A 144,179-nucleotide genomic window follows, 5' to 3' on the forward strand; every position below is an offset into this window, starting at 1 on the left:
CAAACAGAAGCTTCACAGCTTCCAAGCAACACCACATTATGTTGAGCACAACAACAAGCAAGTTCTTTTACTAGGGGTCCTACAAAGAATAGAGGCTGCCTTGAAGGGCATCTTTAGAGGCAGCTGAGAAACTGCATGGCCATCTGTTCTGGATGATACAGAAAAAATTATTGCATGCAAAGAGGGTCACACTAGACAACTTCTAAGTTAGCTTCTAATTCTAAATCTGATATAAAAGATTATGTAAAATACAACCAATATAAATGCCATTTAAAATTTCTCTTCTTCAAGATAAATATCTACATCAGCTTACAAGGAAATAAATTATCTTGGTCAACCCAATTAAAAGGGACAGCAATTTGAAAGACAATGCCTAAAACAAAATTCTGGCAAGAAGAGAAAGGATGAGAACGTTCCTGACATGCAAAGATCTGTTTCCTAAAGAAGAAATGGCAATTCTCCTTAGGAAACACTGACATTGATGTTTCCTGCTCTTTAAAAATAACATAAATGTGTAGGAGTCCTTATTTCTTTATGAAACTAATTTTTTATTGTTAGGTCTCCTTGGAGAAATATAATTTTTTATGATTTCAACTGGCATTTGAAATCTATTTTTGTGGCTTAACAAGAAAAGCAATACTACCATCATGTGGCAAAAGAGATTAAATTTATTTTTTAAAAAATAAAAAAAATTCCAGAGATGAAATTTAAATCCAAGAATAGAAGTTCTAACCAAATGTACATCCATTCTTGTATCGTTTAGATAATGTTCCTATCTCTCAATAAATAATTTTCAACTTTTCCAAATTCTTGTAATAAAGGCAAAGTTTATATGACAAAGGAAAACTGTAATTAATTCTTCTCATTTAAGTTAGACTGTGAATAGCGGCTTCCATCCTGTTTCCTTGTGTATTACCAGTAAAACAAAAGAAAAAATCTGAAAGCCTATGAAAGTATCATTTATTTTACTACAACAGTGCAGTCATAAATACTTAAACAATCAAGCAAAGAATTCTAGAAAGATAATCAAGCAAAGAACAAAAGCTAGAACTTTGAATATTACTTCAAATTATAAGATAATTTCCCATGTGTTATCTTAATTAACCCTAACAACCATCATCTGATATCATTATTAATATCTACATTTTACTAATAGGGAAACTAAAATGCAAAAATAATAAATAATTTACTCACAACCAGAAGGTAATTTCACTTACTTTGTCAAGATTCTCATGATGCACTAAGGAAAAATTAGCCATTTTCTTCTCAAACCCTGCTAACACTTTGCACTAACTTCTTACAGCACTTATCACATTGCACTGTAATCATGTTTTTTCTCCCTCAGTTGTAAGGAGGATTCTTGAACTTGGTGATACTTATTCGGTAAATATTATCAAAACTTTACTTACTCACAATGAACAACCTGAAGTGGATTTCAAATACAGCTTTCTCTACATCAGTGGCTCTTAAGGTGTGGATCCTAAGCCAGCATCATCAGCGTCACTGGAACTTGTTAGATATGAAAATTTGGGGCCCCTCTCTTAATCTACTAAATCAGAAAACCTGAGGATGGGGCCTACCAATCTATGTTTTAAAATGCCCTCCAGGGGCGCCTGGGTGGCGCAGTCGGTTAAGCGTCCGACTTCAGCCAGGTCACGATCTCGCGGTCCGTGAGTTCGAGCCCCGCGTCAGGCTCTGGGCTGATGGCTGAGAGCCTGGAGCCTGTTTCCGATTCTGTGTCTCCCTCTCTCTGCCCCTCCCCCGTTCATGCTCTGTCTCTCTCTGTCCCAAAAATAAATAAACGTTGAAAAAAAAAAATTTAAAAAAAAAAATTAAAATAAAATGCCCTCCAGGCGGCACTTGGAATGAGCACTGGGTGTCACACATAAGTGATGCACCCCTGGGATCTACTAACTAACTTGAGAATAAATAAATAAATAAATAAATAAATAAATAAATAAATAAATAAATAAATAAATAAATAAATAAATAAATAAAATTTTAAAGAATAAAAATAAAAAGCCCTCCAGATAATTCCAATGTACCCTCCAGCTTAAGAGCCTCTGTTCTCACCAAATCACCAAGGTGGATACTGCTGTGTGCAGCCCAAATGACGTGCATAATGAAAGCACTCAATCCACCTGCTGCTAGAAGCAAAGCAGCTGACAGTTCTCAGCTGAGTCCTTCTCAGAGAACCGATCCCAAAGAAAGAGAGTCCCCTCACCTAAGGACACACTTGAACATCACCTCCTATGGGAAGCCTTCATTAAACAATATATTCTTCTCCATGTGGGCTGAGGGTCTCTGCTGTGTGCTCCCATAGCACTTTGTTGATTATTTCATCATAAAAAGCACTGCACCTGGAATATAAATGGCACATCCATTAAATAAATACATATTTATTTAATGACTATCACTTGTCACAATGTGTCTAAATCATCTATTTAAGTGTCTATTAATAATCTTCCTCTCTGGACAGTAAGCTCCTGGAAAGCAGAGACAATACTTCATTTATATACTAATGTCCAGTGCCTGGCACACTATCTGACTAATTAGTGCTACATAAATATTTAGTAAATTAGTAAACATTCTACTTTCTGTGGATTCAAAGATGAATACAATATGGACCCATCAATGAGAAATTCACACTCCAGTTGAAAAAAGAGGACTGTGAACTATATAAATCATGGTGCCACCTGATACATGTTATTAAAGAGTATGAACAAACTGCCTTACACCATACCAGGAATAATACTATCTCCTTTTACTTCAATCCTGCTTATCTTTCACAGCTCAAGAAGACAGATCTCTCCCTTCCCTAACTTCCTATAATATATACTCTCTTTTTCACACATTTGACTCACAGTGTATATATATTGTTTAGCAGTGTTTTATATATATGCCCTGCCTACCCATATAAATTGAAAATCTAGATTAGGAAATATGTCTTCGTATCTCAAATGCCTAAACCAATAACTCAACAATTATCATATAGTTGTCAATTTAGTAAATATTTTTATGGAAATAAAAAATAAATTAGCCCTGCCTTAGGTAGGGTTCCCTAGGAAACAGATTTTGAACAGAGATTTGCATATAGAAGATCAACTGGGGAATGTCTGCTCTGGAACACCCAGAACAGGGTGACACTATTGCAACAAAGGCCTCAGCCCATCCTACAGGAGCTCTGGAGCCATGATGGCTCTTCTCGCTGTCCCACGTTGAAATCTGAGACTTTATGTCCCCACATCAACCACTGAATGGAGGATGTCCCTAGGAAGGGGCATAACCTTGGAAAAGACAACTCCTTTCAGCAAGAAGTAATTACTAGAGGGACTGACTACCTGTGAATGAATCATCATTACACAACACTCATAACACCTGCAGAAAGGAAAGTTTTGGGCCAGCAGAGGGGATCTGGCTGTGCACCTCTGTATCACTGTAGTACCAGTGTTTTAGTTGTGAGAACTAATCATACATGTGAAGAGACATATTTGCTGTTATTTGTACTTGGCTTAATATTTGATGTATTGATGTTACATCTCCATTAAATAAATTCTGAAAGCCAATTTGTCTCAAGAATTTAAACAGTAACTACTACATATTTTATTCAATACCTTCTTTAAAAAATTTAAACTATTATTATGGCTGAGTCTCCAAATACTCTCCTTTAAATAGCAGACAAACCTGCACAGGTACAAAGATTATAAACTCAGTTTTGCACAGTGTGCCTAACTTGATCTAAAGCATCAACACCATAGATATAAATTATTTATTATTATTATTATAACTTCCAAGGTTATTGCTTTATTTATATTGATAGTTTCCTATGATTTCTGAATAATTTTCATTCCTTCACAGGAATCCAGGTTGCAGAATTTGGTTGGGACTAATAAAACCTGGTGGCTTACATATAAATGATTCAACAGCCACCAGTTATTAAATGAGACCATTACTAATGTGAAGATTTACTTGATACAACATGAATTTTTTAAACTTCTGTCATGTGATTTTAATTTTTGAGACTTGATATCTTCCCCAAAATGATGTGTTCTTTTCATTTTGCATGGCTGATAGTCCCTAACCCATAGCTCTTTTATTAAGATATATCAACACATTTTGTATATTTTAATACCTGAATTTACTATTAGTATTTTATTATAACTACCAGAGACATTTAGAGGTTTCATATTACAGAACATAAGAAACTGAGTCTGTATAACTTGTCATTTTGGAACATCATACTAAACTTTCTTTATAATATTGACTTCAACCCATGACTATGATATATCATTTTACATATTTAGGCCTTATTTAATAATGTCTTTCAATAAGGGTTGTGTTTGTCTCCATAGGAATCTTAAACATTTTGTTATATTCAAAAAACATTATGTTGCTATTGCAAATATCTTCTTAAATCACATTTTCTAATTAGTTGTGATGGGAAAGAAAAATAAAATTGATTTAAATATCAATATTATATATTATAGCCTTGTAAAACTCTCATTAGTTTTAATAACTTCTCTATAAATTTCTTTTGGTTCTTCAAGTAGACAATTATATTGGCTGAAAATAATCATTTAGGTTTTTTTCTAAACATGTATTCCAAATGTTATTCTTTTAATTAACTTATTAAAAAACTGATAACTACAAAAATGTTGACTTAAAGTGGTGATATCAGGTAGACAAGTCTTGTTTCTAATTTTTAAAGAAATTCTCTTAGGAGTGATGTTTGGTATGAACTTTTATGGATAGCTCTAGCAGGCTAAAGTTCTCTTCAAGAATTTTCTTTCTAAGAAGTTGTTTTTTTTAAATATTGAATTAGTGTTACATTTTTTCAATTATATTTTATATCTTGATATGATTATATCATTCTTGTCCTTTAAATTATTAAAGATACATTGATTTTTCTAATTCTAATGCTGCATTCCTATAATTCCAATTTCATAATAATGTGTTAGCCTTTGATGAATTCCATTCCTTAATATTTACTTAATTGTTTTGTGTGTTTTTGTTTGAAATACCTCTATAAAATCTTTGTTTCTTATCAGTTTTTGTTCTTAAGGCCTTACTAGCCTCACAAAATGAGTTAGAAAGTTTAGTATTTCCCAATAAGATGGTATATTTGTCAGTTGTCTTACAAACGTGTCAGTGGTTTTCATAGATATTTAAAACTAAATACTAGGTGCATGCAACTTCAGAATTTTGAATTTTCATAGTGAAAAGAAGTTATTACCAAGGCATGCTATTTTTCCCTAGTAATTCTTTGTCTTAAATTCTTTCTTGTCTGATATTTAAGTAATAGGCAGCTTATATGAAAGCTTTCTCGTGTGGCATCAATATGCAACAGGTAGGAAATTCCAAAGTAAAGGGTGCAGCAAGACTATATTTTCAAATGATGGATCTGAGAACTGGTTTCACATATTTAAAAATCATTTGCTCACACGGAACATCAAAACATAGCAAAAGGGATAGAAAGGATTAAATAAGAATAGTTATTCATTGTACTACTAGGAGTCAACCCTTCCACTATCCCCACAGACCAAAATATAAAATGTTAGAAACAATTCCCTATGTATCTTTCATATTTATACATGTTTAGGCATTAACAGCCCTTTTGCTCCATGACTCTTTCATCAGGAATGGTTTTCAGATGGCCCTGGCAGGATAGAAACAGAGACTCACTCTGGAGAAAGTTTATTTACATTTATGTATAATAAAGATAGAGACATCTTTTCTCCTGAAAACATTACAAGGTAATAATGATAGAGATGTCTCCCTTTCTCCCCAGAGGTACTTGTTTATAGACCAAGTAATAAAGATAAGGTCTCTCTCCAGAGAAGATGGGTAGGTTTGCCAGCAGTCTCTCATGAGATTGGAGGTTTCCTGGGGCGCCTGGGTGGCTCAGTGGGTTAAGCGTTCAACTTCGGCTCAGGTCATGATCTCATTGCTCGTATAAATTGGAGCCCCGTGTCAGGCTCTGTGCTGACAGCTCAGAGGCTAGAGCCTGCTTTGGATTCTGTCTCTGTCTCTCTCTGCCCCTCCCCTGCACCCCCCCCCACTCTCTCCCTCTCTCTCAAATATAAATAAACATTTAAAAATTAAAAAAAAAAAGATTGGAGGTTTTCTAAGATCAGTGTTCCTCAGCTTTGACACTGACCTACTCAGCACAGAATCCACCTGGATCCACTTCCAGATCACTTCTTGTAAAACTTTCAGGAAAAGGAAAACTGACGTGAACCTGCAGCTCATGCCGCCTGCTGTGCTGTAAATAATAAACTCTAAATCCATTTGGGATCATTGTCTTCTGATCAGCCAAAACTATGGAAGACAAGCTACTGGCATCTGTCACCATGCTACTATTTCCAAACTGCTTGAGAACTTCAGGTCTGATAAAGTTAAAAAAGTCTGCAGAAGTTCTAATAACTTGTTTCTTACAAAGGTTCTTGAATCCCAAAATCAGATGTGAAATTCATAGTTGGAATGTCAGTATGGGATCATTTTTAAAAGTCACTACTTAAGACAACTTATTACTAGGATAAGATGATCATAACAAAAAGACAATGTGAAAAGTACTGCCAGGGCACCTGATAAAAGAGCATCATCTGAAGAAGAGCCATTGCCCACTAAGAAAGTTGTAGTTTGATGGGCGTATGTTTTCAGAGAAGCCATGAGAGGACTCCACAAGAGAAAAATCAGTCAAATAAAAATTTAAATCAGTCAAATAAAAATTTGGATATACCCTTTACTTCTTTTCCAACTACAATATAGCTCCTTTCCCAAAGACTATCCAATTACAGCTAAATCCTTCAATGAATGTAGAAGTGTTCAATAATGTTTGGAAAGGAATCTGTTTTGCAAGATAATGTAATATTGGAATTCTTTTCTAAGAGTAAACATAAAAGTCATGGGATCTAGAATTGTCACTGAATAGCAAGGAAAGTAGTAATCACCTTTAAAGCATTGAGTAGGTATTAAAAAATAGTAGGTAACAAAGGTAAAGTCGGTTTCATAGTTATACTCCATAAAGACTGATGGCTCAATATAGCCACTACATTAAAGGAGTTAAACTAGCTTTCTTTTAGTTACATTTGCCTACTATAACTTTTTCTAGTATTTGTTTCACTCTAGTTTGAAAATTTGTCTTTACATGGATAATGGAGTCTAACATTTACATTTACTGTGTTATATTTGTTTTTACTTTTTCTATATGATTTCATTTTCTTCTTCCTGCATTCTTTTGAATGCATGTAGTTTCTTCAATTTTTCTTTTATTCATTCTGCTTTTTCCTTGCATAGTTTTAAAGTTAATTTAATCATGCCACTTTATTTTAATAACTTTAGAAATTTTCCATCAAAATCTAGACTTGAAAGAAAAAGTATAAAAGCTTAAAATACTTTAACTAAAATCACTATCTTTTAACTTCTATTGTCCAGAAGCTCAGGGGTTTTTTTTTAATTTATAGTAGTTTCATCTTTTTATTACCTCACAAATTGGACATAATATATTTACTCAAATGTTTACCATTTTCTTCTCTCATTTCAGACCTTCTGTCATTATTTTTCAAATGAAACATTTATTTTTTTAATTTTTTCCCAGGAAGTATTAACCTTTTATATTTCTTTTTTATAACACAAACTATTTTTATTTATTTTTAAGTTTTTATTTTAATTTCAGTTAGTTAAAATATAGTGTTATATTAGTTTCAGGTATACAATATAATTCAACAGTTCCATGTATCACCCTGTTGCTCATCACAAGTGCACACCTTAATCCCCATCACCCATTCTTTCAAGTTTTTATCTAAATTCTAGTTAGTTAACATACAGTTTTATGTTAGTTTCAGGTGTACAATACAGTGATTTAACACTTCCATACAACACCCAGTGCTCATCACAAGTGCACTCCTTAATCTCCATCACTTATTTAACCCATTTCTCCCAACCCCTCCTCTGATAACCACCAATTCTCTATGGTTAAAAGTCTATTTTCATTAGGATATAAAATATATAAAGAACTTAATAAAACCCTAAAATGAATAATCTAGTTAAGAAACAGTTAGGAGACATGAATAGACATTTTTCCAAAGGCATACAGATGGCCAACAGACACATGAAAAGATGCTCAACATCATCAGTGAAATATAAATCAAAACTACAATGAGATATCACCTCACACCTGTCAGAATGGCTAAAATCAACAACACACGAAACAGGTGTTGACAAGGATATGAAGAAAAGAGAACACTTTTACCCTGTTGGTGGGAATGCAAACTGGTGCAGACACTTCGGAAAACAGTATGGAGGTTCCTCAAAAAGTTAAAAGTAAAACTACCCTATGACCCAGCAATTGCACCACTAGGTATCTACACAAAGAACAGAAAAATACTAATTCAAAAGGATACATGCACCGTGGTGTTCATAGCAGCCTATCTACAATAGCCAAATTGTGGAAACTGCCCAAGTGTTCACCAACTGATGGATAGAGAACACGTGGTACATATATACACAATGGAATTTTAGCCATTAAAAAGAACAAAATCTTGCCATATGCAATGGCATGGATAGAGCTGGAGAGTATTAATGCTAAGCAAAATAAGTCAGAGAAATACAAATACCAAATAACATGTATCTTTTAAAGGCTCTTTAGTGAGAAGTTAATAGAAAGTTTTCTTTCTCTCTTTTTATATACCTTAAAATGCCATGATGACAATTATTTTCTCTCCAGTCTCTGAAGATTTTATCCCACTGCCTTATGGCTTTCCTTGATGCAGCTGACAAGTCACTTGTCAGAATAGTTATATTTCTCTGTAAATAATCATTTTATTTTTCTCTCTGGCTGCTTTAAAGATTTTTCTTTTGGTTTAAAAATTAGCACTCTAATTAGATATAGTTAGATGTTCTCATTTTTCCACATCTCTTAGTTTCTCTTTACTATTTCTCATTACTTATTTACTTTTTGTTTTACTGTCTTTAATTTCTTCAGATCTTTCAGTCTCCTAAGTAACCCATCCATTTTATATCCAACTGTCCATTTAAAGAAATTTTCTGGATTTTTTTCAAATATCAGATAATTTTTATAGTTTCTTTTTTAGGTAAATTCAAAAATATTTGTTCCATTTACATTTAAATAATATTTGGACTGATATATAAGTCTCAGATCACAATCTTCCAGTATTATATGTTACTGGAAAGTCTGTGGCCAGCTTGATATATTTTGTTGTTGGATAACTTAACCTCTTTGCCTGTATGCACAAAGTATTTTGTCTTTATTGCTGGCATACAGTAAATGTCAAAATACAAAAAACTTTTTCTTCATTAAAAAACTGTAAGATAATTGAATATTGCCAGCAAAAATAATATCAACATATTGTGGGGATTATGACCCATATTGACATAAAACGCATGACAAAAATGGCACAAATGAGGGTGATTGAGTGTAAAATTGTACAGTTTTTACACTATTTATGCAGTGGTCTAACATTACTTGAAGGTGAATGGTGATAAATAGATCTTAAATATTTTAAACTTTAGAGCTGCTGCAAAAAAAGTAGAGCCAATAGGCAATAATGAAGATAAGATAGAATATTAAAACACACAATCTAAATAAAGGCAGAGGGGTGCCTGGGTGGCTCAGTCAGTTAGGCATCCAGCTTTGGCCCAGGTCATGATCCTGCACTTCATGAGTTCAAGCCCCACATCGGGCTCTGTGCTGACAGCTCAGAGCCTGGAGTCTGCTTTAGATTCTGTGTCTCCCTCTCTCTCTCTCTCTCTGCCCCTCCCCTGCTTACACTCTGTCTCTCTGTCTCCCAAAAATAAATAAACATTAAAAAAAAGTTTTTTAATAAATTAAGGCAGAACATCAGGAAAAAGAATATACACCACAAATAAGACATAAACAGCAGATACTAGACTTAAATCCAAATACACTTAAAATTACGTTAAATATAAAGAGTCTAAACATGCCAATTAAAATGTAGAGATTGTCAGGGTGCCTGGGTGGTTCAGTTGGTTAAGTGTCTGACTTCAGCTCAGGTCATGATCTCACAGTCCGTGAGGTCAAACCCTGCATTGGGTTCTGTGATGATAGCTCTCAGAACCTGGAGCCTGCTTCAGTTTCTGTGTCTCCCTCTCTCTCTCCCTGTGTGTGCTAGCACTCTGTCTGTCTGTCTGTCTGTCTCTCTCTCTCTCTCAAAAATAAACATTAAAAAAAAAATGTAGAGATTGTCATGAGGTGCCTGGGTGGCTCAGTCAGTTAAGCATCTGACTTCGACTCAGGTCATGGTCTCACAGTTTGTGGGTTCAAGCCCCACGTCGGGCTCTGGGCTGACAGCTCAGAGCCTGGAGCCTGCTTCAGATTCTGTGTTACCCTCTCTCTCTCTGCCTCTCCCCTGCTCATGCTCTGTCTCTCTCTCAAGACAGATAATAAACATTAAAAAAAAAAGTGTTTAAAAATGTAGAGATTATCAGAATGACTATGGATTTTTCTGTGATAATTTTTTTAGGATATAGTATTGCTTTTCAATTTTTGATTCAAATATTTTGGTTCTAAAACATTTCTTGAACTATAGCTTTCAATCTTTCTATTATATTTTTCAATCAAAATAATTATGGGTACTTGAAATTCTCCTTAGTCTCTCTTCCATACAAATTTCTCTCCAACCTTTTTTTATCTTCCTATAGACCCTGTAATAAATTACCACAAACATAGTGGCTTAAAACAATAAACACTCTCTTACAGCTCTAGAGGTCAGGAATGTGAAGTGGGTTTCACTGGGCAAAAACCAAGGTGTGGGTGGTGCTATGCTCCCTCTGGAAGTTCTAGAGGATAATCTGTTTTCCTGCCTTTTCTAGCTTCTAGACCTGCATTCCTTGCATCCCTTGGACCATAGCCCCTTCCTGCATCTTCAAAGTCAACAACATTCCATCTTTAAATACATCTCTGCTTTATTAAATCACTTTCTCCTTTTCTGTCACCATGGTCAAATATCTCTTTACCTACTTCCCGTAAGGACAGTTGTGATTACATTAGGGGCCAGCAGGATAATCTCTCTATCTCCAGACACTTAATCACATCTGCAAAGTCACCCTTGCCATATAGATAACATTCATAAATTCCAGGGATTAGGATATGGGTATCTTTGGGGGCATTATTCAATTTACCACAAATCCTTTTTAATTACTTGTTCATTTCCAATTCATTTTGCCTGCTTCTCCCACTCCTACTGGGTTTTCAATCACTTCCATTAACTGTTGTTATATTAATCACATGATCTTCATTTCCGGGGGTCATTTTTTTTCATTAATTTCTTCTTAATCTGAGCTCATGTATTTTTTAAATTGTAAGAAGTATTTAAAATCTTCAAAAAACAATATGATGATTTTAAAATAAATTTGAAAATTCAGGGGCGCCTGGGTGGCGCAGTCGGTTAAGCGTCCGACTTCAGCCAGGTCACGATCTCACAGTCCGTGAGTTCGAGCCCCGCGTCAGGCTCTGGGCTGATGGCTCGGAGCCTGGAGCCTGTTTCCGATTCTGTGTCTCCCTCTCTCTCTGCCCCTCCCCCGTTCATGCTCTGTCTCTCTCTGTCCCAAAAATAAATAAAACGTTGAAAAAAAAATTTTTTTAAAAAGAAAATTCTTTGATGCTTATCCCATCAAAAACTGGAGTTTAATTTTCCTTCTTTTAAATATGGGTTACTCTTGTTGACTCACTTGTAACAAACAGAATATGACAGAAGAGTCAATATGTAGCTTTTGAGGCTAGGTTATAAAAGGCATTGTTGCTTTTGCCCTATGATCTTAAAATCGCTCACCAGGGGGTAAGCCAACAACCATGTTGTAAGAACAATAAAGCAGCCTGTGAAGAGGTTCATATGGAGAGACACTGAGGCCTCCCACCAATAAACAGTAACAATTTGCTAGCCATTTGACACAGAAGAAAGATGGTTGTCTATGAACCAGGAAGCTGGCTCTTACCAGAAATCTCTCAATGCTTTGAGCTCAGATTTCCCAGCCTCCAGAACAGTGAGACATACATGTTTGTTGCTTCAGCCACCTAGTTTATGGTATTCTATTATAGAAGCCCAAACAGACCAAGACATTCTTGTTCTGTAAAAGACCATTAAGCCATGAAACATTCTGAAATTATTTTTATGCTTAATGCATATGAGTTCTTCATCTATAAAGTCAAAATATAAACTGATAGCTACTACATCTCACAAAGCTATATTAAGAGTTGATACAGGGGCACCTGGGTGGCTCAGTCGGTTGAGTGTCCGACTTCAGCTTGGGTCATGATCTCATGGTTCGTGGGTTGGAGCCCCATGTCAGGCTCTGTGCTGACAGCTCAGAGCCTGGAGCCTGCTTCGGATTCTGTGTCTCCCTCTTTCGCTGACTCACTCTCTGTCTCTGTCTCTGTCTCTCTCTCTCTAAAAAATAAAAATAAACATAAAAAAAGAGTTGATACAGTATTTTATTACTATATTGGAGATTTAGGAAAAGTAATATTCAGATGGTAACATTATTATTGTGTTATGACCTCCCTTTATGGTTTGGGTAATGAGTTATTTAATTCCCATAATATTAAACAATTTAAATAAAACTTCTAGAGATGGACAAATTAAATGGTTTGATGGCATAGTGTTTAGAGTGAAGCAATTGAATAAAACTGTAGGGATATTTGTAATCAAGCTAGATTTAAGTAACATCTGATGTACTTTTATGGAATAATAGCTTTGATGATAAGCTAATTTGAGAAAAGTAGGTCCAGCTGTATATTCATTAGAAATAAGGAAAATGCTCTCCCTAAAACATAAAGCAACATACAAGAGGCAATCTAGTAAAGCATCCATTAGCTTAAGAATATGTATATCATTCCAATGGCAGTCTTAGCTCCACCAGTGACTAAGCAAGTTCATTTCAGCTCCTTCTTTTATGTTTCAGTGCCTCAGAAAAACAGTGTAAAACAATAGTTTCATATTTATCTTGAATATTTAATGAATACATTGTGATTTTAAGTGTACTGATATGGAGAAAGGGAACAGATATATGCACATTTTAGGGAATAAATCATTTCAATTTATTAGAAAAAAACTTTGGAACTTTCAAACTATATGTATTATGAAAAAACAATATATTATCATTAAAGACAATGTTATTTCTCTCCCTCTCTTTTTTTTTTTAAGTAGACTTCACACTCAATGCAGAGCCCAATGTGGAGCCCACCACAGGGCTTGAACTCACAACCCTGAGATCAAGACCTGAGCTGAGATCAAGAGTCAGATGCTTAAACAAGTGAGCCACCCAGGCACCCCACAGATAATGTTATTTCTAAATAGTTTGAATTTATTTGCACTTACTGACTCTAATAAGCACTTGTAAAATTCTTTTAACATCTCAGCAATTTTATAAGATGCTTTTAGAAAGCAGTTTTTTTAATGTTTACAAATTTGTGGTAAGGTATATAGTATTCCTCACTCTATCCTATGAAAGATAACAATGTGGTATATCACAAAGAAGATGGGTTTTATGTGCCATACAAACCTGAGAGGGAACCTTGACAAATACTTTAAGTTACTTAGTAATGTTACCTCTTCACATCTGTTTTCTAATCTATACAGTGGGTATTGTAAAACCTACCAGTGTGGTTTGGAAGATTAAGTGAACAACATATATTTATTTAGTATCTGAAATGACATAGATGCTTATAAATATCTTCTCTATTACTAATTCTGAAGTAATTTATCAATTTGTTCTCCCTTCCCTTGCTCTACGTGTTTCGCCCTCTTTCTACGCCATAATCCGATCATATAATTTGATCACAAAAGGATGATTGATAATTCATGAGTTTGAAGAGAGAAAATTCAATCACTTTCGAGTTCCTTTTTGGATTATAATCATGGGTAAGAAAACTACAGCTCACAGGCCAAACTCAGCCTGCAGCCTGTTTTTACATGACCGACCCATGAGCTAAGAGTAAGTTACAAAGAAGGAAGAGGAAGAGGGGAAGGAGCAAAAGAAAGAGTAAGGAGATGGGGAAGAGGAGGAAGAAGAGACTATGTGACAGACTATATGTGGCCCAGAACACCAAAAATATTTATATTCAGACCCATAAATGAAAACATTTCTGGATTATACCCTGAAGGCATTGTGATCTGAAACCTCATCTTACTGCATGGAATTGAGAATTCACCATAATTAGCTATAAGGAAATAATAAATAAAAACCTAGACTTGGAAATAACTGTGTTTATTAACAATAAAGAAACCAAATAAAGATTAAAGGTATAACAAATCTGTGATTATTTTTAGATATTAGTAAAAATAATTCTTAGTTACCTAGAATCTGAGTTAAAATTAAATTCATTTGAAGTGTTGCTTAAATTACTAGAAAGCTTCCAGTTTTGCAACCAAGCAGGCTCACTGCACCATACACTACTTGAATACTACAGAAGTGGAAGTTAAAGATGTTTAATTAAAATGCTTGAACTGCAATATTAGTAGTTATTTATTGAGCTGTTATTTCAGAATTTTGGAGGAAATACAATTTATGTGTTAAGCAAGCAATAAAAACCCCAGCATAAAAGTCAGACTTCCAACTACCTCTTACTCCAGCAGAAATTTAACTTTCTTGCCAAACCTGATTTATTTTCATATGCCCAAGCATATGGAAATGAGCACAGGACTTAGTCAAGGTACAAAAGAACCAAATTGCAGGCAAGAAATTTAATAAAAATTAGAAATGTAACCCATAATGTTAGTGGTCTTCAGTCTTAGGAATCCTGTTGTTCACTATATAGATAAGATACATGAACCCCTTTTCTCGGAACTGACTTACTACACAAAAGCTGAGCCCCCCACAGCATTATTTGTCCCATATGATCATGTTAGCCCAGCCATAATCCTTCCAAATGGACGCAATCAAATCTTTCTCCTAAAATGGGGTTTCAGATTCATAGTCAATCTCTGTTAACTGCTTGAGTGTTTGTGGAACAAAAGTGGGGGGGGGGGTCTTAAGCCATATTTATAGAGAAGCAGGAAAAAAAATCTTTAAACAAGGAAATGTTCAGATTCACAGAGCAAGGCCAGAATAGACTATGCTATTCTGTATCTAGAAAAAAATCTGTCTCATTACCTTGTCTCCTGATGGGCTTCCTGTTTCTGTTTCCCATCCTGTGAGGCCCAGCTGACCTTCCTATTCCCCACTTGTGTGAAATACCATTAATCCATATATAATACATATTTATTTTCTCTACAGCACTGCTCCCTAGAGCTTCTGATCAGTAGGCCTGAGAATCTGTATTTCCAAAATGTTTACAGGCGATTCTGAAATGTGGAAAGGAGACCACACTTTGAGAATTACTACTTTAAGGTCATTATGTATACAAAAAAGTCTTTGGTTCGAGTGATGGGATGGGGTGGTTGAGCGATGATATGGTATCATTACACAGGTCAGCAAATTGGAAAAAAGAAACCATGGTCTTCAATCTAGATGACCCTGCTGCGATATGAACCATCCAATCATCCAAGCACCCCTTAATACACTAGTGTTTCTACCCACTGTGTGATAAATCAGGACTTCAGAAACTGCTAACAAGTGTCTCAAGCCATGACTTCTAGTGTCATGACCTAGACCTCTAAGCCTTGTTGAAGAACCATCACTTCCATGAACCGTGAGTTTTGGGGGAACAAGACGCTGATCCTTATTAGTCCCAACAGCCTTCCATCATCTATGATACCCAAACTCAAGAACTCGAACATCTCTAACATCTTTCCCAGAATGAACCACTTCTATTGGAATCCTTCCCAATCTATAATAATCCATTTGCATCACTTTGATGAGCCTAAGTTTTCAAAACTAAAGGTTCTGTTTGACATATTGTGAGGGCAAGAGGCTAAGTTACTGGGAAAGAAGGGAAAATCTCTGAATATAGAATGCAAGTCATTAGCTTTGGGTAGGTACTAGAGTTGAAATATAATAAATCTATACATTACACAAGATTCATACAGTACAGGGCTATCTCCCAGTCTGGAAAAGAGAATCCACCCACAATTTCTTAAGGTCAGAACTTCAGTATATCAAATCACCTTCGTGTCAAAACCAATTCCTGTAGATTTTTATTCATTCAACAAATACTTTTTGGGCACACATACTTCAGTGGAAGACCCAGGCTTCATAGGCTTTAATCTAGCACAATCTAGCACAAAATTTTATATAATTTTAAGAAAAATTATATAAAATTATACACATAAAATCATCCATAAAAATAATGAAAAAGTAAACCACAATAAATTACAAATTGTATTAAGTTGCAATACCAAAAATATAAAATCAGAAAGTGACATATGTCCGTCAATTAACTTCCTTTACTAAATTAACTTTCAGCTTCACAATTTGTCATTAGTAATGACATGAAAAATTTTAGAATTATTGTCATATTTGGGAAAAACTATCAAGAAGAGGACTGTTTTGACTAGGTGTTGATAAGTGAAAAATTTATTTATCTACTTATATTTTACTCATCTGATATTTGGAAGACTTTTTCACAAATTAGCTTCTGGCTCTGAACTATTCTGTTTGTTCCCCTCTTCCCACATACTTTAGGTCCTGAAGCTGTAGTGAGTTCATATTATAATAACTGCCTATGCTGCACTTTTATGCTTCAATCTTGATTGAGTCAACACAGCAGGCTATAGTAATATTCCTAGAAAACATCTCTGCATCAGCATGGCTAGCAATGATTTAACTCTATGGGGGAATGAATACAAATAACATAAATAAATCTCATTAAACAAAGTATATTGGCAAATCAATTTCCTCTAAGCCAGATTCCGAAACTATCCATAGCTACTTGAGTGCCAAGCCAAAGATGCAGTAGGATTTTTTTTCAACGTTTATTTATTTTTGGGACAGAGAGAGACAGAGCATGAGCGGGGGAGGGGCAGAGAGAGAGGGAGACACAGAATCGGAAACAGGCTCCAGGCTCTGAGCCATCAGCCCAGAGCCCGACGCGGGGCTCGAACTCACGGACCGCGAGATCGTGACCTGGCTGAAGTCGGACGCTTAACCGACTGCGCCACCCAGGCGCCTAAAAATGGGTGACATTTAAAAGGTAAATGCTCTGGACTCAAGAAGACTGGGTACAACTTTGAGGCTCCTACTTAATGCCCTGTTTGTCATGGGCCATGCACTTGACTTTAGTTTCCTCACTTCAAAGATGAGGCTGGTGGGTAATAATGTCTCCACAAAACACATATTTAAGTGAATGCAGGGTTGTTGTTCTTTTGTTTGTTTGTTTGTTTGTTTGTTTGCTTTTAGAGAGTGAGAGTATGAGTGGGGGAGAGGGACAGAGGAAGAAAGAGAGACTGCTAAGCAGGCTTCACGCCTGATTCCATGTCCCTGGGATCACAACCTGAGCAGAAATCAAGAGTCAGATGCTCAACCAACTGAGCCACCCAGGCACCCCTAAGTGAGTGCAATTTTTAAACTATAGAGTGATTTATAAATGCTTATAATTATTTTTATTAATAATATCAGTACTACTATTCACACTACTAGTTTGAATAATCAACTTAAGGTTATAAAAATTGCTTTTACCCTTCTGCATTCTTAGCATCTAGTCTCTACAATGTTTGTTCCTCTGTGACTAACCTAGATGAAATAAAAGCATAGCAAGATTACAGACTTGCTATGCATAGACTCCTAGTGCACAATTATCCTTTTCTGGAAAAGGTTTCCCTGGTAACTTGCCTTACTAAGCCTTATACCCATAAGTACCTGAAATAGCCAAGCAACCACTGAGTGTGTGAGTTATTTTTTTTAACAATCTCTGTAAAGTCCAAGAAATTTTTGAACAGGACTTCTTAAAACAGTTATATCTTTTTTCCTATTCTAAGCATTATTGCAATGTATTGGAACAGAACCTTATGATTATTTTTGTTTGTGTTTTTAACAAAGATAGATAGGAGTTCGCTCATATCAAGGGATCAAGCTAATGTACCTTAAGATGGCTCATGGCTAATCTCTCAGGTAAATCTACTTGGGAACCCAGAAAAATTCCCAAACTTTTAAAGGAAATTTTATAAAAAGACAGCATTCAGAACTTTTCACAAAACTTTATTCATATTTATCTGACAGACTAAATTTAGATTTAGATTTTCTCTTGAATACTTTGCTTGGAAATCAAGTTTCCAGAAAAGAAATTTTAAAGATTAGAAAAAGAATCTGGCATTCTAAAGTGGGCATAAAACTCTTAACAAAATTACTTAAGTGCAAAGGGGATCATTTTAATGTGACGTGGCAAAGAACGAAGAAAAATCAAAACAGTTCTTGGACCATGCCTGTTAATAATCCTGAGCAGATTTGAAATAATTTTATGGTATTTACATTATAGCAGAACACTGCAGAAACACAGTAAAATTTTAAATATATCCCCACAATTCTTATAAAGTAATTATTTAACTAGTAAGTAGAAAGTGAAACCAAAGCATAAAAGAACAGAAATGCACAAAATACAGGGTTCCTGGGTGGCTCATTCAGTTAAGCATCCAACTTCAGCTCAGGTCATGATCTCATGGCTCATGGGTTCGAGCCTTGCATCAGCCTGTCTGTGCTGACAGCTCAGAGCCTGGAGCCTGCTTTGGATTCTGTGTCTCCCTCTGTCTCTACTCCTCCCCCACTTATTCTCTATCTTTGTCTCTGTCTCTCTCTCAAAACTAAACAATAAAAAAAAAAAAGAAATGCACATAATAAACACAAGGTATCAAAGGCACTAATTTAAGAAATTTTGGTGTTTTAAAGTATTAAAATGTTGATAGCAATTTCTCTGGGTGTTTATTTCCAGAATAGGGTCTTCTCTCCCTATTGTGTACCATAGAGTTTAGGATCAGCTTTTCTATGTATCATGTTTGGCTTTTCATCCATTCAACAAATATTTACTGAATACCTACAATTTTGCAGATACTATGTGAGACACTGGAGGCATAAAAGGAGAACAACAAAAAATGAAAACACTAATTTGAAAAAATAAATGCACCCCTACGTTTATTGCAACATTATTCACAATAGCCAAGATATGGAAGCAACCTAAGTGTCCATCAATAGATGAGTAGATAAAAAAGATGTAGTACATATACATAATGGCATAGTACTCAGCCATAAAAAAGAATGAAATCTTGCCATTTGTGACAACATGGATGAACTAGAGAGTATTATGTTAAGTGAAATAAGTCAGAGAAAAACAAATACCATATGATTTCACTTATATTTGGAATCTAAAAACAAAACAAATGAACAAACAACATAAAAAAAGAGAAACAGACTCATAGAGAACTAGTAGTTGCCAGAGGGGAGGGAGTCAGGGGATGGGCAAAATAGGTGAAGGGGATTAAGAGGTGCAAACTTCAAGTTATGAAGTAACTAAGACACAGGGACAAAAAGTATATCATAGGGAATGTAGACAATAATACTGTAATAATTTTGTCTGGTTAACACATGGTAACTACACTTCTCATGGTGAGCATTTCATAATGTATATAATTGTTGATGGGGCGCCTGGGTGGCTCAGTCAGTTGAGCATCTGACTTCCACTCAGGTCATGATCTCGCGGTCTGTGAGTTCAAGCCCCACATCAGGCTCTGTGCTGACAGCTCAGAGTCTGGAGCCTGCTTCCGATTCTGTGTTTCCCTCTCTCTCTGCCCCTCCCCCACTCATGCTCTGTCTCTCTCTTTCTCTGTCAAAAATAAATAAACATTTTAAAAAATTATATAATTGTTGAATTACTATGTTGTACACCTGAAACTAATATATTATATGTCAACTAAGCTGCAATTAAATACACACACACACACACACACACACACACACACACACACACACACAAACTGAGAACAGAAGAATAATGGTCCCAAATCTCTGGTATTGAAATTTTAGTGGAATATAACAGAAGGACCATATGAGATTTGGTCCTGCATTCTAGGAATTACTGCAAAGGCTCGATATTATATGCAAAACATGTAAAGTTCCTACATTCTAAGCTCAGAAATTCATCAACAGTTGGGCTCACATTTATCTTCAAGGCCAAATGAGGGGCAAGAATCCAAAATCTTTTCTACTACACTCAATGTTCATCATTTCTGACAGTCACAACACATAGAAGACTGGGGAAAAGAGAGTGAATTGCCTTTTCAGAAGTGCAGTATCCAAGGAAAAAGACAAATTTCTTCTTTTCTCAATACAGCTAAATGAATGCTTCTCTTTCCAAAATTCACTGGAAATGGGGAGCTTCATGAAAATCACTTATACAATAGTAGGATTTCTACAAGAAAAGGAGAAAAACGTTTTGTTCCCAATTGAATATTTGTGGAACCAACAGACTCATTAATCTACCCCTGGGAAACCATCAGCTGGAAAGAGAGAAAGAAGATAGGGCTAACACAGAGGGAACAGTAAAACTGCACTTATACTGTTAAGGCTGAGGCAAGTGGACAGTAAGATGCTATGGGGCAAGCAAAGAGCTAAGGGTACAGGTAGCTCTAAGACAGAGCTAGATTTCCCATATGAGGAAGTCATCAGGGAATCTGAACAGATTCTGACTCACGACAGAAATGACCAATGGCAGCCAGAGACCTCTCATCAATTAACAAATAATTGCATCCATTCTCAGTTCAATAAGCAGAGGTTTGGTGTGTTTTTTTTTTCTATCTCCTTCCTCTCCACCAGAACCTGAGAGAGGAGCTAGACCCTAGAAGAGGAAGTCAGATGGGGAAATTGTGTTCAAAGCTACTGAAGACCAGACAGTACTAGTTATGCTCTGAAGACAGAGTTTTGAGTAGAGTTTGAGACAGAAGTCTTAAAATATACAAGACTGGGATGTTAAAGGCTGAATAGGACTGTTCTAATAACTGAAAGTGCCTGGAATATTAAAGAGTCTATTTACAATTCCATTAGGCAAAGTGAATAGCATTGGTCTCCCAAGAGTCTGGCTCAAGTCATGAGGAAAGCTAACAGCGATACAAATGGAACCAAGCAGATGTGTCACTGAAAGCTAGATGTGGGATTTAGGCAGGCCCAAATCCCAGAAAAGATATCTGAACTAAGATACAGATTTGAAAGCTCTCAGCACCTAAAATATCACCAATAAATAATAATATTAACAAAAATATAATAAAATAATATTAACAATAACAAGTAACATTTATTGACCTAATTGCCAGGCACCATACTATGAGTCTTATAGGGGTTAGATAATTTAATCCTTAAGACATCCTAATATACCAAAGGTCCCATTTTGTACCCATTTTTCAGAGAAGGAAAATGATGTTTATAGAATTTAAGGGACTTGCTCCTGTCTCCTAGTTGGTAAATAACAGAACAGGTATCTAAACAAAAGTAGTTCTGACTCCTCCAATGGCCACTTGCTTTATTGAATTCAATAAACTGCCTTCTGAAGATTTTCAACAGTATGAAAGTAGATATTATCATTTAGAGATAAAGTAAGAAGGAAGAAAAGATAGATAAAAAATAGGAAAGGTTAATTTAGATATTTTGTAAGATGAGGACAGTGAGGTCATTACAGAAATATAAAAGGTTGATTTGTTTCCCAAAACAGTGTTGAGAGCCAACTTAGAATGAAGAACATAACTTTATAATAGCACCTACTTTGCTGGTGGTGGATATGCCTTTACAAGCAAAATGCTTGTTTTCTCTGAGACATCACATTTCACCTATCAGTTCCATTCTCTATTCCTTAATAACAGCAGCACAGAATAAAGTACATAATTAATAAGTTTCTTATATGTATATACTTATACAAAAAAGGTACAGATAGTGAATGAGTATATATATATATACCTTTTTAACAACAGTGGTATATTTTGTGGATTACATTATTTTAATGTGATTCATTTTGTAAGTTATAGAACATTCTATATTTCCTGTAAGATGCAGAAAACTGCACTAAAATTGCTGAGGTCCATTTGTAGCAAAACATCCAAAGCTATTGCATTCACTATCCTTCTTTCTTTACATAGCCACACCTCATTTAACTGACACAGCACAGGAAGGAGAGGTGCAACATAAATTCTCCAGGGTAGCTGAACCTTACTTACTGTAGTATCAAATTGATTCTACTTTAATTAATTTGATGGAAACATTTGAAAATATGTTACATACTTCCAGTCCTTTATTCAGAAGGTACATTATATAAAATGTATCCTTTTCTTGATGGTCTAGACTCATAAATATCATTAGAGTATCTGTGGTACACTCTAAACTAGCAATACTTCCAGGAGGTATTCAGGTCATTTTCCTTTAGACTAAGACCACTTCAGAATAGGCATAATTACTTGAATAAAACAAAGCACAACAAAGAACACCATGTGCCTTGGATTCGGCTACACATGGATTAAAATCTTGGCTCTCCTATTCAGGAGCTAAGTCACTCTTTAGGTAAGCTACTACCCACTTCATAGGCTTTGTTTTCCCATTAGCAAAATGGAGGTAAAATAAGAGTTAATAATGAGTAGGTACTAAGTGCTGGCTACTATGCTATGGTCTTGACTCCAGAATGAGCAGTATAGTGCAAGTGTTAAAAAAAAAAAAAATGTGGAGTTGGATCATTTCCTAGCACTGTTACCTTAGGCAAATTACTTAACCTCTCCATGCCATACTTTCATCATTAGTAAAAATGAGATCATAAAGATACCTTCTTCACAAAGTTATTGTGAAAGTTAATATCCAAAACACTTAGAGGAGTGCCTAGATCCTAGTAAGCATTGAGTGATAGTGATAAAGCTGAGGAAGAGGATCTCATGTAATCCCTCTAGCAATCTTGAGTTACTTAATTTTACAATTACTTATTTTGGAGATGAGGAAATTAAAGCTCAGAGACCTTAAATAACTTGCCAAGGTCACACCACTAGTAAGGAAGTGTTGACATCATATGCAAGGATGTAACCACTAAACACTGCCGCTATGTGCGCACTCCCATGTGTGCTGCTCACACTGTTGGTGAAGACCCTAGAGTTATGCAGGGCACAACCTCATAAAGTAAAGCAGCCCTGCCACCTAAGGTTGCCTCCTTATTTCATGCAATATCTTTTGAAGGTTAAGTGAAAGTATGGGGCACTCGACACAGTTTCTTGCACACAGCCTTTCAATAAATGATAAGTGTCTATTACCCTGTCATGCTTCAGTTTCTTTTAGCTCTTTTGGCTATATCTAATCTAGTACATGCCAAACCTAAAGAGAAATGGCCTGAGGGATATGCTCTTACCTCCTACTAGGCAAACTTCGTGGATTTCTTGACAAATGTTTTATTCTGGGTGTGGTGGAAATTTTCTAAAATGGCCCTCAATGATCATCACCTCCTGGTATTTATGCCCTTGGATAATCTCTTTCCCTGAGTGTGGGCTGAACCTAGAGATTTGCTTCTAACCAACAGATTAGGGCAAAAGTGATAGATGTCACTTCCAAGATTGGGTTATAACAGACTATAACTCTTATCTTGCTTACACTCTCTTGCCCCCTCACTTGCCCACTCTGATGAAGCCAGCTGCCATACTGTGGGCTGCCCTATGGAGAGGTTTTGTAAGAAACGAAAGGTAGCCTCCAGGCAATAGCAGCCAAGTACTGAGCCCCTCAATCCAACAACTGATAAGAAACTAAACCCTGAAAACAAACAAGAGTATACTGGAAGCAGACCACCTGAGACAAACCTTATGATGACTACAGCCCAACCATGATGGCAGCCTTGTGAGACCCAAAGTCAGAGGACCTGCTAAGCTAGACCCAGGCATCTGACTCACAGAAGCTTCCAGATAATGTTGTTTTAAGCCAGTAAGTTCTGAGGTAATTTGTTACATAGCAATATACACTAGGGCTTGTACTATTTAGTCTCAAAACCCTGCTTATGTTTCATATGGTTAACCAAGACCACACTACTAAAAATAGATAACAATCTCTGACAAAACTTTTGCCACATGGTATTGCTGTTTTGTGATTTCTTTTTTGCCTATCATAGTAGACTGTGTGAGCTCTTTGAAAGTTAAAACTGCTGCCTTCATTTTCTAAAAGCAGGAACCCTTGTTATCTACCAATGTTGGAGGATTTTTTTACAATACCTGGATTCCTTGTCTCGCCACTTGCAGAATTAAGAGGTGTACACAAAATGAGCAGCAGGCAAAAGTTTATTAGAGTATAAGGTTAGAAAGGAAGAATAGTAGGAAAGCTCTCTTTACAGACAGGGGACATTGGAAAGTGAATGCCTGCGACAAGAGGCAAGGGTCTTTGTTTTATAAGGTTTTGGTTAGCCTTCCCCCTTCCCTTCCTCCTTGTTCTTTCTCAGGTTCTACCCTTATTGGCTTGATAACTCTAGGTGCTGGGTTGTCCATTCCTGATTGGCTCATTTTCATTGTATGAGGGGTGGTCTATGGCCATATTTATGTCTTTTCTCAAATTCCTGAGGGAAAACTGCAGGGGAGTAGGTGGTGTCTATTACATTCTTAAGAGGAACCTTACACCTGAGGGTGTGTGCTGTGGTCAGACACTCCTAGCATTGTTCCAAAATACGTGTTTTGCCCCACCCAGAGACCTCAGGTCCTACCCTTTCCCTTTCTGCCCATTGAATCCTATCTTCTCCTATCATAGTAATACCAGAAAGAAACAAAATATTGGAGGGTATATGAATGAGGCAAGGAGGCTATGATCAAAGAAATGATTTCTGACTTCAAAGACCTACAAACAAAACAATCAGAATGATGATAATATATGAAATGTGGGTACTCAAGCCATTTGTAATTAGCCCATGACCAGTAGCTTATCAGAGACAATAACCACATGTTGAAGAATCAGTGGCAAAGCTCCCTCCTCGCTTTTGAGAAAGGAATCAGAGCTAATGCTGACAACCCAACCCTCTATAATACTTCTTGGCCTCAGGAATGAGAACCCAAGACCAGAACATCACACCCAGTTCCATTCCCAGACACAGCATGGAAAAAGAATAGGGGGTAAAAATCTTGACACCTCACTTAGAGCAAGCAGTTAATTAAAAAAAAAAAAAAACTATATGCATTGAATTTTAAAAGATTAATATTACATCGCACTTAAAAAAATCAACTGTTTAGTGTACTTTATCTCTTCAAGTTGACCTAATCCTTGATGGCAATTCATTTTTTCTAACTTTGGAGGAATATTTCAGAAATGTCATAACCATTTTTTGTTTAATAATTTACTTTTAAAAGCTTAACTATTTGTTTAGTTTTATTGTGCTAGCATTTTTGCACTTTTAACTTGATAGCAAAAATATTAAAATATCTGTGTTTTTCTTTTATTATGCATTTCTTACATAATGATGGACAAAGTTGAAAAGAGATTATAGCCAAAAATATAACACAGATCACAACACAGGGGCTTTGGGTTCAAGTTTCAGATATTTAGCTAACAAAATGTGTCCTTAGATAATATTTGATCTCTTGATGACTTAGTTTCCTTATTAATCCAATTAGTATGATAACTGCTATAGAATTTCTATCTGGATAAAGTGAGATGATAAATGTGAAAATCCTTTAATAAGGTTAAATGAGCTGTTCTATGCAGATTATAACATAGATGTCAATCTGCATCTATGACCTCCTTCAAGAAGGAACTAACTCACCTTCTCTAAAAAACTTTCTCTAGGGGCGCCTGGGTGGCGCAGTCGGTTAAGCGTCCGACTTCAGCCAGGTCACGATCTCGCGGTCCGTGAGTTCGAGCCCCGCGTCAGGCTCTGGGCTGATGGCTCAGAGCCTGGAGCCTGTTTCCGATTCTGTGTCTCCCTCTCTCTCTGCCCCTCCCCCGTTCATGCTCTGTCTCTCTCTGTCCCAAAAATAAATAAACGTTGAAAAAAAAAATAAAAAAAAAAAAAAAAACTTTCTCTAATTCCAATTTTGCCAAGCAATTTCCTTGCCACTAGAGTTCTTCTGTCCTTCTTGTGTGGTTTATGTTATCACATGCTTATTTATAATGATAATTTTCACTCAAGTTAAAGGCACAAAAGTAGAAAAGGTTTTAAGATAAATATCAAAGGGAACTTTCACCTTCCGAATTAGCACCAACCAAATGTGTGCCCCAAGTAATTTGTTAACCTCTCTAATAACGTGATTGAATGTTATACATCTAGAATATTGCACATCATCTCTCACCACTAGCAACAACTGAGCAACACTTTCAGAATCATATTTTCCAGGATGCACAATGGCATTATTTCCAGGAAGTTTGAATTTGTTTACAGGGTACTAAAACCTCCCGGTTCCAGGAAAATCCTTGCCACAGACAAGGTCCCATGAAAAGAATAAATGGGAAGGAATACCTCCACTCAGGTCCTAAGAAGTGTAGGTTCTTCTATCAAACATTACCTAACACCTGATTGGAGCTGAGCCATCAAACGACCTTTCAACACACAAGCCCATCATGCCTAGAATTCCAGACCAACTGCATCATGCTGGACACTTGACTACCATCCCCACACATGCCTCACAGCAAAGTGAGGTAAACTTTGAAGGTTAGAGAGCCCAATATCAGCAGGTCTTGTTCTGCTGCTGTGGCAGAAGCAACTTTCATTTTCTCCAAAACTCTTCCACTTTATATCTACAACCTCTTCATCAAGCATAGATAAAACTGAGTATAAACATTTCAAAGTGTAAGCAACACTTAGTTGTGCTTAAGTGCTTAAGTCTCTAGTCTTTCCTAGGGTTTCTACTCCCATTATTTCATTGTTCCAAATTCACTTTCCTTTGTTTTTTTGTGACTGGTGTGGTAAGGGAAAAGGTGAAGAAGAAAAACTCATATATAGCCCACCATTTCCACAAGGATCCTATCTGTGTGGAGTTGAGGATCCTACCTCAACAGGTACAGAGATGCTAAATCATTAAGTGGTTAGCATTGCAATCAATCAATTGTAATCATGGTGCCTTATCCTTGAGTTATTTCTCTGACACAAAGGCATCTCTGCCAGAGTGCTTTCCAAGTCATCCAAACTTCCAGTGCAGGCACTCTTATCCCAGGGTACACCAATCATCCCTAATTATTATTCCAGCTTCTAGAGAATATACGGCCAAGACACCACAAACTGTACTCTCTTTCACAATGCAGGAAGCTATTCCTAGAGAAAACAGCACATTATAGCTGAGATTAAATATCTCTTATACGCACCTACAGCACACTTATGTGCATGCCCTTATTAAAGCATCTATCACGGCATTATTTTGAAATCATCAATTTTATCATTGAATAAGAAAATTATAAAAACATTGTTTTGAAATTTTCCCAGTCAGACTGTAAACTCTTTGAAGACAGGTATCAGACCTTAGCATTCTTTTTTCAGAGCTATATATCTGTTCATGTCTTTTGTATTAAACTAAGTAAGAACAATGTTCTGGGAAGTTGTAAATCCTCAGGATATCCCTGCCATATTTCATATGATCAAAATACAAAAATACTCCTAAAATCTTTGAAATGGAAATATTAAGCACTTTTTAAAAATGAATGTTCTATGATCTTAAATTTCTTTGGTATTGCTGTAATTAAATCTTCCAAAAATATGTGCACGTCTTAGCATCAACATGTATTTAGATTCTAACTCTTTGACTTAACTTTGCTTTATTTAAGTGCCATAATAAGATTCTCTCACTAAAACAGAAAACTTAATACTTCTCATTTATAAAATATGATGATAATACAAAATAGAATTATAAAAGATTGTAGGTGCTTGGATAAGCAGTGAATAGGAGACAGAAATGCATCATATTTTCTATATTAATTAGGATTTAAAGAGATAATAAAGTCTTAAAACTGAACAACTGAGTAACTAGATAGCATATTAGAAACTACTTTAAGTGAAAAGCTTTAAGTGAAAAGCTATCCATCTTATTTTTTGTTTTAGACCATTAATCACAGATTATTCTTACTAACTCCTTTGTATTAATAATAGAAACTTTCTTAGTAATAAAGGCAACATAAATTTGGCTCTGTGTAGTTATTCCTGAAGGCCCCTTGATTTCAGAATAAATAAATATCTTTAGATTATAATGTTCTATAAAATTGGCCATGTTCATAGGGAACAAATGCTATCCTATCCAAGTGTATTTATCTCTCCAACACTGCCCCAAACCACCCACCCAACCACAAATACGCATTAAAAACCGCCAGAGTACAACTTTTGTTTTATTTCATGTGAGAGTATAACCTAGATCTCTCTAAAGAGACAGACAGGTTGCCTTTTGGGAAGAGCTCAGTATTGCAGTTTATGCCATATTTTTTGATTCAGTCAACAGAACTTACTGAATAGCTACAATGTCAGCTGACCCCTTCATGCAATTTACAGTCCAATAAGCATATAACACTTGAGCTCACCACATCCTTGAGAACACGGACATTCAAGCACAACCTAAGCAAATTCAGTTATTTTTCTCTATGCACTAAACTTGGTACAAGCCTATCTATGCATACATTTTGTAATACCGAAATTCTCCATCAGAGTACCTAGGTCCCCATATGCTGTCACTCTCCTTGAGGTCTGGAGTCCACCCGCAAATAACTTAAAAATAAATTATCATGATGTCCCAAAGCTCTCTTGTCCATGAAGACAGAAATATTCATTTCCACCATCACCTTTCAGTCATGCTCTCTCTCTCTCTCCTGAAGGCTTTAGATTTATAGCCTATTCCCTCCTTTTACTCATTCTTTCATGCTATCCAGCCAAACAAGATTGTTTTTCTCTCACTATGCTTTGGGAAAATATTGAGAAACTAACTTGAAGGAATAAACTCGGAAATGAAACTTCCAGTGACAAGAGGAGAAATGAAAACAAAAGGTATCAAAAAAACAAGCTAGTAGAGATATTAAATTGATATATCCTATACTTGAAAGCCATGGTGATCTATCTGTAAAATTGAGGATAAAATAGGTAATGAATCGAACAAAAATGGGATTGAAATTTCAAAGGGACATTTCAAAATTGACATGTTTTTCCCTTATTCATAACAGATAAGAAAGATAGAAGGGATCCGAAAATAAAACTTCAAGACAAGCAAATAGATACATGGACCCACTGTCAGATAAGAAAACAGTTAAGGAAGAAAGCTGCTATGGATGCCATCAAGAATAATTATAATAAGCCTTACTTATGAGTCTGTATACATATAAAATTATTTATTAGTAATTGTAAATTATGCATGAAAACATTTATGACAAATAATTATTTCATTAACATATATCTGATAAAAATCATGTAGTAATTAGGTTCTTAGTGTCATTTAGTGTAGGAAAAAGTGTGTAAACTCTTCCAGGAACTCACTCTTTAAAAGATAAAATAACATTGAAGCATCACTATTTTTACAGACCACAGTCCTCAGGGAGATCTATTTGTGAAGTTACTCATAAGTCAGAAAGGGCCTCTACGATCTTTATATTTGGCTAATTTGTTTTTGGCCTTGAGTATTATCTTAGATCTTCTTTGAGTTAGATGTCCATCTTATGTACCAGCATAATATCTTATACTTCTATCACAAAACCAATTAAGCCTTATTTTATTGGCTTGTATTTCCTGCAAAATTGCAAGTAATTTTGAGTGAAACTTTGTTTTACTGTCTAATATAGCCGCAGATCTAGCAAAGTCTCCAAAACATAGTAGGTAGTTAATAAATATCTACTGAAGCAATGAATGAATGCTTAGATAGAAGTGATAACTTACCAAAGAGTCAAGAATATATAGTCTAAAAAATCTGTCACTTCCTGATAAGTATTCCTGGAAAATCTTAGAGAGGATCAATGTTAACATTAAGGTGACAATTAAAAGCATTATGGTGCTTAAGAAATGTATGCCTATTAGAAGCTTAGGACTCTAGGAAGTAAGCATCCAACCTGCAATAGCCTGATTCTCAAAAGTCCAATTTTACAGTGTTCATGATACCATGTCCTATATTTAGAATTCCTTGTAACGACCGAAGCCCAATGAGACTATAAAGTCTCTGAGGTACAATTAAGTTAGAATAACTAAATATTCATGAATTTTAAAGTAACAGCTACAATATAATCCCCCTACAATTGCTTGTAACTGCACAAGATCTATGTTTTATAAAGGGACAAACTCAGAAACAAATTAGAGTTTAGGTTATTTTGGTATATATGAACACTTTCTTACCCACCCACCAATTCCTTAATAGTTAACATGTATACTGAATAGAGGTTTTCTACTTATAAGTTCTTTCATTTAATATAAGATTAAAGAATGATCTCCATTGTTCATGTTCAATTACATAGGAATTTCAATTTGGTTTTCAAGTTATAAGAATGAACCTATCCATTTTAAGAAAAAAGTCAGCAAGTATAGTAACAGACAAACTAGACTAAAGAGATACATAAAGAGAGATTTTTTAAAAATCAATCACCTACTACACCTGCAGCAAATACTTTGAGGAGTAAACAATTATAATTACATGAAGAACATTATTTCTTTCAGGATAACAAAGAACAATGACTCGCTTAATATCTAGAAGAGGACTTGTACATGAGAGAAACAAATTTCCTCTCATAAAAAACAATAAATTATTTCCAAAGAATATTTTATTCAAAAATTCCTAAATTGAAATGCTAGGATAATCTCTCACCATAACCAATCAACCAGTTATTTGTTTTTTTAACCAGTGATTTATTAATAATTCACTACTACACCAAATATAGCTATAAAACCCTAGAATACATGGGGCAGCTACTTGAGGACTCTGAAAAGTAAACAGCAGTAAGAATACCAAGAAAGAAAAACCAGAAATCAAAGCACCACTGAACTGACAGTGAGTTTTAACTGTTATTTTACTCTGGAATCCTTTGGGCTGTACTCTAAATTGAGTAATTAGATTAGATAACTTAGAAATAGAATTTGGTCAGAGAAAGTGCTAAAAGAATCCCTCTACTTCTGGATCAAGGACTTCAGGGCAAGTAAAGGGGTCCCCTAACACTCACAGAGAGAAAAAGAAATCCTTTTTTTTTTCTTTTTCCCATTTGTTCATGCCCCAGCCCCCAAGCAATCCATTGGTGGCTCAGTGACCATAACAGACGTGACAATGGAAGAACAGGAGCCTAAAACTTTATGTGAGGGGAATCTTCATCTTCACTCATATGAGTTGTGTTCCAAAGAGAATAAGGAAACTGCTCCCCTTCCCACCACTGTCCTCCTGCTCTTTTGCACCAGATATGGAGAGAATCACAGGAAGTGTATGAGTGGAGTAAAGACCCATGGTTCTGGCCAGAGGACCAGAAAGGGAAGCCCAAGGAAGCAGCAAAGTACAGACAAAACTGCAGAATGAACAGTGTGGGAAAGTAATACCATAAATTGTTTATAAACTTCTGTGCTCACCCACCAGCTGCATATGTGTATATTTGAACTTAAACAGCAGACCAACAACTCTAAGAAGTGAACCATGATGTAAAGCACTGCCCAGATCTCACACTGGCCGCTGAGAGTGATACATACACAAAAAAGACGCTTTATACTATAAAAGCTTTAGAAACAAAACTGATATTGAAACCACAACCTGCAGAAGGCTGGTTGCAGTTTATGGCTTGAACCCAAATAAGGCCAATTGGCAACTAAAACAAAAACATCAATTTTTTTTTCATAAAATTGAAATAAGACTCAGAGTCTGATAACATAATATTCAAAATGCCCAGGATATAATTCAAAGTTACTTGACATATGATGGATGAACCAGAAAAATCTCACCTCACATTGGGAAAGAAAATCAACAGAGGCCAATGCTGAGTGACATGGATTTTGTAATTTTCTGACGGAGATTTAAAGCAGCTATTATAAAAATGCTCCAACAAGTAAGAGGAAATAATCTTGAAATAAATGGAAAAGTAGAAAAATCTTGAAATAGAATATATAAAGAATCCAATGGAAATTCTAAAACTAAAAACATACAATAACAAACTTAGAAACTGAATAGATGGGCTCCATAGCAGAATAGAGATTACAAAGGAAATTAGTGAATTTGAAGATAGAGTAATAGAGATTGTACAATCTGAAAAATGGAGAGAAAATGACTGAAAAAATTAAATTACATTAAACAGAACTACAGGAATCTGTAGTACAGTAACAAAAGGTCTAATATTGGTATCACCCAAGTTTCACACAAAGTCAAGAAAAAGTATATTTATAAAAAAAATTTTTTAAGAAATAATGGCTGGGGCGCCTGGGTGGCGCAGTCGGTTAAGCGTCCGACTTCAGCCAGGTCACGATCTCACGGTCTGTGAGTTCGAGCCCCGCGTCGGGCTCTGGGCTGATGGCTCGGAGCCTGGAGCCTGTTTCCGATTCTGTGTCTCCCTCTCTCTCTGCCCCTCCCCCGTTCATGCTCTGTCTCTGTCTGTCCCAAAAATAAATAAAAACGTTGAAAAAAAAAATTTAAAAAAAAAAAAAAGAAAGAATGGCTGAAAAGTATCCAAATTTGTAGAAAAGACATAAAACTACAGGTTCAAGAAATTTAGTAAACCCAAATAGAATAAACCCAAAGAAATCCATGCCCTGAATGATCATTATCAAACTGCTAAAAACTAGACAAAGGAAATAACATAAAAGTAGCAGAGGAAAAATAATGTATTATATACAGAGAAAAATTATTCAAATTACTCTGTCTCATGTAGGCCAGAAAGAAATGGGACATTTCATAACATATACAAAATGTGGAAAGAAAATTATTGTCAATCCAGAATTCCATATCCAGAGAAAATATCTTTTAGGAATGAGGGTAAAATAGGGATATTCTCAGATTAAGGAAGATAAACCAACAGAATTTCTTGCCAGTCAATCTATCCCAAAAGAAATGTTAAAGGAATTTCTTCAAACAGAACATAAATAATACCCAAAAGATGCCTACAGCATTGAGAATGAAAGAAGAGCAGCAGAAAAGGTAAATATCTAGGAAAATATAATAGACTATTCTTATCCTCTACAGTCTATAGTTCTTGAAAATATGTTTGATATTTTAAAGTATACATTTTAACATTGTCTTGGTAGGATTTTCAATGTATGTAAATGTAATACACAAAGGAATTACAATACAAGGGGTTAATAAAGGGAACTCTAAGATGGAAAGGTAACTGAGTGTTTTATAGAAAATAAATTCTAGGGAAACAAAAGTAGATGTAAGAATTCCAATTGCAGTGTGACTTTAGGAAAATGACTTTTAAAGTCAGAAGCAAGATCAATAAGGAATAGACTGGGGAGAGGTGGAATATGAAATCCTTACATGGCATATGAGAATCCGCATGATTTAACTCATGCTTCATCTCAATCTTTCTTTCCTGTACTACCATATAAAAATTACTTGCAATTTCCCAAATATTCCATATTCACATGCTTCCATAACTCAGTAAAAACTATTCTTTCTTATTAGATTTCCTTCTTTCCTTTCTTCACCTGGCTAACTCTGATTTATTTATCAAAATAAGCTGAGGTATTTTCTTCTCACAAAGGCCCTCCCAAAGTTCATTTTCATGACTTTCCTATTCATCCCACAGAATTTATTATGGTTGTCATGGTACTTAATAAAATATATTATCTGTTTATTTAGTTAGGTATTTAAATAGTACACTAATATTATATCCAAAATAAAAATTTCAAACAGAAAATAAATAAATATATATTTATAAATATAAAAATTTATAAATATATATATATATATAAACCTCATAGATAAGAATAAAAATTTTACGTGAAGTAACATTACATACTCTTTTGCTACTCCTAGACTGATGTGTGTTCTCCTGGGTTTTTTTGTTTTTGTTTTTGTTTTTTTACTAATTTATATAACTGCACACATACAAATTGGATAAGACTATTTGTATTGTTCTATAACTTCTTTTTCACTTAAAAGTATGCCCTAGGGAAAAAAAAAAGTATGCCCTTTCCAGGGCATCTATCCATGACAGTAAACATGTATCTACTTCAAGGCATGGATGTGGCATACTTTATGTAACCTATTTCCCTTATGATAAAAATTTAGTTTATTTTTGGGAGTGTCTGGGTGGCTCAGTTGGTTGAGCGTACAACTTCAGTTCAGGTCATGATCTCATAGTTCGTGGGTTCGGGCCCTGCATCGGGCCCTGACAGGGCAAGACTGACTTGGGATCCTCTCTCTCTCCCTCTCTCTGACTCCACCCCTCAAAATAAATAAACTTTTTAAAAAATTTAGTTCATTTTCAATTTTTCACTACTTAAAGAATGTTCCAATGAACATTTTTGTGAATAAAAATAACTTACATTTATAAGTTACATCCTTAAAAAGTGGAATTTCTAAGTCATAACACAGGTAATTTCAGTTTTGCTTGAATTCTAATATACTGTGTAACAAAAATCCATGCCATTCATTTATTTGGCAAGTATTTATTGAATGCCTACTGTGTGCCAGGCACTACTATATGTACTAAGAATTTAGCAGTGGACAAAAACATTCTAAATCCATTCTTCCATGGAGTTCACATTCTAATTCACAAAAGCAGATGACATACATATAAGCATATACCATGTTGATGCTGATAAGGTCTAACAAGAAAAATAAAGCAGGATAAGGGGATAAAGACAGCATCCAAAACAGCATCACTTTGCCACACTCTGGCAAAGGGTACATGTGATACTATCAACCATCTCATCTACAAAAACTGTAATAAATTATTTATCATTCCCATGATTATTAGTGAATGTATATCTTTTCATATGTTAACTGGCCATGCAACTGTCATTTTACCTGATTATTTTACTCAGAGACCATAAGCTCCTTGCAACCAACAGCCGTACATTTTTTACCCCTAGATCCTATCAGAGTACCTGGCATAAAGTAGGCTAAAAGACTGACAATACAAGTAGTATTCATTAAATGTATGTAACATTAATCACATTATTATATACATATCTAATGTTAATTACATGCAAAAACTCTTTGTCTTAAAATTTCTAATGAATACTATTAAATGAGTAACATAATAAAATTATAAATCAGTAATAATTATTTTGGGAAATAAAAGTCCTCTCAAATCAATATATCACAGGAATAACTGGAAAATAAATGAACAGACTTAAACTCATTTAGAACCAGTAAAAAACTGCATTTAAAATTATGTCTAATACATTATCCCATCAAGATGTATCTTGACCATTATTATAATGATCCTAACTAATGTGGTTAAATGCTCAAAACCTTCCAAGCGGTGCTGGAAGGACTTTTATAAAATATGGAAAATCAATCAATGTGATATATCATATTAATAAAATAAAAGATAAGAACTATATGATCCTATCAATCGATGCAGAAAAAGCATCTGACAAAATTTAGCATCCTTTCTTAATAAAAACCCTCGAGAAAGTCGGGATAGAAGGAACATACCTAAAGTTCATAAAAGCCATCTATGAAAAGCCCACAGCTAATATCATCCTCAATGGGGAAAAGCTGAGAGCTTTCCCCCTGAGATCAGGAACACGACAGGGATGTCCACTCTCACCGCTGTTGTTTAACATAGTGTTGGAAGTGCTAGCATCAGCAATCAGACAACAAAAGGAAATCAAAGGCATCAAAATTGGCAAAGATGAAGTCAAGCTTTCACTTTTTGTAAATGACATGATATTATACATGGAAAACCCAACAGACTCCACCAAAAGTCTGCTAGAACTGATACATGAATTCAGCAAAGTCGCAGGATACAAAAGTAATGTACAGAAATCAGGTGCATTCTTATACACTAATAGTGAAGCAACAGAAAGACAAATAAAGAAACTGATCCCATTCACAACTGCACCAAGAAGCATAAAATACCTAGGAATAAATCTAACCAAAGATGTAAAAGATCTGTATGCTGAAAACTATAGAAAGCTTATGAAGGAAATTGAAGAAGATACAAAGAAATGGAAAAACATTCTGTGCTCATGGATTGGAAGAATAAATATTGTTAAAATGTCAATACCACCCAAAGCATTCTATACATTCAATGCAATCCCAATCAAAATTGCACCAGCATTCTTCTCAAAGCTAGAGCAAGCAATCCTAAAATTTGTATGGAACCACAAAAGACCCCGAATAGCCAAGGTAATATTGAAGAAGAAGACCAAAGAGGGAAGCATCACAATCCCAGACTTTAGCCTCTACTACAAAGCTGTAATCATCAAGATAGCATAGTATTGGCACAAAAACAAACACATAGACCAATGGAATAGAATAGAGACTCCAGAATTGGACCCACAACAGTATGGCCAAATAATCTTTGACAAAGCAGGAAAGAATATCCAATGGAAAAAAGACAGTCTCTTTAACAAATGGTGTGGGGAGAACCGGACAGCAACATGCAGAATGAAACTAGACCACTTTCTTACACCATTCACAAAAATAAACTCAAAATGGGTAAAGGACCTGAATGTGAGACAGGAAACCATCAAAACCCTAGAGGAGAAAGCAGGAAAAAATCTCTCTGACCTCAGCCACTGCAATTTCTTACTTGACACATCCCCAAAGGCAAGGGAATTAAAAGCAAAAATGAACTATTGGGACCTCATGAAGATAAAAAGCTTCTGCACTGCAAAGGACACAGTCAACAAAACTAAAAGGCAATGGACGGAATGGGAAAATATATTTGCAAATGACATATCGGACAAAGGGCTAGTATCCAAAATCTAGAAGAACTCACCAAATTCCATACCCAAAAAACAAACAATCCAGTGGATAAATGGGCAGAAGACATGAATAGACACTTCTCTAAAGAAGACATCCAGATGGCAAACAGGCACATGAAAAGATGTTCAACGTCATTCCTCATCAGGGAAACACAAATCAAAACCACACTGAGATATCACCTTACGCCAGTCAGAGTGGCTAAAATGAACAAATCAGGAGACTATAGATGCTGGCGAGGATGTGGAGAAACGGGAACCCTCTTGCACTGTTGGGAATGCAAACTGGTGCAGCCACTCTGGAAAACAGTGTGGAGTTTCCTCAAAAAATTAAAAATAGACCTACCCTATGACCCAGCAATAGCACTCCTAGGAATTTACCCAAGGGACATAGGAGTGCTGATGCATAGGGGCACTTGTACCCCAATATTTATAGCAGCACTTTCAAACAATAGCCAAATTATGGAAAGAGCCTAAATGTCCATCAACTGATGAATGGCTAAAGAAATTGTGGTTTATATACACAATGGAATACTACTTGGCAATGAGAAAGAATGAAATATGGCCTTTTGTAGCAATGTGGATGGAACTGGAGAGTGTTATGCTAAGTGAAATAAGTCATACAGAGAAAGATACCATATGTTTTCACTCTTACGTGGATCCTGAGAAACTTAACAGAAGACCATGGGGGAGAGGAAGGGAAAAAAAAAGTTAGAGAGAGGGAGGCAAACCATAAGAGATTCTTATAAACTAAGAATAAACTGAGAGTTGATGGGGGCTGGGAGGGAAGAGAAAGTGGGTGAGGAGGGCACCTGTTGGGATGAGCACTGGGTGTTGTATGGAAACCAATTTGACAATAAATTTCATATTTAAAAAAATTATGTCTAACACATTATCCCATCAAGATGTATCTTGGTACCATTATTATAATGACCCTAACTAATGTGGTTAAATGCCCAAAACCTTCCTAGGGGTGCTGGAAGGACTTTTATAAAATATGGCAGATTCAACATAGTCAATGGCTTAAACCCAATCAACATTAATTGCATCCAAGGCAACTTAATATCCTTATTAGCTTAAGGCAATCCAGGGCTATACCTACAGCTGAACTTACGCACCATGTATCAAAGGAATGGAAAGTGTAAGAACAATCTGGGATATAAGAAAGATGAATAAGGGAAAGCAATGCTGTTTAATCAATCTGTAAATGTCCACTATACTAGGAGAGAATGTTCCTTCATCCTGCAAAGCAAGAGTCATTTACAGACTTCATGCAGTCTTTTCTCACCAAAAAGTTCCCCAACCTCCCCATCTTCTCTATAAATCCCCTTCTACCAATGTTATTGTCATACCCTGAGTTCACCGGATTTCTCATGTACATACTGTAGTTACAGAGCAGTCCACCAAAGGATTTTTTTCTGATTTGAGAACACATATGTATTATACTTACATACCAAGATATGTCTTAGACATGTATAACTGTACATCTACAGACCAATTAATTTTTAATGGATCACTTTTAATTGAAAAACATAGAAATCATATTAAACAAGGGCAAACAGACATTTGATGATTGTCTATTACATTAGCATTTTCTATGTATACTTAATAAAATTCATTAATGAATTTTACTCCCTCCAGGATAGTATAAGTCCTGACTAAGCAGAGTTTAAAGAAGAAGATAGGATTGGTGTTAAAGTTCAAAGAAATGTAGAAGTCTATAAAATGACATATCAAATGAGGACCAGAATTCCCTACAGCCTCCTCCCTTACTACTATCTCTCTACCAGGAGAGACAAAAGAGTAAGAAAAAAAAAGAGAGAATGAAGGAAAATGTAAATGGAAACTACTTCATATGAATGACTTTAGGGAAAAAACTGAAGTTCTACATTAATGGCAGAATATAATTTATAAAATTTTATTACTGTTACTATCATGCCCTAAACACACACAAACACAAATCAGAATTATTCAAAGAGAAGAAATCCAAGGGGAGGGACCTAAACAATAATATTCAAGTATACAAAAATCTTAACCAAAATGAAATTGAAAATTACTTAATTAAAAATTTTTCCACATAATTTCTAATACACATTTTTAAGGATCAACAAGACATAAAAGAAAAGTGATTTTAGAAAAAATTTCAACAATGATGTTAAACAAAAAATTATTCTAGTTAAACAAAAAATTCTGATTGGCCAGAATACCCCATATAAATCAAGTATTTTTTTTTACCTGAATTTCAATTTTATGTACACACAAGATATACTTAGTCTGTTTTCACAGAGATTAGTTTACACTCTAAAATGTAGTATTTCCAGTTGAAAAGATACTAAATATTGCTATTAGTTTTTAAAGAAATGTTCAATTCCCTGTCTCTGAAGACTTCTAAATCTGTATGGCCTAGAAGTAATCAACCTTATATCAGTATTCTGATGTGCTACTAAACAGAGAACTCCAAAGATAATCCACTCAGGACCTAATGTGCAATTATGTGAGAGCATTCACATAAACCACAGGGAGGAAGGGAGGAAAGGATTCACTCTTTTATTGTGTTCCCTAGTACATGAATGAAGGGTCTCAGAATGATCACTGCTATTTTTATTATCATGGTTGTTTATTAACCAGCTGAACTGTAAATTCCTGCTTCTCCTTCCAGTTTCCATTAAGCCTCAGCCACAAAGGCTTCCTTGTCTTCCCTGAACAGGGATGGACCTTCTTTCTCCTATGCTCCCACAGTATTTTAAACATACCTCCATTATTGCCATTAAATTCTTGTATTTTAATTCCTTATTTGCATGACCATTTCCAATGCAAGTTTTAATCTCCTAGAGAAAGACATTCTATTATTTTTCCAAAGCAACTTTTGCTTTTGTTGGAGTTCAATATATACTTGTTAAATGAAGGAATGATCAATCAACATTGTATCAGAGATTCATTCCTCCAGTTCATTATATAGAATAAGACTTGAGATGGCAAGACAGTTTCTCTGACATATTTTCCATTCCCAAACTCCCTGTATTACTAAAGAAAAGGCCTATAACTGCCTTCTTAATACAAAGAAAGAAGTATTTCCTGCTTCCATCAAAGACTAACCTCTCCAATTCTATTTCATCCCTTCTGGTTTTTCATGGGATTTGCTCTCACAATTATCTCCTCTCTCCTGCATCATCAATTATTCTCTTCAGTTTAATTATTCCCATCAGCTTACATAGTCTGGTATCCTGTCTCTTAAAATTTTTAAATACAAATAAAGCAAACAAAAATAAACCCTGTCTTGCCTTCATATCCTCTTCCAGTTACTATTTCTTTAAGAAGCTGTTTCTCGTCTCCCCTTCACTGTAAAACTTCTTGAATGTGTTAGTGGTATTTGTCTTAACTTCCTCATTCCCATTCTCTTGTAAGTTCTCTCCATTTGGGCTTCATTTTTTTATCACCACTACACTAAGACTGCTATCAGGAAGGTGCTACTGATCTCCATGTTGTCAACGCCCATAGACACTTCTCTGTTAACCAGCTCAACCTCTCCGGTCATTTGACAAGGTGGGTCACTCCCTTCTTCTAAAGACATTTTATTCCCTTAGCTCCCTTAACACACAGTTAGTTTCTTGTCCTGTTAATTCAATGACTATTTCTTAAACTTCTTTGCTGACTCATCTTCTTCCCCTCAACCTTAGGGGTGACCCAATGGTGAGCTCCATTCTCTTTTCTACATCTTCTCCTACAGTATTAAATACAATCTATATACATTTGCCTTTCAAATTTCATTCTGTAACTCTGACCTCTCTTATAGTGACCTGTGAACTTGACATCTGCACTTGAATTTCTACTAGGCATCTCATAATTAACAAGTCCAAAGCTGAACTCTTGATTCTAATTTGTTCTTCCCCCAATCTTCTTTATCAAAATAAACTTTACGATTTATCAGGTTGATTTCTTAAGAACAATGAGGGTCTTTATATTATGTATTGTTCTGTAACAATTCTCCCAAAGAACAGCTTAAGACAATAAACATTTATTAATCTTAGACTCTGCAGGTCAGGAAACCAGGTACAGCTTACTGGTTCTAGCCCAAGGTCTCTCGTAAGATTGCAGTCAGGATATTGTTGAAGATTGGTCATCCAAAACTTTGAGTGGGGCTGGAAGTATCCACTCTAAGGTGGCACACTTAATCAGTGCTGACTATTAACAGAAAGCTTCAATTCCTCTCCACATGGTCATCTTCAAAAGACTTTCCAATTAGCCTCATGATATGAGGCTCCCTCAGAGCAAAAGATCCAAGAGTTAGCAAGGCAAGAACAGGAATTCCTTTTATGACCTAGTGTCAAGATTCATACTGTCATTTCTGCAACATCCAATTGGTTACTCAGGTTGGCCCTATTTGGTTTGTGATGGGATGACACAACACCAAAAGCATGGATCACTGGCGGCCGGCTAATACAATCTCACATAGAGAAAAAGAAATCACATAATTGAATTATTCATAGTCTTTTCAACCCCAAATGTTTCTTTACTATAAAATGTCCCACCACACAAAAACACAACACAGAAAAATATGGAATATGGCAACCTGACTACTGGTTCCTGTCACTCTCCTCTTCCCAAGCCTCGGTATATTTGTATAGTGTGTTTGAGACTATAGGATTTACTAGAAGCTTTGGAAAAGTAAGTTAGGGACTTTCATATACTGTGTACTAAGTAGGAGACTAGAAGTCTCAGGAGGTAAGAGTCCCTACTAAAGAAAAAAGTCGTAGGTCCCAAAATTAGCTTAGCTGTCAAACATGTGAGAAGCTCCTCAGGAAGGCCAGAACCTAATTGTGAGCAATCCTGATAATCTCCCCAATGCAGTTATATGACTTCTCAGTTTTCTATATACAGCTCTGTAACATACTGAAATGATATAAAACCTTACCAAGGAATTGAAAGGCATTCTCACTGAGAAATATCATTAGCACTCTAAAAAAATTCTTTTACTGGAGATCATTGAATTATAAGTGACGAAAATCTAAACAAAAAAAAAAAAATGTTGTACCATACAATCAAATTCTAGGGATGTAAGCTAGCCTCAGAAACACTAAAACTACTACTCTCTAGCTTTTGTTTCTGTTTCTCTTTAGGCATCAATGTATTTTACAGACTAGACGTTTCATTCAGTTGTAACTATAGCCAGCATTGGCCCCTGGTTCATATTTTTTCAGTTTAGTTACCAGAAAGAGAAGGCTCTTCCCCCTGGACCCAATTTGAAATAAAAAAATCTCAAAGGACTCTCCTTGATCCAGCGTGTTAACCACCTCACTGAATCAGGGGAACTGAATGCTATAACTCAGTTGGATACAGTGTTCATTCCTGAGAGCAAGGAACATGGAAAAATCCATTCAGAACGCATGTTATAGTGGAAGAAGTAGTTGTCCAAAGGAGGAGGAATGCTATTCCCAAAAGAAATGAGAGCCAATTGCCAGACAAAACAATAAGTGTCAACTTTACTTCTAACCTTAAACTATAACAGCTGTCAACATACTTGAGAGTGCAGGATCTGGGAAATTAATGGTTACAAAATAAAAAGTAGTTATTTTAATATTTTCATGGACTTAGCCAGTCTTTGCTAGGACTCACCTCATTTACTGGTGGCAAATTTTAAAAATATATATCTTAGAAGATTATGTAAATGAAAGCAAATCAATGCACACAATAAAAAAAAATCAGTTCAGAGAAGGTCATTTTTGAGAATTTCATAGTGAGTTACTATAAAACATAAAGGTGTAAAGGAAATTGGACCAGTGAATTCAAAGCTCAGTCATCTCAAAACTTACAGAAAAAAAAGACAATAAAATAAAAATCACAGAAGGAAGGACATTAGAAAAATAAGATATACCCAAGATATCAAATAGCCAATAACAGTTTCAAAAGCAGGAAGAAAAATAGACTGGAGCGACTCAAAAGAAAAAGAGGAAATTTTCTCAGACCAGACCAAATACTAGTCAAGATTTATGAAATCAGACCCATAACTAGACATAGCATGGTGGAAAGACTAAGAAATAAATAAACAAATAAATCTTACAAATATGGAGAAATATTTTATAAAAAGTTTCCTAGTGGGCGCGCCTGGGTGGATCAGTCAGTTAAACGTCCGACTTTAGTTCAGGTTATTATCTCGCGGTTTGTGAGTTCAGCCCCTCATCGGGTTCTGTGCTGGCAGCTCAGAGCCTGGAGCCTGCTTCGGATTCTGTGTCTCCCTCTCTGACTGCTCCTCCCCTGTTCACACTCTGTCTCTCTCTCTCTTTCAAAAATAAACAAAACAATAAAAAAAAAAAAAAGAATTTTTTTTAAGTTTCCTAGGAAGAAAAGATTGGATTATATTATCCATATACAAGCTTTCTTTTTAGTGATAAGAAAAACTCATCCTTTCACCAAATATTTATTAAATTCCTATGAACTGTTTGGCAGCTGGAGATACAACAGTGAACAAATGAGATAAAGTTTCTGCTATGGAACTTATATTCTAGTAGGACCAAATGAAACTGCAGGCAAAGTGGAAAAAGCTTGCTGAGATAAATAATCTCTATGTAGGTAGGAAACTTTGCATTTCATTGTATTTTGTTTCATCATATTTAAGAGGTGATACTACATTTATTTTGTGATATTTGTTCTATCAATTAGGATTATGTTCAGCTCTAAAATTAAATTAACAGAGGTTCATATTTCTCTTATATATAAATCGACAGGTAGGTGGCCTGTGGGCATTCTAATAGTTCAATTCCATGAAGTCTTTAAAGACCTAGGCTCCTCCATCCCTAAGAATGTATCCTGTAGCTACCTGGCCACACCACACACACACACACATATACACACACATACACACACCCGATCTCCCAAAATTATTTGGGGAATCCAAGGAATTAGCATTTTAAGAGGTATCCCAGGTGATCCTAATGAGGTGGTTTGTTCCCCACCTAAGAAATCCTGAGGTAGGGGTATGAGGAAAAAATAGTGAAATAAAATTACTTGCAAGAATCAAACTATGAAATCAATAAATAGTTGCTAAGAGCAGAAATACACAAAGCTAACTAAAGGAATATAAACGACTCACATTTGACAAAATCCTAACTTTTAGATATTTTCTTGTCTACAGAAACAGTCAACGTGAAGCTGAATGATGCAAATCAAGTCCTCAGACATAATAAAAGCACCTAAAAAAGAGTCTCAGAGGCTTTCTCAAGATGTGACACCTACATCCTGTTGCACACCCTTTTAGAACTTCTCCAACCGTTCTCTTATGAAAAGTTTGGATTTACTTGTTACCTTTTAAAACATGCCAGGTGATACTTTATAAATTTTTTTTTAATATTTATTTATTTATTTATTTATTTATTTATTTATTTATTTATTTTTGAAAAAGAAAGAACACAGGCCAGGCAGGGGCAGAGAGAGGGGGGAGACACAGAATCTGAAGCAGGCTTCAGGCTCTGAGCCAGCCGAGCTCGAACTCATGAACCGTGAGATCATGACCTGAGCCAAAGTGGGACACTCAACTGACTGAGCCACCCAGACGCCCTGATACTTTATAACTTAAATTTATTTTGTGCCATTAATATTATCCTCCGTCAGGTTACGTCTTAAAAACTTAGGTCATATTAAGCTGTTGCTACTCATATCAAAGTCTGTAATGAGATCATTTTCAGCTAAGGAGTTAGGCAAAAAAGCAAAATGAATTTGGCTTTCACATTCTCAACTCTCTTTCATTCTGAAGAGAAATAGGAGGCAAAAGAAAAGAGAGAAGAAAGGACAATATATCATAAAGCCAGATAAACAATAGTTAGCACTATGTTATAACATCTATCACTCTACTTTTCCTTAAAACAAAAGCAAGATGGAGTTGATTGTTTCTGTTCACCAAGTGGTTTTTGAAAATTCCTATCCACTGGTCCTGTTCACAAAACAGATGCATATCCATCTAAATTATCTTAAGTTCAATAGCTAAAGTAAACTTCAGACCATTATACTACTCCTTAGAACACTTCCCCTTACCTGGTCTTTTTGCTAAGTCCTATCCTCTAAAATTGCTGTTTAATTTCCAATTAATTATTCTACAGTTACCAATCACTCAACCTCTCAGTATGCTGTGCAAGGCATTCCTATGATCAAACAGTTTCAAATTGGTGATAGAGTGTTTATTTTCTGACCTCCGCCAAGGAGATCCGGGACTTTGGGTAAGTCTCTTCAACGTTCAGAACTTAGTATATATCATTTGAAAAAATAATGTTTGGGGGCACTTGGGTGGCTCAGGCGGTTAATCCCACTCTTGATTTCGACTCAGGTCATGTCACTGCTTGTGGGTTCAAGTGCCAGTGCAGAGCCTGCTTGGGATTCTTTCTCCCTCTCTCCCTTCCCTTCCCCTGCTCTCTTTCAAAATAAATAAACTTTTAAAAAGAAGAAAAAGAACGTTTGTTACAGATTTTCTAAAATCCCATCGAATTTTTAAGCGTATGATTGTGATTTAAACATAACCAGCATTCCTATAAAGACATGGTAGATTTTCTTCAGGGGAGCTACTTGGCAAGTTTTACACAACCTTTCCCAAGCCCTTCATGGTGTGTGTACTTAACGGAAATCTACTTATGCTCCATTTTACCTCCAAATTAAGGGGGGTGTGGATAACCTACATTTTTGCACTGAGAACAGAATCATGGCCCCTGCTAAGCTGTATCAGAACGACAGCACAGCAACATACACCCAGGAAGATTTTTAGAAGCAAAACCAAGGGATTTGTCAGGTGAAAGCTACGCCCCAGAGATGCTTTGTTTTACATGCCAACCACTGCTGGAGATCCTGTAGGGCCAGGCTAAAAGGGCTTAGGGTTTTGTTTTCCTTTTTCTTTTCAAATTTCAAATTCCCTTAAGCCAAAGCCTGGTCTCCAAACCATCCAGTCCGTGACTAAACTGCCTCACCGGTTCTTAGTGTGGAAACAAGACTCCGCCTCGCCTGCAACCGCAAGAGGGAGAAGCAGCTCCAGGACAGCCGGGTGAAGCCCAGAGCCCGTCCCACGGGCCCGGCCCCCGCGCTGACTAGCGGGTGCCAGCCACGCACCGCCAGCGCCCCAGCCCTGAGAGGCTCCACTGTGCAAGCCAACCGCAGCCGGATCCTGGCGGCGCGCCACGTGACTCAGGGCCGCGACCAATCAGCGCAGCCCTCTGCGCTATTCAAATCCGCGGCGCGGCGGACGGTTGTTCCCAGCCAGCCGCCGTCGGGGGCCCCCAGAGCCCTAGAGTCGCCTAAGGCCGCCATGCACCGCGCTGAGCGCTGACAGACCTCCGGGCCCGGCGGGCGGAATGGAGAGTCGGAGTGTGCCTCCCGGACCTTATCGGGCCACCAAGCTGGTAAGACAGCGCAGAACGACTAGACCGGCCAACCGCAGCCGACTTTACGTGAGAGCGTTCGGAGTTTTGCCTGGGGCGGACAGACGGGTCCCAGAACCTGGTTTGGGTTTGGTTTTCTGAGACGTCGGGGGAGGGGGGCGGGGGAATAAACCGGTATCAGGAAACCCTTGCGGGACACGCCTCTCCCCCTTACCTGGAGGTCGGGGCTGTGTCCCTCCCTGTGAGCCGTTTGTCCAAAGGGTCTCGTCCCTGGGATGGCGCATCATACTCTGGCCTTGTTTGGGCGACAACTGTGCCTGCAGTTGTCAGCTTGCCCTGGAACATCAGAGAATATTATGATTTTAGCCGTTCCCCACGTCTGATTTTCTACCCCCATCTGGATACAAAAAAAAATTCGGAGTTCCATTACTCTGGAGTGTCAGAATGGGGACAGTCCGAATGTGACAGCTTCGTTTTGCGGGGCCTGTAGAATTCAATGCAGGATCTACCGACTGAATAGCACTAGGTAACAGCTGCCCATTTAAAAACTAAACCCAGAGTGTTTAAGATACTCGTCAGGAACCACTGTTGGTAGTCACTGGATTTGTACAGAGTCTTTGTGCACTTAAATTTTCAAACCAAGAGAATACAGCGCCACGGGGTAGGAGACATTAGGCGAGTGACTTAACTGCTGTGAGCCTCAGTTTCCACATTGGGAAAGTAGGGCTAATGATGCATATCTACCTTAAGGATATACTGAGAGGATACTGCGTGTGAACGTGTGTTGTGATGTATAGATCCTATGGATAGGCTACAGCTCAGTGTTTCTTGAGTAAATAAATGTGTGAAATGGGGAGGTGTGGTGGGAAGAAAAGAATACAGTTATTGTGTTTTCAACTCTTAGGTTTTGTGTTGTGGTGCCACACAGTTGGGGTTACAAGTCAGATTTCTTGACCTCTAATGGAGGATTTTTCAATTAAAAAGTGATGTGTTCATTTTGCACCACCACCACCACCTTAGTTTTCCGCTGTTCTAGCCGCCACAAACCTTGAAAGCTTGGGTTGGGGACAATTTAGAAAATATGAGTATCTTTTTAAAACATAGGTATATCAGTGTTATTAAATATATAGTGGACGTAAAGCTTACTTAATTTGCCTCATCTGTTCAGTGTTCACTATTGGAATCTTTACATAAGAAACCCTATAGTAAATATTGGAGCGCCTGGGTGGCTCAGTGGGTTAAGCATTGGACTCTTGATTTCTGCTCAGGTCAGAATCTCCCAGTTGCTGAGTTTGAGTGCTTCCTCAGGCTCTGCACTGACAGCTGGAGGCCTGCTTGGGATTCTCTGTCTCCCTCTCTCTCTGCCCCTCCCCTGCACTCCAACGCACGTTCTCTCTCTCTCTCTCTCTCTCTCTCTCTCTCTCTCTGTATCTCTCTCTCTCAAAAATAAACGTTTAAAAAATACTATAATAAATATAGAAGATATTGCAACATTAAAGGTATTTTATCAGTAAAACTACGGCCTGCCATCAATTTTGTTTGGCCAGCTTGGTAGTTATTACTGCAGGTTCTAGAATATTCAAACCTGGGTTTCAATGCCTGAGTTCATCACTTAGTTCTGTAACCTTGGTCAAATTATCAGTCTCTCTGTGCTTCATATTCCTTATATGAAAACAGGATACTAATAGTACCTATTCATAGAATTGTGAGAATGAAAGTGAAGTAATGAATGTAGAGCAGTGTCTGACACAAATGTTACCAACATTTTACTAATATTAGTTAAAATTAAAAAAAAAAGGGTACTTTCTCTGTTGAAGGTTAAGAAGCAAGTTCATTACAGTTCTTCATTATTTCTAGGTTTCCTAAATAAGCCAACCAGCCAATAAGTGCCTTTACACTATTACAAAGACATATTATTACAATGCCAGAATTAATAAAGAGAAATCAGTATGATATATAAAATTTTCTATAGTAAATAAGATCAATGATTTCACGAATTATGATGTAATCAGATATGAATAAAATAATGTTCTTTGTCTAATTTGTTTTGAGTCAGCACAATGTTTAATTTCTTTTTTAATATTTTCTTTTTGCAGTGGAATGAAATTACAACATCTTTTCGAGCAGGAATGCCTCTAAGAAAACACAGGCAACACTTTAAAAAATATGGCAATTGTTTTACAGCAGGAGAAGCAGTGGACTGGCTTTATGACCTATTAAGAAATAATAATAATTTTGGTCCTGAAGTTACAAGGCAACAGACAATCCAATTGTTAAGAAAATTTCTTAAAAATCATGTAATTGAAGATATCAAAGGCAGATGGGGATCAGAAAATCTTGATGACAACAGTCAGCTATTCAGGTACTGAACAGATAAATAACTACAAAACTGAATTACTTAACAATATAATTTAACTCCACTTCTATAATACTTTTACTAAAATTGCAGCTTTTTCAGAAGAAAAACATGTTTTCTTTATAAAACTGTTACTGCTCTTAGTGCAATTAAAACCACTTAGAATTTAAAGTTAATTGCTACACAATTAAAACTTTTAAAATGTTAGATAGTATATATAATAAAATAAGTATTGGGAGGAAAGAATGTGATATCACTTCTGCATATTCTGAAATCTGTAACATTTCAAGGATAGGTCATTATTAACCTTTGGTTTCATAGATTCAAGAATTATAAGACAAATTCTCACAGGTCCTTGCCTCCAAGTAACATAATCTCATATAACCTAAGAATTCATGTGATAAAAGAAATAATAGCAAAATTTATATAATAAATAACAGAAGAAATATACTATAGGTTAAAGAGAATATTTTTTTAAGGATTTACCATATATCAGAAGACCTGCTTTATGATTTACATGTTTTCTTACTTAATCCCTGGACTAGCTAAGCAGGTTAGGTATTAACTTCTTTTTACAGATGAGGAACCTGAGACCATGCTTCAGTAAATCTTGTTATATCTGTCTGAAATATGTTCTTCTACCTTGAAACACTGTAGACATTGTCAGATTAGTAAATACATTTGCTCTCCTGTCAATTCTATTGCAGCCTCCTCTGTGGAGCCTTTCTGACTCCCTTAGGCCAGCACCATTGCTTTTTCTCTCATGTGCAGGGTTCTATGTTATATATCACTAAACTAGGTCTTTGGATTCTAATATCCATGTTTTTTCTCTCTAAAAAATTAGTACTTTTCAAATGAAGTGCCTTAGTAATTGATTCTTGTGTATCAAAGATGATTTATGTTGTACAAGTAAATTGCAGTAACAAACATGTGAGTAGTTCCTTTTGTATAGCACTCTACAAATCCTGCCTGTCTTAACTACTGCTTAGGCACTTTGTGAGCTCCTTTGCTATTATTCATCCTTTAGCTGTTACTGGTTCTAAAGGTCCTAGACTTGTCTTTACTTCACTGTCTCCCTGGGCAATCTCTTGCCATGTCTTCACCTACTTTCCTTATAACTTTCAAACTTCCAACCCAAATATATCCCTGAGCTTCAGACCTATTTTTGCCCATTAGGCACTTCAGATATAACATATAGAAAAATCACTATCATGCCTTAACCCAAATTTTATCTTCTTACTCCATACTTAACTGAATAGCACTGTCTTCCCTATAGCTGTTTTGATTCTTTTCCTTTTTCTCCCCTTTAAATATGATTTAGTTAACAGACCATCTCTGTTATACCACTTTAGCAGTTCTCTGATCTACTCCTCCCTTCACTCTGATAGTTCATTTTGTTAAACCATTTTTCTCTCTTACCCAGAATTCTGCATAACTCTTCAACTAGTCTCTCTGCCTCTAAGTGTTTTATAATGTTAGCAAATTTATAAAGTATACTTAAAAATAAACTTTACCAAAAATGTGTGAGACTTTACTGGAGAAAATTATATAATTGTTTTAAAGGTAATAAGTGAAGAAGGATATCCTGTTGATGAATCAGAAGACTTAGTATCCAGAGCGCCTGGGTGGCTCAGTTGGTTAAGCGTTGGATTCTTGATTTCACCTAAGGTCATGATCTCACAGTTTGTGAGTTTCAGTCATGTTGGGCTCTGTGCTAAGGGCACAGATGGCACAGAGCCTGCTTGGGGTTCTCTGTCTGCCTCTCTCTCTGCCCCTCCTCACTCATGTGTATGAGCTCTCTCTCTCAAAGATAAATAAACATTTTTAAAGAAAGAAGACTTAGGGGCGCCTGGGTGGCGCAGTCGGTTAAGCGTCCGACTTCAGCCAGGTCACGATCTCGCGGTCTGTGAGTTCGAGCCCCGCGTCAGGCTCTGGGCTGATGGCTCGGAGCCTGGAGCCTGTTTCCGATTCTGTGTCTCCCTCTCTCTCTGCCCCTCCCCCGTTCATGCTCTGTCTCTCTCTGTCCCAAAAATAAATAAACGTTGAAAAAAAAATTTAAAAAAAAAAAAAAAAAAAGAAAGAAGACTTAGTATCATAAATAAGTCATTTCTCCCCAATTGATATATATATAAATTAAATGCAATTTCATTCAAAACCCCTATATAATTTTTTATAGAATTTGACAAGCAGGTTCTAAAGTATTTTTAGTAATATAAAAGTCCAAGGCAATTTTGAAGAACAAGGAGGAGAGAATTTCCCTACCCAATATCTGGGCTTAAATTTAAATAATTAAGTACTGAAAAAACAAAACTATACATACAGTTGATCCCTGAATAACGCAGCTTAGGGGCACCAACCCCCTCCCCTGCATGGTCAAAAATCCACATACAACTTTGACTCACCAAAAACTTTAGTGATAGCCTACTGTTGACCAGAAGCCCTATCAATAAAATAAATAATTAACACACATTTTGTATGTTAAATGTATTATATACTGTATTGTTACATTAAAGTAAGCTAGAGAAAAGTAAATGTTATTAAGAAAATCATAAGAGAGAATACATTTATAATACCGTACTGTATATACAAAAAATGTGTATAAGTGTGCTGCACAGTTCAAACCCATGTTCAAAGGTCAACTGTACATGGGAACTTGGTATAAGAAAATATTTTTAGGATCATGGAATAAGAACTTCTGAGGTCACTAAAAACTTATGCATATTTTATTTTATACATTATACATATATCTTATATATTAATATATAAATACCATAGAGAAAAAAAACCAAGCCATATGTTGTTTATGTATACTTATTAAAAGTATAAAAACATGAATAAGAAAGAAACACACTAACTGCAAGTTAATGGCTTCCCTCAGAAAGAGAAAGAAATAGAATAAGCAAAGAATTTGATTAACAAAAAAATAATCATGAAGTCTTTTTTTTTTTTTTTTAATAATGAAGTCTTGAGTAAAATGTTAAATATTGTATTGTTTGATGGTTGATGATTACATATCTGGATGTTGTTTACATTATTTTCCGTACTTTCTTGTATCTTTGAAATATTTTTTATTATACTGGAGGGGGGAAAAAGCATTATAGTCAAAAGGAATAACAGAGACCAAGCTCTGGAAATCAGAACAAGAACAGTCAGACAAAGATCAGAAAATATATATAAATTAGATAGCTTGTCAAAGAAATTTAGAAAATGGAACTATTTTTTTCTTCAACAGAATTGATCCCAATAATAACTCTTACTTATCCAGATATAAAGTTAAAATACATACAATATACTAAAAAAGTAGGAAACCATTAAAATGTTTTTAAAGGTTTAATGGGAAAATCAATTTATGTAGAATCTTCCTTCCTTGGTAATATAAATAATATAAATAAATTCAGTTCTTTTGTGATTTTTAAAAGATAAACAGACACTAAAACTTTGTTTCTGATCTTACATTATTTAATTGCATGTTATTCTTAAACCAGATTTCCTGCAAATTCTCCGCTTAAAAGTTTTCCACGAAGGCATCCAGAATTGAGAAAAAACAGCATAGAGAACTTTTCCAAAGATAAAGATAGCATTTTTAAATTACGAAATTTATCTCGTAGAACTCCTAAAAAACCTGGATTACATTTCTCTCAGGTAAAACATCCTTTTTACTAATCACTAGTTTAAATTTTATTACCATGTACTTAATTATAAAACAGTAAAAGTAGATAGTTCTTTAATATTTGAAGCCAATACTAAAGTCTCTTGACCTACATTATATTCCAAAAATATGTGTATATGTTTTACTGTAGAACAATAGAACCCATAGGAACAATAATAAAAATGGTAATAAGACACACCTGAAACAGTATTTGTATAACTTAAACATGTTTAGTTTTAAATTGATTTGAGAGTGGTAGGGGCAGCTACAAAACCAAAAACCTTTATTGCCATATGTTAACCTTATTCCTTCAGGTGACACTTAAACTTACAGCTTCACAGTGGACTGTTTACTAGTAGAATTACTAAATATTAGGAATTGTGTCAGTTCAATATTTCCTTAATTTGAGCATAGCATGTTAAACCAAAGTAATTTTTTTTCCAGGAAAATATAGAGAAAATGAACCATGTAATAATCAATGAAGATCAAGAAAACTCAGTTGATAATAGAGAAATAAGCCCAGAAGATATTGAAGAAGTTTGGAGATATATTATTCTGATCTAGTAAGCTAAAACTAAGCTCTAACCAAGTTCCACAGGTGTTCTAGAATGTTAATTTGACATTTTTATCAAGATCTACAAATGCAAAAAAACAGATTAGTTCTTAAAGCTTAGAATTTAACCTGTATTTGTATTTCTTAATAAGTGCTCTTGAACTTCTAGTACAGTTGAAATAGAATGTTTTCAGTATGATTTGTTTTTTCTTTGAGTCAAAGTTATATATAGCTATAGTTCGGGGTCTGTATTGGAATCATTACAAGGTTACTAAGGTAAGTATATTTGAAAGTGGATACTAACTATAACCTTTATCAGTTTGGCTTAAGAAAAATATTCTGATGGCTTTGTTTGCCATTCGTACTCTTTAATATTTATATCCCATTCCACTTATTTTATGTAGAAAAAAGAAGTTTGTATTTTTTCTTCTGTTTAGCCTGCAAACCATTTTAGGTGTGTCATCCCTAGAAGAAGTCATAAATCCAAATCAAGTAGTTCCTCAATACATAATGTACAACATGACCAATACAAGTAAACATGGAATAGTTATACTACAAGACAAATCAGGTTGGTATCAATAAAAGAAGTTGGACTCTTTTAAACTTGCTAACATAGGTTGCAGCTATTGTGGGGGTGTAGAGAGGCTAAAAATGTAGAAAGTAGAGTACTTTAACTGAAAAAGTATTAAGGGGAGATTATCATCATAAGTGCTTTAGTAATCATTTAAGTGAATATTATTGGTACTATTATTTTAGCCTCTCATGGTATTTATGCATGATTTTTTTTAAATGGCAAGGTTAAACATCCAAAAGGTATGAAAATATAATTAAAACTATTGATTAACTACATTTTATTGAGGGCCTACAATGTACCAGGCATTATACTAAAGATTTAGTGATGAACAAGAGAAAAATGGTCCATGGCTTCTTGGAGCTTACATGAGCAGTTACATATAAATTTACACAAGTCAAGACATATGCAAAACCCTCAAGACCAAAGTCTCAAGACCAGTATTTTAAAGATCACTGGTTTATTGTATATATTTATATATATATATAATGTATTGATTTTAGATATAAGATGGAAAAATCAATGATATATTCAACCCAGCGGCATTACATTGAAAACTTAACATTTTAAGAAATGTATCAATAAATCTCAAAATGTTGACTCATTTCTTATAATGAATTGTTGCCTGTAGAATTAACTGGTATGTATTACTTGAGTTTCTTTGTGTTGGCAAGAACTTTAAAGTTTGAATTGTAGGAACAAAAAGCAAAAACTTAAGTTATGTTGCATATGCATATGGCTTTGTACCACTCCCATCTTAAATTACCTAAAATCACATACTTAACAGTATATTCTCTTATTCAAACTTTCTATTCTTTATAACCATAAACTCTTCAAGTTAAGTGTATGTGTGGTTTTTGTGCTGGTGTCAAAAAACAGTTCGATTTCATGCAGCATACTTCAGTTAGTAGCAAATGAAAGATTTTAAGCAAGCCTCACTAAAAGCACCCTAATATTCAGATATATCATTTCAATCATAGGTCTCACTCAAATCAGTAATATTCAAATAGCATACCTATAATCAGAATGGAAATTAAGATAAAGAAAACATGGTGGCAGTGGACAAGTATGAACATTAACTATTTATGAACCCTCCACCAAAATATCCTCAATTTGGGGGTAATTGTTTTATGTATTCTGGAAAGAATCAAACTCAAGATCTCTATGACTTTTAAACTTGTATTTTAAAATATTGTCTTCACCTTATGTCTTATTAAACATATAATAATTTTTAATCCTGGTAATATACATACATATACATACATACATATATATGTGTGTATGTAATTATATATAATAAGCGTAAAGTTTTAAATATAGTATCATGGAAATTAGGTGATATTATTGAACAATATAAATTTTTTTTTGTATAGATGACCTTCCTCACTGGGTATTATCTGCCATGAAGTGCCTGGCAAATTGTAAGTTAAACAAACAAAATGTGTATGTATATATATATATTTATAAAATATATTTATATAAAATATATATTTATACTATTTAATAAGAGCTAAGGAAATTTTGAAAACAATTTATAGAAATCCTGATAAAGTATGCTATTTCTTTTGATGTTTGAATGACAATCTAGTAGATCTGATTGCATTTCCTTGCATGTGGAATGCATTATAAAGTCCATAACTTTTTCTATGCAGATGGTGATTTCATAATTTAAGTTCATCATTTGTAGCTCAGTTTTCATAAATCATAAAATCACAGGCTAGTGGATATCAAAGGATTTTTAGGTATAACTTACACCAGTTGCCTTAGTGAGGCCTATAGAGTTCAAATAGCAACTTTTAAGTAATAGCTCTTATAAAGTGGAAAAGTTCAATCAGAAATGAAGTCACATTAAATCTACTTCATTTCCCTTGCCATTGTACACAGCGTCAACACTGAGCTGCTTCATGACATGCTTGTACTCCATAAGATACATTAATGGAACTTTTATGTTTATAAAAAAAAATGATCTGTCACTAATCAGTAAATGGAAAAAAAGCTTTTTCAACAGTGAGAAGTGATAGTTAATTTTTATAATTTGAGACACTGGCTCAAGTACAAAGCCCTAATTGCTTTAAAAATCAATTTTTTTATTTAAAAAAAAGTTTTTTGTTTTTTTTTGGGGGCGCCTGGGTGGCGCAGTCGGTTAAGCGTCCGACTTCAGCCAGGTCACGATCTCGCGGTCCGTGAGTTCGAGCCCCGCGTCAGGCTCTGGGCTGATGGCTCGGAGCCTGGAGCCTGTTTCCGATTCTGTGTCTCCCTCTCTCTCTGCCCCTCCCCCGTTCATGCTCTGTCTCTCTCTGTCCCAAAAATAAATAAACGTTGAAAAAAAAAATTTAAAAAAAAAAAAAAAAAGTTTTTTTTAATGTTTATTCATTTTTGGAAGAGAGAGCGAGTGCAAGCAGGGGTTGGGGGGGGACACAATCCAAAGCAGGCTCCAGGCTCTGAGCTGTCAGCACAGAGCCCAATGCAGGGCTCAAACTCACAAACCGTGAGATCATGACCTAAGCTGAAGTCAGATGCTTAACCGACTGAGCCACCCAGGTGCCCCTAAAAATCAGTTTTAAAAATATGCAGAAATATGTGCTTCTAAATCATTAAAAGTTAAATTATATTTTAATAATTTTTTTTATAAAAGGATTTTTTTCTAGTTCTTATGAAATGAGTATTTTATTAATAATGTTCAAGATAGGTACATATTCCCTTGTTGTCCACTGGGTGTCAATATGACAAAATAACAGAATAAATAGCAATAAAGTAAATAATGTAAGTTATAGAAAGATTTTATTTATCAAACTGAGGTGTAAAGATCTTAATCATAAGCTTGATTTGTGAGTTTCTCTTTCTGCCTTCCCCCACCTAACTGCCCTTCTGTCTTATACTTTGGCTCATGGTTAGCAACCCAATACTTATATTTTCAGGAATTTCTCAAATATCCCATGTTTAGAGTTTTTTTTTCCCCCTTTCTTACCAGTCCATGTTATACCTAAATGATAGCAAAGATATAACTTACTGGATTCCAGTTTACCAATATATCTAGCTAGAGGTAGCATTTAAACTTTTAGTTATTATTCAATCCCCTACAGTAATCCTGTGACATATAGGAATGAGTGATTAATATACTATCCTCAGTTTTTTTCTAGAAGAGAAAGTATGGCTTTTGAAAGTCTTCTACTGATACATAAAGATATATGTATTCAAACCTAGATACACTAACTATAAATTTTGTATTTTTAATTCTAATAAGAGTATGTTCTTAGAAAATTTTCTAATGATTATCACATTTTTTTATTCTACATATTAAGAATATATCTTATATCCTCCTTAAGCATCTGACTCTTGATTTCAGCTCAAGTCATGATCTCACAGTCATGAGATCGAGCCCCATGTCAGGCTCCACGCTGAGTGTGGAGCCTGCATGGGATACTCTCTGTCCCTCCCCTGCTCACGTTCTCTCTCAAAAACAAATAAATAAACTTAAAACTTTAACAATAATTTTTAAAAAGATTTTTACTTTGCTCTACATAAAACCCATATTAGCCTTTAAGCCGTTAAATGTGTGTGATTGTTTTCTTCAATCCTTTTTCAGTGTGTATGCTCACATTATGACCATATAAAAATTTGCTGGCAGAAAAGTAAAATTATTTGGGTTTGGGAAGAGAAAAATTTTAACTTGAAAGATAAAATAGTGACTCTCAAACCTGAGTGCATATTACAGTCACTAGGGAGACTAGCCAAAGATTCTGATTTAGATGATTCATTAGGTAGGTTCATTCCAGTTGGACTAAACATGCCTCAAAAGCTTCTTATTAGTGAAGATTCCCACACTCAGCATTTGGAAACTACTAAATTAGTGAGCCAGCAGCAAACATTTCTAAGTCAGTAATTCTTAGCTTCACCTCCATAAATTCTGGTTTGTACAGAGGAACTTACATATTTTTAATAGGCACATTGAATGAGTCTGATTATGTAGTCCATGGAGCACACTTTAAATGTTGTTAGACCTCAAAGCTCTGAGTCTTGCTTTAAGTGCTCTAAGTTCTAATTCTAGCTTTGCCACCAATGGTTTTTTTCATCTTAGGCAAGTTACTCTAACCTTCAGTTTCCTCATCTGTAATATGAAGTCAGATCTTATTTCTGAGTAAAAAACTAGTGAGCAAGCATGATTCTTTGAAGAACGTTAAGCTAGGGGCGCCTAGGTAGCTCAGTCAGTTGAGTGTCCAACCCTTGATTTTGGCTCACCTCAGGATCCCAGGGTTGTGGGATCAGCTCTGCGTCGGGCTCTGCACTGAGCATGGATCCTGCTTAAGATTCTCTCTCTCTTCCCCTCTGCCACTCTCCCCTGCTCTCTCTAAAAAAATAAAAAATAAAAATTTAAAAAAAAAACATTAAGCTAATGAAATGGCAATGTAAAGATATTATTTAAACTCATTAAGGGTATGCTTCATGTCAGACAAAATTTATGAAAATGTAAATTTACAAAAGATAATTTGGAAGAATTATTTTCATTATCTACATATTCTTTGTTTTGTAAAATGAATTGCAATAAAATCTCATTAAATAACCTTACTGCTTTAAAATATATTTCAAATGTTGCCTTATATACAGTTTTTAGGTAAATAAGTATTAAGACAAAATGCTAGTAGTTACTTGCAGTGATTTTTTTTTTTTTAGAGTTTATTTATTTATTTTGAGAGAGAGAGCACATGGGTGCAGCAGAGGAGCAGAGAGAGAGAGAATCCCAAGCAGGCTCTACCCTGTCAGCACAGAGCCACACAAGGAGGCCCAATCCAAGCCGAAATCCAGACTCGGATGAATGCCCAACCAACTGAGCCACCCAGGTGCCCCTATTCGCAGTGATTTGTAATGAAAACATAATGAGAAAGAATGAGATGTGATGTGCACAATTCTTTGAAATGTTTGAACTGTGACAGAATTTGTTAAACTTTGCTCCATCATGGAGAACTTTTTGACACTTTTTATAAGTATATCTAAATTTTTATTTAAAATAAAATATATTGGGGTGCCTGGGTGGTTCAGTCAGTTGAGTGTCCAACTTCAGCTCAGGTCATGATCTCGCAGTCCATGAGTTCAAGCCCCGCGTCGGGCCCTGTGCTGACAGCTCAGAGCCTGGAGCTTGTTTTGGATTCTGTGTCTCCCTCTCTCTGCCCCTCTCCCACTCATGCTCTGTCTCTCTCACTCTCAAAAAAGAAAAAAAAAAAAAAGAATAAATGTTAAAAAAATTTTTTTTAAATAAAATATATTCTACCAATTTTTTTTGCCTTCTATCTTTTAGGGCCAAGAAGTAATATGAATAATCCAACTTATGTTGGATTTGAACGAGATGTATTCAGAACAATAGCAGATTATTTTCTAGATCTCCCTGAACCTCTGCTTACCTTTGAATATTATGAATTATTTGTAAGCATTTTGGGTATGTATGAGTTTTTACTTATTATGTAAATTTATTAACATTTTCAAGTTTCCCATAATTTAAAAGATCTCAAAGTGTAGGTAAATATGAAGATGGCAAGCTATAAATTATTTTACAGTTTGGGAATACTATGGTTCCCGTTATGTTGTCTTCCAGTAATTCAAATATATCATTCTCACACCAGTTATTCACATCAATCGGGTGTACTACAATTCAATTCATTTCTGACACTGACTACCCACAGTTAGACCAGACCCTACAAGTGAAGGACAAATTCCTTAAATTCTGATACTTAACCACCCAAAGTTATGCAGACTCCACAGATTAAGGGCTCAGTTCCACAAGACTGCCCTCACACTTCAGGTACCACCTGCAGATGAGGTCCTCAGGCTTACTCACTCGCATTTCTGCCCTACCTACCAGTTTGCGTGTCCCTACAACCTTCCTTGGGTTTAATAATTGACTACAACTCACAGAACTCTGGAAACTGCTTTATTTAATGAGTACCAGTTTTTATAAAAGATACAAATCAGAAACAGCTATGTGGAAGAAGTAAGGGTTGTACACAGCTTTCATGCCCTCTCCAGGGATTCCACCCTCCCAATCATGTCAATGTGTTCACCAACCTGTATGCTCCATTGGCCTTGTTACTTCATAGTTTTAACTGAGGGTTAGTTACATAGGCATGATTGATTAAATCATCAGTTATTGGTGATTTTGCTGAGTCTTCAGTCCGCATCCTTCTGTTGTTCAGGGAGGTCTGAGGTAGGTTGAAAGCTCCAACCTTCTAAGCAAGTTCAGCCCTAAGTCACCTCATTACCATAAACTCAGATGTTCTCCAGTAGATGTACTATGGATAACAAAAGACGCCCTCTCTGGAAATTCCAAACGTTTTAGGAGCACTATACCAGTTACTAGAGACAAAGACCAAATGTGTAAGTTTTATTGTAGTACAGTTAGTTGTCTTATAATTAAGAGCTTTCTAATACTTGTAGACGAAGCCAGTGATTTTTTAATGTATTTGACTCAATTACTTTAATTAGATTGTTGAAAAGATTTTTAAGTGATTTATATCACAAGTTGGAAAACCTCTACTCAGTCTTGCACTTTGTAACTGAATGTTGCATGTGTCCTATTTAAGTGGCTTCTGAATTAAGCAACTGCTGTTGTACTATACTAACAATATATACTATAGTAATGCTTTATTTTTTTAACTTTACTATTGTTTTTGTTTTATTTTTGTCCACTGTCACACAGTTGCATCTTAATTTTTGTTTCATTTCCTGGTAGTTGTTTGTGGCTACGTCACAGTTTCAGATAGACCCAGTGGGATACATAAAATCCAAGATGATCCACAGTCTTCAAAAATCCTTCGCTTAAACAATTTGAATTCCTTCAAATCAACTGAGTGTCTTCTTCTCAGTCTGCTTCATAAAGACAAAAACAAAGAAGAATCAGATACTACTAAGAGACTGCAGATAAGTGATCAAGGATTTCAAGAAAAATGTGCTAAGAAAATGCAGCTAGTTAATTTCAAAAATAGAAGAGCCAGTGCTAATGACATAATGGGAGGAAGTTGTCATAATTTAATAGGCTTAAGTAGTATGCATGTTCTATCCTCTAACGTCAAATCAAGATGCTATTCTTTAGAAGGAATTGTAGACTTACCAGGGAGTTCAAGTAAAGAGGTCTCCAATGTCTTCCATCAATCTGTTGTGAATAGAGAAGGACAACATAATAAGCAGTTTTTAGAGTCTAAGACCAAACAGGAATCCCTAATGAATCTTCATTCAGAGGAAAGTACTCAAAAACCACTCTGTGTTGGTTTTAAGAGAACCTCTACTTTGACTGTTCAAGACCAAGAGGAGTTATGTATTGGGAAATGCAAGTCAAAACAGCCTTGTAGATCTCAGAGTTTACTTTTAAGAAGTAGTACAAGAAGTAATAGTTATATCAATATGCCAGTGGCTGAAATTATCATGAAACCAAATCTTGGACATCTCAGCACAAGTATACAAACAGCTATGGAAAATGAACTCGGAGAGTCTAGTACCACAATCAATAAAAGACTCTGCAAAAGTACAATAGAACTTTCAGAAAATTCTTTACCTCCAGCTTCTTCTGTATTGACTGGCACACAAAGTAAGGTTGATGCTTTCAATGCATGTAATATTAACTTTTAGTGCTTACTAACTGTTTTGCTTACCTGTCTTTTCTTCTCTGAAACTGCTTTATATTTTTCCTCCAAAAGGAGAAGTTTTTATCGTAAAAGACTCTTGTCATGGCATAACCAAGATTTATTCTACTTATATAAAGCACTTATTTTCTTTTACTTCATTTTAACTTATTCTGAGTCACTTTATTTGTAGTAAGTGAAGGATATTAGTACTCAAATAGGTTATGAAGAAAATGAGCATCTTACCATGCTTTTGAGGAATGTGGAAGTTTCTAGGGACAGTTATAAGAAATTAGATACTAAAATATTATTTTAATATTTATATAACTGTATTCTTTACGTAACTGTATATGTGCATAGTATGAAAGCAACTAGTGTCATTGATGATTTTTTTTCGGGGGTGGGGTATAATTTTGCCTTCCAGGTTTGCTGCAACCTCATTTAGAGAGGGTTGCCATCGATGCACTACAGTTATGTTGTTTGTTACTTCCCCCACCAAATCGTAGAAAGCTTCAACTTTTAATGCGCATGATTTCTCGAATGAGTCAAAACGTTGATATGCCCCAACTTCATGATGCAATGGGTACAAGATCACTGGTAAGTTGATTTCTTAAGGAAAGAATAAGCCTTGGTTCATAAACTATAAAAAGAAAAGCAAATCACCTAAAAGTACTACTTGAATGATGTCCTAGTCTCAAAATCCTAGATTCTTGGGGTAGAAAGGCTCTTAAAAATATCTTTCCTAGTAGCAGAATGTTGGTGCATTAATCCTTTGTGCCCAGTATGTTGTACTTTCATATCCTGACCTTTATCTTGTCTGAGCACTTTACCTCTTCATTCATATCACTTCGTAGTGATTGACCTAGACCATCAGACCACATTCCATTGCCTTATGCCAATGCTGTTTGGTGGGGAAGGAAGAGGAGATAGTAGGCACAGTTAAAAACATAAGGGCACTAGGGGCGCCTGGGTGGCGCAGTCGGTTAAGCGTCCGACTTCAGCCAGGTCACGATCTCGCGGTCTGTGAGTTCGAGCCCCGCGTCAGGCTCCGGGCTGATGGCTCGGAGCCTGGAGCCTGTTTCCAATTCTATGTCTCCCTCTCTCTCTGCCCCTCCCCCGTTCATGCTCTGTCTCTCTCTGTCCCAAAAATAAATAAACATTGAAAAAAAAAAAAAAAATTAAAAAAAAAAAAAAACATAAGGGCACTATAACTCTAGAGAATTATGGGAATATTATGGTAGTGGGAAAGTTGTATTTGATGAATTATGTGAATCAGGATAGCATGTCACTGTGGGTAAGAAATTGGGACAAACTACTGTGAAGCAGTCTCAGACTCCATAAGAGGATGAGGGTAGAGGCATTTTATACAGCTATTGATTGGAAATGAACTCTTAAAATAGTGTCTTCTCTCTCTTTCTCTCTCTTCAAGAGCTGCCACTTCCTCAGTGCAACTTCAAATGATTTTCTTATAGCAAGGAATCTAGAGTTGAGCTCTATTCTTCTACTCATTAAGGACAGTTCTTTAACAATGATAGACCCAAACTACAGAAGAAGAATTATTCTTACATAATTGTGACACCATTAAAAAGCATAGAGAAGTTTGTAGAGGAATATATTTTGAGAGACATGAGTAGAAAGGAGATAATTTCAGTTTTATGCTTTTTGAGTTTGAGTGTATACAGGACATTCAAGTGAAATTTATCCAACAGACTGTTAGAAATGTGAGCCTGGTGAAGATCAGGGCAGAAGGCAGATTGTTTGGAGGGAGGTGGTAATTGAAGCTTTGAGGGTAAATGAACTCTACAAAACTAAGAAAGAAGACTAAAAAGCTAAGGACTGAGTCTTGGAAGGAGAAAGGAAAACATGACTGACATGTAGGAATAAAACCAAAAATATTTCAATTCAATAAATATGTTCATTGTCTATTATGTACAAAATTCTTAAAATAGAATTCTTATAACTGTAATTATTTTAGAATGAGGTGTCTGTTTACGTGAGTCTAATACTTAGTGGGTAATATGGATATGATTGAGAGTAAATGAGTTATGAAACACAAAACTTATCCCAGAATTTGAAGACTCCTTATGATGGAATTGAACAATACATGTATTGTCTTTAAAGTGTGACAAAATAATTAAAGACTATTTTCCAGAATTTCAAAAGCTAAATGGTACCAACTTTATAACCACTAAGTTTATATATTATGTATTCTCCTGGCTTGTGTTTTATGAGATTAATTTAATGTAATAAGTCATTATTCTTTAACATTCTTTAAGTAAAATATCTATATGATACCAATAGAACCCATGATATTTACTGATACAATTGTGACAAAATTAAAGAAAAAACTAAGCCTTTTATAATCCTTTGGAATTATATTAAGGAAATACTTAACAAGTACTTTTAAGTTCTTACCTTTCTAATGTAATTAATTGTCCTCATTTGTAAGCTGAAGTCTGCTTATCACTTTATCTCAGTACTTTAGCATGAAACTACTTTATCAGAAACTACTGATACTCTTATTTATATAATACCTTAAATTTTTAAATTCACATCTTTTGTTTCTAGATGATACACACTTTTTCTCGGTGTGTGCTATGCTGTGCTGAAGAGGTGGATCTTGATGAGCTTCTTGCTGCAAGATTAGTTTCTTTCTTAATGGATCATCACCAGGAAATTCTTCAAGTACCCTCTTACTTACAGACTGCAGTGGATAAACATCTTGACTACTTAAAAAAGGGCTATGTATGTATTGTAAATCTTAAAAATTGTCTGCATTAGTCAGTTCCAAGTGGCAAATTCATCTCAAACTAGCCTAATGAAAAGGGAAGACTTTATCAGCTCACGTAAATAACCTCTAAAAGTCAGGAATGTAGACAGAATTTGGAGACTCAAATAGCAATAAAACTGTTTCCTTCATCTCTTATTTCCATCTTGGTCCTGTATTTGACAAAAGGCTCCTTCACATGATGGGGGATCCATAAGTGTGATTAAAGTTCTTAAATCACAGACTTAACATTTTTAATCCAAAGGAAAAAAGAACTATCCCTTCACCTACCAGTTTGAAAAGTTCTTCACATGGACTCTGACTGGCCCCATCCAGTCTAAATACACATCTTTTAGGTGGTTGAGGGTGAGTGCGTTGGAGACAGGGCCATGCTCTGATTGGCTCTCCATAGATTAGAGGAGAATCTGTTCTTCAAAAAAGGTGAGGATAGTGGAGGTGGAACGGGAAGAAACTATTAAAAGAAGGAGAGAAGGAATACTGAGTAACCAAAACAACAGATGTCTATTATATTCACTCTTTGGCAGCCCAGCACATATATTCATGTTTCTTCCCATACATACCATTCTAATATTGCCCTGGCTTAACATAATTATCCCTATAATTTCCTTCCTTTATGAGCAGATGTTATAGTATCTTCCCATGCTCCTACACCTCAAAAACAGTATATGAATACTCTTACTACGTCAAAACATTAATATTTTAAAGTGAATTAAAACATCACTTTGGGGCACCTGGGTGGCTCGGTCAGTTAAACGTCTATTGATTTCAGCTCAGGTCATGATTTCGTGGTTCATGAGTTCAAGCCCCATGTCGGGCTCTCCGCTGACAGTATAGAGCCTGCTTGGAATTCTCTCTCTCTCGCTCTCTCTCTCCCCGCCCCCACCTCTCTCCCTCTCTCTCTCTCTGCACCTCCCTGCCCACACACACACTCTCTCTCCCTCCCTCCCTGTCTCACAAAATAAATAAAACTTTTCAAATATTACTTTGATTTTTATTGTTTTGTAGTTAAAAGAATAAAATACATGGTTAATAGCAATGATGATGGATGGCTGCCTTATTTAATGCTTATTCTGTTCTAAGCCCTCTATATACATTATCTCATGTAATCCCCATTTTACAGGTGAGGAGACAGACCAAGAGAAGTTAAATAACTTGCTGAAGGTTACAAAGCTAGTAGGTTGTGGGTCTGGGATGTAGATCCTGGGATTTATCACTACTCTATTGCATAACACAATTTTTTTTTTAAATGTTGAATGTTTGGTGGCAAATGAATACATGCTAAATCCCATCAAAAGAACACTTAGCAAACAGGAACATCAACAGAATTAATAGACTTGGACTATATCATTTTGTTCAAAACAGATTAAAAATCCCGGAGATGGACTGATTGTTCCTTTGCCAACATATTCATACTGTAAGCAGATTAGTGCTCAGGAGTTTGATGAACAAAAAGTGTCTACCTCACAAGCTGCAATTGCAGAACTTTTAGAGAATATTATTAAAAACAAGAGTTTGCCTCTAAAGGAGAAAAGGAAAAAACTAAAACAGGTAAGAGAATGCATAAGTTCTCAATCACATAAATCTTTTTAAATATGCTGTTGCTGATTGTTATTTAGTAACATTTAGAATCTAATTTCTCATTATTTTGGATTTTAGATATTGTATATATAGGTGTGTATGTAAATGTAACCTACATTCCTGGTTTTACTCTTTATAAATATAAATATACTCTTACTAAATTTAAATAATAACAATAATAATAACAGATAACTCTTCCTTTACTTCCAATGATTATAACTTAGATTGCCCTGAAAAAACAATTATAAAATTTGATTGTAATACATAGCTTTTGGTGACTCATTATTACCATTTACAATTTTTATCTCTACCAAAATTCAGTAGTAACATGATTCTGGCAAGTTTAATTCCAGGTCTGAGATACTCAAATATGAAATATACTAGATCATTCTGGCCTTCATAGGCTTTACCAATGGAAAGGAAGAACATCTAGAATTTAGGAGGAAAACACATCAGAAGAGAATCCTAGTATATTAATGTTAACTGGGATCTAAGAAATTTTACCTTATACCTTTCATATATGAGAAAGCAGAGGGAGAGGCAAGGATAAATTGAAAAGATACTCATTTCTGAAATACATCTTTGAGAAAGTCACTGAATTCTTATAAAATGTTGAACTTGGCTTCAGCTAGGATAATAATGTTAAATACTCTCTAATTCCTCACCTCATTTTTAAGTTTCAGAAGGAATATCCCTTGATATATCAGAAAAGATTTCCAACCACGGAGAGCGAAGCAGTACTTTTTGGTGACAAACCTACAATCAAACAACCAATGCTAATTTTAAAAAAAACAAAGTTTCGTAGTCTAAGATACTAACTGTATTAAAAATTATGTAATACTTGTAGAACTTTGGTGAATGAAGCCATACTTAAGAATTTAGCTACTAAAAAAGGAAGTCTATTTATTAATAAGGTTTTTCTAAATAAAACACATGTATGGAGGTACCAAAGTAATTTTTTATCAGTGTAAGACTGCTAAGAAAGTAGTGAGTCTCAACTGTGAGCAAATAACAAAAGCAATACCAGATACTTTAACCAGAAACATTTTTTTTTTGACACAACATCTGGAAAAGCTATTACAGTGTGTGCTAAAATTTTATTTACTTGAATTTTGAAACCTGACATGTTTATCAAGATTAAGCTATAATTCTGTTTTTAAAAGAAATTAACTTATCTGCACACGTGCTTATGAATATTAAAGTACAAGTTATTTAGGGATACTCTTATTTCTAAGAATAAGAATGTGAAGAATATTGGAAAACTCAGTGAATTCTCTACTGTTAAATGCTGCACTCTTTTGTATACTCTTTTTCTACTTTTGATCTATTTATATATGTGTGTTTTTAAAATATGTACATGTAAGTCTTCAGTTGGCTTTAAACATTTATCCCAAGTGCTTCGGTCATTCAATTTTTCAATAAATATCTCTTGCATTCTTATGTTCATGTATCTACTGGAAGATAGTGGTGTAAAAGAAGTATAAAGCAATCATGTATTCATTCAAAATATATTTATTTAGCAACTACTATGTGCCTTTTATTATTCCAGTTATGGAGAGACTAAGATGAATAAAACAAAATGTCTTTCTTGAAAGTATTTATTTTCTAATCAAGGGAGACACCTATCAGATACTTAAAATAACAATACACACTCTGAAGGAGTCCTTCAGCTGAATACTGAGCTCTTTAGTTATGTAACAGTTCTCTCAGCTAGTGTTTTTCAAACTGTTACATATTAGAATCACCTGGAAAGTTTTAAAATAATACATGCTCAGGCTCTACCTTATATCAGTTACATCCAAATTTTAAGGGATGATATATAGGCATCAGTATTTTCAAACTCTCTAGATGATACCAATATTTACCCAACTTTGAGAATCAGTCCCTAAACACTTTTTATAAACAAGTAAATACCAAGCTGGTGGCACATTGGCTTTATTATTTCACTGGAAGAAAATGCAGATTATAAATGCTTTTCATCTTAATACAGGGTTATCCATATTTCTGCTTTAGTGACTTAACACAAACTTGAGGCAGTTTTTCTTCCATATTTTACTCTAAGGTTATTTAATATCCATTCAAGTGTAAAAATGTACAGAGTATCTGGGATGTCATAAACATTGTTCAATGACTTTTGATTTATCAATGTAATGTTGTACTCTAAAATGACAGTGTTTCATTTGAGATTTTTTATTAAAAACTTGAATAGAAAATGGCAACTACATATCTTTTGCCCAGAAACCTTAGCTATAAGATTATAGGACCAAATTAGAGCTTTTTCTAAGGTGTTTATATGCTAAAACTTCCTGTTTAAAGATGTATAATAATGTGAATTCTATGCATATTGAGATAAAAATTATTGTGGGTTTTGTAACAATTTAATTTTGTTTTTGTATTTATTGATATTAAATATATAAATACTATAAAGACAGAGTAATTTTTCATCTGAGCTAGTGTGCATGCAATTGAGATTATAAAATTGGTGTAACAATTTAGTAACATGGGGTGCCTGTGTGGCTTATTCGGTTAAGTGTCTCACTCTTGATTTTGGCTCAGGTCATGATCTCACTATTCCTGAGTTCAACCCCTGCATCTGGCTCTGCACTGACAGTATGGAGCCTGCCTGGAATTCTCTCTCACTCCCTCTCCCTCTTTCTCTGCCGCTACCCCACTCATGTTCTTGCTTGCTCTTGCTTGCTATAAATAAGTAAATAAACAAACAAACAAACTTAAAAAAATTTTAATGACATGAATTTGAAGTCAGGTTTGAATTTTACCATGCTATTTACTATGTAACCTCAGACAAATTACTTAACTGCTCTAAGTTCTACTTTCTTTATCCATATGATAAAGATTATAATAGTATCTCTCTTTTAGGATTATTGTGAGAATTAAACTGAATAATGCATATGTAGTGCTTAGCAGTATCTAGCCTAGAAGAAGCATTCTATAAATATTAACAATTATTATTAGAATTACCTAGAATTATAGCACTTAGAAGAGATCTTAGCAAAAACATAGTCCTGTATTCTTTCAGTTGCTTTGGGCACACATGAACCAAACAAAATTGTGAACAATTGGTGAGTCTTATTAAACTATTGTTTAGTTACGAGATTAGGGTTCTGATTGTACACACTGGCTAAAAATTTTTAACCCAATATAAAGGGAAAATTTGATAAGGAAGGAAAGTGCAAATACCTTCGGAACCAATATTCTTGAGTATGTGAAAACATGGGATGCAGTTTTCACCATATGTTTCTATTCTATCATTGGCAATAATTTGACCTCATATTTGATGGAATTAGAGATAGTTCTGAAATTTTATATCCTGGCAACCTGTGTACTTCTCCAACAGATATACCTGCCTTTGATTTTGAAGGTAAAGAGTGTGTGTGTGTGTGTGTGGCGTTGAAGCCTTTCTAGGAGAGAAAATGAAGGATAGCTAGTTTTAATATTAAACTCTTAACTGAAAGAAATAAAGTCAGTTTCACTAAAATAAACTTAACAGTTCTAAATACAATAAAGTACAGCAACTAACAATCTTTTATTACTCAAAAATAGCTCTTTTATTGACTCAGAATCTTATTTCTTATTTTCTAAGAACTAGGGGTGGGGGATGTACAGATTAGCTGTTATCTCCTGAAAACTTCAGAATGTGCATGGAGGAAATGCAGAATGTATAAGACAAATGAAAGTAGTGATGATTTTTTCCTCATTATAAAAACAATTTTTGAATCAAAGCATAGATTCATATACACTGGTTGATCTCTGAATTGTTCTTCCATAAGCAACTAGGAGACCAAATTATATGAAACAACTGTTTTTAGACAATGGGCTGTAGGTAATATGGGACTGTGATAACGGAGAAAAGGGGAAACAAAGGTGGTGAGACTTATGATTACCCCTAGATTACTACCTGGAGGCAACTGCCAGGCCACAGTACAGGGAGAGAGAACCAAAACAAAGCCCAGTGTCTCACTACATTTAGTAGCTGGAGGCCAGAGTTCAGGATGACTGAAGAGCTGCAAAACAACAAAAAGCTCTAGAGATCTGCAGAATAGTCTAAAGGTTTTTTCTGAGTAATAATTGGGGCTGTGTGAAGGAAATCATTTGAGTACTATTCAACAAGACCAACAAAAGAATAACATAAGCAGTAAATCAAATAATCCCTGGACCTCACTGAGCTGGGAATAGTTCATGTTACCAGCCAGAATAGAGCTTCTAATACATGGGGCATTGGATAGCATCTTCAGGAGAGTTATGCTTTACTAGTGGGACCAAATTAGCCCTAGAATAAAAACTGGTTTGGATTAACCCTAACAAATCTTAAAAACAAGGCTCAAAATGTTCAAATTGATCAAGTACCTTCCTGTGTGCCACCATAAGTTCCACACTTTTAAAAATAAAACAAAACCCAGCATTCAACAATGTAAAAATCACAATGTCCAGCATCTAATAAAAAATTACCAGACATGACTTACTATGTGATCATTTCATAATATATACAATGTTATATCATTATGTCGTACACCCAAAACTAATATGTTGTATGCCAACATACTTCAATAGAAAAATAATAGTAATAAAAAGAAAAAAATTATTAGACATGCAAAGAAACAGAAAAAATATACATAACCCATAACTGGGGCGGGGGGGGAATCAGTCAATAGACACTTACCTTGGAATGACAGATATACTGGAATTAACAGACACTTTAACAATTATTATAAGTATATTGTAGGATATGAATGAAATAGGGAACACAGTGATAGAAGATATTTAAAAAGATCCAAATAGAAACTGTAAATATTAAAAATACAATACCCAAAATGAAAGATATATATAATGAAATTAAGAGCAAATTAGACACAGCAGAAAAAAAGATCTGTGAACTTGAAAACAGCAATAGGCACTACCCAAGATGAAGAGAAAATAAAATGAGAAAAAAGCACAGAGCCTCAGTGAAGTGTGTGAAACTATGAAACTGAGTATGTGTACAACAGGAGCCTAGGAATGAGAGAAGAAAAAAGGAAGACATAAAAATTATTGGTCAAAAGTAATGGCATTTCCTCTAAATGTGATGAAGACCACAAATCCACAGAAACTCAGGTAACCCCCAGCAAAAGAAAGAAACCACACCAAGGCATATACTACAATCAGGTTGCTGAGAACTATTGATAGAGAAATCTTAAAAGTATCCAGAGAGGATCATCTGGGTGGCTCAGTCGGTTAAGCTTCTGACTCTTGATTTCAGCTCAGGTCGTGAAAGCCCTGTGTAGGCTCCACACTGACATCTCAGAGCCTGCTTGGGATTCGGTCTCTCCTCCTCTCTGCCCCTCCCCTGCATGCACACGCACTCTCTCTCAAATAAACATTTTTTTTAAAAATCCAGAGGAAAACATAATTTATACAGGAAAATAAAAATAACAGTAGACTTGTAAAAAAGCAATCCCAGAGAACAATTGAATGATACTATTTTAGATTTGCTATTCTGGCTGGGAGCTGTTGGCAGTTCACCAATAAAAGTCTGGGCAGGGACTATTAGTACCTTACCAGCCACCAGTGATAGTCCCCTCATTATGAGCCAGCCATTGGCTGATCTGACTCTAAAACTCAATTTTAGTCATCTTCCTGGAACTAGTCTTAGTTCTATTATAGGTCGTGTTCCCCATATTTTGAGACAAATATTTGCATAGAATATTACTGGAAAGTACTCTCAGGAACACTTGGAAGAAAGTGATGGAGTTGGGATGGGGCAAAAGAAAAAGTTGAACTACAGTGCAATTGCAACAGAGGCCTCAGCTGATCCCATGAGGGGCTCTGAAGCTGAGATGGCTCTTCAGAATTGTCCCAAACAGAGAAAGTGCTAGGCCTTTGTACCTTTATGTAAACCAGTCACTGAATATGGGTTGATTCTGAAGAGGAGGTGTAACCTTGAGTGAGACAACTCCCTTCTGCCAAGCATACAGTTCCTAAAGAGGACTGCAGCCAATAGTCCTGGCAGCTGGGGGAATTCATGACATAGCAGTGAATGGAGGTCTGCGTGGAACACCTCATCCTCACCACAGAGGATCCCTAGCATTAAAAAGAACAAAAAGTGGCGAGGGGTTGGTGGGGAGGATCTCTGTTAATATGAGACCAGAGAGAAAGGGGGACGGAGGGAGGAGAGGTTGTGAGAATCAGTTTTCATTTAGTTTTTACTTTAGCATTTACTAATTTTAATTTCTCTTGTTAAAAAGTTATTTCCATTTATTGTAGATGATTTGGAAACAAAAGTTTAAATCACCCATAATCTTACCAACCAGATACAGCCCTATGAAAATCTTGAAGTTCTTTCTCCAGGACTTTATGTCTTTTAATGATTCAAGAGAAAGTAGCTCTTTTTTTGTCTTCTAAAACTTCTATGGCTGGTTAGGATTTAAGATTGGTAATAAATTTCCCAAAACTTCATGCCGAAGCTAAAAATACAATGATCAAGACCTGCCATTCTTGTTCATTACGTACAATGTCTCAGATTTTTACATTTGTGGGCTTTCATCAGCTTTCAGGTTACTTGGAAGTTCTGAAGACTGCATTCTGTCTCATGATTCTCACGATCTGATTTGTCAGGCAGCACCTTATGCTCAAGCAAAGAGTCCAAATTTCTTTCTCTTCCCCAGCTTAATTGATACTATTGTGTCCCCTCCACTAAGACTCATGCCACCTATTGCTAGGCTAGAAATTATCAAGCACGATACTCATTGTTCATTAAACTGAAAATCAAATTTTAACATCAAACAATAGGTTGGAAGGAATCACCCAAATGTTGGTTGAATTTAACTTTTGGAATCATTGTTGGATAATTTCTACAATGACTATCTTTTGTTTTGTTTATTTAAACTATTAGGAAGTTTGATTTTGGTGACTCATGGGCAGCAGGGCCATCTGCCGGTCTCCTCTGATGCAGCTCTGATTAGTCCTGAATTGTCTTCTTAAAAGGGATTCGACTCTACTGAATATTTATGGCTTTATAATGTCAAATACAAAGTGATATGAAGCACAAATTTAAGAAGCATAAATTTACAGTTACAAATCCCTGTTAGGGATTTTTTAACCCACTGAGCTAATATCAATTGTCGTATGTATAATTATAGCCAAAATAATAAACATAATGTATCGGACCTTCAATATATATGGAATGAGCATAAATATTGGGATCATGCAGGACTGGGTTCTAATTGTGGCTCCATTACATTAACATTTTTAATCTTTCTGACATGCAGTTTCCATATTTATAAAATGAGAATGACACTTCCTTCTTGACATCTTTGAGAGCCCAAATGAGATAACATGTATAAAGTGCCTGGGGGCGCCTGGGTGGCTTAGTCAGTTAAGCGTCCGACTTCAGCCAGGTCACGATCTCGCGGTCCGTGAGTTCGAGCCCCGCGTCGGGCTCTGGGCTGATGGCTCAGAGCCTGGAGCCTGTTTCCGATTCTGTGTCTCCCTCTCTCTCTGCCCCTCCCCCGTTCATGCTCTGTCTCTCTCTGTCCCAAAAATAAATAAAAACAAAACAAAACAAAAAATAAAGTGCCTGGCATAGAATATGCATACAATGTGTCCCAATGAACAATAGTTCCCTTTCCCTTAAAATTAAAACAAACACGTAAGAAAATCTAAAGACTATTTATTGCCTTTGTACCCAATCTGTTTAAGAGTTGTAAAATATACCATTACCTTTTGGGGGAAAATGGAGTTTGAAGGAACTGTCTTCTTAGGATACTTATTATCCACTGTGCCCTCTGTTTTCATTTTTATGCCTTTTACATTTTAAATATATGTAGATAACTGCAAAGAACATTTCCTCAAGATAATTACAAGCAATTGATAAACAGTACATGCTGAATTGGGGGGATATGAAGGCTTATTTTTTAATGTGTATATCCTTGTAACTGTTCTAAATTCTATCATTTTTTTTCAAGTGAAAACAAATAAATATAAATATCTGGAAAAGGAAAATATATGAGATTATCCTTATATAAAATATAAATGAGGGGTGTCTGGGTGGCTCAGTCGGCTAAGCATCCCACTTCAGCTCAGGTCATGAACTGTTTGAGTTCGAGCCCCATGTTGGCTTGTGTTGACAGCTCAGAGCCTGGAGCCTGCTTCGGATTCTGTGTCTCCCTCTCTCGCTGTCCTCCCTCCCTTGCTTGTGCTCTCTCTCTCTCAAAAATAAACATTAAAAGGGGCGCCCGGGTGGCTCAGTGGGTTAAGCGTTCAACTTTGGCTCAGGTCGTGATCTCACAGTCTGTGAGTTCAAGCCCCCCCCCCACCCCCCCTGAGTCCGGCTCTGTGCTGACAGCTCAGAGCCTGGATCCTGCTTCGGATTCTGTGTCTCCCTCTCTCTCTCTCTGCCCCTCCCCCGCTCACACTCTCTCTATCAAAAAATGAATAAACATTAAAAAAAATTTTTTTTAACATTAAAAAAATGATAATTCCTTCTCTCCACCCTTCAAGTCTTTGCTTCTACATGGAACAAGACAGAAAAGGAGAAGGCTTAACTGAACAATTCAGATTTGGGATAAACTTTCTAAATTCTTAATATATACTCTCAAGGGAACCCGAATTATGTAGTAGACAATTATTTCTCTTTGCAGACTTTTCTACCAAGAACTCAGAAAAGTCTTTGCCTTGGGGGATTTTATCATCTATGTAGAAAGCTGACACAAATACAGTTACCTTGGTAAATACTACACCAAGACAAGATCCTTTGCTTATCCAGCATTTAAGACATGTTGGAAGCATGAATTATGCTATGATGATCCATGAAGTCCAGGCTGAGCTAAAAGAAATATAGTAAAACCTGTGCTATCTGGAAAACACAGGCCAGAATAATTAGTGATTAATCATTTTACTACTGGTTTCCAAAGACTTCCGAATCACATTAATTGGCCTTTGTTAACATCTACTATGTTATTGTGTGTTATTTGCAGTAACAGTCACCAGTCCCTCTCATCTTCACCTGACTGAATCAGACTGTGTCCTTAGTACTTAGCTGAGGCAACCCCTCCTCTATGAAGTGGCTCTCTTGTGTGTGTTCCCAAAAGACCCCATGCCTATGTCCAGTACTGAGCTTACCACAATTTGTTAAAATAATTTGCTTACCTGTCTGTCTCCTTCCATCAAACCATGAGCTTCTAGAGGCTAGGAACTGTCTTGTTCATTATTATCTCCAATACCTATCAGTGCCTAGCATACATTTAGGAGAGATTCAAGAGATGTTAAATGAAATAAATACCTAGCTGCATGGATCTGTCTTGGGCATGGGGCACCGAAGTCTCTAAATGAGATTTTATAGAATAAATGTTTCTGAAAAGCTCTCTTGTACAGTGTCTATGATTTTCACAGAACCAATCAGTTTTTGATCCTCATTATTCACAACTCCATATTTGTGAACTCGTCTGCTTTAACCCTCAAACTGACACTTGCAGCACCTTCACGGTCATCCCTGGACATACCCAGAGCGGCATAATATTTGAATCACCAACTCGCATGTTTCCAACTAAGGTTGAACAAGGTGACATTCTGCCTTCTTGTTTCAGCTCTCATACTCTAAGTAATCGTCCTTTTTTTGCAGTCTATGCGGTGCTATGTTTTTTTGCATTATTGTGCTTTTGGTCTGTGGCTTCACTGTTTAAAATTAACCCCAAGCATAGAGCTAAAGTGCTATCTAATGTCCCTAGGCATACAAAAACTGGAATGTGTCTTACAGAGAAAATGCATGTGTTAGATAAGCTTCATTCAGGCATGAGTTATAGCACTGTCGGCTATGAGTTAACGTTAATGCATCAACAACATATATTAAATAATATATGGATACTCAGTATCCATGGTGACTTTATAGAACATTATTGCAAATAATGAGAATCAGTTATTTGCATTGCCATATGTTTACAAAGCAGTGGAGGTGGGGCGCCTGGGTGGCGCAGTCGGTTAAGCGTCCGACTTCAGCCAGGTCACGATCTCGCGGTCCGTGAGTTCGAGCCCCGCGTCAGGCTCTGGGCTGATGGCTCGGAGCCTGGAGCCTGTTTCCGATTCTGTGTCTCCCGCTCTCTCTGCCCCTCCCCCGTTCATGTTCTGTCTCTCTCTGTCCCAAAAATAAATAAACGTTGAAAAAAAAAATTAAAAAAAAAAAAAAAAGCAGTGGAGGTGTCATTACTGATTTTTCCCCTATACATTTCTGTATTTCCTGTATTTATTACAAACGTACTAATTTTATTACAAGGATAATATTTTTCGGAATATATATATTGTTGGAGATAGTGTGGTATGATGAGTACAAAACACTGATTTAGCAGTCAGATCTGGGTTTGAGTTACTGTTCTGTCATTCACTAGCCATGTAACTTTGGAAAAGTTATTTAACTTTTCACAGCTGTTTCCCCGTGTGTAAAACAGGGATGATACTATGTACCTTGGGGAGTTATTTTGAGAGTTAGAAACAATATATCTAAAATATCCAGCTCACAATGTAGTACACAACGCACCCTCAATTAAAACACAGCTATTAATATTATTAGCTTTCTGCTGGGACCAAATTGCGGAGGCCCAAGCAAGCCTCAGAGGCTCACAGGACTTGGGGCATTCATGTTTCGTCCCAATTACTAACCCCATTCACAAGCACAAGTTTTATAGATTCGGTGCTTCAGCTTCTTTCCGCTTGTGTTCGTTCTGTCAACTATTTTTTTAGTGTCCAAATGTGCAAGAACTTTTCCAGTTCTCTTTTCTGATGTGCTAAATCATGTGATTTAGACCTTTGTGGAACTACAGTGACTTTGACCTCGGCTTATATACCCCATCAAATACCAGGATATGGGAGCTGGGACAATTAACTCTAAAAAGTAGCCTATTTTAGAAAGAGCTTCTTTTTAAGCAAGTCCCATCAGATATTTGCTTAGGTACAGTCCCAGCTGTTTGCCTTTTAAACTGTTTAATATGTGTGGCATGATAGTGCTTGATTTTCCCACAATGACCTCCCAAAGGTGTTCTACATACTTCTTCCTTTTAAAAATTCGTATTCTGCTCTCTCTTTACCAAGCTGGGAAGATTAAACTACCAGTACATTTATGAGAGTCTAGCCTGAGATGGTCAATAGGATCTGACTGTTGTACAGATTTAGCATACTTCTAAATTGGAAGCTCTATTTCAAAAAGGAATTTTGAGAATAATTGAATCCGCACCTCAGATAAATTTAATAAGAATGACTTGGACATAATTCATGACAGAATTCATGCTTCTAAAAATAAACTCACAGTGGGAGTTCCACTTGGTCTCCCATACAGGGAGGGGCAGCAGTGTATTTCTGTGTGTCCCCCCCCCCATCATGATCTCAACTGTGTTGTCCTGTTCCTTAGTATAAGAGCACTTGAGATGTCACTATCTGTGTACCCATGTGTTGTCCAAGAGGCTGACAAAATCCCTCCACGCATAGCTCAGTGTGCCACTGCTGCCATTACCAACACAGCTTTGCAGACCTCACCCTTCAGTGTTTTCCTCTTGTCTCTGCTTTGATGCTGCATTCTGCGTTTCTCCTGCACACTGAAATGGCCTCTCTGTACATCCTCTTTGCTTTTGCTTCAGCTCTGAAGCCATGTTGGAGAGACTATTTACCTTTGGGAAATGATATTCTTTTGCCACCAACCCCCTCACCATGTGTTTCTTCTGTAACACACCCTGGATCTTGGGAACAGGAAACAGTAAGTAGTTTTTTTCATTCCAGAACATCCTGGGCCATAGCTACACAGCAGGGATCAAAGCAGGCACACATCAAAAACACCCCAACCGAGAGGAGCAGCCCTCAAGCTTCAGCGCCTCTGGCTCTTGTTATCATCACCGCCTGTGAGTCATGTGTATCTCATCTCATCTTTCCCCTGTCTGCTGTTCCTTCTCCAGGCTCTGCGAGAAATCTGTTCTTTACCAAAAACTTTCTTAACAATTCAAGATAAAAACTCCTTCAACTTTTCCCATCTTTCTTCCTCATATAATTAGTAATAGATAAATAATTTCAGTGATATTCATTTGACATTTCTTAAGCCCTTATTGTGTGCCAGATACCATGCTAAGTGATGAGCCTTAAAAAATGAATGACACACTCCCTACTCTCAAGGAGCTTTTGAGTAATGGAGCAAGACAGCCAACACATAAACAGTTCTAATATAGTATAATACAGTCAGTGGTGGAGGCAGGCAAAGGGGCCTTCGGGAGTAAATAAGAGTGATGCTATTTCTCAGATAAGGCGAAGCCCCTAGCTGAGTATTTTTCCAGGCAGTGGGTGCTGGGATGTTGAGGAGGGGTATGCAGGAAAAGGGCGAATCATAGGGATGAGATACAGATCTGTTCTATTAGGGAGGAATAATAGAAGCAGAAGTGCTGAACTACGTATTTGAGGCAGGGAGTTACTGGAGACACAGCTGGGAAGAAAGAACATAAAAATTTATCTGACTCATATTCAAAAATTTGGGCTTTATCCTATAAAGATGAGCTTTACTAAAATGCATCCTCCTGTGTCTGCTTGAATAACAGGCCCCCAAACAAGTTCATGTCCTCATGCCAAAACCCCCTGATTATCAACCTTATAAAACTTAAAAAAAAACAATAACAAAAACCAACCAAACAAAAAACCATTTCAAATGTGATGAAAATAAAGATCCTGAGATAGAGCGATCATCCCAGATTATCTGGGTAGACCCAATATAATCATAAGGGTCCTTATAGAAGAAAGACAGGAGGAATACGGAAGACAGATGTGAAGAGATGGAAGCAAAAAACAGAAGAGAAAATGCTGCGCAGCTGGCTTCAAAACAGGAAGGGGCCACAAGTCAAAGAATAGAAGCAGCCTCTAGAAGCCAGAAAAGTCAAGGAAATAGATTCTCCCCTAGAGGCTCCAGAAGGAAAGTGACCTTGTCCAGCCAATTTAGACTTCTGACCTCTAGAACCATAAGATAATAAATCTGTGTTGTTTTGGTCACTGTGTGGTAATAATAGGAAATTAATACAACTCCTGAAGACCAGAAATTTTGGGGTTTTTTTCTTCTGTATCTTAAACAGTACCAGAATACACCACCCCAAAATATGCCTCTTTGGCATGTGGGTTATTTTGAGCTAAAGGCTACTGAGAACCAGAACACCCAGAAAAAGATCTAAAATCAGGGCACACGTTTCCCTTTTGTAAAAGAAATTCACATTTATGGAGGAAATTTCCATTTGTAAAGATGTCCCCCTTTCCTATAACAGGAAAAGGAGAACTCAACAACTCACCAATGGAGAAGGCACTGACAAATCTGGTTAACAAACCTTATTAAGCCTTATTACACTGTTGCTTACTATACGTTTTCTGGCCACCTTCCCACAACTTACCTTTCTTCCCAAAAGCCCTCTACCCCTTTATCAACCACCCCCAAAATGTAAAAGCTTACCATGACTATTTATGTAACTCACACTTCTGCAGTTAAGCAATTTCAGCTGGGCTCAGGATAGTTTTTCTGGTCTTGCCTGACCTGGAATGTCCTCAGCTGAGATGAATCGTCTTCATTTCATGTGGTCTCTCACCTTCTAAGCAGGCTAGCCTAAGCTTTTTTTCATGGCAGAATCAAAAGTCCTAAGACACAGAGTGGACTTGGGCAATACCTCTAGAGGATTAGGCCTGGAACTGGCACAGCATCTCTTCTACCACATTCCATTGGTCTAAGGAAGTCACAGACCAGCCCAGTTTCGAGGAGTGGGAAAACAGATTCCATCTCTTGATAGAAAGAGTTATAAAGACAGATTGCAGAGGGCATGAATAAGGGCCACCATTTGTCATCAATCTTCCACATGACCCAATGATTCTTTTCTGTCTTACCTCAGCATCATAACTACTCTCCTTCTCAAGTGACAGAAATAATAATAACTGACATTTATTGAGCACTTGTTGCCAGGCAGTATTCTAAGTACTTTGCATTAATAATTTATTTTATTCTCAGAAGAACTCTTCAAGGTAGGTATAATTATTACTGGCATATTAAAAGAGGAAACAAAGGCACAAGGAGGTAAAATAATTTAAGAGATCCTCTCCACCAGGAAAAAAAAAAGATCTCAGAGGAGCCATGTGATGCTGCTGAGAATTAAGACAGAATTGAACAGCTCTCCAGATCATCTGAAGGCACGAACACTTTTCCATAGTCTCTGGTCACAACAAAAGGCATTCGTTTTCCACAAGATTCAGACGCTAAAGCACCCAAGAGAATGAAGCTGTCCCACCATTGTTAAAGAGAGAGTTGTACATTTACAGTCTCAGGCAATGATTTTTAAAAGGCAAAATTTTAAATCATCTTTAACAGGAAGAATTCCTCTGTGTAAGTTTTCTTCACCATCCCTATAGAATCCGTTTGTTTTAATTCCAGCAATCTGAATCAAGCGACAATGATGCCGGACACTGGGAACATCAGGAATTATAGGAACTTACAATTTGACATAGCAAAGTAAACTGGAATTAATGAGACAATACTAGAAGAAGAACCAACGAGGTAGTTCCAGAGAATTGAGTCTTTCCTGAGAGCCAAAAATGACCCTGACTGGCCTCAACTTTGAAGCATGCTCTAACCAATAAGAACAAGGTCCCTTGCCTCTCTGTCTGATCTACCTCTGATCTTGCCTTTTAAGCTTTTCCTACCCTGATAACAGGCATCTAAGTTCTATTGTGCCTGCCTTGCTTTAGCCAGCCTGCATGCCCTATTGTAGTGTTTCTCCATCTTGTCTTAACTACCAACTTAGATCTAATGAGCCTGAATCTTCAGAGAGAGAATCTGTATTTCTAAAAAGTATCCCAGGTGATTCTTATGACCATGTAGATTTGGTAAACGCTGCTTTATCTCTCATGTAGCATGACTTTAACTAACATGACTGTTTGAATCTAGAAAGATCACAGCTTAATTCTTATTGGCTTGACAGACTCCTACAAGCTGGGTTCATGAAAATTGGTTTCCATGGTGGGAAGTAAATTTTGCCAGGGAACTCAGTCTAGACATTCATATTGGGTATAGCCCAATTGAGAGACAAGACCTAGAGCCCCACCCCTGATAATCAAAAGTGACATAGAAAAGTGCTCTCTGGGGGCACCTGGGTGGCTCAGTCAGTTAGGTGTCTGACTTCGGCTCATGTCATGATCTCACTGCTCGTGGGTTCGAGCCCCGCGTTGGGCTCTGTGCTGACAGCTCAGAGCCTAGGGCTTACTTCAGATTCTGTGTCTCCCCCTCTCTCTTCCCCTCCCATGTTTGTGCTCTGTCTCTCTCTCTCAATAATGAATAAATGTTAGAAAAAAAAAAAAAAGAAAAAGAAAAGTGCTCTCTGGCATCCATATGGGCCACACATGGGCTGTCAGAAGTAAATGTTCTCTGGTGGAGAGAAAAGATTAAAATTGACAAATATGAAAATATGCTTTGACATACCCCAAATCTAGTTGCTATACTCCACACCAAGGCCATTTTAATTCTTTTTTTTTATTCTATTTTTTTTCAATATATGAAATTTATTGTCAAATTGGTTTCCATACAACACCCAGTGCTCATCCCAAAAGATGCCCTCGTCAATACCCATCACCCACCCTCCCCTCCCTCCCACCCCCCATCAACCCTCAGTTTGTTCTGTTTTTAAGAGTCTCTTATGCTTTGGCTCTCTCCCACTCTAACCTCTTTTTTTTTTTCCTTCCCCTCGCCCATGGGTTCCTGTTAAGTTTCTCAGGATCCACATAAGAGTGAAACCATATGGTATCTGTCTTTCTCTGTATGGCTTACTTCACTTAGCATCACACTCTCCAGTTCCATCCATGTTGCTACAAAGGGCCATATTTCATTCTTTCTCATTGCCACGTAGTACTCCATTGAAGGCCATTTCAATTCTAAGTTGAGAGTAAAAGCAATGAGACTTTTACTAATAAGTTAGATACACTTTTCAAACTTTAATATCCTAACATGTAAATGGGAGGTTTGTACTAGATAATCTCTAAGCTCCTTTATACTAATCTTGGATTCTGCGTTGGTCTAGTCAAAGAAAATATAACTAGTCATTGGTATGACTGAAATGTTTATTGAATTGCTGGTAGTTTTACTATATTAATCTGACTGTTAATTCAATAAAGACCAACAAATCTATTTATTTCTATAAACCCAGCTAATGTTTCCAACTTAATCCAAGTTTGGACATCGGGCAGGGAGGAAGAAGGAACTCCTTGTCACTTCCTTTTCTCTTCGCCTCTTACATTCCCAGAAGCTCTGAAAGAATCCAGTGGCCCAATGACTGATTAAATAGTTTTCCTCCATCCCATAGTAGAGAAATTCATTTAATGCCCTTCATAGAAGAGATGGCACCACTGTCTCTTCTACCCTATTTCAAATGTGAACTTTATACTGATTCTTTCAAATCTATGTTCTACTAGTTAGAAGCTTCACAGCCATAACAATCTAAAATAGATCTTCTCAATGTAACAGTTAAAATGTAATTTCAGTGCAATTGGAGCCTTTCTAAATCAGTTGTTAAAAGAAATTCCTAATTAATGAATATAAATAATCACACATTACCCACTCAGAAATGTGTCCTCATACAAAAATATATAAAAAAGCAATTTAGCTCAACATTAGATGATTCAAACAAAAAAATCTATAGTGTCCACTCAGAAGTGTGAACACTAAAAATGAAAGTGATTTTTAAGATGTAGTTTCTTCTACATAATTGCCTCAACTGTATATGACCAGGCAGTTATGATGAACTTAGCTAAAGAAAGATCATGAGAGATTTATAGTGGGAAAAAAAAAAGCTAGCAAATCGGATTGAATGTGAATTTCTGCATTTATGATTGATGCCAGAAAAAGTCATTGTAGCAGTTTCACGGAATATCTCACAGCTTGAATGCACATTTTTGTGCCATTATCAGCAGTTGCAAACTAATCCTCAAAGCTTGCATGGTAAAAACAAAACAAAACAACAACAAAAAACAAAACAAAACAAAGCTTGCATGGTAAACTATTAGAATCTAATTTAATTTCCGCCCCCCCTTGACCTTTTTTTTTTATATGTAACATAAGCAGAGTTTGGAAATAAGTCAATTTGACAAGTCTGACTTGAGCATCTTTAATGAATTCTTTTCTGATATTTCACTTCTTCATAATTATATTTGATGTCCTATCAAATATCTGGCCAGATGTTGAATTATAAAATATCATTAAAGCCCCATAACTTATGCACAACTTTACCATGTTTTCTTTTATGTGTGTCTTCTCTCCTTCTCTTCCCCTGTGTGCCCTTGTACTATTCTGACCTTCTGAGAAGCAACTTAATTCTGGCAGAGGTTTTCAATGTGACACCTCATTTTACAAACTTGATTGGAATTCAGGGTATTGAATCATGGCTTGAATAGTTTGAGCCAAGCTACAGCATTTCACAAATATCCTAAAAAACAATCTTCCTGCCCATTTTCTACAGTGGCCCAAGGCCATTTGATTATAAAATATATGCTTTATTGAATATACATTTTTGTAAAAAATGGGTATTCTCTTCATAAACCATAATAATAGCATCCTCATCAAATATAGATATTACCTTGCTAAATGGGTTTACCTCTTCCTTTTTTTGAGTTATGCTCCCGGAGTCATTTTGAGATACTGAATTAACCTATAGAAGGATGAAGTGTTGTTCATTCACCTCTTCATTCATTTTTAGGCATTGTTCTTTTTTAAAAAAATTTTTTTAATGTTTATTTTCGATAGAACACAAGGCGAGAAAGAGAAGAGAGAGATACAGCATCTGAAGTATGCTCCAGTCTCTGAGCTGTCAGCACAGAGCCCAACACAGGGCTAGAACCCACAGACCATCTGATCATGACCTGAGCTGAGGTCGGTCATCCAAGAGACTGAGCCGCCCAGGCACCCCTTCTAGGCATTGTTCTTGGTCCTAGAAACCCATACATGGATCCTGCTGCCAAGGCCATGATCCACAATTAACTGCTGCCTTTTAAAAATTTTATCTATCAATTTATTGCTTCATATTGGAAGAATATAGAGCTGCCTTTGCCATATCATGAAGTAAGTACTGGATATTACTCAAGTGGACATATAATTAGCTTCTCACTTGTTCGAGTTTAGGAAATACTGCTGTTTATTTGTTTAAATTTGAAGGCAATAAAAAGCTTGATGTTGTCACAGAGATTAGTATTAAAACTTTAAAAAAACATATACTGAGGGGCACCTGGGTAGCTCAGTTGGTTAAGAATCTGAATCTTGATCTCAGCTCAGGTTTTGATCTCAGGGTCATGACTTCAAGCCTCACACTGGGCTCCACACTGGGTGTGAAGCTGACTCACAAAAAAAAAAAAAAAAAAACCATACTGAGCACATAAACCTATTATTATTACACACCAACCTCATTTGGGCTTGAGAATAAATGTGTTGGCTATTTTGACTGTTAGGTGTCAGACCTAACCTGACCTTTTGGTTAAAAGTAACCAAAAGACCCATTTATCCAAAATAACTTCCTTGACAGTCAACCCTAATACTGAAAATGTATACCATTCATTCATCTAATCATCCATTCATTTGTTCACTCACTTATACTGGCTGTGTTCTGCGTTGTGCTAGACAATGGGGATAAAAGACTAAATAAAAACACCCTAATCTTGATGTAGAGAAGCTGACAGATTGGTTGGGGAAGCAAATAAATTGCCAATTATAATACAATACAGGTGTTACAATGGGGAAATACAAAGCTGTGAGGTAATGCATGTCATATGTTGTATATTCTTGGGGTTATATTGTCTATCTTAATTAAATAAAACATCTCAATGAGTGAAAAAAATAATAAATTAGGCAAACACTTGTGCTCATGCAAACTCTAATGAAGTCTGATGAAGAAAGGGACTTTGGGGCACCGGGTTGGCTCAGTCGGAAGAGCACACAACTCTTGATCTTGGAGTTTGAGCTCCATATCGGGTGTAAATTAAAAAACTTTAGAATAGGGAGTTTCTCTTTTGATTCACTACCATATACATAGTGTACACACTATTTGTTAGTCTTAACAGTCTTTTTAAAATTTCTTGCCTCCTGCATTATCCAGCCTGCATTAGCATATTATGCCTAATGCCTTTAGTCATAAAATACTATAATCTCACTTTCCCACTTCCAAAGATATGTAACACACACCCCCCAAGTTGTTCTATATGAAGTTTAAGCAGGTCTCTGAAATTTATGTCAAAAATTTTATCAATTGGTGAACTTCAGCTCCCAACCAAAATTAAGCTCTTAAAGACTAGATTTATCCTCTTGCCTGAAATAATAAAAATTAAAACAACAGTGTCCAAGATACTCAACATCATACGATAAAAAATGATGATCTAAACAAGGTAAAGTCATCCAAATGTACCAGCTTAGTGCTATGAAATGTTTCTGTGCTGTGATGCCCAGAAAGTGAACCTAGATAGAACCTAGAAGATTCTAGTTGCAGAGATGAAGCTGAGAATCTGAGGAGAATGCAGTGACTTAAAATTCACAAGAAGGAGTCCCACAGAGGGGAAAACCTACAGAGAGAATTCTGAAGCTCTGCATAATTTCCCCCTTAAGTATTCTGCTGAAATATTTATCAGTGCTTTTATGTAAGCAAATTACCCAAGGCCAAGAGGAATCTGTCTGGATTAGAGGAAATTATAGTCACCTGCATTGAACTGAGAGTAGGACCTATCTATTACCACCATCCAGACTAGAATCTCATGATTCATGGAGAATTTAGTAGAACATACAGAAAAATTCTGCCTTAGTATTTGGACAGTACTGGAAAATTGGCCTTACGCTGCGCATTTCAATCCCACTTGAGAAATCTTAATAACAAAACTCAAAAGGACCTGTTTCCAAAAACAATGAGTCCCAGAACAAAGCACAAAAATGTTTAAAGAAATATAAATAAACCTAGCAACCAATGAAGTAAAAATATAAATGCCTGGTATCCAATAAAAATTACCAGGCATGCAAAGAAGCAGAAAAATATAACCCATAATTAAGACAAAAATCAGTCAATTGACACTGACACATATGTTATAGTTACCAGACAGGTATATTAAAATATTCAAAAATTTAAGTAGAGATACAGGAAATATTAAAAAAAAAAACCCAAATAGAAATTCTAGAGATGAAAACTACAACGTCTGACATGAAAATACACTAGATGGTATTAACAATAACAGAATTGATTAATCCAAAAGAAGGCAGAAAAAAGGGGAGGGACAAAGAATCGAAGAAATGAACAGAAAACAATAAGATGGTAGGCTCAAATTTAACCATATCAATAGTCACATTAAATATGAATGGTCTATATATCCCAACTAAAAGACACACATTATCAGATTGATAAAAAAGACCAAACTATATTCAGCCAACAAGAAATTCAGTTTTAAACACAAACACACACATATATATATGTTTAAAGAGATGGGTCTTTGGAGCACCTGATTGACTCAGTCAGTTTAGAGTCTGACTCTTGATTTCAGCTCAAGTCATGATCTCATGGTTTATGGGATCAAGCCCTGTGTTGGGCTCTGCACTGACAGCACAGAGCCTGCTTGGGATTCTCTCTCTCTCTCTCTCTCTCTCTCTCTCTGCCATACCCTGCTTGCACACTCTGTCTCTCAAAATAAATAAACGTGAAACAAAATTAATAAAAAAATTAAATTAAAAAAGATGGTTCTTTGAGATCAATAACACTGATAAACCCTTAGCCAGATTTATCAGTGAAAAAAAAGGAAAAAGGTATAGTTACCAATATCAGGAATGAGAAATTCAACATAACTACAGATTCTACAGATATTAAAAAAATAATATGGAATTATTATAGACAACATTATACCAATATATTCACTAGCTTAGGTGAAATGGATAAATTCTTTGAAAGACACAAACTAACAAATCTTATGAAATAGATATCTTAAATGAAATAGATAATCTAGAGTCCCGTCTCTACTAAAGAAATAGAATTTGTCATCAAAACCCTGTCAAAAAACAAAAGTTTCAGGCTTAAACGGCTTCACTGATGAAGTCCATCAAACACTGAACGGAGAAATAATAGTAATCTGTACAGAGTCTTCCAAACAAGTTAAGAGCTGATAACAATTTCCAACTCATTCTTTAAAGCCATCATAAACTAACCAAAAACATTACAAGAAACAATACACTATAGGGGCGCCTGGGTGGTTCAGTCAGTTGAGCCTCCGACTTCGGCTCAGGTCATGATCTCACGGTCTGTGAGTTCAAGCCCCGCGTCGGGCTCTGTGCGGACAGCTCAGAGCCTGGAGCCTGCTTCAGATTCTGTGTCTCCCTCTCTCTCTTCCCCTCCCCTGCTCATGCTCTGTCTCTCTCTGTCTCAAAAATAAATAAAAACATTAAAAAAAAAAAGAAACAATACACTATAGACTAATATCCTACATGAACATAGATGTAAAAGTCTTAAACAGAATCTAAAAGTTGATTAAAACGATAATATATGTTTCTGGTTTATCCCAGAAATGCAAAGTTGGTTTAATATTCTAAGAAAATAAATATAATTCACCATATTAACCAACTAATAAATAATATTCATATGATAATCTTAATGAAAACAACAACAACAAAAAGCATTTGACATAATCTAACATCCATTCCTGATTCAAAACCCTCAGTATGTAGAAAATTTCCTCAACCTGATAAAGGACATCTATGAAAAAAGCTATAGCTGACATCACACTTTATGGTGATAGACTCAGTATTTTCTACTTAAGATCAGGAATTAGACAAGGATGTCCTCTTTTACCACTTCTATTTAACACTGTCCTGGAGGTTCTAGTCAGTAAAATAAGGTGAGAAAAGAAATAAAAACCATCTAGATTAGAATAGAAAAAGTAAAACTGTCTTTATTTACAGCAACATGATCTTCTATTAGAAAATATGATGGAATCTACTTAAAAAACTGCCAGAATATGGGGCGCCTGGGTGGCGCAGTCGGTTAAGCGTCCGACTTCAGCCAGGTCACGATCTCGCGGTCCGGGAGTTCGAGCCCCGCGTCGGGCTCTGGGCTGATGGCTCAGAGCCTGGAGCCTGTTTCCGATTCTGTGTCTCCCTCTCTCTCTGCCCCTCCCCCGTTCATGCTCTGTCTCTCTCTGTCCCAAAATAAATAAACGTTGAAAAAAAAAATTAAAAAAAAAAAACTGCCAGAATAAATAAGTTTAGGAAGAATGCAGGATACAACATCAATTTACAAAAATATATTTCCACAAGCTAGCATCTAACAAGCAGAAATTCAAATTTAAATAACTACGATTTACATTGGAATAAAATATTTTATAACTACTTACTAAGTGCTGGGCCTTACCACACAGTGACAAATAAACAAGGGCACTATCTCAAGAAACTCTCTAAGTAGGGAAACAAGAACAAAAACAGATAATATACTCCAATAAGTAAAGGAATACAGATATATGTGGACATTCAGTCAATTGTTATTAACAAATTTCTTTTATTAGTAAACCTATTTTCCCATTGTCTGAGAATGACCCATAATTAATCTAAAATTTCATAAACTGGATTAGCACAACCAGGATTCCTAATGCTATTAGAATAGTTCTTTTTCTGATATTCATGTGCCTAAAGTTAAGAGGATAAGTTATTCCTAATCCACATTTGAGGTTCTTTTGTCTAATCAGTTCTCTGGTCCAGAGAGGGTGAAAAAAGTCTGTTCTGAAAGATTTCAGCTGCGCATTCTTCTTTGCATTTGTACCAACTTGCAGAACCAGAGAACTTAAAAGTGTACTAAGGCCTTAAATAGCTGAGGCACCATTAATCCACTAGGGCTGGCCCAGAATCCTCTTTTGTGCTTTGTGTGTCTGTGTGAAGCAAGAGCTAATTAATTAAAATAAGACTATAATCAACATTTTAAGTAAAATATTTTAAATTCTTCAGAGAAAACAAACCCAAATTCCACTCATTTTATAAACACAATTCTAAGATTATTCTCGTGCTCAATTCACTAAGGCAGTTATTTTAGTGACCTATATTAACTCGGTTGAACAAACAAATTTTATTGAGTTCTTATACTGATGCCCTGAACATAATGATGCATAGGCTCTACCTTTTTAAGGATATGTCAAAACATATCACACCCAAGCCAGAGACCACAAAGTAACTATTACTCACATAGCCATGTGCAAAGCAAGGGGATTTCCTGAGGGGCAAGACCCACCAATAGGAGAGCACTCTGGGGGTGCTTGGGTGGCTCAGTCAGTTGAGCGTCTGACTTCAGCTCAGGTCATGATCTCAGAGCTCATGAGTTCGAGCCCCACATCGGGCTCTGTACTGACAGCTCGGAGCCCGGAGCCTGCTTCGGATTCTGTGCCTCCCTCTCTCTCTGCCCCTAACCCACTTGCATTCTGTCTCTGTCTCTCTTGAAAATAAATAAGCAGTAAAAAAAAAAAATTAATGAAATAAAATTAAATTAAATTAAAAGAGAGAGAGCACTCTGGTATCTACTAGAGAAGACAGAAGATAGAGTGTGCATGGTCAGGGGACTATATATATATCTATCTCCTTCCCCATGACATTTTTCAATGATGCCAGGGCAGACTAATTTTGGCAGTGGTGGGGAGATAAGAGGAGCAGGATATTTGCCTTGCATGATTTATGGAGGTGCAGCAGAAGTGAGTGCAGAGATTTTGCTAGTCTATTGGTTTTCACCCTGGGGGAGCAGCTGGGGTGGCTGCCAGTTTCCATCCTGACAGGTGTTGAATGGTTTAGCCAAATGTCATTGTGCTGGGTGATTTAATTCTATCACTCAGCAATCATCAAGAAGCTCACAAACTAAAGTGGAAGATAGACATGCTAACAATAAAACAATGTAACGTGATACATATAAAAATGGACTTACATAAACGTTTCCAAAAAAAGTATAAAAGAGAGCATTCTGTCTGAGGCATCACAGGAAGGTGATGTTCTATCAGGGTGGTGATAGAAACTAGGCATATACCAGATGGACAAGGGAAGGATGAGAAGAAAAAGAAAACTTTTTCCAAGAAAAGTTAGCTAGACTCTATGAACAAAGGGAAGCATGAAATGGTACACAATTGATGAGAAGCAATGAGCAGCTTGGTACTGCTGGAGCACAAATGAAAGAGAATGGCAGATGAGGACACAAAGACACAAATGACATAGGCAGGGATCAGGGTATGGGGGATCCTATAGTCATGCTAAAGTGCTTAGACTTTATCTAGTAAGTAATGCAGACCTCTTGAAAGCCTCTAAGAATAGAAGGGACATGGTCTAATTTTCCTTTAAGAAGAATCACTCTGACAGTATTATTGGGGAATGGTTGAAGACGCAGATTAGGGACAAGTTAACTGGGAGGCTTCCAGGAGCATCTGTCTACAAGGAGTACTAAAATCTTATTAAGCACATAATAAAATGGAGAAGATAATATTTATCAGAACTTAAGTGTGGGGTTAGAAATAGTACTTATAAGAATACAGACTGGAATCAGTCTGGAATCAGACTGCTTTGGTTTGAATCCCACCTGCACTGAACAAGTTCCTTCAGGCTAAGGAGGATCCAAGGTGCTACAGGAGGGAAGAAGAGTGGACAAGTCTTACGGAGAAGATGAATATCTTGCAGAATCTCAAATTTCATCAGGAACTCTTGATACATCCATTTCCACTCAACTATTCCTCCCCCTAGTCTTAAAGAACAGTATGACATTCAGTTGCTAAAAATCGTACTTAGTTCTTCATGCATCTGGCTACAAAATGGCCCTAATTCTTCATCTCTCCCTGTATCCATGACCTTGCTGTGTGACACTGCAGTTCTCACTAAAGGCAGAGGCTATTTTCATACCCCTTGAGGTATGGGCTGGTCCCAGGACTTGTTTTGGCTAACAGAAAATTGTGGAGGTGGTTATCAGTTCTGAGCCTAGCCCTTAAGCGACTTTTTGTATTTCTACTTGCTCACTTTCATTTCTGCCACAGGCAGAATGTGCCCAGGTTATCCTGCTGGACAAATGTGTATGGTAAAGCCAGTTTACCCCACTCATCCCAGCTGAGACCTAGAGATTAACCAACAGCCAGGCAAATCCAATCATGACAGCAAGTCCAGCCAATATCAGCAAATCTACCTAGCTAGCCACTCCAGGCACTTAATGTTGTAGGGCACTCAGGTTTGATGATTAATTTTTATGCTACAAGAGATAAATGATAGTCCCCGTGACTGCATTTTCTTACATCCCAGGCATATCAGTTACATCACACAAAGCCCTAAACTTCTACCTACCAAACAGATCTCAAATCCATCTGCATTGCTCTACTCTAGACTAAAAATCGTTACCAGCTCACCTGAACTACTACTATTGCTTTCTCTGCTTCCACTCTAGATGCTTATAATCTGTTCTTCAAATATCCGGGAGACTGGTGTAAATCAGATCACCTCAGTCATTACCCTGTTCAAAACGCTTTAATTTCTTCTTACTGCTCTAAGAATACAATCTAATTCAAGTTCCTCACCATGACCTCTAAGCCCAGCATAGTCTGCCACATGGCTGGGATTATTCTCTCAAAAATGGTTTCTTCAAAGAAATGTGAAATCAGTTCCTATTAAGAAATCTCTGCATGTAGAGGTGCCTGGGTGGCTCAGTCGGTTAAGCTTCCGACTTCGGCTCAGGTCATGATCTCATGGCTCGTGAGTTTGAGCCCTGCATCGGCTCTGTGCTGACACCTCGGAGCCTGGAGCCTGCTTCAGATTCTGTGTCTCATTCTCTCTCTGCCCCTCCCCCACTTTGTGCTCTGTCACTCTGTCTCTCAAAAATAACTAAATGTAAAGAAAGCTCTGCATGAAGAAAGGAATATTATTTTGGTAAATGTACCAAAATATATCAAAATGAAATAGTTTGTTTGGCAGACACAGAAACTGAAGATCTGATTTTTCTAAACAACAAAAAATTAAGGTGGAGAATAAGAGGAGAGGAAGAAAGAAAAAGGAACAACACATTGGTGATCCAGTGTATAACACCGAAACAACAGAAGGGTACGGTCGGATGAAAAAGAGATCCACATTTGGGGCTTTAGAAGAAGCCAAGAGGTCAAAACAATGCTTTGGGAAGGATAGAGCCTAGCTGTTTTCTGATTTCACCCAAGAGAAAATATGGAGAAATGGGTTATCTCTGAGGTAAAAGGTATTAGCTGGAAGATTAGACATGAACTCACACTCCCTAAGCATGAGCATTGCTGAATATCACTTAATATTTGTACAGAGTACCTTGAGCTAAAAAATGCTTTTGCATACTTCCTTTGTTTTATACCTGAAGAACTCCGGGTTCCGTGAGGTTCAGTGCACAGTAATTAGTTTTCATTTTGACTTTAATAAAGCATGCTAACTTGATGACTCACGTGATCCATGAGTCTATAAGTCTTCCAGGAATGAACTTTGACTTATATTTTTTTAAATGACCCTCAAGCCACTGATTTCTAGGATTGAAACAAGTTGAGAAATAAAGACTACCAAAGATGCAAAGTTCTTAAACAACATGGCTATGGTCCCAGAATACCAAAGTCAACACAGGAATACCTATGAAAGGCATTTGGTCCAGTCATGGGCACTCATCAGATTGGTGTTCATCTCCCAGAAAATGCTCTTCAATAGAAAATGCAGTTTGTCAGTGCTTCATCACTCAGCTGGTATAGGTTTTCTAGCACCTGGCTGCCACAAAGCCTTCTACTTTGGCCCCTTGCAATAGGAGGTGAAAATGAAGAAAAGCAGCTGGGTTATAGCATTCCTGGAATTTCTCTTCAGTGGAATGACAGTGGATAGTGGACAGGTATCACAACATGGCCCATAACTCTACTCAAGAAGAGACACTTCTGAGCCAACAGAAGTGGTGCAAGAGATAGAAATTCCTTTTAACATTGCTTCCTACACTGCCTACTCTGCCTTCTCTCACTCTGCTCCCTTTACCAGATATTTTTTTTATCTTCTCTGTGCCCATACCCTGCGTGTCACTTAGATTCCAACTCACTCTACTTCCCTATGAAGTCTTCCAACTATTACAGCCCCCAGTGATCTCTTTCTTTAATAAATATATAAAAATCAGAATTCATTCTCTCTGCATTGCTAAAACATCTCTCTAACACACACACACACACACACACACACACACACACACACACACACAGTATGTACTTCAAGTATTTGTACCATATTTCAATCCAGAAATCTATCCTTATCCTTTTTTCTACCTTTTATTTCTCCAATGCATTTACCAATCATAAAATTTGATCAGTCCATCTCTGGAGTATCTCTTGAATCTGATCATTCATCTCCAACCCCAACACATCCCCCTACATCAGTTACCTTTACTTGTTTGGTCTGTAATTTATCTTGCCCAAATCTCCCTTTCCAATATATAGAATGTAAGTAAAGTAGTCTTAGTAAAATGCAAATCAGATTGTGTCACCCTTCTGAATAACACATTTTGGTGATTCCTTGTGTTCTCAAGATATGGGTCTCAATTTCTTTACATAGTTTACAAAACTCTACATAATCTGGCCTATGCTTATCTCTAATCTAGCTTCATCTTTCACCATTTCCCCAAATCACACTCACTTCTAGACTTTTGTAAATGCTACCAGCCACTCCTGAACACTCTTCTCCCTGCCCTTTGACTGGCTAACTTTTACATATTCTTCTTATCTCAGCTTAGAGACTTCCTCAAAAATCCTCTGGGACCTCCATATACCAATATAGATATTCATCCTATGTGATACCACAGTATCCTATATTATCAACATTTTACAGAGACAGAGCTCTTAGTTCTAAACAATGAAACCGACTTCAGTTAATCAAACAGCACACAAATATTTTAAATATTAGGTAGCTAATAGAATCCCTGAGATGGCTAAAGGATGGGGCTTCGATAATACCAGGCCAGTGATAATGCACCAGGCCCCACTGTCAAATGGCTCCATGGAGGCACTATGACTGCCTTGGATGAGCAGAGACACAGCTGGTGCTGGGCACTGGGTACTACCATGAGTACCCCTGCCCCTTCCTCTGATTGGTGGAGCCCAGGTCACAAGTCTGTGCTCTCACTGCAAGGAAAGCTGGAAAAATAAGCTCTTGTCTTCGGTCTTGGGGATGCCCAGGTTAATCATTTTGTTTAAGAGCTCTGGGGTGAATAGCCATAACCACTTCTTAATTTCAAAATGGATAATGAGTTTCTCAAAAAATGTTAAAGTCATCAGCTTGTATAGTATATATTTTGTCCATTTCCAGTAGGCAGTACCATGTCTGTTCTGGCAAACTGAGGCTTATGGAAATGTGAAGGAAATAAGGCCATCTACTCTCTGAGGTCTCCCCACATACCAATGAACAGGAAGGTGAGGTGGAGAGCAAGCAAGCATTAGTGACAGGCAAGGACATGAAAAGGGCTCATCCTTAGCAAACTGGAAGGACATAAAGTCCTCAGCCTCATTGTAACTGGGGTGCTGAACGGGGCCAATGAAGCAGCCAGAGAGGGTTGGAGGTGCTGCAATATGCTTCCATAACACTCCATATCATGATTATTCCAATCATGGCACTTAAAAAATTTTATTCAATAGTTTGTTAGTTTCTTGTTTTCCTTGCAGAATTACACCATCTGTGATGATGGGGACAATGCCCATCCCTGTCTGACCCATAGACGATATGTAATAGATGTTTTAAAAAGATGTAAGTGAGTGAATAAATGAGGGTGAAGATGAGGGCACAGAGGTGGTAGAGGGAGATGAGTGCCAGAGAATAGTGCCAGTTTCCAGTGGGGTGACCCGGATCAGCTCAGGCCTGATGCTAGCCACTCCCACACAGCTTCTTTCTTTCCAATCCACTTGTCATTCTCTTTGGGAAGGATTGAGGTCTCTGGAAAACAGCCAAAAAACTGTTATGGGAACGGCAAGCCCAAATAATGCTCAAGCATCAGGAGGACCTAAGTGCTGAAAGCCACTTCTGTTCCCCTTCTCTCAGCTGAGGGGGTGGGAAAGGGTTTGGAAAGCCCTAACTCCTTTTAGAGAGACTTAGAAGGCATATAAAGGCCCCTGGTTGAGGACTTGCTTCCTCATTCTGCACTTCGTGCCAGAACTCTCAATCCTTCACTGAGAGAAAATGTCCATCCAGTAAGTATCTCTGAGAGATGTTTTTAAATGCCTTAGTGGGTCGATAGTAAATGGGCTATTTCAAGGGGTCTTGAAGAGGATTGATGGCCTGTTTATGGGAGGCCTCCAGTCTTGACAGGGAAAATTTCTTCCTATTTATATATTGAAGCATATATCTAGCACTTAGGTCTAAATTACTGTGGGATTTTTGTGACTGGGCCTTGAAAGCAGTGGTGAGCATGAAGGTTGTAATGAGGCAGGTCTAGGTTCCAGCCATTTCCTAGCTATGTGATTTTGGACAAATTACTTAACTTTTTGTAGTCTATGTTTTCCCATATATAGAATGAGCATACAAGTATTTACCCATTGTGGTGTTGTGACATAAGTGAGCTAATAGCATACAAAGTTCTTTTTATGGTGTGTGGCACATAGTAAGTGCTTAATAAAAGATGGCTATCATAATTAGGGAGTCTGATCAGAGTTCCCACTCTAAGAAGTTCTAAAATGGAGCCAAAGTGAGGAGGCAGAAAATAAGCAAGAATATTACCTGAATCTCCTAGTCAGACTATTTTTAAAGGGCACCGTAACTCTTGGAGACTGTTGAAGAAATGAGATGATAGGAAGAGATGATAGTATAATATAGGTGAGTAACAGAGAATGAGTTACTAACCCAAAAAGCTGTCATCTCCCTACTCTTGGAGATTCTTTATGAAGCAAGAGGATCAACAAAGCAGTGCAATAGGGCAGGGTAATTCTGTGGGAAGGATTCTGTCGGGAAGTCAAGAGATAGCAACAGGATTAGTTGATTTCAGAAATATGGGAAAACTGCAGAAGGCAGAATTAAGTCCACCATGACATTAAACGGGAGGTCATTTCCCTTCACATCAAAGGTGGAGGACTGACCCAGGGGCCCTGCCTTGCAAACCTGGTGACTTTTCCAGCCCCCAAATACCATGTGCTCCCAGCAAAGGCTAGACTGGCAGTGGTGCATTGTCATTGATCCAGAGGCTGCCTTCTCTCCTTAAGTTGTGCCTCTGTCTCAGTGGACTTTTTTGAGTATCAACATGGGCTTCTTCCCCATTATTCCACCTTTTCAGAGTTGAACATCCTGCTGGTGGTTACAAGAAACTGTTTGAAACTGTGGAGGAACTGTCCTCACCACTCACAGCTCATGTTACAGGTTGGTCTCACCGGTCTTGAAACCATCTTCTCTTTTTTGTCGAGATCCCTCTTCACTGGCTTTTGTTCATTGGCATCTCTCAGTAGTGTTTCCCACTGTGGGCTACAGACAGGGGAATCTGGAGGTGTGGCCTTTTTGTATCAGAAACCTATTTCCTCTCATTTACCCTTTATTTCCCTAATGTAGAAAAATCCTGCCTGATTGGAATCTCTTGGGGACTGAGACTACACCTTTGTCATCTTTAAACTAGTCAGTGCCTAACTCAGTGTCTGGCACATAGTAAATTTCCTATAACTGTCTGTTCCATCAGTGTCCGGATAAGTGAGGACTGGGTGACAAGCATCTGGAAACATTACAATAAAGGGTGGTAGGTTTCGTGCCTGTTACATTGCTTCTGTCTGGAGTCAGACAGATGTAGGTGCTAATTGCAGCTCCATTATTTTACTGGCGTGAATCTCACAAGTTACTTAAACTTTCTGAGCCTCAGTTCCCTTACCTATCAAAAACCAAACTTTCCCTCATGGGGATGTTGTGAATATTGAGTAAGACTAATTGAAAGTCACCTAGTATTCAACACAAAGCAATCAATAAGTAGTTATTATTACTATTGTTAGCATCATTCAAAGACCTCATATGACCCGTACAGCATCCTTGCTTGGATATGGCAAGTCTCTCCCCTACCCCCATTTCCTCTTCTGTAAAATAGAAGAGATGAGCCAAATGCTCTTTCTCAGCCAGATTCTGATGCTAACAATTTAGGCTCTAGCAATGAAATTAATGTTATGCCTTTAGTTAAGTCATGCTCTCTTAAAGTTTTTATCAGAACTATAAATTCTTAGGAAGCAGGCTGCTGAAACTGAACTGTTGGGAATAATCCATTTGTTTAAAAAAAGTTGGTAAGGATTATGCAAACACTGCACTTTTCAATAGATAAAAGGGCACAGACCTTACTGCTTAAACTAAAAGTCTTAGGCCTTTGTTGTGTACCCCTCATTTTGCAGATGAGGACACTGAGCCCTAGAGATGTCACATGGCAAATCCTGAACCAGAATCCAGGTCTCTGACACCCAGCCCTGTGCAATTCCTGCTACAGCAGGTTAACCTTCATCTGGACAGTAGCCCATACCCTCAATGGACCCTAGATTTCAAAAAGCCAGTATTATTGTTCCATTTAAATGCTCTTCTCTATTGAAATATCTTTTTATGGTGTTTTGATCCCTGCTCCTAATCTACCTCTCCTATTCCTCACTCCATCAAAATATATCAAGAAATTTGAGTTTTTTCTTAAAAGGCAAATGTATTGATACCTGGGGAAATCTGTTAGGTAGAGAATCCATTTCCTCAAGGGCCCTTTCCTTGTCTCCTTCCAACCCTTTATCCAAACTCAGGCATTGTGACATTTCCCGCCACTTGGTCTCCTAGTGAAAGGAGAGTCAAGTCAGCAGGCATTTTTGTCAGGGCTGCCCAGCATGAGAACTGGGAATGAAAGTCACTGCCAGCTTTACGAAGAGGCTGCCCAATTGAGCTGCTAATATAATCACCACACCTTACCAGGGATGAGCACAGCAAAGGGCAGGAGTAAGAAGCAATGTTCTATGTCTCGCCTTCATCACAGGCAGGATCCCCCTCTGGCTCACTGGCAGTCTCCTTCGATGTGGGCCAGGACTCTTTGAAGTTGGATCTGAACCATTTTACCACCTGTTTGATGGGCAAGCCCTCCTGCACAAGTTTGACTTTAAAGAAGGACATGTCACATATCATAGAAGGTAAAGAATGCTAGGTCCTACTCCTCCTAGGGGTGAGACCTAGCTCAGCTCTTCCTCCTACGTGCTTCTGAACCTCTTGAACCCAAGAGGAGACCTACATATTTGCTTACTCTCAGAATCCACTGGGCCAGTGCATTTGCATAGGTACCTGGGAGGTGTGCCATGATAAAGAACCTAAGAACTAGAGCTTTGGGGTCCAACATGCCTGACTTCAAATTCTATATCTACCAGACACTATTTATCTAGGTGGGCAACGTTTGGCAAGATGTTAATCTCTAATTCTTGGTTTTGTCATCTCTAAAATGAGAAATAATAGAGTCTACTTCAGGATTCGTTACAAGGATTAAATGAAGCACCTGGGAAGCATTCAGTAATAATAAGTTGTTATTATTACAGTTACTGTTACAGTTATTAGACCATTGGTTTTCTTGACTCCTTTTCTTTTTTAATAATCAGAAAGGCCCCTGGGAAGGAGGGAGTGGGGCACAAAGAGGGAAGGACTAGATTATGTCATAATAATACAAGAAAGAGAAGTTTTCTAAAAACAGGGGATTGTTGCTAAAAGGCTTGAAGGCTTAAGCCATCACTCCAGGAAGTACCCATTAACACCACAATAAATAGTCTTATGCTTTAACATTCAGACCTGTTAGACACTTTGTTGATCACCACAGGTATCAGGAATTCTGAAGAGCAAATGGAGGCTTGAAGTAGTCAGGATACCTCAGAAGGTAATAGAAGAGAATTCGATCAGATCAAGCAAAAATTTAGCTAAGAAGTCAGAGAAAGCTTTCATATGCTCACTAAAGACCTTGGTACTTTTTCCTCTTCATAACTTTGTTTCTTCATCTATGACACTTTAAACACTTATTATACAGATTGCAGGAAGTGCAAAATCAGATTTTAATTGATTTTCCATGTGAGAAATCCTAGGCAATGTATGGGATATAGTTCGGGAGTTCTGCCTGTGCAAGATACTGGATTCAAGAATACCCTACTTTTAAAACTAGCAAAACAAATTTTACAATTGAAGAAAAAACAAGAGTGACAAAGAGAGACTGAAAAGAATATAATTCAACACACCATGTTCTGTATTTCTCCACTCAGTGTAGTTGATGGGTTATAGGCTACAGGAAGCTGGAGGTCTTATGTGAACTACCCACTGCATAGTGTGATATGGAGAAATGCGTGTTTCCTGGCTTGGGTCGACTTCAGTTCTAACCTAGCTTCATTACAGACGCCAACTGCTTAATTTCCGTGCTTGGACACAGCAAGTCCAAGCCACGAGCCTCAATTTCCTCATCTGTCACTGGGAGGTTCGTAAGGCATAAATTCAAGCTCACAGCATTGTCTCTTTCTTTCTTAGTCACCCTGAGAAAGTGACCTGACAATACTCTTTATTCTTGATGTAGTGGATTTAGGATTCCACATTCTCTCTGACCATTCTCAGCTCCATATGGACATACTGACTGGCCCTGCCTATGACCCTTTGCCATGTCTCTGTGTCCTTCAGGTTCATCCGCACTGATGCTTACGTTCGGGCAATGACTGAGAAAAGGATCGTCATAACGGAATTTGGCACTTGTGCTTTCCCAGATCCCTGCAAGAATATATTTTCCAGGTTACTGAAACTCAACGGCATATTATTAAAGACATTTTACATTAGCCCTTCTCTCTCATGGCTTGGAAGTTACTGGACTGAAAACTCCATTTGTTTCTGCAGGTTTTTTTCTTACTTTCGAGGAGTGGAGGTCACTGACAATGCCCTTGTTAACATCTACCCAGTAGGGGAAGATTACTATGCCTGTACAGAGACCAACTTCATTACAAAGATTAATCCTGAGACCTTGGAGACAATTAAACAGGTAGGACACAATGCTCAGGCAACATTGCTCAAGACTTTAGAATTTGCACCCTACCATTAATTGTGCAGTTTGGGGGAAAGAACACGAGAGCCAGATAGATTAAGTTTCACCTCCTTGCTTTGTCATCAACTACTACCTAATGTGAGAGGGCAAACTTTGTTCCTTCATCTATGAAATTTTAAACACTTATAATACGGGTTGAAGGAAAATCTTTAAAAATGCTTAACATATTCATTCATTCATTTGTGACACAAATATTTATTCAGTCCCTTCCATGTATCAAAACTTACACTAGATGCAAAGGACGCATCAGTAGGTAAGACAACATGGGTAAGACAAAAATCTGGAATAAGTTATTGAGTTAATGGGAAGCTATTGAAAGTTTTTGCTCAGAGAAATGGTATAAGCAGAGCTGTGCTTTAGGATATTTAATCTGGAAGGTGTGTGGGAAGAAAGAAGAGATAAGAGATGGTTAGGAGACCAGTTAGGGGAATTTAAGACCAAAACTAGAAATTCAGTGTAGTGTAAATAGAAAGGAATAATAGTCCCAACACTAAGTCTCTATATCAATAGCTGATTTATCATTCTCAGCAGACTATTTACTAAGGCTTAACATATACTCTCAATAGCTCATTCTTGTTTTTAATGTATGTTTGTAATCATATAAGAGTATGTGTTAGATCATTTAGAGAAGAACTTAAGCTGAGTTCTTTTGTTTTTTTAAGTTTATTTATTTTAAGAGAAAAAGCATGTGAGAGTGAACAGGGGAGGGGCAGAGAGAGAGGGAGAAAGAGAATCCCAAGCAAGCTCCCTGCTGTCAGCGCAGAGCCCATCATGTGTGACAGGGCTCGATCTCACAAACCATGAGATCATGACCTGGGCCAAAATCAAGAGCCAGCCGCTTAACCGACTAAACCACCCAGGCACCATGGAGCTGAGGTCTAAACCATTCATTTAACTCTGATAAGTAAACCTGTACTCAAATTGCTATGGGAATATAATTGCAAATATAATGTTCATGTATGGCTTCAAAACAGCCTTTATTAGGGGTCAGGTTCCATTGTCAACAGCACTCTACCTTGACTTCATATAAAAATATAGTTTTAAAAATCTGAAACTTTTTTATTACTATTACTAAAATAGCTTCCTAACCAGTGCCTTTGCCTCTAGCCTGATTCTCTTAAATACAACTTCCTTAATTCAGTAGAAGCAATGTTTCTAAAATTCAGGCATAAATGTGTTACGGTATCAGAGGCATCCACAGTTTCTAAAATAAAGTCCAAACAGGGCTTTGTGGCCGCCTGATTCTTCTTTCTCCTCCTGCATGCATGCCTTTGACAGCAGCCATGTTCGATGACTAGTAATCCCCAAACAGCACGTGCTATTTCACAATTCAATGCCTGTACATCAGTGTTCCCACTCCCTAGAGCACACTGTCATCCTTCTCCACCTGATTAACTTTTACTTGTCTTTCAAGCATTAGTTGGAGTCATTGTCCTTGAGAAGCCCTGCCTAATCTCCCAGTCTGGGTTAGATGACCCTTCTCTACAGATACCATTTTGCATTTACCAGCAATGTACTATATTTTATACACAGCGCTATCAAATAGAACTTCCTGTAATGATGGCAGTATTCTATACATCATTGTCCAAGTGCTATTGAGCACTTGAAATGTGACTACTATGACTGAAGAACTGAATTTAAAGTTTTATCTAATCATAATTAATCCACATTTTAATTACTACATGTGGCTACCATATTGGACAGCACAAGTCTAGACTACAGTTGTTGAAAGCAAAGACCATCTCTGTTTTCCTAGACCCTGGCACAGTAATATTAGCTCAATGAGTACTTGATAAATGAATGAATGTCTTGCCTATTATTTAAATAAGAATGCTAAAAACTCCCTTTAAAACACATTCTCCTAATCAAATAGGAAGAATTGTGGTTAAATAAATATATACCTCATCAATTATTCATTCGATAAATCTGTGTTGAGCCAGTCCCACGTAGAAATTCTAGTGCTGATTTTGCCAGCATGTGGCTCTGTATCCTTGAAAAAGTCACTTGACCTGTCTGGGACCTCAGTTGTTCTTTCTATAAACAGAGAGGTTTATGCTAGATTTGTGATTCTGAATTTCTTATGAGACTCCAAATTGAATTAAAGCGTTAAATCTTCTCCCCAAAAACATTTGCATTTAATTTAATTCCAGGAGATTCATGGTTCTCCTGAAGTCTATTTAGGTTAAGACTCTATACTAAATAGAATCTTGGGGTTTCTTTCAGTTCCAAATTTATACTCTCCGCAAGACAACAGGTTTGGTATTTAGATTATACTATACAAATTTGCCATTTTTGTAAAATAAAATTACTGCACATAAGCAGTTTCACACAATTTACCTAATAAAATAAGGGGGATATAAAGAAACCCCAAGATTCAAATTACCACTTTGAGGACAACCTGCATGTGCAAAAGGAAAGTGGCTAACTAGAGTAGCATCTGGTATACACTGAAGAGCACAACCAGGGACATCTCCAAGATTTCAGAGGTGTTGGGGAGTCAGCATGGGGGTCAGAGGAGAGCTCTGCACTGAAAACGGGCATTCAGGCAGACCTGAAAGAGGGTAGAACCCAGAAAGATGCAAAGAAAGAGAAAATGCACTTAGGGTGAGGCTGCAAGTGGTAGCAGTGAGGTCAGACCTAGAGACCAAAGGGGTAATACAATCTTTCTCCTTACATGGATGACCTCTGCTCTCTTTCCATAGGTTGATCTTTGCAACTATGTCTCTGTCAATGGAGCCACTGCTCACCCCCATATTGAAAGTGATGGAACTGTGTACAACATTGGTAATTGCTTTGGGAAAAATTTTTCAATTGCCTACAATATTGTAAAGATCCCTCCACTACAAGCAGGTCAGTTTACCAATTTGACTCTTCCTAAAATAAGTATCTATATTATGAGTAAGCTACCAGAAATACAGAATACCAGATCAGAATACCAGGATAGCACTATATATGGTGAAATTATTCTCAGATTGCCCTTGCCCCTATCCTACCAGGGACCGATGGTTAAGGGCACCATAGCAGAAAATGACAACTTGAAACTATAGAAAGCGAGTGGCCAAGTTGTTTTCTACAATGTTTCAAAAATATTGTGCATATGTGTATTTGATCATATAAGAGTTAGATTAAAGTTCAGGAAATGTTTATTGAGCACTTATTCATGTGCCAGGCAAGATTAAATTTTTAAACCAACCTATATGTATGAATAATTGCATGTACACATATATGAAAGTGTACTAAGTATTTTGCGTGTGTTTAATTCCCCAAACTCCAAACAAATCTATTAACTCATGTTAATATTATAGAGAAAGAATATTAAAACAGAAAGAGAGTACTCTTTAGAATTCTCCATTCATCCTCCATTCATTGCCAGAAATTTGATAACATCTTGGTGACAGAACTATTTGAATAAAAATGGATTTTTGTTTAGTATTGGGTAGCACGGTTCTGAAGATATAGTTCCTGAATCAGCAGCATTATTTGGGAAGCTGCTAGAAATCCAGATCCCCACCCGTGGTTGACTAAATGAGGAATTCTGGGTGTGGGCCCGCAGTGAGGATTTTTAAGAAGCTCTTTATGTCATCCTGAAGCACACTAAGGTTTGAAGACCACTGACCTAGCAGTAAACAAACTTTTATGTGCTTAAGAATTACTGTACAGAGCTAATGACACAAACCCACATATACTGTACTTTGTAGGAAACTTAAGAGATTATAAAAGGCATTTTGACCATACAAAAGTTTGCCTTTACTCCCTGACTTAGCACCTACCACCTCCAGTTGTACTATGTGACTCCCCTGTACTCTGCCTGCACATCACTATCTGAGTGCACTTTTCCAAATCTGCTGCTATTTGGATTTTCCTGGGTGACTGCAGCTTCTCATGAAATTTCCCTAAGAAACACCAATGACTGAGAAAATGAAAATAAGCTCTAAAACAAAACAAAACAAAACAATCAAGATCTGGAAATGTATTTCTTTACTTGCATGAGCTGTTCTAAATGCTTTGTATTAAAAGAGAAAAGAGAGGCTTTTTCCAAAGCCTTTTAAAACCGCTTTATTTCAGACAAGGAAGATCCAATAAGCAAGTCAGAGGTCGTTGTACAATTCCCCTGCAGTGACCGATTCAAGCCATCTTACGTCCATAGGTAACTTGAAGGCCTGCTATGAATCTTCAGGAAAACCAAGTTTAAAGATCTGTTTTGCCTACCTTTGATACCAATCCTGATCATGACATTTTCTTGCAGAAACCTAAATTTAAATGTAATTAATTTCACGTAGGCACTGTTGATTCATATAACTGAGCATACCTCATGTGCACGTATTTCTTTGTGGTTTGAAAATCAGTCCTTCCCATTCACAAGTTTATTTGTGTTTCTAAACAGTTTTGGTTTGACTCCCAACTATATTGTTTTTGTGGAGACGCCAGTCAAAATTAACCTGTTCAAGTTCCTTTCTTCATGGAGTCTTTGGGGAGCCAACTACATGGATTGTTTTGAGTCCAATGAAACCATGGGGGTAAGACTTACATTTACTTACCAGATTCATGCTTCTGAAGAAGGTGTTTCATAATGTATGCTGTTTTCCTTTTTAAATCCATCAAAATATTTTCCTCACTTTTCAAGGTTTGGCTTCATATTGCTGACAAGAAGAGAAGAAAGTATCTCAATAATAAATACAGGACCTCTTCTTTTAATCTTTTCCATCACATCAATACTTACGAAGACAGTGAGTTTCTGATTGTGGATCTCTGTTGCTGGAAAGGGTAAGAAAGGACATTGGATAATATTATGTCTCCAGTCACTCCGAGAAATTAGGGACATTTTTCAGCGATGCTTGCAATATTTAATCTGAATTACATCTAGAAAAATAAAGTATGCTTAAGTCGCAGAATATAATTGAGAAAGCAGTAGGAAGGCTAGGTAATCAGAAGCACTCACAAACTGAATATTAAAACCACGGTTAATGACTGAAAACCGATCAGGTCTATGAACCTGACCTGAAACTAAAAAGTGCTATGACCTGATAAGTAAATTTAAACTTAACTTCACTGCAACTTGACAAGATCCCTTGGCAAGGGGGGGGGGGGGGGGGGCTTGAACTCCACCCACTCTGGATTTGAAAGAAAAAGGCATGCTTTCTTCAGAATACTGAGTCACCAAAAAGACAGTAGCCTCTAAAGACACAGATGGAATGATGATGGAGAAGCAGAACAGAAAGTATCATATAAGTCTGCTGTTATTTAAACATATCCATGAGGCAGGTTTGTTTGTTTGCTTGCTTGCTTTTCATGCAGCATGAGCATGGGCAGCAGCTTATGGCTCTAATATACCTGGGTCATTAGCAGGTTCTGAGTTGGAGAATGAAGGACAGGCAGGCACTTGTTCTTTTAAAAGGCATGAATTGTCTCTCCGAAATCATTTGCAATTGTCTGCGCTCATGTCTGACTTCTTACTTTTGCAGATTTGAATTTGTGTATAATTACCTATATTTAGCCAATTTACGTGAGAACTGGGAAGAAGTGAAAAAAAATGCCAGAAAGGCTCCCCAGCCTGAAGTCAGGAGATACGTACTTCCTCTGAATATTGACAAGGTAACCACCCTCTACACAGATTTCAGATATAACCAGAATGTTTCATCTCTCTCAGGATTTGTTCTCCTGCCTTATGTTTATACATAAAATCTTGAAATTTTAGAGCTGGAAGGAACTTTAAAAATATACTAATTCAACTCCCCTCATTTAACAAATGAGGAAACTGAAGCTCCAAAGAGTGACATGACTTAGCAAAAGCTAATGGCAGCAGAGCCAAAATGAAAACCAGGTTTTGATTCTAAATCTGCTGTTCTTTCATTTGCAAAATCCTTTAAAAATATTTTTTCTCAGTGAATAGTGCAGACCACTGATGCCTAGGATCCTTTGTCAATAGTATAAATAATTTAATTCAAATAATTTGAAATTCTAAAGAAATGAAGCTTAAAAAAGTACCCCTGTAGGGAAATCGGCCCATTATTTTGGTTTTCTGCAAACCATCTGAAGATACCACCACAGGATAAACACCATTAATAGCCTTTGGCAGTCATCTTTTCATCTCTGCTTTTTCTTCCTTGTATTCAGTGGCTCTCTTTTTAGAATATTAGATTAACATCAAGAAATTTTAGTGTGATAGAATACCAGTCAAAATCAAGAAAAATATAATTTTCACAATAGATACATGGACACACACTGGGTAAGACAGCTATATGGAATGTAAAACACTGTACTCAAAGCTTAGATCAGATGTACTGGGAAATAAACCCAGTTTAGAACTAGACACTATTGCTCTTAAGCAAGCTTGTAAGCTCTATGAAGAATGAGAAAAGAAGAGAAGGTTGAGGTGGAGTAAATGAGCTTCTACAAAGGCAGGGAGGGATTAAAAAAGCAAAACTTGATACAGAAGTATAAAGAAGTTGGTGGAGCTGATACATTAGGAGCATAGAGGAGATGGGCATGGGGCAGAGAGACTGGAAAGACAGATTGGAATGATTTTATATGGGACTTTAAGCACTTCTAACTTGGCCCTTAGGAAGCATATCTCTGGTATATGTAGTTTAGTGCCCATAAAATACCAAATGAATGAGTCCATTGATTTTAGTGAACTCTTATTTGACTAGTAATGGTAAAATCACAATCATCTTTAAATTAAGGAAATAAAATAAGATCATTTAACTTAAATATTCCTTACCTCAGTGTCTTCACATTCAAAAAGAGGAAAAAGGAAAGATTTTCCTAAATGTGTAGCCATCACTGTCTGAAGAAAGACCACCCAATTGTAAAATAGGGAACTTCAGTGATGATGAAAAATGGCTAATGTCACCCGAGACCCTACCTTCACTTTCTTCCAATAGTTATTAATTACCCACTGTAACACAGCATCGTACTAAATTATTTCAGTGCGTACATCAATAGGATATGCTCTTGCTCTCCTGGAACTCATCACCTAGTGTGGTAGGGAGGAGGAAGGTGATTCAGTAACGATAACACATGTCAGCATGAGACAAGTAGTGTGAGGGAGGCATAAATTGCTTTGGCTATTCAGAGGATGGAGCAGTCACACTTGTTTGGAGAGATTCATGGAACACAGTCATTTGCAATATTCTGGCAGAAGAGATGAAATTGAAGCAGATCAACTTAAGGCAGAAATAATAGTTTGAGGAAAGACAGAGAAGTGGGGAGGGACAGAAAAGCAGCAGGAACTGACTTAATCCAACTAGTTGGAACATAAGCATAAGTAGTGGAATACATTGTTGTGGGGGGGGCGGCGATAAAAAAGCTTAAAATGCAGGCTGGGGCGCCTGGGTGGCTCAGTTGGTTAAGCATCTGACTCTTGATTTTGGCTCAAGTCATGATCTCATGGTTTGCGGGATGCAGCCCCGTTTTGGGCTCTTCTCTGTGAGTGCAGAGCCTGCTTAGGATTCTTTTCTTCCTCTCTCTGTCCCTTCCCCACTCACACTCAGTCTCTCTCTCAAAATAAATAAACTTTTAAAAAAAGCAAGCTGGTAATCTCTGAAAGCATTTTTTTTTAAGTTCACTTACTTATTTGAGAGAGAGCACAAGCAGGAGAGGGGCAGAGGGAGAGAGGGAGAAAGAGAATCCTAAGCTGATAGCACAGAACCCCATGTGAAGCTTGATCTCAGGAACTGTGAGATCATGACCTTAGCTAAAACCAAGAGTCAGAGGATCCACAGACCGAGCCACGCAGGTGCCCTCTTTTGAAAGCTTTAAGGCCAGGATAAGAGGTGGTACTTTATTCGGCAGGTGATGGGAGACAGTGAAGGTTTCTGAGCAGAAGGAAACCATATTCAGAGCTAGGGGACTGGGTACTAAGTGTGCTGATTTGCATGGTTCTCTCTACTACTAAATGTCCGCCTTCCCTGAACAAGTCACTCAATCACTGTAAGTTCAGTTGCCTGCTCTGAAACCTAACTAAAGTGGACTAAATAATAACGAGGGTCATTTGCAGCTTTAATAACTTGATTTTCTAAAATAAATTTCTGAATAAGTGCTACTGGAAGTGTAAAAAGGACAGAGATGGGGACCTGGGATAGAAGACAATTAAAATTACTCAGGCGAGAGAAAAATGTAGTACCAGGAACAGGCAAACACAGACAAATATAAGAGCTCCTACAGGTGGAATTACAAGGGTCTTGCATTTGATTGGATGGAGGAATGAATTAAATCTTTGATATGCAAAATATCATAGAGATCCTGTAAGCCTATGTGTCTAGAATAGTGATACCTTTGGAAACAGGGAGTTAACAGGCAGAGCAGGTGTGGGGACAAATATGAATTGCAAAACTATGAGAAAGAGAGAGGATAATGAGTAAGGAGGTTGATTTCACGTCAAACAGAGCCAGGCTTGAGTTTCAGCTCTGCCACTTACTAGCTGGGTGATTTAACCTTAAATTTCCTTCTCTTGGTCTGTAAAGGGAAACATTTAACCTTGTTAAATTTCCTTTTCTTTATTTATAGCCATCTTACTGGGTTGTTGTGGTTGATAAATGAGTTGATATATGTCTGTTATTAAATAGAGCCCTTGACACAAAGTAAATGCTAAATAAATATTCGTCATCATCATCATCATCATCAACAACAACAAAATCAGTATCAAAACATCTTCATGAAATATGCTTCATGGGCTTTCATACATCAATGCAGGGCCTTGGGAGATCAATTAGAATTGATAGTTACTGATATTGAAATGATGATCAACTATATGAGAACACATAGATGAGACTGCTAACAGGAAAAAATAAATCTCATTTCAAAATACATTTTTTAAAAGAAACTTACCCATTTGTTTATTTTAAAAATGAATTTGAGGGGCGCCTGGGTGGCGCAGTCGGTTAAGCGTCCGACTTCAGCCAGGTCACGATCTCGCGGTCCGGGAGTTCGAGCCCCGCGTCAGGCTCTGGGCTGATGGCTCAGAGCCTGGAGCCTGTTTCCGATTCTGTGTCTCCCTCTCTCTCTGCCCCTCCCCCGTTCATGCTCTGTCTCTCTCTGTCCCAAAAATAAATAAATGTTGAAAAAAAAATGAATTTGATAGCCCAGAAAATGCTGAGAGAAGAAAAGATGGCCAGGCATGGAAGTTTGGGAAAGTGTCATGTACAGAAGTTGGTATAAAAAGAGGAGACAGAAAGGGAGAGAAAAAGTCTTTAAAGAGCCCTAGCTAGAGCTAAGAGAGGGCAATGCCACATTGGATAGGGCAAGAGGGTTTCATCAGTGCCCACTCCTATGGGTGAGTTAAAAGGATGAAGACTAAAAACCACACACTAGATTTGGTGATCTCCAAAGGGAGGAGGGTGAGAGAGGCAGCAATCAGGATTCAAGGCACTGAAGATGAGCAAGTGGTAGGATGTGGGAGCACTTACTGTAGTCCACACTGAAAAGTTTGGCAGTGAAGGGAAATATCGGACATAAATTAGGAGAAGGAGAGATAAGAAAGAGATTGAGGGAAGGGCTAAGGAGAGGAAAGAGTACAAGATGAGTGAAATTTCCAGTCTACTGATTAAGCTAATGGTAGTATCTTTAAAATACATCTTTATTTTTTTGAATAGGCAGTGCTTTCAAATGGTCAGAAATCAAAATGATATGAAAAAGTACACACTGGGAAATCTCACTCCAACTTCTGTCTACATCCAGTCCATACCACCTCCATTCACTTTCTATGTGTAACTTTTCATGTCTTTCCTTTTCTTTGGTTTGTTTGTGCAAATATAAGAATACACACACACACACACACACACACACATACATGTAACTATTATTTCCCACTCTCATACACAAAAACTTTCTATATCCACTGTTCAGTGCCCTACTTTTTTCATTTAACAATATATGCAGAAGACCTTGCTGTTTTCAACTGCACAGTATCCTGTTTGTGAACACACCCAAGTCCCACACTGCTGAGCAACAGAATTGTTTCCAATCTTTGGCTGTTACAGATGTTATGAGGAATAACTTTGTATATGTGTTCTTTCATACATGCATAGATATATGAAGAGGATAGATCCTCAGAAGTGAGATTTCAGGGTTAAAGGATAATTGCATCTATTAAAAAAAAGGGGGGGGGATGAAAAGGAGGAGATAGTTTGTTGGGGAAAGCAAAAGTAATGTTACAGATTTCTTACATAAAAAACTTTATTTACCAATAGAAAAAATAAGATAGAATGAAGTAAGATAATCAATTTAAACTTACAAGTTCATAAATAAGTCTGACATAAGCATTTGATCTCTTCTACCCAAAAACCACCAAGTGACTTAACACTCCATTTCACAAAATCTCATAAAACTCTCTCCATTTCTCTATTTGCTCTTTATCTCCCACCCCTTCCTCTACTATTTCCTCTTTTTTTTTTTAAAAAAATTTTTTTTTCAACGTTTATTTATTTTTGGGACAGAGAGAGACAGAGCATGAGCAGGGGAGGGGCAGAGAGAGAGGGAGACACAGAATCGGAAACAGGCTCCAGGCTCTGAGCCATCAGCCCAGAGCCCGACGCGGGGCTTGAACTCCCGGACCGCGAGATCGTGACCTGGCTGAAGTCGGACGCTTAACCGACTGCGCCACCCAGGCGCCCCTACTATTTCCTCTTAATGCACCGCTTAATACACCACCAGAAAAATCCCCTCCATCCTCCTCTTAGAATGTTCCTCTTTCTCCTTCTCCTTCTCCTTCTCCTTCTCCTTCTCCTTCTTCTAATCAAAAACTGGCTTTCTTCCGAGGATACTGATCTCTCCAGCAGCAACCTCCAGTCTTCTACAGCCCTTATATCACTTGGCCTGGGGTTAGGGTAGGGGTTCTCTTTGTCCCACTTTTATGCATCCAGATTCACTGTTCCTTCCATCCACTCTTTAAATATTCCAATTTTAAATCTCACTTCAACGAATTATATAGTCAAGTGGCATATACACCTCTCATTCCCTCATTATTGTTGTCATCTACGAACCACCACTCACTCACTTCCCCTCCTGGCTCAATGTCACACTCCCCAGATCTCTCCTGACTCTTGGTCATTTCCATATATACATCATAGGTGATTCTTCCAACAATTTGTCCTCTCAGTTCCTTGACCTCTTGCACTGATCATGTCTTCCACTCTATCTCAGCCACTCACTCCCCATAGTCACACACTTGACCCTGCCATTACCTATGACTGTGCTCCTTCCAAAATCTTAATTTTGTGCATAACATACTCTGACTATCACCTCCCATCTTTCAAGATCAATTGTCCTACTGTGATTCTTTCCAGGAACCTCCAATCCACTGAACCTACCACCTTCTCACTATACCTCACTCCACTGAGAACTTACCTGTACTCATTACTTAACTAAAATTCCACTGTCAACAATTATAATCTTAGATCTTCATTTCTCTTACCTTTATTGCTTTATTGAACTCATTTGTCAAAACCACAATCCTAGTTAAATTCAACTCTCCACCCACTCTACACTTGTACCTTCAAGGCTGAAATTAGGTGCTGAAAACACACAATCATGTTAATTGGTTCATTTTTAAATACATGACCACAAACCTCACTGCTACATTTCTCAACTTCATTTACTCTCCCACTTTGCTAGTTAAGTATTTCACACCCTCCTCTCTTCAAACTTCTAACACCTCCCACCTCCACACTCATACTCAGCTGATGGCTCTGCTTCCTATTTTATTGAAACAAATGAAAGAAATCAAAAAAGAACGTTATACTCCTGCCACCACATCTCCCCACCCACCAGCATCTGTACTTGTATTGAATTATCTTTCATCCCACCCAGAACTAATCCTTCCCATTTTCCCTTCCTTACCCACTCAAGGACATCACCCAAGCAATTCTCCCCCTTTCCTGTATCATTACTCTCCCTTCTCACTGGATCACTCATATCCTACCATTATTTCGGCCTCTTACAAAATCCTTCTCTTGACTCTTCTTGGCCCCATCGGCTATCCTCATTCCTCTCCTTGTATATTACCTCTTAATGCGAGAGGGCACTAGAACTCAGCCCTTCTTTTTGTCTTCTTTTTGTACATTCATTCCTTTTGTAAAGACTCATACTTTAAAGCAGCCTATATTCACATTTTCAACTTCCTTTCAACTCAAGCTTCATATATGCTACTACCAACTCCAAGTCTCCATTTAGCTGTCCAATAGACAGCCCAAGTTTAGTAAGACAAAATCTAAATTTCTACTCTTCCTCTACCAAACCATTTACCCCACCTGCAGTAGTCCCCATCTTTGCTGTGACAGCTCCAACCTTTAATTATTTAGGCCAAACACCTTGGAGTCATCCTTGACTCCTCTCTTAATTTCATGCCTCTTCCCCACCCCATAGCCTATCTATCAGGAAAACCTCATGACCCTACCTTCCACTTCTCGCTGACTCCAGTGCTACCTAGTCTGAACTCCAGTTCAGCCTAGTCTGAACTACTGTTTTCTTTTGACTGGACCACTACGTGACAGACTAGTTTCCCCAGCTGCATTCTTGCTTCTCCCCTACTCCCAAGGGTAGTCTCGACAGAGCAGCCAGAGTGATTCTTTTAAATATCATAGCATGCCAATCCTCTGCCCAGAATCATTCCACGGCTTCCCATCTCTCACTCAGAGTAAAAGACCAAGTGCTCACAATGACCTATAAAGCTGTACACAAGACAGCTCTACCCTCCTCTCCAGCTCCTTTTCCCCAGGCTCAATTAGTTGCAGCCACACTGGTCTCTTTAATGTTCTTCAGCTATATTTGGCATCCTCCTACCTTAGGCCTTTGCACTGTTTATTCTCTTTGTTTAAATGTTCTTCCTGCCCTGTTGATTTCTTCACCCCTTGCAAGTTTTGTCCCAAATGTCACCTTTTTGATGAAGCCCACCCTCACCACCGAATAAAATTGTGACTCACCTACCCTTCACACTTTTGATCTTCCTAACTCTGCTGTATAGTTTTCTCCCCGTACTCATGATACACTATACACTTTTAAATTATATTTATTGTTTATGTTCCCCAACTAGAATGCAAGCTTCATGAGGAGAGGGAGTCTATTCTCTGAAATATCCCAAATGTCTAAAACAGAATCTAGCACAAAACATGTACTCAAGTATTTGATATACATATTAGTAAATAAATGTGTTCCTAGAAAGACCTCATGGTATCCTTTCATAAAATAATCTGAAAATCACAGGGTGGGATAAGGGGTTGACAGATCTTAGACAACATCTGGTCCAAGAGTTTTTCTGCATTTTTTTTGACAACATAACTATATGATTTTTTTCAAGCAAAATCAAAATATATCAAAAAGATACATTGTATCTTTATAGTACAGATAAACACTAAATGAATCCCTAGAGTTTGAAGTCTTTTGTCATTCTACAGGAAAACATTTTTTTTTCCTCAGAGGCCCTCCCTTAGAGCCCTAAATTTTCTTTGAGGACAATTTCATTGGACACATGTGAAGATTAAGGGCCTAGAGGTTACACAACTTTCCCAGGGATACATAGGCAGTGACTCACACAGGCACAGACAGCTTTCCCAGTAGTGCACTTGGTTGGGTTTGCTTGCCTGTAGCTGTCTGCACTTCTCCTCCCTACACATTGATTTAAGAAACAAAGAACTCAAGAGACAAAACTCAGGAAGACTGCATTTATGGCGGCTTGATTTTTTCCTTCCTTCTCACTGAGGTTTCTGTTATCCTCTTTCCTTAGGCTGACACAGGCAAGAATTTAGTCACACTCCCCAACACAACTGCCACTGCAATTCTGTGCAGTGACGAGACTATCTGGCTGGAACCTGAGGTTCTCTTTTCAGGGCCTCGCCAAGGTGAGATGATTTAGCGAGGGAACAAACTGTTCCATTCAGAAATTAACTTGAGTTTCCCTAAGCATGTCCTCTATTTTGTAGCATTTGAGTTTCCTCAAATCAATTACCAGAAGTATGGTGGGAAACCTTACACATACGCGTATGGACTTGGCCTGAATCACTTTGTTCCAGACAGGGTAATTAATCCATCTTACCTAATGCTAGAAAAGTAGTTTGTGTCCTCTACTAGCCAAGTAAAGCACATTGACTGATTAATTGATCGATTTCTCTTTCTTGCAAGCAGCTCTGTAAGCTGAATGTTAAAACTAAAGAAACTTGGGTATGGCAAGAGCCTGATTCATACCCATCAGAACCCATCTTTGTTTCTCACCCAGATGCCTTGGAGGAAGATGATGGTAATGAAAGCAATGGATATGTCTGAACACTTTCTTTTTATTGAAATTCTATATGTTAGTGCATTAGGAGAGAAGCCACAGTGTTTACTCCCTAATGTTCAGATGTGATCCTTAATACTACTGAATGGGAAGCACTAAAGAATTTAAACTTATTTGAAAATAAGTTTCATCTATGGCCAATATCACTGATTACTCATGGGAAAACGTTAAAGCACCATCCGTGTCATAATGGAACATCATTGTCTACTCTAGATGGAGGGAAGGTGAAGAGAGAACAGCGTGAATTCTGTTTTTGCCTTTCCTGATTTAGATAAATTTCTGAAAAAGGGTAGACTTCTAAGGGAGAGAAATTGAGTATTTTAACAGATCAAAGAGAATGAGAACGAGGCTTTGTGCCTCTACTTTGGGTTTGTTCTTTTATAGTAAGCCAGAGCTGCAGCCTGTAACACAGCAACTCAATTACAAAGCATCAGTCTTTGTTAACTATTGATTAGCTGAGACAGGAAGGTAGATTATACTCTCTAAGATTAAAATATGGAAAATCACAGATAAATGAATAAAATAAAGAATTATAGAGCCATTTCATGCTGAACAATTTTACAAATAGAGCCAACCCAGACAAAACTGCAAAATGTTTGCTCCCATTTTGTTAGAAGGAAGTAAGCTTCTAGCTAGGTCTTGGAAACTACAGAAATAATACACCTTACTGTTTTCAAAGTCTTTTAATATATATTTTTCATCTGATTGTCACACTTTTTTTGCAGTAAGTTATGTTAAATCTTATGTTACAGATAAGAGCACAGATCCATTCAATTAATAAGATTTTAATGAACAGCTAACTCTGTCCTAGTAATTGTATTATGCTACTGGGATATAACAAGTATCCCAATGACAATCCCAGAGACAAGACAGATATGGTCACTTCCTTCCTAAAGCTGATACTGTAGGGAACATAAAGAGTTTGAAAGACCTCTTCAGGGTGACCACATTTGTCAGTGCAATACCTTCTATATTATTTCAATGACATTTAATCTATGGTCCTGGGATTTTTTTCCTTCTTTTAATTTAACATTGCCTTCCTTACTTTTGATTAACAGGTGTAGTTCTGAGTGTGGTGGTGAGCCCTGGGGCAGGACAAAAGCCCGCTTATCTTCTGATTCTGAATGCCAAGGACTTGAGTGAAGTTGCCAGGGCTGAAGTGGAGATTAACATCCCTGTTACCTTTCATGGGCTGTTCAAAAAATCCTGAGCACATTCCAGCAAATTATATTTCTATTGACAGAACTAAGAGAAACAGTCAGGTCTGCAATCAAATTCTGTTCAATTTTAGCCTGCTGTATTATATGGTTTTAACTTGCACATGCACACAATTTTTGCAATATTTTACAGAAAGCACAAAGTTGAGCAAGCAATTCCTTTACAAAAAAAAAAAAGTACGTATTTAGATAATCATGCTTTCTCTGAGACAGACAGACCATAAGTAAAAACTCTATATAGTTAGTAATCAAATAGAAAATGAATGTGGATTTATCAAACTTTTTGGTTCCTATTATAAAAGTGTATTTTAGGTACCCATCTGCTCCAAGTATTTTTTAACATTTAAAAGCCAAAGTTCTCTATACCAGATTTGTATGTGGCTTTGCTAAGTCAAAGCAGTATCAAGCAAAAAGGCTTAATTCCTAAATATCAGACCAAACTTTTTCACAAACCAGGAACTATCATCTAAGGGTAACCCTAGTAATTGTGTATATATACACACATACATACATACATGTATGTATGTATGTGTGTATATATAACTGCTCTGAGATTCTCAAGCTTTATGAAAGGCATTTAATATAGGTAATTACTGATTATTTCTGATTTTACAATGAGAAAGCCTATCTCTAATCGACTGAGGGCTCTAACCAAAGAACATCGCAAAGACTAAGTTATTAAAAACTTACATAACATCAAAGCAATTACATATAGCAGTGACTATAACTTTTTGAAATACTCACAAATAGAATTTCTACTTAAAATAAGAGTATAGGATAATGTCAGGGGGTTATATTATGTTGCCTCTTATGTTAATCATATTTAAGCACTGTGCAATCACCTGACCTAAGTGAAAGACAGAGAGAAAAAGAGAAAATATTAAATCATTAACATTCAATATTAATACATTTTAAGTACTTTTATTTTTAAAATTATTCTCCTATGTGCTACATGATGTAAAAAAATGAAGATTGACAAAAAATTATATTGTGTATCTTAATCCTGGTATTTTATGCTAAGAAGTATTACATATCATTGTATTTAAGATAATCAGCATTGTGTTTGACTAAGTAAAAATAGCTTGAAGGAACAGACTGACTAGGGTACTTGATGTATCCATTTGATTTCTTTATTTAGATAAAATGCAAACTCATTTTTTAAAGTTATAAATACTCATTGAAACATACTTCTCAAAGAAATCTAAAATTATAGAAAAGTAGAAATTATAAAGTAAAATTATACAGAGCTCATCTCAGCTCAACTACCATTAAGATTGGGTAAATTCTTTTCCATCTTTTTTCCTCCAGTCGATTTTTAATGTAATCATTGTTTCATTGTGGCTCATTCCTAGCTAGAACTAGAAATTTCACAAAAGAAAAGAAAAATGCCAGAGAATAACATACAATATGTGACTGTAGATAAACATCAGTCTGTTAGTTTTTGTCTCTAGACATGGCATATGAACATAATTCCACAAAGAAGGATATTTATCCATTTCTTTTGAAAATGCAGAAAATAAAGTACTGAGCAATTACAAAGTTTTGTGCTTAATAAAGCCTCCCAATTTGAGAGAGTTCCTAAAGTTGCCCCTTCCTACATTTGCCAATCACTCTGTGCCTTCTTCCCATTCATTTTCCATGAAGCAAGTCTTGCAATTTGGGGTGCCCACCTCCCCTCTTTTTGTAGAAGCCCATTATGAGCACTGTGCTCTGTGAAGAACACCAGTGTTTTTTAAGATAGGAAACAGATTATGCCAAAGTAACATTCTGCCAATACCACTTCACCAAAATAGGAATTCTCTATACAATCATTGCTAATAGTATGCCAAGAAGGCTTAGGAGCTACCTTTCAAGACCCAAAATGGGACATGGGCTTAAGTGTTTTAATTAGAATAAGGGATTTAAGTCAGACAAGAGGGAGTAACTTGGAAATTCAGATTGAAAAAATTAAGGTAACTGCTTTCTAAGAATCAGAGCTACATATTTGGGGGATCTAGAGAACCATGTCCCATCTACAAATAAATCTGTTTTAAGGAAAAAAACTCAATTGGATTAAGACAAATAAACCTGTGGATAAGTAGTTATTTTTAAAATAACAAGCTGCTTAGAGTGCTTTTTCTCCCACTTTGATCACTTTATATTTGTCATAGCCAAGTCAATAAAACTTTTGAAAATATCACCAAAGGCTAATTAAAAACTGACAATTGCCTTATGGCAGACAATTTAGACATAGTTCCTGTGCTGTATTGTAAACCAGAAAATACCAATAGACAGCAAAGGCAACCTACTTTGCAAGAATTCTGTGACAATATTATTCCATCATCCCACAGTCTGGCTGAAATGCAGTGCTTTCTTCTGTAAACCTGATAGGAAGAGTATCAATGATTAGGGATTATAGAGAAAATATACCCTTAAAGAATCCCTAAGGAACATCCCAAAGGAACACCAAATCTGGTAAAATTCAGCCTCGATGGGAAAACTATCTCTGAAAGACAGGAAGAAAGGAAACTCATATTCGGACTGCCTTTTACTTTTAGAGAAAAGGGAAAATTATTCCTAATACTACATCCATCATGATACTATCTGCACCATTTTAAAAGTGAGGAAAGGGGGGCCAAGTTACTTTTCTAATGAGAAGCAAAACGTAAATTAAAATCTAAATCTAACAGTTCTCCTTAAAAATTTGGTTGGTTTCTGATACCTTTTGAAATATCCCTTCTAATTGAAACTTTTATTTCAAATACAACAACTATCATACTACTTAGTCTTCAAGTCTGGGTGCAAATAAAATCTTTGATGGGACAGTCGCTCTTACTATTGATTAGTAGGCAAAAATGCTCCTTAAATAATAGTGACCATATATCAAGTTATTATGCCAGGGATTCTACTAACCAGTCTCTATAAAATCCTATGTGTAGATTTGATAATCTTATATTGCAGATAAGGAAAGTGAAGCTCAATAATCTTAAATAACTTGGCCAAGATTCCACACAGAATGGGGATCTAATTCAAAATATCATCTGTATCTGTTAGACACACTGAACTACTACCTGGAGGTATTTCACAATTTCATCATTAGATTACTACACTCTTTTGGACGATATCCAAGAAGTAGACATAGAGGAAATATTTCCCAATTCATTCAGAGGCCAGTATTACCTTATAGCAATTTCAGACCAAAACATCACAAGAAAACTACAGACTGGTATCACTTTTATTTTATATGAAAAAAATGACCAATAAAATACTAGCAAACCAAATTCAACAATTCATAAAAAGTACTGTATCCAGTGGTATTTATCCTAAAAATTCAAGGTTGGTTTAACATTCAAAAATCAATAAATGTTGCATACCATATTAATAAAGGACCAAACCACAAGATCATCTCAGTAGATGCAGACATAGCATTTGGAAACATTTAATAACTATTCAAAAAAAGGAAAAATATTACAAATAAAAAAGAATTTGTTCATCTAGGCAAAGAACATTTATGAAAAATACACAGTTCACATTATGCTTTATGATGAAATACTGAATTTTCCCCTGCCCCAAGACCAGGAACAAAAGAAGGATGCCTGTTTTCCCCACTACTATTCAGCATTGTACTGGAGCTTTTAGCTGCAGCAATTAGGCAAGGAAAAGAAAAGATAAAGACTAAAGCCATCTCTATTCACAGATGACATAATTTCACATCAAAAACTACTAGAATTCACATCAAAAACTATTAGAACTAAAAAACAGCTCCGCTAAGTTGCAGGATACAAGATCAATATACAAAAATTGGTTGTCTTTCTATACACTACCCAAAATAAAATAAATCCACTTACAAAAATATCAAAGAGAATTAAATACTTAGAAATGGACTTAATAAAAGAAGTTTCAAGACTCGTACACAGAAACTACAAAATACACTTGAAGCAAATTAAGTAAATGGAAAAACATCCCATGTTCTTGGATTTGAAGGTTTAATATTGTTAAGATGGCAATATAATCCAAATTACCCTACAGATTCAATGCAATCTATATCAAAACTCCAGCTGCTTTTAATCAGAAATTAACAAACTGATCCTAAAATTCATATGGAAATGTAAAAGACCGAGAATAGCCAGAGCAATCTTGAAAAGAAAGAGCAAAGTGAAGGGCTCATATGCTCCCATTTCAAAACCACAGTAATGAAGACAGTATGGTACTAGCATAAGGATAGACATACAGATCAAAGGAACAAAACAGACAGTTCAGAAAACAACCCTCACATTTGGTCAAATGATTTTCAACAAAGGTACCAAGACAATTCAATGAGGAAAAAAATTGTTTTTTCAACAAATGGTGCTATGAAAACTGGATATCCACATATAAAAGAATGAAACTGGACCCTTACTTCACAACATATACAAAAATTAACTCAAAATTGATCATATAACTAGATGTAAATACTCAAACTTCAAAACCCCTAGAAGAAATCATAAGGGTAAATTATAACCTTGGATAAGGCAATAGTTTCTTAGATGTGATACCAAAAGCATAAACAACAACAGAAAAATATAAATTGGACTTCACAGATACTTTTTACATTTGTGCCTCAAGAATACTATCAAGAAAGTAAAAAGACAACCCATAGAATGGGAGAAAATATTTACCAAAATATATCTGATAGGAACTTGTATATGACATATAATAGAATATGTAGTATATATTCTAATAACATTCCTAGAAATATTAGTACTAGAAATATTGGTGAAATTTTATTCACTTGATTTCAAAGCTAGCTTTAACAAAAGCTTAACATATAAAAATTATATGCATAATTATGCCCATTTCTTACTATACTTTTCATACAATAGAGAATGCATAATACTTAACATCCTTGTGTAATCACATAATCTTGAAATTCAAAGGACTTGAGAAGTCATCCAAACTAGCCTTTATCTGAAGTATAAATCTTCTTTTCCACATTTTAGGTAAGGGATTATATAATCTCTGTTTCAATTCCCTGGTGAAAGGAACCCATTATTTCTGAGACAATAGGTACCATTTATTTACAGATCTGTTTGTGAGAAAGTCTTTACTAATTAAACCTACTTACATTAACATTATAAACAATAACTCTCTTACCAAGAAGAACAACAGAAAAATCTTGCTTTGTTCCAAGAAAGCAGTGCTTCTGAATATTTTTATGTTAGCCTTAAATAATAGGTATACTCAAAACATATAAACCACAATAACAAAAACAGCATGGTAACAGAGAATCACTAAGATATTAAAGTTTTGTGGTCTTACAAGTTAAATGGCAGAACCATAATCCCTCAAACTAGAAATGTGTTTAGGGTCATGTGTGAGGCAAGTCAAATGGGGACACTTTTTTTTTTCCTGACTTCAGTGGAAGTTCCCTTACAGCTAACAGATTTAGCATTTAAGAAAAACATTAGTAAATTAAGATTACAGTATAATACCTAGAGTTTACTTAAAGTTATAAGTAAGCCTTTACTCAACGTAAATGTTGAAGATAAAGTTTACTGTAAGATAGGTAATGCAAGCACTTTGGAAGGCTCTGTTGCTATCCATAAATCTGTAAGCAAGCCTCTTCACCTCTCTGGTCCCCAGTGCCCTCAGATCAGAAGGACTGGACTATATGACCTTTATGGTTTCTTCTAACTTTGAAAATTCTGTATAGGATGGTAGAGCCTAGGGATAATTAGTTCTTTATAGACTTAGATAGTAACATCCTCAGTATTTACTGATTATCTACTGTGTGCCAGACTCTGTTCCAAGGACAGTGGTGAAACAAAATAGACAAATATCCCTGACCTTATGGGGCTTACCTTCAAGTGGGTTAGGCTTACCTTCTAGTGGGTTAAGCAGATAATGAGCAGTAAGTAAAAATAAGTATGCTCAATAATGGTTAGTGTTGAGAAGAAAATAATAAAGAAGGAAGAGGTATATGAAATATTGGGAAGGTACCAAAAAACTTTCTTTGTCTTGGAGGGAATCAAAATTTTAGATATGATTGCTAGAAAAGGTCTTAAGGAGGTAAAAATTTTAGTCACGTTGGAGGGAAGAATCTGCAGCGGAGTGAACTAGGGGAGTATGAAGATGAAGGCAGAGAGGACTTGAGGATTAGGAGGAGGTTGGTGAGATCATGTGGACTTTTGGATTGCAAGTAATAGAAGAGTTGTACACAGAAGTGTAAGGTGATCTGGTTTACATTTCAATAACATCTCTTAAGTAGCTCTTCTGAGACTTGACTGAAATAGAGCAGAGCTAAAAATAAGGGGGTTGTTAAGAAGCTACTGCAATACTCCAAGGGAGACAGGATGAAGGTTTAGACTAAAGAAGTGGTAATGGTAATGAAGAAGAAGTGGTGATGAAGGTGATAGAAGTGGAGGAATATTGGATATACTGTGAAGATAGAGCCAACACCACTTTCTGACAGACTAGGCTCAGGGGAGAGAGTGAAGAATCCAAGATAACACCATAATCTTTGCCCTGATCACCTGAAGGGATAGAATTATCATGAATGGAAATATCAGCATGGGAAGCAGGTTTAGTGACAAATACTAAGAACAGTTTTTGACATGGTAAATTTGAAATGTCTATAGAGATCCCATGGTATGTCAAGTAAGCCACTGGTTATAAATTTCTGGAGTTGAGGGAAGTTCAGGACTGAAGATGTATTTGATAGTTATCACTTTGTAAATGGTATTTAAAGCCATGAAATTAAATGAGATCATCTAGGGAAGGGACAGAGATACGAGAAGAAAGAGTTTCAAAGACTGAGCTCTGGGGCACTCCAACATTTAGAAGTCAGAGAGATGAGAAGAGATTAAGAAAATAGAAAATGAGTAGACAGAAATATAGGAGAAAAAAACAAACAATATGGGTGTTTTGGAAGCAAAGTGTTTTAAAACAAGTGAGTAATCAATGGTGTCACATGCTGCAATAGGTCAAGTTAAAGGATTGAGAATTGACCTCATCTTCTCATCAAACTTAGCAATATGGGAGTCATTAATAGACTTTGTTAAGAGCAGTTTCTGCATTCTTCTGGGAAAAGATACTTTATTGGAATAGCTACAAGAAATAATGAAGAGACAACTGAAAATATAAAGCATATAACATACATTCAATAAGTTTCTCTGCAAAGGGTCAATGAGATAATAGTGGGGGTGGTTGGGACAGACTTATATCCAAAAAAATTTTTTTTAATTAGAGAAATTATAGCACACTTAAATACTAAGAACGATCTGGTTGAGAGGGAAACATGATGATTCAGTTGAAAGAAAGGAACTCTTCTGGGACAATGTCCTCGAATAGACCAGAAAAAAAATGGGGAAAAAGAACACATATACATTGGATAAGTTTAGGAAGTTTAGTATCTATACAAAAAACTATTATAATGAATAGTCATGTAGTTTAAGCAGAGTAAGACAGGAAGATGGAAGATCATAGATATAAGGTCAGAGGTCACATAAGGTCAAGTCATTTGGGGAGTAGGAGAAAATAGGAGATAGTGGGTGCAAAGTAGAATGTGTGCAATTGAGATTATAGAGAGTTTGCAGTAAAGGATAGGACATTAGGATGAATGACCAAGGAAGGGTGAAGGAGATTAAGCAATTTACAATTCCAGAACAAATGTACAATCATCTAAATAAATATTGAATTTCCCCCCAAATTATGGCAAGGGAATTTGGGGTGGGAAAAGAGTTATCTAACAGATAAAATGTTCAAGGAATAAAGGTTAACAACCTAGGAAGCGCTAAAATGATTACATTAGGAGGGACAATGGATGGCAAAATCTGATAACAGGAGATTCCAGTGGGTGTTTTTTACGGAGGAGAAAGAGAAGATGGCCTGAAAATGCCAGGCTCCATGGTATGTATGAGGTGTTTGGGAAAGAAAGCATTCACCACTTGAAAAGGCTGCAGAGATGCAGCGTTAAAAGGGTAGAGCCATGTTTTGATTACGGAAAAAGGAGAAGAGAAACCTCACAAATGAGACTGATAATAAAGGGGATTTAACTGATGATTCGCATAGAATTCTAGAGTTTTAGTACATGGAGCTAGAAAAGATGAGGACAGAAGAGGCAATGCCTAGAGTAGGACAGAGACCTGGGAGTACATGAACAGTGATAAAGGATATCATGACATTACTTCTGATGCACCAAAAGCACAAAGTTGTTGAGAGGTTATGCACGTTTAGGAGAGAAAGCAAAAACTGCTCAGGGCGTCACACCTGGCCCCTACTGACAGAGATGAGGAGTCCTATAGAAGAGTAGTCTCAGTTAAGGACACTGACACTCGAGCTTTGTTGACGATGGCTGCAATGATGGTCTTACCAGACACTTTCTTGACCCCTACCAAAGACAGTCTGACATGGGAGTAATCTTACTTACTTAACTCAGTCACTCACTTTCTCTATGTACTCACTTTCTATGCTCAATGCATCTTTCTATGCATTAATCCTAATAATTAGATCCTAATGATTATATATTCATGATTAAATAAAGTACTACTTCACTACAAATAAACTCGAGACAGTGAGAGGTTAATGAATTTGTCCAACAGCTGGTAAGTACCAAAAAACAAGATTTGTACAAAGGCAGTCTGGCTCCAGAGTCTATGAGTTTAGTCACACTATAAGTTGACATTTCAGATGATGAAAGAAATGATAAAATGTAATGACTTCCCTCAAGTCCACCTATTGACTGACAAAGCCAGAATTATAAGAGAGCACAGGACTCTCAGTAGCCCTTGCTTCTTTGACATCACCCATGTCTTCCCTGATAATGATGTTATTAAAACTGTATCTACTTATACCTTTCATTGCAGAGGTAGTTCTGAGTGCAGGACCATAGCCTGCTACCAGAAGAGAAGTTGAAATTAGCATTTCTATCATCTTTCTTGGACTGCTCATGTAATCAAGACACTATTTAGAATTGCTTCTGTACTGTTGAGTGCTCGGGAAAACAATAAAACTCATCTTGTGGAAGCCAGTATTCAAAATATCTCACATCGATACCATAGCATAGTTTTTGCTGCCAAAACAACCACCAATGACCAGAGTTAACTTGGGTACAACTGCATGGGCAACTGTGGCCATCATAAAAGCCTGGGCTCTCAGCCTCTGGAAAGATCTTCTGCCTGCAAGGAGGATAGATTTTAAAAATGAATTACTCTATAAGGCCTATTCTAAGAAATCTTTGTGGGTATCACTGGGTCAAAGGCAAAGGAAGTGGAGAAAAGTAAAACAAAACAAAACTTAATGAAAAATAAATCATCATTAATAACAAAAACAAAAATAAAGAATGCACTAAATAAGGCTATGGGTTAGAGAAGACAATTTTTAAAAATCTCTATATAGGGCACCTGGATGGCTCCATTGGTTAAGCATCTGACTTTGGCTCAGGTCATGGTCTCATGGTTGGTGAGATTGACCCCCATGTCGGGTTCTGTGCTGACAGCTCAGAGCCTGGAGCCTGCTTCAGATTCTGTGTCTCCCTCTCTCTCTGCCCCTCTCCCTTGCCCCTCCCTCAGTTGCCCTCTCTCTCTCTCTCTCTCAAAAATAAACATTAAAAAAAAATCTCTGTATAATAGAGTATCATAGAAAGGAGGTCACTTAGGAGCCATCCCTGGAATGTGTAATATATAATTAACTTTAATCCAGTGACATAAATAACTATACCAATAATAAAACTGTTCTTCCTATGTGCCATGCTAAGGGATTTGCATAATTTTGCATGTTCCATCCTCCTAACAAGCTAGAAAGGTTGGCATTATTATTTTTATTTTCCAGCAGAAGAAACTGAAACTCAGAAAGGCTAAATAATTTCCCATTTACAAGGCTAGGGTTTGAATCTGAATCCATCCAGTTCCAAATCTTGTGATCTTAACTTTCCTGAAGCATGAAGAACATTCTTCAGAGAGAAAAAAATAAAAAATTGAATATAACCATGTCACGATATATTTTTTGCTATTTTTACTATTAGTTAGGGACATATCTAATTCTTTCAGAGACTAAGTACCAAGATGACTTAGACACGATTTCGAAATATAAATATTACCTCTGCTTTTGATAACTCCCTCTCAAAGAAATTAAACTGAGCTTCACACGGGCATGGAAATGTCTCCTCTGGTCATTGTTTATTTCCCATTCTAGCCACAAAGCTAGGTACACTGAAACCACTCAGTAAATATTTGTTGAAGGAAAGTATGCTAAAAGACTCCATGGGTGCCAAGTCAAAAAGTATCAGAAACACTTATTTTGCTGAAGTTTTAAATAGAAAATACAGAAAGCCTATTAACTAACCAGACCTAAGCCTTTTCTGACAGCAGCTTAAAAGTCCAAGGTGACATCCCCGTGAGAGACTTGCTACATGATGCTGTGGGGTGTGTTTGGGAGAAACAGAATCAGGATGTTTCTGTGACTACACAATTGACAAAGTTGTTCCCTGTACGAGATGCCGCCATTATTTGCTACAATTCCAATCAGATGTCTGGTAAAAGAAAAACACAAAATCACCCCTTTGTCTTAAATAATTTCTACCTCTGTTCTTACCACTGCCAACAGCTTTGAAAGTGCATGCCGAGTCTTCCCTCATGAACAAGGCTGTGCAAATCTGCATTCCTTTTCACGTAAACCATAGCAAAGCAACAGGAGAACAACAGTAACAACAACAACAACAAACTTCCTACCTACTTCATTTTAAATAAGATATATAAATATATTTTCAGGCTCCAAAAAAGCATAAGGCTATCAAAAGCAACTGGGATGGGGCATCAGGGAAAAAGTGAAAGAAGCAGCAGAATAGAAAGAGGTCTTGGTATTCAAAATATTACCATGGCTTGCATGGCAAGCACAAAGCTTGCAAAAATGAGGGAAAAAACTAAGGTAAGAAGGGCTGGCAACCTTAGGCCTCCAAGATTTATTTGATAAAAATCAGCTAAAAAGGTAGGGCTACACACAGTCAAGCCACAGTTGTGGAAGCTATCTGTCTCTGAAGGAGCAGCAAAGAAGAGCAGCATTAGGGCACGAAGCTGGCATGCTACTTTGGCCCCTCTGCTGACCCTCCTCAAATACACAAAAATAAATCCCCCCAAAATTGCTGACCCAGGAAATTCCAACTCAGTAATTAATCCAACTCAACTAGGACTGCCATAACAAAGTACCACAAACTGGGTAGCTCAAAATAATAGAAATTTATTATCTCACTGTTCTGGAAACCAGAAGTCTGAAATCAAGATATCTATCACCAGGGCCAGCCTCCCTCTGACCTATGAAGGGAATCCTTCCTTGCATCTTCCTGGCTTCTGGTGGCCCCAGGCATTTCTTGGCTTCTGACACCATGACCCGTATCCTCAGTCTTCAGATGGCATTCTCCCTGTATATCTTTACATAAGCTTCCCTCTGTGTGTGTCTGTTTCTGGGTCCAAATTTCCCCTTTTAAAAGGATACCAGTCACATTGAATTAGAACCCACTCTAATAACCTTATTTTAAAACCCTTGTAAAAACCCTATTTCCAAATAAGATCACATTCAGAGGTATTGGGGTTAGGATTTCAATACATCGGGTGAGGGGATACAATTCAATCCATAACAATGAATACTAAGAGGAGACTAGCACGACATCAATGAAAGAAAAAAAAGGTGAAAAGTGCAACAAAACTGCCAAGAAATGAAAAACTCAGCACAAAAGGTACCATGGAGTAAAACACAAGTAATAAGAAACATGTGAGATTTTTATGAAGAGCACTTTATAACGCTGCTAAAAGATGAGAAAAAATTCAAAGGAAAGCTAGAGGGCGCAATAAAGATAGAAAAAATAATAATAATGAATTTCTGTATGCCTCTGAGTCTCTGCCAAAGTAACAGACCCTCTAAATGGTGGAAGTAAATGGCTGCCTACGGTAATGACAACAATTCTCAGCTTCCCTTCTAGCTTTGTTAACTTCTGAACAATGGGACATGAGCAGAATATGAGATAAGGTGAGATCTTGCCCTTAATATTAAGAAAATAATATCTTCCCCTACCACTTTCTTCTTTGATACTAACTCCAATGAGGGCATGGTACAGAGACACTTTTGACCTTGCAGATTAGGCAAAAGGCTAGGCCTAGAGAAGGAACAAGATGGAAAGAGACTGAGTATAACGCTGAAACTCAGCTGCCCCAGCCTCAGGAGTCAGGCCAGCACCTGCAAACCCACCCTCTAAACTGGCACTGGTTGTCCCAGGCTCTAGGCAGGCCTGCCCCAGTGCCAGATCATTGCCTGAAGTCCCTCTAGGAACCCCAGGGTTATTTTTATATTCACAATGAATTATTTATACTTTCATGTAAGTATATGCTTATATGTACATATATATTCATGTGCTGTATAATGGGTGTATACATATATAAAAATATATATGTTTTTTTCATAAAAAGAATCTTGAATACTAATAAAAATATTTTTAGACAGTTCAATAGTGGAATGGAGATTCAGTAGAGTTAAATCAGGGATGGTGCAGGAAATTTCGTAGCTCCGTCTTATTCTCAAAGTGACTTCATTTAAATTAATTTGAATTAACACATCCAACATTGAAAATTGCCAAAGTATTAATCAATCACTACATTATTCTACCTTTTCTTTTTGGTGCTTATCAAATGTTAAATTGATATTTTCAAATATATAAACAACAAATGTAAATTGGCCCATCTGACAAACAAGATCAAGTATTATTTTCAATATTTTCAATATCAAGTACTGATCAAGTATTATTTTCAAATATATATATCAAGTATTATTTTCAAATAAAAGTAATTACTTTAAAATATAAACTCAAGATTCTTTTAAGTGTATGACCACTTTGATTCTAAGAAGACTAGGTACTATTTTGGAAAAATAAAGCCATTTTCTCCATTTTTGCTTGGCTAAGCCAAAATCATTTATAAACTACCATAAAGATTTAATTTTAAAAGAATGTTACAGTTACAATAATGAGCCCTTTTTCCTATTTACCAAAAACTAAGCTTCAGATCTAAAAGAAATCATGATAGGAAGCAGAAAGATTGAAATTTATGGGCCGGAGAACATTGTCATGAACAACTAATTTTTTATTCAGGTTACGTTCAAGAAAGTAAGAGAACAATGTACAAGTGGATACTCTTTTCACTTGAACTTCTGGTACAAAACCTTTGTCCATATTTACTTTGCAACAAATTAAAATATTTTAACTTCACACTAGTCTTGATCCCCTTCCAAGTGGTCTTTTGTTCTCATAACACAATGAAATGTTACGTCTAGCTATGTCATTCCACAATTAAAACTCTTCATGGTTTCTCACTGCATTGAGGATCAAGTACAAGAATTTCAAATATTCAGAATCTCACTCACAGCCTACCTCCATACTTCATTTCCAAAATTTAACTTCAGTGACATTATAATTCTTATAGTTTCCCTTATTGATCATGTCTTCTCTTGCCTCTTTGCTTTTGCTCATGCTGCCCCCCTTGCCTGGGAAGCTAAATTTCATCTATCCCTATGCATTTCCCTCATTACTTCTACTCATCCTTTAAAATTTAGCAAAAACATCAACTTCTCCAATAAGTCATTTGTGACTTACTCAACAAGGCATCCACACACACACACACACACACACACACACACACAACACACAACCTCTTATTAGATGAGTCTTTTCTTTGTCCCCACATGTACCATACACCTTTCTGCTAAAGCACTTACCTACTGTTTTATGATTGTTTCTCTGTCTTCTCCACTAGATTTTAAACTTTTTGAGAATAGGATGTGTGTTTTGTTTATCTTTGTGTGTCTGCAGCTAGCACAGTGCACGGTCCTTAATAAGGACTTAAATATTCATTGATGAGTGAATAAATTAACAAGTGAATGAGGACCAAATTGCTACTTGTACCTATGAAGCAAAATATCCATAAAATTTCAAATATAAGTTTCTTGACCTTAAATATCCACTTGACCATTTCCAAGGGCCAACTGTGTAAGCCACTTACAAGGCTATCCACTTCCTTCTCTAAACATAGACTCAGTCTCTATCTGCTATTCTCTTGTCATGAGAGTTGCTAATAGTAAATATTTCTGTATATTTTCAATGCTTAAAGGAACCCTTGGTTCCTAAGCAAGTGGTGTTAGAATACTAGCAATAGCATCTAAGAAAATAAAAGGTTAAGGTTTAAACATCCTAAGAAGCAAATTGACTATCAGTATGATATTAGCCCTTTCTCATCGTGGTTATAGCTATAGCCTTCATGGTAGAACCATTCCAGAACTGTTACATTTTTCACTAGAACCAGTCAATGTCTAACCTCCCATGAAATATGAGCCCCAAATATTTTAGAGCAGGTGGTCCCCATGGGGGTGAAACAACCCCAGCGGGATTATGGAAATATGTGAGGCACAACTGGGTCATCATGAAGATGGAAAAGGGGACACACTGATGACATTTAAGCCAATCCAGTTTTCTAGCAATTTAAGGGACAATTTGATCAAAGAAGAATAACTCTGTACTCTTCACGATCAAAATCTTGACACTTAGGTGAGTTAAAAACTCATTAATGACGTTAGAGACCAGAACATAACTCAATCTTATAAGAAGTCTAGTATATTTTTTCTTGATTTTAATATACACAGAAATTTCTGGGAATATATGACCATCTGAGGGAAGATTATCCTTTATTGGATTGAAATTTTGACTGTCAATAATTTCATATGATTATGTCACCGGTGACAAAAGAGCTTTGAGTGTAGCTAGTGTTTGAGGAGCTGAATTTTTAATTGGCATTTTTATAAGAAAGAAACCCAGTCTCAGTATCCTCTTATGGATATCGACAAGCACAAATGGAGTTCATGACAGGGAAAAGTAGTAGATATGTTTAGTTAGACACATTCAGAGGGCCTTGGGTTAGGATTTGGGCTTTGATCTGATAGGATATGAAAACTCATTGTTGATTCTTCAACAAATGAAGAAGGTGCAGAAGAAACTGCAATGGAATCATCTTAATGTCTACATCTGCAAAACCTACCAATGATTTCATCTTCCCATGAGGTTAATTACGCAGCAGACTGTAAAGGAGTAAGGGTCAGGAGCCCTGGGTACTAGCCCTATTTTGCTTCTTATAAGCTATGTAATCTGAAATGAGTCACACAAAATGCTCTGATATGAAGTTTGTCCACAAAGTTGGAAGAATTATATCTGCCCTATCAGCCCTCAAAGACTGTTGTAAGACATATAAGATAACACATATAAACATCTTTGGTAAATTGAAGAGAAGGATGTAAACATAAGGCGCTAACTCAAATAATATAACTTAAATTTCAGAGTAATAAATGTCTCAATTAGCAGTAAACTTTAAATACCAAAAACTTAATTAAAAAAAAACTACCGGAAAGTACCAAAGAAGTAAAGTCAAGTTTACTCCTGTTATTAAAAGCAACTTTTTGTTATCCACACAGGTTGCTTGGGAAACCACCGCAAGCAAATTACAAATCCCTTGACTGCCAGCTCTGCTCACAACCATCTCTCTCTCTCTCTCTCTCTCTCTCTCTCTCTCTCTCTCTCTCTCTCACACACACACACACACACACACTTCACATTATTTCCTTAACACAGACTCACTTCACAAAATGTTCCTAGGAGTGGTCCCAAAGCATTTTGAGCAGAGAATCAAAAGGTTGAGGGAGCCCGCTGGAAAAAGGAAGAGCAAATAGGGCCATACAGTTATGTCAAGTTCACCCTGTCTCCTGTAGTCAGAAAAGGAATTTTCGTTTAATTGCAGGAATAGTGGCCATGAGGAAACACCAATCCTAAAACATAAACAACAATAAACAAAAGGTCATCCACTGAAGTATTTGTTTGGAAGCCATGATGGAAACGACAGCTCTTCAATGTGCCCAGATCATTCGCCATCTGAAAAAAGTTTTTGATTCTCAAAAAAAACTCTGCAAGGTAGCAAAGTAAATATTCTTTGTTTATTCAACCCTTTCACTCAGCTAATATTAATTGAGCAACCACTATGTTTTAATTACTGTCTAGACCAGTAGAGCCTTCTGTGATGATGGAAATGTTCTATCTTGTGTTGTCCAATAGTGTAACCACTGGCCACATATGGCTACTGAGCGTTTTAAATGTGGCTAGCATGTCTTATTAAGCTTGTTTATAAACAAGACAACCTAGGCTCAACAAGCATATTACCTGCTTTCATCAAAATCTCCTTTCTCTAACCCACCCTTTCTTCTCAAGGGTCAAAGCACAGCACTGAAGCTACTCTCTTTGCCTTACTCTGATTTTTATGTGTCCTTGAGGATGGCAAGCTTGCTCTAACTAGCTGAGAAAACTCTCCCTTTATACCCCTAAAAGAAGTGTGCCTGTCCCCTCAGGATAGATTTCTAGTTTCCAGATTCTGATTACATCAAGACTGGTTTGTCTCATCATCTACCAAATTCAATATTTCCAATGTGTTGCTGACCACACTCTGGAGAAATTTATAATATATCTAGACCAGTGAGGCATAAATCTCTAGAAACCAGGAAATCAGATTGTCCTAAAAAATTTCATCCTAGGATGAGGAGAAAGGGAAGCATGCTAAACTAAGAAAGGATCATATGATAGAATTTTAAAAATGAGCAAAGAGAAAAGAAAAATAAAAAAGGATTCTTTGCGCATGTTTTTCCTAATCCTTGTGAGGGTATATAACACTGGCAGTGATATAAATACTAACAGCTAACATTTATTGAACACTTACCATGTATCAGGCTCTATTCTAAGCACATGTATTACATCATTTAATCTTTCCCCAACGCCTATTTCACAGATGAGAAAGTGGAGGCACAAAGATGTTGTGTGACTTGCCTAAGGTCTCACTTCTTGTTAAGATGGAAGCTAGGTTTGGATCAAGGCAGGCTGTCTGCAGTCTTCATTCTCACCCACCAGTATTCAGCAGCTGCCACTACTGTACTAATTCTACCTCTAGCTATTCTCCTCTTCCTCCCCTCCCTCCTCCTCCTTCTACTATATTATACTACTACTACTCCCTCTGCCTCATACTGGTTAAGAGCACAGTCTCTGAAGTCAGACTGACTAGGTTAGAAGTCTAACCTCAGTACTCACTACTATTGACTTGGCAAATTACTTAACTATTCTTTGCCTTGGTCTCATCCCTGAAATGAGGGTGACTGTAGTATCTACTTCATAGGATTATTCTGATTATTAAATAAAGTAACGTATATATAACATTTGGAACAGGTTCTGGCACACAGCAAGAAGTCAATATATGTTTTTGTGTTACCATCTCAGTTGGGGCAATTTACATAGTCATCTGAAAGTTTGTTTGCAGTTTATTTTAATGGCATCTGCTTCAATTATTTCCTAGAACACTGGATCGGGGAAAATCATTAATTCCTTATCCAACAGGCTTTGGGGGGCCCTCCAAAATAATATAGCCAATGAAACATTTAACTAATAACACTAGATTTATTAAACCAGTTGTTCTTACACCTCTCTAGAAACTCAAAATTCATGATGTGTCCAGCGTATTCAAACATACCCACCAGATATTCTTTAAATATCTATGATGATGATACATGATTCAGTATAATTTGCCTCTTAATTACCATGAAAAATTTTAACTTAAGCACTAAACAACGACCTTCTTCTAGAGAAAGTGAATTTGTCTGACACAGGAAAGTGCAGTATTTTAAAGCAACTGGCATAGCACTCAGTGCAGCCTAATTTTTACTTTGAGCTGTTGAAGATTTAGATGCTGAAAGAAGTTTCCCACTGCAGAACACTCTCAAACCCTGGGAATGGGACTAATATTCACATCATAGCATTCTCTCTAATGGAACTTAACTTGAAATTCTCTTTCAACCATAAAAACCCTTAGTCCTCTTACATGGTTGATAAAATGAGGTTTAGAGGAACTAGTTCAGATTATCATTGAAAATATCAGCCTTAGGAGAAAGAGTACTTTGTCCTCTTGTAGCTTAGCTTCACAAGAAAAAAAGTGCTCCTGAAAAGTGTATCTTACCCTCGCAGATGAGCAAAACTTGTTACAAGTGTCATTCCGCATTCTGGCTTGAATTCATGGAATCAACTTCTATCTGTTAACCAGCTCAACATCTACAAAAAGAGATATGATCTTATGCCTTCATAACTCAACTAATTTAAATGTCTTTATGATTTTTGCAGAAATTTAGTTATAGTTTTAAATTTATGGGTAATTTAATTTAGTTAACGTCTGCCTTTTCCACTGCCAACTAAGTTCATGTGTCACATAGTACGTACCCAGTGATCGCTTGCTGAATAAATTAATAGATGAATTAACAAACAATTTAAAAACTCATTGTATCCTCATATTCATTCATTTACCTAACAAATATATTTTAGTCACTCCAAAGGATACAAATCTTGGTAAAGCAATAAGCTAATGGCCAGACCCCTTGCTTTCTTACACTATCAAAAAATAGCAATCCTGTGCCTTCGAATTTTGGTACCTACATAACCACCAATTATAATAGCTAGTATTTTTTAACATGGTGCCAGACAATGTACATGAATATTGGATTAAATTCTTATAATGACCTTATGAAATAGATGTTATCATTGTAAGCATTTTATAGATAAACAGACCTAGTGAGTACATAATTTACTAAAGGTCAACAGTCTTAAGCGGCTGAAAGGAGATTCAAAATCAGGATCATTGAATGGTAAAAGCTGTTTGTGACTCCTGTGGTTTTTCAGTTTCATAAGCATTTACCCCTGCTTGATAAACCTTTCTGAACTTCTTCATCTCAAAGATTTATTTCTACCATTAATTATTCTCCACTTCCATAGAATCCTGGAACTAGGCAATCATAGATTTTCAAACATTTCTAACATTTTCTTTCGCCCATGTGTTTGAAATATACTAACAGAGTTTAAAGATAAAAATCACATTTCCACAGGAGCTATAAAATCCCATGAAATTGGAGTAAGCTTGAAAATATGTCAGACTTCTAGCTCAAGTCACTCTCTACCTGATTAAATACAAAAATTTATAAAAGGGATAATTATTCACTATCACTAAGCTTTAACTTTTGGTGCCACATTTTAAAACTAATCTAAATGCTTGGAATAAATGCACCATAATTTTTAGTGAAAATGATTACTCACTTGTCCAAGCAATTATCTAGAAATAAGTTTACTCTTTTTCCCTTACCAATTTAAGATCTAGATAAGACTCAAAATTTTGACATACCAGTCCATTTAGCTCTTTGGGGCTATATAAACAATCATCACATTCCACAGGATCTTCAGGTAGATATCCATAATTTAATGTAAGAAAAATATTTTAAACTAGTTGTAGGCTTCCTCTTCAATAGGTGCAAAATAGTCAATACCACCACTAACTCTAAATGCAACAAAATTAAGGTATGAACAGGAAAAACTACAATTCAAGACATCAAATTATAGGTAAAAATTTAAGCCTGTAGATTAGAAAATAATTACATTCTCATATACACACTACATATTGTGTGCATATTTTACATCAAGAAAAAAATCCTACCTGATCTTGGCATCAGAAAGAATTGTGTTTCTCTTGGGGTGCCTGGGTGGCTCATTTGGTTAAGCATCCAACTTTGGCTCAGGTCATTATCTCACGATTTGTGGGTTGGGCCCTGCGTTGGGTTCTATGCTGACAGCTCAGAGCCTGGAGCCTGCTTTGGATTCTGTGTCTTCCTCTCTCTCTGCCCCTCCCTACTCATGCTCTTTCTTTCTCTCAAAAATAAATTTAATAAATAAATAAACAAACAAACAAATAAATAAATAAAACATTTAAAAATAAATGAAAGAATTGTGTTTCTCTTGAACAGCTGGACTTTTTTTAATATTTATTAATTTTTGAGAGACAGAAAAAGACAGAGAATGAGTGAGGGAGGGGCAGATAGAGAGGGAGACACAGAATCTGAAGCAGGCTCCAGTCTCTGAGCTGTCAGCACAGAGCCCAACCCAGGGCTCAAACTGTAAGATTGTGATCTGAGTTGAATGAAGTTAGACGCTTAACCGACTGAGCCACCCAGGCGCCCCACAACTGGACCGTTTTTAACTTATGTGACTTGTAAAATTAATTTGAATTCCTTTTGCTGCTCGTTGTTAGAAAGGTTAGAATCAGGTTTGTGTCTCAGTTATTGGAAATATTTAAGATGTTGTGGTAAACGTCTATTATGGACTCATTGCTCATTCTATTTTATGTTCCTACCCTACCTCTCTGCCATCTTCTTTTTATTTCTTTTAATTTTAATTATTCCTTATTTAAAATAACTTAATAAACTGCCTTAAAATACTTTTTAAAAACAACCTATTTCTTTCTTTCCAATCTTTATATTTTTTTCTTGCTTATTTTTTTTAATATTTTAATGTTTATTCATTTTTGAGAGACAGAGTGTGAATGGGGGAGGGGCAAAGAGAGAAGGAGACACAGAATCCGTAGCAAGCTCTAGGCTCTGAGCTGTCAGCACAGAGCCTGACGTAGGGCTTGAACCCACAAACTGAGAGATCATGACCTGAGCCAAAGTTGGATGCTTAACCAACTAAGCCACCCAGGTTCTCCTTTTCTTGCTTTATTATGCTGGATAGAACCACCAGTATAAGGCTAAAGTAATATGAAACATTCTTATTTACAGCCTCAGAGTGGTGGCTTTCAACAGGATTTTCTTTTGTTTGTTTGTTTTGGTAAATACTCTTTATCAGCTTAAGGATGTTCCCTTCTATTTCAGGTTTCCTGAGAGTTTTTATTATAAATGGATATTGACTGTTATCAAATGATTTTTCTGTGTCTATCAACCTATGATGTATCTTCTATATTATGTTGATGTGAATTCCATTCATTGTACAAATTTGCATTATTGGAAATAAACTCATTATTGGAAATATTTCGAATATTGCATTATTGGCTGGTTTTACTATTCTTTTTATAAATTCCTGGATTTGGTGTCACAATATTTTATTTAGGATTTTTATATCTAGATCAATAAAAAAAGATTGACTTAAGGGGTTTTTGTTTGTTTGTTTGTTTGTTTATCAAGCTCTTGTCAGGTTTTGTTATGAAAGTTATACAAATCTTACCTAAAAAAAGTTGGGAAGTGTTCTTTTTTCCTCCATATTCTAGAAAAGCTTGTGTGACATGCATTATTTCTTCCTTTACCTATTTTGAAAAACTCATTGGTGATGCTATTTGAACTTGAAGTTTCCTCTACAGAAAGGTTAAAAATTTCTTTGCCATTTGTAGAACTCCTTGATTTTGTATTTCTTCCATTACTTTTGGTAAGTTTTATTTTCCTAGAAATTTGTCTATTGTATTAAAATTTTCAAATTTACTGACATGAATTTGTTCATAATGCATCTCTGTGATCTTTTTAATATCCCCTTTTTCATGCTTTCTCATTTTTTATAGCATCTCACCTTTTGTCTTGACAACTAATACCTGATATTTACCAATATTATTATTTTTTCAAAGAGATTATATTTTTACTCTATTGATTTTTCAATTATATACTTGTTTTCCATTTCAGTATTTTCTGCTTTTATTATTTATTTTCTTTCTCTGGCTTATTGTGATTTCAGTTTGTTGGCATTTTTCTAACATCTTGGAACGACTGCTTAGACCATTGGTCTGTTCTTTGTATGATTTCAATCTTCTGGATTTTGTTTGAGATGCTCAGGGTCACATCCCTAAGCCAGGGTGATCACCCAAGTTATGGCCATTGCACAATGCCTGGGTGGCTCAGCTGGTTGAGTGTCTGACTCTTGATTTTGGCTGAAGTCATGATCTCACAGCTTCTGGGATCCTGCCCTGCCCAGGGCTCTGAACTGACAGCACAGAGCCTGCTTGGGATTGTCTTTCTCCCTCTTTCTCTGCCCCTCTCCTGCTTACATGCCTCCCTCTTTCAAAATAAATAAATGAACATTAAAAAACCCTGATCCTTCTTCATAATGCTAAGATTACAATTGCTCAGTGTCCACAAGAATAGCCTGCAATTTACCCTGGGTTTTGAATACCACCTTTTGAAAGCAACTAAGCTGTTTTTCATCTCCTTTCCTACCAGGAATGCAGAATGGCTCCTCCCAGTTCTTCCAAAGAGTTATCTTCTTTTGTAGCAGCTATTACTAAAGCTGGCCCTGATAGGAACAATTTTGTTTACAATTCTACATTCCTCAGTCAGGCTAGAAATGAAAGCAGCTCCTGCTACACAAAAACCATATACAACTGCTAAAGTGAATGAGAGAAACAAACAAAATATATTGTTTGTCTGGTCTTAAGATTATATTGTCATATTTACCTTCTAGGTCAAGGTCCAAAGATTCATCTTATGAAACAGTAATATAAAACTTCTAAAAACATGATAATTCCCAATGCTGGCAAGAATGTAATGAAACTGGTCCTCTCCTATATTTCTGGAAGAATTATAAATAGGAATACCCTTCATTAAAATAAGTTGACAGCAGGTATCAACTTTTCAAAGGCTATTCTTGTGAAGACTGAGCAATTATAATCTGAGCATTTTGAAGAAGGATCAGTTTTTTTTTATTTCAATATTCATTTATTTTGAGAGAGAGAGAGAGAGAGAGAGAGAGAGCAAACGCGCAGGCATGTGAGCAGGAGAGGGACAGAGAAAGAAGAGGAAGGAGAATCCCAAGCAGGTTCTGTATTTCCTTCTGGGAATAATTTGCAAAAATGTATCAAGAGAAATAAGAAAATTAATAACCCTTTTATTCAGTAATTCCACTGTTTAGTAATCTAGTCTTTAAAAAATTTGCCATATGAGGGGCACCTGGGTGGTTCAGACAGTTAAGCGTAGGACTTCAGCTCAGGTCATGATCTCACGGTTCATGGGTTCGAGCCCCACACTGGACTCTGTGCTGACAGCCCAGAGCTTGGAGCCTGCTTCATACTCTGTGTCTCCCTCTCTCTCTCTCTTTCTGCTCCTTCCCTGCCTGCACTCTGTCTCTCAAAAATAAATAAACATTAAAAAAAATTACCAAATAAGTTTATTATAGTAGAATATTAGTGATAACCTAAATTTTCAATAAAAGAAATGATTAAGAAAATTATAATACATTTATAAAAATTTAATGTTATGCAGCCATTGGTAATGACTATGAAGATAACCTAGCAATTTAGGAAAATGCATATGATACTGATGTAAAGTATAGCATACAATTTACAAAGACCACATGCATATTCTGATTATAAATATGTACACATATGTATATGAAGAGAAGACCAGAAAGAAATGTGTCAGAATAATAGTGATGTTTTGTCAGTATTATGTGTCATTGTTTTCCCTTTATTTGAATTTTGATTTTGTTTTCAAAGTTACTGTGATACTTCTTTAAGAAAAATACGTACATTTTCAAAGGAAAGAAAAAAATTCAGACATTTAAATTTATTTTTAGGTAACAGTTCTATAAATGGAATGCAATACATTAGATTATTAAAAATATCATTTTCTAAATCCTACATAAAAAAACTTTTAATTTGGAAGTTTCCTATGGGATTTTTATTGAAGATTATGATGTTATGTTGTATATCATTCTACCACTATACTTCTCATCTGGAAAAATGTCTGCCTGAGAAGAGAATCAGACATAAACTAATAAGTTCCACAGAAGACTTCACTAAAGACTTATAAAATAAAAATCAATTTCTATTAAAAAATTTACAATTTGAATGCACCTGGGTGGCTCAGTAAGTTGAGCATCAATTCTCGATATCAGTTCAGAGTCATGGGATCAAGCCCCACATCAGGTTCCTCACTGAGTATGGAGCCTGCTAGGGATTCTCTCTCTCTCTCTCTCTCTCTCCCTCCCTCCACCCTTCTCCCCCACTTGTGCTCTCTCTCTTTCTCTAACATAAAAAAATTTAAAATATCACAAGTTGAAACACACACAATTAATCATGTCTTATACATCTTCAAACTTTTGACTCAGCACTCTAAAACTATAAGCTATAAAATTATATTCTAAATTTTAAAATATTAAAATACTTTTAACATATTACTAAAATAGAGGTTTTAAAAATGGGAACAGTCATAAATTTAAAGAAAAGTGATTAGTAACTTACATTTTTCCTTTGTTTAAAATAATCTCAAAATTAAATGTACTCAAATACATTCTTTTGAAAGAGAGAGAGAGTGCACAGCAGGGGAAAGGGATAGAGGGAGATAAAGAGAATCCCAACCAGGCTCCACACTCAGCATGGATCCCTATGCAAGGCTTGATCCCAAGACCCTGGGATCATGACGAGCCAAAATCAAGAGTCCGAGTGATGCTTAACTGACTGAGCCACCCAGGTGCCCCTGTATTTATATACATTTTAAAGCAACTGTAATGAGTGGCACCTGGGTGGCTCAGTTGGTAGACTGACTTCAACTCAGGTCATGATTTCACAGCTCATGAGTTCGAGACCCTGCATCAGGCTCTGTGCTGACAGCTCACAGCCTGGAGCCTGCTTCGGATTCTGTGTCTCCCTCTCTCTCTGTTCCTCCCCTGCTCATACTCTGTCTCTCCCTCTCTCAAAAATAATTAAACATTAAAGTAACTGTAACGAAAACTCCTAGTAAATCAACAATATGTGGAAACATCTTTAACTTAATAAAAGTCATCTATTACAAACTAGCAGGATACATTAACTGTAGAAGCATTCTAATAAAATCTAAGTCAGGAATACTATTACCATTAGTAGTTAATATTGCCTGACTGTGCTAGGAAATACAATAAAGAATGTTGAAAGAGGGGTGCCTGAGTGGCTCAACTGGTTAAACGTCCAACTCTTGATCTTGGCTAGGTCATGATCGTGAGATCAAGCCCCCCATCACACTCTGCAGGAAGGAGAGTACTTGTCCTATCAGATATCAAAACATACAACAAATCCATAGTAATTAAAACTGTGTAGTATTTGGGGCGCCTGGGTGGCTTGGTCGGTTAAGCGTCCGACTTCGGCTCAGGTCATGATCTCACGGTCCGTGAGTTCGAGCCCTGCGTCGGGCTCTGTGCTGACAGCTCAGAGCCTGGAGCCTGTTTCAGATTCTGTGTCTCCCTCTCTCTCTGCTCCTCCCCTGTTCATGCTCTGTCTCTGTCTCAAAAATAAATAAACGTTAAAAAAAAATTAAAAAAAAAACTGTGTAGTATTCAATGATTGATAAACAAATGAATAGGGGAGCTAAACAGTTGGTCCAGAGATAGATCCATGCATGTATGATAGGTTAATATAAAATAAAAGTGGTATTTCAAATCAGTGGGAAAAGTTCTTATCTTTTGAGAAAAAAAAATGATGTCAGATTTCTATCTCCCATAAAACACAAAAATGAATTCCATATTGGAATAGGGGCTTTCTTACATATGACAAACTCTAGAAGTCAACGACCAGAAAAAGGACAAAGATTTGAGTGTGTAAAAAGCAACACTTCCATAGAAGAAAAACTCTACGAACGAGTTAAAATCCACATAGTATGATAGAAAATATTTGTAGAATATAACAAACCAGCAGTTAATATCCCAAATATATAAAAAGCTCCTATGAATCAATGAATAACAACCAAAATTAACTAATAGATAAACTGGCAAAAATATAACATATACTTCATAGGATTAAAAAAGTAAAGATGTCTAATAAAAATATGGAAATGATTTTTAATAATGGTAATAATACAAAAATCATAATTAATATACCAGTAGGGGTTGTTCTTCACTTGGAAGCTTAGGAAAAAAAAAGAACTAAAAATGTTCAGTGTTGGTGAAGATGGGAAGAAGTTGGCACTCTTCTTTACTAACGATGGGGTGTGTATTTGTACAATATTTTGGTGGACAGTCACAAACTATCTAGTAAAATTTGTTTTTTTCTTTTACTTTAATTTTATTTTTCATGGAGATATAACATATATGCTCTCAAGCATATAAAGTGCACTAATATTACTTATGCAATTCACTGATTTTTTACACATGTATAATATCACGTAATTACCACCAGCATTAAGATATGGTAACTCCTGTCATCACAGATTAGTTTCACCTATTCTTGAATTTCATGTAAAAGAAATCATATAGTTAGTATTCATTTGTGTCTGATTTCTTTCAATTACATGTCTAAAAAATTCATCCATATAGCTGAGTGTATCAGTAGTTCAAATTCTTTGTCAGTTTCCAGGTGAGAAACATTTAGATTATTTCTAATTCAAGGTTGATAGGAATAAAGCTATTGTGAATGTTCTTGCATATGTCTTTTGGTGGGCATATATCCTCATTGCTGCATGATTGCTGTGTCATAGAGGTGGAAGATCTTTAGCTTTAATGGATATTCCCAAACCATTTTCCAAAGTGTTGTATTAATTTATATTCTCACAAACAAGATATGAGAGTTCCACTTGCACCATATGCTTCCCAACATTTGTTATTGCCAGTCTTTTAATTTCAGCCATTCTCATGAGGATGTGATGGTATCTCCTTGTGGCTTTAATTTGCATTTCCCAGGTAGGTAATGATGTTAAGCACCATTTCATATGCATAATTGGTCATTTGCATACCCATTTTTTGTGAAGCACTTCTTTCTAATAAAATGTGAAATGCACATACATGAATGAACCCAGTCCTTCCACTTCCAGAAGTCTATTCTCCAAAAATATTCACCCTATTTCTGCAAGAAATTTGTATATTGAAGCATTGCTTATCATACCAAAACACTGGAAATAATGACACATTTTGTTTAGGGAAACAGAAGAAACTGGGTAGCTATCTCTAACTAAAACTAAAGCTATTTCTGAATCAGAAATTGTTTCAAGACAAGAATATTTTGTTAGTTGAATCTTTAATATATCCGAGGGCACTGGGGTGGCTCAGTCCATTAAGCGTCTAACTTCAGCTCAGGTCATGATCTCGTGGGTCCGTGGGTTTGAGCTTCATGTCTGGCTCTGTGCTGACAGCTCAGAGCCTGGAGCCTGCTTCAGATTCTATGTCTCCCTCTCTCTCTCCCTCTCTCTCTTCCCTTCCCCTGTTCACACTCTGTCTCTCTCAAAAATAAACATTAAAAATTATTTTAATATATCCACATGCTTTTTGCTTCTATTTTAAGGAGAAAAGCCATACTAATAATGAGCAGGAAAATCTACTACACATGCTCAAACTTTTTATTCTAATCCTGGGTCTTCCTTCTGAGAATAGTCCAGCGCCTGACCTGAGTGGCTCCTCTCTTTGCCCTCACAGCACTCTCTGCTCCCCATGATCATTACTCTTACATTAATTGCTCTCCCCTACCCATACTATACACCTCTTTTAGGTAGGGATAAAAGCTGATTCATTTTGATATCATATCCTCCAGCACCTAGCACAATGCCATGATGGACACTAAATACATATCTGTTGAATAGAACTAAATCTGAGAATAACAAAAATAGCAAAAGCCTGGACAAACAGCCAATCTCAAAATTACTGGTTTGTAGATTGCTATTGATTGAAATTATAGGTCATTTTGCAATGAACTTGTCACAGAGTCAACTAGCTTCCATGATTTTTAATATACAATTTTTAATCCTCCTTGCCTTGCTGTTTAGTACAGGAATGAGGATGTGACCCAAATCTGAGACAACCAGTTATAGAATATCTCCATGGCTGGGATGCCTGGGTGGCTCAGTCAGTAAAGCATCTGACTCTTGATCTCAGGGTTGTGAGTTCCAGCCTTACATTGGGTGTGGAGTCCACTGAAATTAATAATAATAATAATAATAATAATAATAGTATTACTACTACTACTAATAATAATAATAATATCTCTGTGGCCATAGTGCTATGACATAAGATGACCTTGTTAGAGCAAAGCTCAGGACCCTTGTGGAAGAGACTTGCTCTCACTCTGATGTGAACAAAAAGGCATGTAGCCCTGGTTACAGGAAATGGCCATCTAGCAACCATCCAGGCAAACAGCCTGAGAACAAAGACTAAAACCAAAATAGAAGAGAAATATAACCAGGTCCTTGATCAAATGCTTGTTGTCTACATTACCAGTGGAATTTTTCATTTTGTGAGGCAATACATTTCCTTTCTCACTTAAGCCACTTTGGGTTATATTTTCTGGGGTTTTTGCAAATGAAATTATCTTAACTAATACAAACTCTAAGAAGTTTACTTTAGGGGTGCCTGGGTGGCTCTGTGAGTTAGGTATCTGACTTCAACTTAGGTCATGATCTCACAGCTCATGGGTTCGAGCCCCATGTCAGGTTCTCCACTCTCAGTGCAGAGCTCTCTTGGGATCCTCTCTCTCTCTCTCTCTCTCTCTCTCTCTCTCTCTCTGTCCCTCCCCGACTCTCTTGCTCTCTCAAAAATACATAAAAATTTTTTTAAAAAGTTTACTTCAAAATCAAAATATCTGACCATGGACTCTCTTCAGAGATATTTCAAAGGCTATCTCAGCTCCAAATCCATTATAAAGCATTCTCAGACAACTCCAGGAGACACTTTTATCACCATCCTATAACTCCAGAGTACCTCTTGTTTATACCTCTCATTTATAGACGTTACTCTTTTGTAACACCTATTATATTGTTATATTGTATTATCAGTCTTCTCTTATTTTTTTTTAATTTTTTAATGTTTATTTATTTTTGAGAGAGAGAGACAGAGAGAGACAGAGAGACAGCACAAGTGGGAAGGGACAGAGAGAAAGGAAGACACAGAATGTGAAGCAGGCTCCAGGCTCTGAGCTGTCAGCACAGAGCCCAGCGCGGGGCTCGAATTCGTGAACTGTGAGATCATGACCTGAGCTGAAGTCAGACTGACGCTTAACTGACTGAGCCACCCAGCCTCCCCCTTATTATTTTTGTATATTGCATTCTTAATAATTGAGCTCATTGACTATCCTTGTGTTTTCTACAATATTTTGCAGGCAGTAGATTGCTGATTAAATTCAATTAAAAGTTAAATAATTCTTTAAGTTTTCTGTATCAGTCAGAAAGATAGACCTATGGTGTTGAAGGAAAATGTCAAAGCCGAACTATTGAAAATGTATAAATGACAACAGCACTTGAAATCACTTTAAATGTTTGCACTAGGGACTTAACCTAATTCCACATATGACACAAAACACTTTTCCATGTTATAATACATAACAGAATACTAATGCTTTACCTAGTGCTACATTTTAGAGAACACTATGTATATAATACAGTGCCAGGCACCTTCTCCTTCTTGCCTCAAAGACTTTGTGCTTGTCTACACTTATAATCTGGTTTATTATTGCTCATCTTTTAGGAATAGATTTCCCTGAATCTGTAGATTAAAGTAGATTTCTTAATTATAAATTCTCACTATATCTACATATTTTCTTCATTGGGTCTATTACATTTGCCATTATATAAATATCTATGTTTAAATCCATCTGTTCTGCTAGACTATAGCATACACCAGAAAAGGGGCCAGAGCCATTTTACTCTCCTGTGTATTCACATTGACTAGAATGTGACTGGAAAATCCTCAATGA

The 144,179-nt window shown here is 36.6% G+C and overlaps 2 protein-coding genes across 3 annotated transcripts; both read left to right on the forward strand.

Moving 5' to 3' along the window:
- The first annotated feature begins 45,951 nt into the window (after window positions 1-45,951).
- On the forward strand, window positions 45,952-67,547 carry DEPDC1 (DEP domain containing 1). 2 transcript variants are annotated; one of them, XM_047085715.1, is made up of 12 exons: window positions 45,952-46,056; window positions 48,132-48,397; window positions 51,877-52,033; window positions 52,485-52,603; window positions 53,031-53,161; window positions 54,538-54,585; window positions 58,458-58,595; window positions 59,886-60,737; window positions 61,196-61,368; window positions 63,340-63,516; window positions 64,922-65,107; window positions 65,815-67,547. In XM_047085715.1, exons 1-12 carry the CDS (start codon window positions 46,009-46,011, stop codon window positions 65,953-65,955), a joined length of 2,436 nt encoding a protein of 811 aa, XP_046941671.1. In that variant the 5' UTR covers window positions 45,952-46,008; the 3' UTR covers window positions 65,956-67,547. The 2 variants fall into 2 exon arrangements, with proteins under 2 accessions (XP_046941671.1, XP_046941672.1); XM_047085716.1 differs by lacking the exon at window positions 59,886-60,737.
- A 26,778-nt stretch (window positions 67,548-94,325) lies between these two features.
- On the forward strand, window positions 94,326-114,665 carry RPE65 (retinoid isomerohydrolase RPE65). The gene is made up of 14 exons (XM_047085403.1): window positions 94,326-94,336; window positions 95,413-95,495; window positions 97,111-97,261; window positions 98,772-98,879; window positions 98,982-99,123; window positions 101,889-102,036; window positions 103,252-103,333; window positions 103,571-103,703; window positions 103,811-103,950; window positions 104,649-104,778; window positions 112,907-113,021; window positions 113,103-113,197; window positions 113,305-113,416; window positions 114,514-114,665. Exons 1-14 carry the CDS (start codon window positions 94,326-94,328, stop codon window positions 114,663-114,665), a joined length of 1,602 nt encoding a protein of 533 aa, XP_046941359.1.
- Window positions 114,666-144,179: the final 29,514 nt, after the last annotated feature.

This window comes from Lynx rufus, unplaced genomic scaffold, assembly GCF_022079265.1.
Source record: "Lynx rufus isolate CCGP_SWC_20201006 ecotype Redwood Valley unplaced genomic scaffold, mLynRuf1.p SCAF_2, whole genome shotgun sequence".
NCBI lineage: Eukaryota > Metazoa > Chordata > Mammalia > Carnivora > Felidae > Lynx > Lynx rufus.

Excerpts from the sequence above, each read along its gene's own strand:
- RPE65 (XM_047085403.1), top strand. Across the intron at positions 102,037-103,251 it reads GATCCCTCCACTACAAGCAG|ACAAGGAAGATCCAATAAGC; the intron begins GTCAGTTTACCA and ends GCTTTATTTCAG. Across the intron at positions 113,198-113,304 it reads ATCACTTTGTTCCAGACAGG|CTCTGTAAGCTGAATGTTAA; the intron begins GTAATTAATCCA and ends TCTTGCAAGCAG.
- DEPDC1 (XM_047085715.1), top strand. The coding sequence starts at position 46,009 with ATGGAGAGTCGGAGTGTGCCTCCCGGACCTTATCGGGCCACCAAGCTG. Across the intron at positions 60,738-61,195 it reads TGTATTGACTGGCACACAAA|GTTTGCTGCAACCTCATTTA; the intron begins GTAAGGTTGATG and ends TTTGCCTTCCAG. Across the intron at positions 63,517-64,921 it reads ACTACTTAAAAAAGGGCTAT|ATTAAAAATCCCGGAGATGG; the intron begins GTATGTATTGTA and ends TGTTCAAAACAG.